The sequence below is a fragment of the Moschus berezovskii genome, chromosome 24, assembly GCF_049115385.1.
Source record: "Moschus berezovskii isolate FMDL1 chromosome 24, NW_MosBer_1.0, whole genome shotgun sequence".
In the NCBI taxonomy this organism is placed as follows: domain Eukaryota; kingdom Metazoa; phylum Chordata; class Mammalia; order Artiodactyla; family Moschidae; genus Moschus; species Moschus berezovskii.
Genome location: NC_142483.1, coordinates 10,399,859 through 10,522,113, shown reverse-complemented (window position 1 = coordinate 10,522,113; position 122,255 = coordinate 10,399,859). Strand labels below are relative to the sequence as shown.

Below are 122,255 nucleotides of genomic sequence, written 5' to 3'. Positions count from 1 at the left end.
ACTTTCAAGAAGTCAGTTGCCACAGGTCAATTTTCCTTACAGCCTTGAAGGGGGAAAAAAAAAAACCCCAACAACCACAGGACAAGATGCTTGGCATCCCTAATTATTATAGGAATGAAAATCAAAACAAGGAGACATCAAATCCCACTAGTCAGAATGGCCATCCTCACAAGTTTATAAACAATAAATGTGGGACTGTGCCTGGAGGAAAGGGAATCCCCGCTACACGTAGGCCAGTGGGAATGTGTATTGGCAACAGCCACTCCAAATGACAGTCTCCGAATGCCTCAAAAAAACCTGTCAGGAGAGCTAAGCCTAGGACCTGATATTTCCACCCTTGGGCTTCTACCCAGAGGAACCGTAATTCAAAAGGACACATGTACCCCAACATTCACTGCAGCACCGCTTACAATAGCGAAGACACAGAGCCAGCAAAATATCCACCGACAGGTCAAAGATGAAAGAAGCTGTAGCAAATATATGCAACGGACTCTTACTTAGCCATGAAAAACCAAGTGAAATTATGCCACATGGATGTACCTTGGAGGATCACACACTCACTGACAGAGGAGACAATAGCATATGATGTCCTCCTTAGGCAAAATGCATAAAGCCATACAAAGAAACTGCAAAACCAAAGGACACTCTCAGAATTCAAACACAAATACAGGGTTACACACACGCACACAAAGGGATGAATGAGCAGGTCAGGATTAACATATACAGAGAAATAGGTATCAGTAATAGAGAATCCACAAGGACCTGATATTCAGCACAAGGAACTTTGCTCGTCCTTCTGCAGTAACTTCTATGGCAAAAGAACCCCCAAAAGAATAGATATTCTGTATGTATATGTAGTAAATGAAGCAGGCGGCTCCACCCTGACAAAACAGAACGTTGCAAATCGACTATACTCCAACATATTGTCTGTATGAAATGAAAATAAAGAAGAGCAATGTCTAGTTTCTTCCTTGCAGCCCCCATGATTTGGGCTGTTTAATCACATCCCTGGGGCCTGAGCAGACTTCGTCAATGGCTGGTGAGTTCGAGACAGCCAGGGAGGGCACCCTTAATTGAGCCCCCTCTTAAACCTGTAGTGTCTGGTTTGCTCTGGCTGGGACCAGGGTCCCCCAGTCCAGGTCAGCTCTCCTGCAGCTAAACCAACCTTAGTGCACCCAAAGGATGGTGGCCCAACTGTCTGGCCTTGAGGACCTTGGTAAAGTCACCCCGCCTCCTCCATGTCTCCTGGTGCTAGGGTCCCCAGCTCAAGCCTCCTTCTTGAAGGTGCAGCCTCCTAGGCACCTCAGCCAGGTGCTGTGTCCCAGGTTGAGATTATTCTGGAGGCAAAGAGTGGGGGGAAATTTAGGGGGAGAAACAATTAGATACAAGCCCTCGGGTGTTTGCTCAGCCACATTACACTCAAATTCACAGCCCAGGAAGCCAACGTTTCCTAAGGCTCTGGTTGCCCAAGGAACCAGAGGTAGCGTGAAAAAGTGACATTTCTGTTAACTACACTGTGACAACTGGTGCTTACTGGCACCTCCAATTTACAAGGTTTTGGGAACGCTTAATGACAGCTGCCCTCAGGAAATTCCTGGGTGGGTACTGCAGAAATAAAATGCAGAAATCAAATCCAAACACAAGTGACTTTCAAGAACCCAATTGCAACAGCTACATTTTCCTCACAACCTTTAGGGAGAAAAAACAAAACAAAACTACCACAGGACAGGATGGTCGGTATCCCAATTACAGGAAAGCCAATCAAAATGACGAGAAATCAAATCCCACCAGTGAGAATAGCCATCATCAAAAGTCAATAAACAATAAATAGGGCTTCCCTGGTGGCTCAGAGGTTAAAGCGTCTGCCTCCAATGCAGGAGACCCGGGTTCGATCCCTGGGTTGGGAAGATCCCCTGGAGAAGGAAATGGTAACCCACTCCAGTATTCTTGCTTGGAGAATCCCATGGACAGAGAAGCCTGGTAGGCTACAGTCCACGGGGTCGCAAAGAGTCGGACACGACTGAGCGACTTCAAAAAATAAATAAATAAATAAACAATAAATATGGGAGGGAGCCTGGAGGAAAGGGAACCTCCCTACACTGTGAGTGGGAATGTACCTTGGCAACAGCCACTATGAACGAGTCTCCGAATGCCTGAAAAAAACTTTCAAGAGAGCTAAGCCTAGGATCTGGGCCGATGTCACGCAAAAACCACAATTCAAAAAGACACCATGTACACCAATGTTCACTGAAGCACTATTTACAGTAGCCTAGACTCAGAATCAGGAAATTGTCCACTGACAGGTTAAAGCTTAGTATCGATGCCAGACACACACACACTCAGCCATAGGTGTAGAATGAAATACTGCCATTTGTAACAACAGATGGACCAGGGGATGATTGCACTAAGTCAGACAGAGAAAGACAAATACTGTGTGATCTTTCTTACAGGTGGAATTTAAAAACTGATAAGCATGAACTGACAAAACAGACTCACAGATTTTGAAAAGAAACTGGGTTCCAAAGGGGGAAGCTGTGCAGGGTGGAGGGAGAAATTCGGAGGTTGTGTTTAACACATACACACTTACATAAAGTGGATAATTAATGAGAACCTACTGTATATAGTTACAACTATCTTACAACTCTGTCAGAACCTACATGGGAAAAGAATCCAATAAAGGCTGGATACAGGGCTTCCCAGGTGGCATGAGTGGTAAAGAATCCGCCTACCAATGCAGGAGACACAAGGGACCCGGGTTCTATTCCTTGGTTGGGATTCTCCCTGGAGGAGCAAATGGCAACCCACTCCAGAATTCTTGCCTGGAAAATTCCTTGGACAGAGGAGCCTGGTGGGCTCACAAACAGTCAGACACAACTGAGCACATTCACACAAAGGATACACGTGTATGTATAACTGAATCATTTCGCTGGACACCTTGAACAAACACTCCATGATCAATCAAGTATATGCCAAAATAAATGTTTAACAAAAAGAAAATACCTACTCTATTTTTTTTCAGGCTTCTGGCACCTTGGCCTGTGTCACACCCCTGGAGCCTGAGCAGGCTTGGTCTCCAGGCTGGAGGGCGGTAAAGCTAAGGGGGCTAGGGAGACTGTGTCATCAGAGAACCTCCCTGGGCCCTGTAGTGCCTGCTCCCCTAAGATCACTATCTCCAGATCCAGTCAGACCCTCCTATAGCTAAACCAAGCCTAGTGTACCCAAAGGATGGTGGATTCTGTGTGCTAGATTTTTTTTTGACACTTTTAGTTATTTTTAACAATTTTCTTGGCCACACCACATGGCATGTGAGATCTTAGTTCTCCAACCATGGATGGAGCTCGGGCCCCTTGCACTGGAACTGTGAGTCTTAATCACTGAACTGCTAGGAAAGTCCCAGGGCTGGAAGAGCTTTGTAAATTCACCCGATTTTCATGTCTCCTAGTGGGGGGTTCCCACCTCCAACCTTCTGCCTTAGACTCACCCTACCAAGAGTACCCTCCACACCCTCACTGTAGCAGTTTTGCAGGGGTTTGGATTTGTCTGGGGTGGTGAAGGGTACGGTGGAAGAAATAAGAAGACACGAGCCCTTGGGTGTTTTTTCTGGCATATCCCACTCTAAGTTACAACTCAGGAATGGGACTTTTCCCCTAAGGCTCTGGTAGGCCAAGGAATCGAGAATTGGGCACGGAGAGATGCTGCCACCTTGTGGTCATTTCTTATAACAACAAATTGAAAATTTGGTGCTTCTGGGTGCTTAATATTCACAAGGCTTTATTTTGTTGTTTAGTGGCTAAGTGGTGTCCCACTCTTTGGCAACACCATGGACTGTAGCCCACAAGGCTCCTCTGTCCATGGGATCTCCTAGGCAAGAAAACTAGAGTGGGTCACCATTTCCTTCCCCACGGGATCTTCCCGACCCAGGGATTGAACCTATGTCTCCTGTATGGCAGGAGTTTTCTTTACGGCTGAGCCACGGGGAAAGTCCAAGCTATGGTCTATAACTGCATTAACAATGTCCACTTCAGGGACTTCCCTGGTGGTCCAGTGGGCCAAGATTTTGCACTCCCAATGCCAGAGGCCCAGGTTCCATCCCTAGTCAGGAACTAGATCACACATGTTGCAAGGAAAATCAAAGATCCCAAGTGTCCGCTGCTGAATACCTAAATAAATAATAATGTTCACTTTCCAGGGCTGGTCACAGGACTGGCAGCTCCATGGGGTAGCGTCCCCTATCAAGAAGCCACACTGAGAAATCTTACCAGACAGCTGAATTCTGTGATAAAACCAACAGAGCAAGCTTTAACGGGACTTAAGTCTTCTCTTGTCACTTGGGTTAATGTATTTACCTCTTGATAATCATCTAGTTCTTGATTACCTTCTGACAGAACAAGGCACAATTTGTAGGGTAACTAACACTTCCTGCTGCACCTAAATCAATGCAACAGCAAAGAGAAAAGTTAAAGAAATAGACACCCAAGCAGCAATGGCTTCACAATTTTGGCAGGGGCGCTGTTGGTTTCGCTGTCTGTCAGCAGTTAGGGAAGCCCTCTCAAAGTTATCCTGTTCCTTCCCTTTCTAGACCCTTGAGTGAAGCAGTCCCCAACCTTTCTGGCATCAGGCACCGGCTTCCTGGAAGATAATTTTCCATGGACACGGGGTGGGGGAATGGTTTCAGGTCGACTCAAGCACATTACATTTATTGTGAACTTTTTTTCTATTATTACATCAGCTCCATCTCAGACCATCAAGGCATTAGATCTTGGAGGTTGGTGACCCCTGCTCTAGTGGCTTTTTACTGTTCTTTTTGGCCCTTGTCTGTTTAACCCTTTGGTTAAGTTTGTGTCTTCCAGGTCCCAACAGTTTTCAAGTAAGGCTCATGATGGCTCAAGGATTTCAATCGATTCCAGTTGAGGGGAACCCAGGTCCCCGAAAGCAGTCAGTGAGGGACTTCTACACCTCTAGGGTAGGCTAGGATCTGCAGTTTCAGAAGAGATCTTCAGCTCCTTAACCCTTAAGAATAAGGGGTATAGAACCCCTCAGAGGGGAATCAGAGGGGCTGGGACATGGGACCCTTTGCTGCAGTACTTAACATCTGGACAAACATCTCCTGGAGCAAGAGACTACAAAGAGATTATAAGGCAGCGGTCCCCCAACCATTTGGGCAACAGGGATTGGTTTCGTGGAAGACAAATTTTTCCAGGGACTAGATGGGAGGGATGGGGGTGGTTTCAGCCAGTAATGCAACCAATGGGAAGAGGCCGAGGAAGAAGCTTTGCTCGCTGGCTTGCCCTCAGCTCACTTCATGCTGTGTAGTCTGGTTCCTAACAGGCCACAGACCAGTGTCAGTCCTAGGCCTGGGTGTTGGGGAACCCTGCTGTAAGCAACTAAAAACAACTGTACACACCTGCAGTTGGGGCAGATTATGAACAAGATACAAAAAAGACACCCCCCCACAAAAAAAAGACCCAAAAACCAACTGCCACACCACCACAAGGGGGTGGGCTGACCACCGAAGCCACCCCTGCTGCCTGAACCATGGATCTGACCCACCCTCACCCCATTTAAGGAACCAGCTCGCCCCTCCTGCCCTCCTCCCGCACCCCCCAACGCAAGCAAGTGGAAGCACCTGTTCCTTGCTGGGCACCTGTGGCTTATTTTCACTCCCTTGTTCTGCAGCATGAGTCCCAATAAAGCCTTGCCCGAATTTCTCATCTGCCCTCTTATCAACTTCTATCGATTAAAGAGTCCAAGAACCTGGGTCGGTAACACTAAGACCAGCGATTGTCTGCTGGGGCCGTTCCAGCTTTGGCTGAAAATGTGTTTATTGCATTAGTACATCGGCCTGCCCCACCCCACCCACCCAGCCTGTTCACAGCTTTCTGCTCATTGCCCAAAGAGGTGGTCCTTCTCCCAGGGTGGGCATTCCGGGCACCACTCCCACCCAACTGCTCGGGGAACTCTCCTTCTCTGCCGCCTCCCGACCAGACGGACCCTGTGCCCAGCCTAGGCGGCCCCTATCGGGGTTACATTCAAGGGTTATCCTCTTGTTAATAAATAAGCCAGCATGGCTGCCCCTTGGCCAGGGCCTGTCGCTCGGTGTCTTCCCTCCATCGGGAAACGCCGGGCCCCTAGCCGTCTCCCTCTGAGCGCCCCCTCTCCCTCCTGCCGCCTCCTCCCCAGTCCCCAGCGTGGGGACGGCCAAGTCACCAGTCCGCTGCGCTGCGCGGGCCCCGCTCAGCCCGCAGTTCTGGGGCGTGTGTCCTCCGGTTGCGGCCCTTCCTCCGTGACTCAGGGACCTGTGGGCGCGTAGCGGGCTGCGGGCGACACATTCGCAGGGAGTTCGCACCACCGCCGCCGGGCTCCACCAGCTGCAGAAAGTCCCGGTACCAGAGCTTGGGGCCCGGCGGGGCGACTGGCGCAGTATCCTCCGTCCAGGCCAGTCTTCCAGCCTGTGCTGCACTCAGCACGTGCAGCGCCAGGCGACGCAGTGGCTGCGAAAAGCCCTGCTCCACCGCTGCACACAGGTACACGCCGGAGTCCCCACGCCGCAGCCCGCGCAGCAGCAGTCCCCTCCTCGAGCGCTCCGCTCGCTCCTCCGCAGGCACCTGCTGGTCGATCAGCGGGAGGCGAGGATTTTAAAGGAACGGGCGGGGGCGGGGCTTATCTGCACGTGAGGGCGGGTCGGAGACCTCAGTGGGCGGGGCGAGGGCGGGGCTTCTCTCCGATGGGGCGGGGATGTCAGGAGCCTAGTTAGAGGAATGGGGCCTCACCTGGATGCCGAGTGCGGACCAGGGACCAAATTGGGCGATAGGGGTCTGATTGGGCTGAGACTCGCTGGGTGGGGCTGGATCGCATGTGGACGTGAGGAGCGGGCCAAGGGCCTCATTAATCAGGGCTGGTACTTTCTGGACGTTAGTGTTGGAACAGGGCCTGTTTGGGCAGGGGGTGGGGGAGGCTCACCTGAGTGTAGGCCGACTCCCCCGCGCGCTGGAAGGTCCACTCCACGTGCGCCTGCAGCGAGCGGGGCTCACACTCCAGGAAGGCGCTACCTCCCTCCACACCCAGCACCTTCTGCTCCAGCAGTGCAGGGTGGGATGAGTCTGGGGTAAAGGGAATGTCAGATTTAGGCAATGCAGGACAGGGTGGGGCAGTCTTCAAACGCTGAGGGATGAAAGCAGCTGAGACACTCACCCCCGGAGCACAGTGTGCTGGGGTCGCCATTCCTTACGTCTTGCCGTCGGAACCGCCTGGGGATTGAGGGACATTAGAGCCTCCGTGAGCACGTCTTTTAGCCAGGGATGGATAAAGGCTCCCTCCAGGTAGCGCGTCCTTGACCCTGCTCACCTCTTGGCACTGGGCTGGAAGCGAGTGCACTTGGCCCCATCCCAGGCACAGTAGGGGTCGCGTGCCAAGCAGCATTCGGCACAGGCACGGCCGTGGGCAGCGCAGCGGTGCAACGGGATCTGGGCCACCCCGCTCCGAGAAGCTACGTACAGTTGGTGCTAGGGGAATAAGGGCTCCAGGCTGATGGAGGGAGGCCCAGTGCCCACCTCCCATAGGTCAGGAGTCCCTTCCCCCATTTGACAAAAGGGAACACTGGGGTCTCAAGTCAGAGTCTACCGAGGGCAGAGCCTGTCTTTGAAATGGAAATTGGGGCTTATCATTACCAAAAGAATGGGAGTAGGGGCACCTGGGAACACTTTGGGTCCATTCCACCCCCAAGCACTTTGGTCACTTACCCTCTTGGAGGAGATCTGCATACTGGTGACAGCAGCTGAGTCCTGAGAAGGAGGAGGGGCTCTGGGATCACGGCTCCATGGGGTGGGGGTCCCCCAGGCAGTGGGGGCTAGGTCTCACCTCAAACATGTGCAATTCCTCCAGGAGCAGCCCCTCGGCATTCGGCCGGCCACCCTTGGGGACGGAGATCACCTTTAGCACTGTGCCTACATCTGCAGGGATGAGAAGGGTGGGTGACTCCTTGTGTCCCCTGACAACTAGGGCCAGGGGTCTCCTTGCCTCTGATGCCTCCACCCGCAGCACGGCTGGAGAGGTGAAGAATGTGGGTTGGAGCAATCAGACCAGCATCGGGAAGGAGATGGGGGACACAGCCACGGGAAACATATGGAGATGGGTCTGAATGCAGGGAAATTCCACTAATAGGCCAAAGAGCCTGCTCACTGGGTTTTGTGGGTGGTCATGGCAGGACCCTGACCTGTGCCGATGAAGAGGACGTCGTAGTATCCATCAGCAGCTGCGACACGGTCTGCAGTGATCTGGGTGAAGGTGTACCCGGCACCCACTTGTTGGAAGAGGGGGCGCCCACCGATGGGCAGGACCGAATTGTACATGAGGGGGTGGTTCCGGGCAAACTGGATGACATCATCAGGAAAGTCCTTGGTGGAACTGAAGGTGCCAAAAGTCTTGCTGGGGCACTGGGAGGTGGGGAGGAGGCATGACAAGGATGTGGATAAGGCCAGGTGGGCAGCCCTCCACAGGAGACCACCCAGAACTTGGAGTGTGTGTATGAGGGGGCAGGTATTGGACAGAGCCCTGCCCTGGGTATCTGAGGGAGAATTATGACCTTCCCCTGAGGAACCCTGTCTGATGAAGAGGATGTTTTCCCAACCATTAAAAAAAAACAACAAGGAAGAAACCACATTCACCAGGAAGACCCCAGGCCAAGTCCTCCAGCCTGCAGGTTTCACTGGGTTGTGGAGGCAGGCCCTGGGCTACGCACCATGCCAGGTCGGGGGTAGGGGACACGTCCCTGGTAGGACACCCACTGGTGCATGGGCCCCTCCTTGTGTGCAAAGGGTCCCAGGAAGGCCCGGCGTACATCATTCATGCTGTACACGCACACGGCAGAACCCTGGAAGATGCTGCTGCAGGTGAAGATGTCAGTGGCACGAAGGGCTCCAGTGGAGCCCAGGCCGCCCTGCCCACTGCCTCCCACACCTCACCTGGATGTGGAGAAGACAGCATAGAGCAGCGGGGTCCAGCGATCTCGCGAGGACAACAGGAACACGTCCTCTGTAGTGAAAGGACCACGTTGGGGGAGGGTGCAGAGCCAGGCTCCAGGGTCTATGCCCCTGCATTCACCGCCCCCCACCCCATCCTCCACTCCTGTCGCTTACGGAGCTGGTCAAAGTGCGTATCACCCTCGGCACCGGGCACTGAGCACACCAGCCGCGCCTTCAGGAACGTTGTCCACTTGTTGACCAGGCTGCGCTGGCCACCCACGTCGTTCTGCAGGGGTCAGTAGGAGGGGATGAGGGTGAGGCCCTGACAGGCAAAGGGGCGGTGGCAGAATCCCTGAATGTGGCCCAGGAAGGCCTCACCCTGCAGATCTGGCCAACGCGGGACACAGACAAGCGTCCCAGTGCTGGCGTGGCCTCCACCGCCGACTCACGGAAGAAGAAGTAGATCTTGTCATCATCTGGGTTCTCACTCTCCGGGATCCAAAAGACCTTGATAAACTTGGGCTCTGGCCGCAGCAGGAGGCAAGGGGTCACTGAGGTCCTGCCTGGCCCTGCCTCCCCTTCTCTTTAAGCCAGCAGAAGCCCTCAGGGCAGCCGCTGACCATCCCATCTCCAGAAGCAAGTACGATGGGCTCCCCAGGACAGAATCAAAAAGATGCGGGCCTGCGAGTCAAGAAGCAGCCACGAGAGGGCAGCAGAGACCGTGGCTACCTGGGCTCACAGGCAGGTGACCTTGGCCAGTGGTGGACCTCTCAGCCCTCCCCTGGCAGTTCTCCATGCCAGTGCACCAAGGAAGGAGCGATCGTGGGTATCTGGGTTTTGCCTTCACTTATGAATCTTCCTCTCTAGCGGGAAGTAGATGCCCTGACTCCTGCTTCAAATACTCCACTGGGTCCCCTCACTTAGAATAAGGTACTCTGGCCCTACCCTTTCCTCACAGGGCAGGCCCCTTATCATTGCTCCCTTCATGAGTCTGTTCCTTGGCTTGTTCCTGTCCCCAGGGCCTTTGCACTCATCATTCCCTCTGCCTGGAATGCTCTTCCCGAAATCCTGCTGTGTTCTGGGAATTAGCTCATTCCTCTTTTCAGCAGAGTGGCTTCCTGTCCCCAACTCTCCTGCTACCACCACCACCACTGCTAGCTCGTCTCCTCTTCACTTCTCTGTTCTTTCACTGTATCTCCTGGCCATTGGAACTGATCTTATTGTGTATTCTATTCTGAGGTCTGAACTCAAAGAGGGCATGGGTCACACCAATCTCATCTCGCCCTCTGACCCAGTGCCAAGTGCAGGGCTTGACCCAGGATAGGCATCTAGAAAGCAGGTGCCTTATTCAGCACCTGCTCTGTTGGAGATGAGGGCCCCCTCCCAACAGTCCCCACCCCCAGCCTTTCACCGTTGAGCCAGCGGGAGTCGTGTGGCTCTGTCCGGAGACTTGGACGTTGGCCCAGGCTACGGAAGATGGTGAAGTCCCGGCCCATGAGGTCTGCAGCTACCCCTGAGTACAGCTCTTCCCCTGTAGATACAGCAAGTCTGCTGAGGGAAGCCAAAGGTTCCTATGGCAGGTTGGGGGAGCTCTGGGGGCTCTTGGGGAATCAGTGAGGCTATGGGGGATCCCTGGGGCTCTAGGGAGGGTCTTGGGACTTTACAAGATGCTAGAGTCTCTGAGGGGGGGGTGCGGGTTCCAGGACCTCTCCTGGGGTCCCAGCCTTTGGACTCACCCACCAGCACGGAGGCAGCCCGATGCCTGGGGTCATAAGGACTCTTGCCCTTGCCATCCTCCAGCGTTCGAGGGTCCAGCCGGAGCATGGGCTCCTGGGAGGCAGCGGGGAGTTACTAGCGCAGGCCCTTCCTCCTCCCTTCCCCTCCCTCCCTCCCTCCCTGACCAGCTCTGGCCTTACCTCCAGCCGCTGGCCCACCTCCACAAAGGCACAGACTGGGTGGAAGGCCCCTGTGCCACAGGCCAGCAAGTGGGTGTGGTTGTAGGCATGGAGCACCTTCACGAAGTTCATGCACTCGGTCTAGCGCGCAGGCAGGCAGGGTCAGGAACAAGGCGGCCTCCCTCAGGGAGGTGGCCTGAAGGGGCCCCGCTTGCCAGCGGTGCCCCCGTCCCTTCTGCTTCGGTGCATCAGCCCAGGCAAGTACTAACGTGGGCGACACGGACCCGGGTGCCCTTGGTGACCAGCCCGGCCCTCCCACCTCCCCCCAGAGTGGGTTCATGGGGAAGCAGAGGCCTGCATTGTCCCCCGTGACTCAGAGGCCCCCAAGAAGAATCACATGAGCCCCCCACCCTGACTCACTACCTCCGGACTTCAGCCACCTCGACCCTCCTGCCCCCAAACCCAGCCAGAACAGGCGGCCCTCTGTCTCAGCGGCCCTCTGTCTCAGCACTGCCCGTCGCTAGAGTGAGGGGCTGGCCCGCCCACTGCCACCCGGGCAGCCAACACTCACGCCGATGTCCTTCCCGGCCCAATTGCACTCCTCTCGCCATTCCACACGGGCCGGCCAGGCCAGCTACGGGGAGGGCAAGCACAGGGCACGGCCACTAAGCTGAGGGTGTCCACTCAGGGGACCCAGCCTCCCCAGGGCTCTTTCCCGGGGGAGCGGTGCTGAGGCTGGGTGGTGGCGGGGTTTCTGGCACCTTCTTGGCCCGCTTGCTAATGTTATCCAGGCTGAGGGAGGCCACGTGGTTCTCGGCGCCCACAAACAGGCGCCCGCGCTCCTCGTCCAGCAGCAGCGCTTCATAGCAGCAGGCCCTCTCCAGCCTGAAGGTCCGGAGACCGTGCCGGGCCTGGAGCTCTGCGGGGTGGGGACACCACTGAGGATTCGCCAGTCATGCTAGAAGCTTCCTCCAGGCCAAGGTTGTACATGTGACCTGGCCCACACACAGGTGGATTTACACGCGTGTGAGTTTACAACCCGGAAGGACAGGCCCACCCAGGCGCTGGCCGAGCTGCCACGGTGAGCAGTGCAGCCCCTCCCCAACCCCCATGGGGGAAGCAGGTGGAGCTTTCAGGGCATGCTCAGACAAGCAGTGTCTCCAGGCAGGCGCACAGGGAGGCAAGGGTCCTGGGATATGGTGCAAGCTGGGATAGAAGGAACCCCAACCCTAAAGTCAGGCTGAGGGTTCTCTGCCACCAGCCAGCGTTCAGTATGATGGCGCTGCCTAGTCACCACCCTGTGTAGAACGGGTGTGGGAAAGCGGCTCTGATGCTCCCACCACCACCACCTCAACCTTCCTGGGAGCAGGGGATGGATCGGAGGCAGGATCTGTTGCCATGGGGACAGCAGGGGTCTTCCTGGGAAAGCATGAGGAGAATGTGGGCAAAGAGCTTGGGGACTGCGGCCAGGAGAGGGTTAACTGGAGGCGGCCTGAGCGTGCCCCCCAGTCCGGGGCTGGGTGGCGCACACACAAGGGTGACAGCAAACACAATGCCCCCTCCCCACCCTGGGCCCTTCCCCGTGCCCACCCTGAGCTGGGCCCTCCCACATGCCAGGTGCGCCTACCTTGGAAGGAGAGGCGGAGGCGTGGGGTGCTGGGGGCAGCACTCCCCAGCCCTGCCATCCAGAGCAGGGCCAGGACAGGGATCATGGCGGCAGCCTCGGCCCGCCCCATCCCCTCGGCTCAGGGAGCTCAGGGTTCAGCGGGCGCGTGTGGAGGAGCCTTGAGCTGCCCTGGACTCTGCCCCAGGATCTGGAAGAGAAGGAGTTGCAGCAAGGGGTGAGGGCGGGAGGCTGGGGGGGGGGGGAGTCCCCAGGGATCAGATTACAGCCCCTAGGGAAAGAGGCTGGGGGGTCGCATTCCACTTCGGAGCCCTCCTCTCCCTCGCAGGGTGCCCTGTCTGGCCACAATCACAGACACACCCACGCTGGGCACACCCTCGGGGTCAACCCCACACTGGCAGGCACCCGCCCCACCACGTCACTCGCCAGGAACCCGCCCTCCTGTATACACACCCACAGGCATTAATTCACCAAGTCAGTGAGCCTACTTATGCCAGCCGGGGACTGGGGCTAGGGGCATTGGGGCACACAGGCAAGGTCCCCCTGCAGGAGGAGGCAGAGGACCAAGGATTCGGGTTGCTTGCAGTCCCTACAGAGGTGCCAGGTGCAGTAAGCAAAACGAGCTGGTCATGGGTGTGAGTGTAACAAGAAGGGGTCATGCCTCTGGAGGAGGCTCTGCACCCACGGGTCCTCAGCAAGACAGAGGCACCTTTGGAGCAGGAGCTGATGGTGTGGGTGCCTGTGAGCATGAATGTGCTTCTGTGGGTCCTTTGTGTAGCTGTATTGGGCATCTGTGTATTGTGTCTGTCTGCATGCGTATCTGCGAATACCTATGTGAGACCATCTGGCATAATGTGCTGTATTGTACACATCGGTGTGACATGCATGTGTGTGCACATGCATGGCATTGTACGCGTGTGTACGTGGGGTGTACATATCGGGATGTACGCGTGTGTATGCAGGATGTACATATCAGGGTTACACATGTGTACGCAGGATGTACATATTGGGGTGTATGCGTATGTATGCAGGATGTACATATTGGGGTTACACGTGTGTACGTGGGGTGTGCATATCGGGGTGTACGCATGTGTACGCAGGATGTACATATCGGGGTGTACACTTCATAAGCATGTATATGTGTGTCGCACGTGTGTGTATGGATGTGTGCGCAAGTGTACACATCTCTCTGGACATGCAGCTGAGCAACTATAACTGAAGCATCCATCATTGCTTCAACTCTGAGATACCCCCGGAAGCCCACTTCTCAGAGGGAGAAGCTAGCTGGGAGACCCGGGGCCGGGCAGGGTAGACGCCTCAGTTTCTGATTCGGGAGCTGCGCCCACTTGGACCTGGCAGCCCCAGCTTTGCACTGGACCTCTCTCTCCCCACCCCAGAGGGTGGGAGGGACCGATCACACCCAGAAATGCTGTAATCTCAGACTTCAGACCCAAGAGGAATCAAGTGGGGAGAGCCAAGGGCCTGGGGCAGCCTCTCACCCCCCAGCTCGGGGGAGCTGTCCTTCCCTCTCCAGCCTCTGGCATCTCCCTCAGCCTCTCCATCCCATCTTTGCCTTCAAGGATTTCCCCGTCTTTGAGCCCCACCACTTCTGTGAGCCAGAGTCCTTCTTCCCTGGACCCCTCACATGGGGCCAGGCTCTGGCTGCAGTGCCCACCCTCCTTCCCAGAAGCTGGCTGGGCAGGTGCCGGGCACAGTAGTCCTAGCAGGGGGCAAGGTCCTGGGGCACGATCAAGCGAGGGGCGCAGCTGCTGGGGCACGTTAGTTGCAAACCGTGCTCCTCAAACCACCCCCCTAGCTCTTCTGCCGCTTCCAGACCCCTCCCACCCCAGGACTCCCACCTCCCTCCTCCTTCCACTGACACTTGCCACTGCCTCTTCTAGGCCCGGGAGGTCTGCAGCATCCCAGGATGCCAGGCTGCTTCCCCACACTCCACCGAGAGCTCCGGCAGCGGCGGCTCCTCACCCCGCTGCCTCTTCTCACCCTGGAGAAGGTCGGAGAAGCAGAGGGGCCCCAGGGCACCCTCTGACGGCTCCTTTAAGGAGCAGCCCCCGCCTCCACCAAGCCAGTTGCGCCCGCCCCACCGTCAAGTTTATGGGGCGGGTCGGGTGACTGGGCAGGCAGCCGGGACCGGCTGGAGTTGGTGGCCTGGCCAGAGTGGAGCGGGCACGAGGGAGGGGTGGGCAGGGCCGACCCCTCCCCTGTGGGGCTTCACAGCTGGAGGATGCCCCACACAGAGGTCCTGGAAGTTGAGCATGCCGTCCGGGCAAATAAGGAAGAAGCAATAGAGACCTCGTAGCCCCAGGCAGCGCTGTGCAGCCGGCAGAGGGAATGGGGCAGATAGGGCACACCCAGGGATTCGAGTCTTTCACTTGTCTGTCCCTACACAGCCTGGGAGCTGGAGGCGGGGAATGAGGGGGCTCAGCTGCCACCTGGGTCCCCAGGAGTCTGCTGAGAAGGGCTGGTCAGGGAAGGGGTCCTCAAGTGGAGATCTGATGGGCCCCCAAGACCCAGCCCCCATCCTTCCACAGGGCTTGGGCAACTTAGTACTTCTGTTACCTGGCTGGCAGCAGCTCTGATGACAGCCAGTGTTGGGAGAAGAGGGCTGGAGGGGCAGACTGACAGCAGGAGACAAGCCTGACTTCGGCACTGGTCAGAGACCGGTCCTAACCAGTGGTCCCACTTCTGTGTCGGGAGGTGAGGGGCATTCTGTGTTGTGTCCATGGACTGTCTTTCTCCCAAGGGTGTAGGTGGCGGGCAAGGTCTGCCTCACCAGAGTGAGATACCCCAGGGGGCTTCAAGGATAGGCCAGGGCTCTCAACACCTCAGCCGGCAAGTGTCTGTGGCCTCGGCCTAAAGGTGACTCTGGGGACACATTCTGTTGATGCTGCCGGGGCACTTCCTTGGAGGAGGTGAATGTCAACCATGGCCAAGGGGGTCCTCAGGTCCACCTGGGTAAACAGCCAGGGCTTGAAGGTAGGAATCTTCCACCCCTCAGTTCCCTCAAAATGCATCCTCTTACATTTTCCCCAAGGCTGACTGGCAGCTCCTCGGGGGTCTGCAAGGGAGGCCATGGTTCTCTGGTGCATCTCCTGAGAGTTCCTGGAGTAGAGGTGTCTGCGCCCAGCCAGGCTGGGGACGGACCTGCCTCTCTTAACTGAGCCTCAGGCCTGGTGTCTCTGGCCTGGTCTCGCTGGCCGGTTGGCAGTGAAGGGTGGGCGTCTGTGGGACGACCAGGGGCCTTCAAGAGGGGGAGTGGGGGTACGCAGCCCTGCCTGAGCCCCAGGACTTCCAGCATGTGGCCTCTCTCCCTCCTCCCAGGCTCTTTTGCTTTGGGTCTGGGCAGCCTCCTCTGGCCCCATGCAAGCAAACAAAATTCTTTGGCTGTTTACAATTTTCCACCCAAGCAGCCAAGATCAGCAAGTGCCTTTGAGGTCCCCACCCAACCCCACGGTGCCCCATACCTGACCCCATTGCTTTTAGTTCTTCAGGCCCAGGGTCCCAGGCTCTATTTCATGCCCCTCCCCCAATAACCCAGTGTCCATATTGGATAATGAGACCAGGATCCCCTCCCCCACAACCATCTTTCCAACATCCTGGGACTCAACCCCCAGCCAAAAGGACCAGGCTGTCCCCTAGTCCACGTGAGTCCTTGGTATTGCCTTCCAGTTTCCAGATGTCCCTGGAGCAGGGAGATCCCCAGGGGTGAGAGCTCAGGTTGTCCCCAATCCCCACAAGGCCTCTTTTCTGCTCCTCAGTCCTGGGTCCCAGGGTATGCAGACCCTGGGGAAGGACTTCATGGAGCCAGCCCTCTAGGGTTAGTGGGTCACACTGGGTTCTGGAAGTCCCGAAGGATTCTGGATTCATGCAGCCTAGGCCTGGGTCTCGACAGAACTGAACCAACCAGGGGAGGCAGCGTGGGTGCCTGGTGCTGCCTGTCAGCAGTATAGCCTGCTAGGACCTTGGTTTTTCCTTCTGGAAATAACTGGATCGTCATGCCAAATGTCAGCACCTGCCTCCACAGTCCTCACTCTCAGCTGGGTGTGCCCCTTGCACCCTGCCTGGACTCGGTGGTGGTGTGCCTGGGCTGGGGTGGGACATCCATTTATGGAAGACTGCAGCCAACCCTCTCGGTGCCCAGCCTGGGCTGGGTTGAGCCTTGGCTCCGCACTCACACCTGCTTTAGCCATCAGGGCTGGTGGCTCCAACGGCTGGCTCGACCTTTCCCTCTTCCGGCCACGTGGGGACTAGGACGTGCTACCCGGAGGAGGACGTTAGGCAAGGGGGGGATAAGCGGTGGAAAGCGGGCCCTGGAGAGCCCAACCGAGGCCTGACTTCCCTGACACTCTGCTAGCCACGCCAGGGGATCTCCCGGGACGGTCTGTCTGGCATTGCCCTCACCCACCCCCCCAGCCTGGTGTCCAGGCTCCCAGAGGAAGCCCCGTTGGCCCACCTTTTCGGGAAGAGGAGCTCCTCCCCTCCTTGCCTTCTGAGGGCCATGTCGGAGCCGAGGTGGAGGGGCTGAGGGAGGGGCCCCCGGGAAGCCTGGGCCTCTGGCTGGGGCCCTACCCCCACCCGCTCCGCCCCTGCCCTCCGCCTCCTGCACATTCCTCCCCGGCTGAGGTCAGCCCCTCCGGGACGGGGGAGCCCCCCCCCACCAGCCACATCACAGCTCCTCACTCACTCCTGTTTTCTTCGTTGCCCAGCAGGGGTGGGGGGGGAGAGAGACGAGGGGCCTTGGGGGCGGGGCCTCCCTCTCCCCTCCTCCTCCATAACCCGGGGGAGGAGGTGCCAGGAATGCGGCAGGGTGGACTCCGGTGGCACCCAGTCCTCATTAACATACATTAACATACATGCTACCTTCCCTTCCTCGCCTTGGGAGCAGGGCAGGGCAGGGTGGGGGAGTGGGAGAGCCTCCGGGGAGTGCCAGATGGGGGCTCAGGCTGCTCCGGGAGGGTGGACTGGAGCCTGTCCCAGGAATCCACCCCTATAGTAGCCGGGGAGTGACTGGGTTGACTTCTGATTCTGCTGCTCACCAGCTGTGTGTCCCTAGGGGGAGACTGAACCTCTCAGTCCCCTCTCCGCGCTTGTCCCGCGATAGTAAAGGGTGGGCCAGGCAGGTCTGGCACTCGGTAGGGTACACAGGTGCGCGCTCTGGCTGCCATCTCAGCGCTGGGCATCCTGTGGCATGCAAGCCCGTGGGCCCCGAGGGAGACTCACCGTCGCCTCTTCCAGCCCAGTTTCACGGGGCCGTTTCTCTGGCTTGACTCCTCTCCTGTCTCTTTCTGTCCCCTTTCTTCCCTAACCCACACCCCCAGCCCCCAGGACAGCACTCTGACCCTCCACCTGAACCTCCTTCCCTCCCCAGCTGCCTAGGATTCCTTAGTCTTCCTCCACGAGTCTCCAAACCACCCCCAGCAGTGCCGAGAAGCCCACACCCTCCGCCCTCCAGAGAGCCCCAAGTCAGAGAGGCCTCTGTCTCCTTTAAGACAGAACAAGGCCCCACCTCCTTCCCCGCAGCCTGAAGCCTGACCCCGTCACCTGGGGGTGGTCCCCACGGTCTTTCTGCCAGATCTCCTCCCAGTGCCTCCCCTCTGCAGTTACCCTGCTTCCCCAGCTCCTCCAGCCTGGGGACATCCCAGGCTCTTAACCAGGCATTCACATACCCCTCCCTGGCTAATCCTGCCAGTACTTCAGCACTTCTAGGAGGTGGCAGCTGCTTCTTTGCCAGGACTTAGCTTAGGCTGTGCCCTCTGCCCTCCCCTTTGCCACCTGCTGGACTTTTCCTCATCGCTCACTACCCACCTTTCTCCGTGAAGCCCCGGATGCTTGTAACACCAGGTCCAGGCCACTCTGCAGGGCTCTAGGATCCCCAGCTGTCACTATCACTTGGGAAGCCACCAGGCACAGGGAAGCAAGAGATAGAGGAAGTGCCTGCAGGAAGCCCTGCCACCTTCCTGGGCCTGCTGAGCCTGGGTGAGGATGGGGTGGTTGATGGAGAAGAGAGAAGAGAGACTTCAGGTCCCTTCAGGCATCAGCCACTCAGGCCTTCCTTGACTCCCTCCACCCAGTGAGGTCAGAAAACAGGATAAATACCGAGGAATGTACAACTGATTTTTCTCTTAAATAAGATCACCTGTGAGGCTGCGTCTCCTGCAAGCGGGGGAATCAAAGCAGGGAAAAGAGATCCATAGCCTTGACCTCTGACCCCCTAACTAGTGCCCGCTGTGTGGTTAACAGAGTCGCTGACCGGCTGGCAGCCAGGGACATACTTGCTGTCACACAGCTGCACGCAGACCTCAGCTGACTTGAGGCTCTCCTTGGGGGCGTGCAGGCTTCCCTTGTGGCTCAGCTGGTAAAGAATCCGCCTGCAATGCAGGAGACCTAGGTTCAATCCCTGGGTTGGGAAGATCCCCTGGAGTAGGGAATGGCTATCTACTCCAATATTCTGGCCTGGAGAGTTCCATGGACTGTATAGTCCATGGGGTCACAGAGACACAAGACTGAGCAACTTTCACTTTTTCACTTTGGAGGCATGCTGGGAGCTGGCTTCCCCTCTCCGTGTTCAAGGGGGGTTGGGGGAATGCACAGCCCCATGGTAAGGATGAGGCCCCCTGGGATCTCTTTTAGGGCAACAGACCCAAGGATTGAGGTCAGTTGTATGGGAGTGGGCCAGGACCCAAAAGTCAGTCAAGAGAAGTTGCTGTCCTGTCCCTGACTCCCCTGGGCAACTAGGATCTGGCTGGCCATGCCACAGGCCAGGGAGCTGGAGTCAGGACTTGTATTCTCCAGCCTTAATAGCTGGCTTGGCACTCTGGGGTGGGGGTTGGGGGGATGATTCTGAGGGTAGTAGGAGGATTTTCTGGAGGAAATCAGGAGCAGCTATGGGGCTGCCCTGAACACGGCCAGGGGGTTATTCTAGGTCTTGGAAGCTCCTGTAGCCTCAGAGGCTCCAGTTCTAATGGGGCCTCCTCCCCTTTCTGCTCCTGGCATCTGGGCCTCCACCCACCTGCTGGGGGTGAGGGCTCCAGTCCAGGGGAGTTGGGAAGTGACTGCAGGCCTGGACTGGCTTCTCCCCACAGGATCTCCCTACATCTTTCAGACCTCTCTGACTCTCAGAGCTTGTCTCTCTCTCTTCCCAGCTGTTTCCCCACCCACCCCGCCAAAAAATGGGTTAAAAATAGTCTGCTACCACATCAGTAGTCTGAGCAACTATTTGGAGTGGGACAGGCCCTCTGGGTGGCGGACGAGCCTCGTGGCGGTCCCCACTGACCTGAGACAGACTGCCTCATACTGGGATCTGGGGCTTGGTCTGGGAGCAGGAGCCTGGGTCCTCTGCCTGTCTAAAGGTCCTGAGCCTCACAGATGTAGCTGCCTATGGGCGGGGCCAGAAGATGGGCCTTCTAAGGCTGGGAGAACTCCGGAAGACACACTGCCAAGGAGCACTGAATCTCTGGTTCTCCTTGCCCAGGGATGCAGGGTGGTTGGGTCCAGCCCCGGACAGCTCTGGGCAATGGGGGTAATCCCTCGGAGACAACTTTACGGAGTCCCTCCTGTTGGGGTATAGGACACCTGGGATGTATCATCTCCTGCCTACCGCCCCCCATGGCTTGGAATTTCCCAACCACTAAAGACAAGGATGAATTGAGAGGCCGCCCCCGGCAGTGCTGGGACAATGAAGCCTTATGCTCTCAAAATCTGAGCAGGGGTAGGAGGGCCAAGGGCAGGTGGGGGCCTAGCTGCCTGCACCCAGGGAAGCACTGCTTGCCAGGACCCCACCCAGACCCACTGCCAAGCCCGGTACAAGGGGATCCTGGCTAGAATCCTGCATGGCCCACTCAGGGAGGGAGACATTGGGTTCATCAGGCATACAATGCCAGCTCCTGAATAGTTCCTCTGTGCAGGGTTCCCCCTCAGGACGGAAGGAAGGAACTATCTCTGGCTCCTGCTTCCTGTTGGGCTGACATCAGGGCACCGGAGCTCGCACTGCGCCCCACCCGCACATCTGGGGTTCAGCGAGGTCCAGGGCTGACTGCTGAAGGCAAGGGATCCAGGCTTGGGCGTGGGATTCTGTTCTCCTAGTCAGTTGATGCTCCCTAGCCCTAAGACAAGCGTAGCAGGAAAGGCCCGAGGGACCGGGGAGGGGTTGGGGGGCTGCTGAACTTCCGAGGGGGGCGGCCACAGCCTCTCATCGCCTGCCAGAACTCGGGGGCCCGGAGACCGAGAGGGGACTGGCAGGTGTGCGGAGGCGGGGTCCCAGGTCCCCGGCCCTATCCTCCCACCCGCCCCGCCCTCCCCGCCTCGGAGGCGCCGACCCCAGCCCGGGCCGCTTTGTCCCGCCGCCGCCCTACAAAGCTGCCTTTGTGGCCCGCGGCCTCCGCAGGACCCGATGACGTCAGCCTCCGTGACCAGCCCGGCGGGGCCAAGCGCGGACTGCCGCGCCCTCTGGCGGCCGAAAGTGGAAGAGTTCGTCTACGAGCCCCGCCCGGCAGAGGCGGGCCTTTCACCGACCCCTCCCCACGGGCTCAGCCGGCTCCTGGCTCCCCGGTGGTCCAGGGCAGAAAAGTCCAGGCACCTTGCCTGGCTCAAGGGCTCATCCACAGCCACCCAGGCACTGTCATCTGCCGTCCCCTCCTCCAGCATCGCACGAGCACTTCCCATAACTTCATGAAAGCCTCTGAGACTCAACTGAACACCTCCTGCTCCCAGTGTGTAAGAATCCCTTAGGAGATGAGCTCCTTAAGAAATCGGCTCCTGTTCCAGAAGGCTGCCCCAGACCCAAGACTGCAGAGGCACTGGGGGTCAAGGGGGAGACCCAGAGGCCCCAACACGTTAAGATGACTAGCCCAAGTGGGAAAACTGAAGCGATGAGTACTGGGCCTCAGTATGACCTGGCAGTTGAGTACCCAGGGCCTTGCCACCAGTGAGGACCCAGGGCCAGACCACTATCACTTGAGCACACCTAAGCCTGGGTCTCTGCTCCCAGGAGAGAAGAATGCTAAGCAGGTCTTGGAATCTTTTTTTTTTTCTTTCTACGTTTTATTATTTCAAACCAGGTGAACAATTCCATAAAACATGTGAAAAAAGCAAGGAAGTGTTCAACGCTGAAGGACCCGGGCCTGGGGCGAGGGTGTGAGGGGCATGGCCCCTCAGCAGGCAGCGGCGGTTCCTAGGTTAGCGCTAAGGAGCTACATTTAGGTTAATGGAGCCAGGGCCCAGGGCCACTGGGGTGGGGCCCTCAGTGACGTTGGCAGTTGTCTGGAACAGCCCTTGGAACCCAATTCTGTGGAGGGCAGGGTCGGGGTGCCACCCGCACAGGGGGCAACCAGCAGAGGGATGGGTGTAAACACGTAGACACACTCAAGGCACGGAATCACCGGAAAGGGATTGGGTGGGTGCTGGTCAGGATCTGACAGTTTTAAATAGTTTTTTCTAAAAAGTTTTCTAGGTTTGCAGTTTTCTCTTTTTTTTTCCCCTTTGACTTTCTTTTTTTTTTTAATAAAAAAAAAAAAGCTACGAGAATGAGCAGGTGGACTGTGGTCTTCAGGAATGGTGGCGTCTCACGCTTCTTGTGCTTTTTCCTTTGGGGCCTCCGAGTGGCTTGGGTGGGGGTGTGTGCGGGTGGTGGGGGTGGGCAGGAGGCTCCCTGTAAACATTTGGACTCGGGTTGGGTCAGGGGCTGGTGTTGGGCAAAGCCAGGGGTCCCAGGCTGGAGAAGTGGGTGCCCCTCCAAACACAGGCCGTGGGAGACTCAGCATGGGCTCCCCTCCCCCATCACAGAACAAAACAATGGTTAAAACCAGAACGGAGGCCAGGAGGGGTTACAGGCATTCCCTGCACCTGGGACAAGGGCAGGCTTCAAACAGGGAGGCCTGTGGCAGCCCCTCCCCAAGTCTCTGGAGCTGAGGGCGGGACGGCGGGGAGCCAAGAACAGGGAGGAAAGAAGGGGAAAAGCGGCCAGGGGGACGGTGGGGAGCGTGGTCCTCTCGCCCCCGTCTTCCACAGGGGCTGGGGTAGCAGAGTCGGCGGTGGCCCTGGAGGTGGGGGACAGTCAGGGCATGGGTCGGGAGGGAGGTAGCCAGCGTGGGTCTCTCTGCCTGCCTCCCCAGACGACGACCCTTCTCCAGTCTTCCCACCCACCTGTTACCAGGGACATGGTGGCCAGTGTGTGTTGCTGGGTTACACACACACTGTAACCCCTGTTCACGAATGAATGGGAGGGGAGACTGGAGCTCTGGCAGAACCCTCCCCACCCACCGCTCCCAGGGCTGGCAAGGCCAGCCTCAGCCCCAGACCCTCAGATGGGTCCGAGGGAAAGATGGCAGGGGTGAGCACAGAGCTCGTCGTGCTGAGTGGAGGGCGGCTGGGCCCCTTCTGTCATCTCGATCCTTCAGGCCAGGCTGGTGGCCTTGTGGGTGGGAAAGTGAGTTCTCGCCAAGGAAAATGGGGACAGCCTTCCAGTTCTGTCCCAGGACACAGCCCGGTGCTTCTACTTTCTGGACCGTGGGGCAGAACAGAGCCCGGGCCCACCTGTGCCACGGCCTCAGTGCCCTACCCTCTGTCACCCTCCTGACTCAACACCCTGTGCCCCCCACCATGCCCCGCACTCTGGTCTCTACCAGGTGTCCAAGTTCACCACCCCAGCTGGACACTCTCTGGCCCCAACCCTGCCCCTTTGCGGGGCTCAGCGGCCCCACTCCTGTCCTCCCTGCCCGGCCCCCTCTGGCTCACCATCCTGCCAGGCCCCGCCGCCCCTCAGAAGAGGCCGCAGTCCTTCAGGTTGTTCTTGATGATGACGTCGGTGACAGCGTCAAATACGAACTGCACGTTCTTCGTGTCAGTGGCGCATGTGAAGTGCGTGTAGATCTCCTTGGTGTCCTTGCGCTTGTTGAGGTCCTCGAACTTGCTCTGGATGTAGCTGGCTGCCTCGTCATACTTGTTGGCCCCTGGGAAGGTAGGCAAAATGGTGAGGGCTCGTGCTACGAGTCCGGCAGGCTGGCCCGTCCCCCAAGTCCAGAGAGGGTTCTGTGCGTGCGATCCAACAAGCATGGATGGGTGACAACCGTGAGAGTGCCCAGGCACACCTGAGTATGCAGAGAGGGGCACCGGATTGTGTGAGGGCCGATGCGCAGTGACATGTATGGGGTACATGCCCGAGTGTGTTAAAAAGGGCCCTGGGGTGTACAGACACAAGTGTGTAAGTAAGTCTGTGAAGCACCGGCTCTGTGTTGAGTGTCCCGCAGTTTACCCTTCTGTCCAGCGGGGGGCGCCCGTGGGCCACCTGGTCACCACCAGCTCCTCCCCAGAGGCCCAGACCCCACACCTGTATACTCAGGGAAGCAGATGGTCAGGGGGCTGTGTATGATCTTCTCCTCGAACAGGTCCTTCTTGTTGAGGAAGAGGATGATGGACGTGTCCGTGAACCACTTGTTGTTGCAGATACTGTCAAACAGCTTCATGCTCTCGTGCATGCGGTTCTGGGGGCAGGACAGTGCTTTCAGCACCAGCCACCCCCCACCCCTCACGCTGCCCTCCCTTCCCCGTGGCCTCTGGGCCTCTCACCATCTCCTCGTCCTCGGCTAGCACCAGGTCATAGGCGCTCAAAGCTACACAGAAGATGATGGCTGTGACGCCCTCAAAGCAGTGGATCCACTTCTTCCGCTCAGACCGCTGACCACCCACGTCAAACATCCTGTGGACACAGCGCCTTGGCTACCGAAAAGGGAGTTCTGGGAGAAGCTCCCTGCCCCATTTTGCAGGTTGACCGACTGAGGACAGAGGCCTGCTCAGGGTACGGCAGCTGCCTCCATGGTATCACCCACACTGGCCCACTTTCCCCCCAGTTCTGGCCCAGCGGAGTGAGTGAGGCTGGTCAGCATGGCAGGTGGCTGTCACATGGGGCAGGGTCAACAGAGGCTGTGAGCTGCTGTCCACCACACAGCCTTAAGAAACTCAGAGTGGGGCTGGGGAATCCCAGATGAACCCTCTTTCCCAGCACAGCCCTCAGCAGGCCCCAGTCTGAGGATCTCTACCTTTCACCCCCAAGGCTGGCTGCTCCGAACCCTGTTCCCCGGCCTACAAGCCCGCTCACTTGAAGTGTAGGTCTTTGAAGGTGAAGTGCGTCTCCACAATGCCCGTGGTCTTCACTCGAGTCCGCAGCACGTCCTGCTGCGTAGGGATGTAGTCGCTCTGGGCGATGCGCTCCAGGTCGTTCAGGTAGCTGCGAAGGAGTATGGGGGTGGGGGGGGGCGTCAGTGGGGCCCAACTGGCCCCTTGATCTTCCGTCCCTTTATTTCTCAGGCATAGCTCCTGACTCTTCTTTATTTATTTTTAATTGAAGGATAACAGCTTTATAGTACCGTGTTGGTTTCTACCAAACGTCAACATGAATCAGCCATAGGTTTACCCATGTCCCCTCCCACTTGAACGTCCCTCCCACCTCCCTCCTCATCCCACCCCTCCAGGTTGTTAGGAGCCGGCGTCTTACAGCAGATTCCCATTGGCTCTCTATTTTACATAGGCCCCTGACTCTTTAAGCCTTGCTTGCACTGCATTCACCACTCAGCTGAGGGGCAGCTCTGAGGCCAGCCAGCCAAGCCCCAGCACCCAGGTCGGAGGCAGGCCTGCCCCACACAGGATCCAAGTTGGTGGAGTTGCAGGAGAGGGTGGTGGGAGGGGGCAAATTAGTCCTTCGGTGAGGGATGCAGGATGCTAATCGGCGCAATTACGGCACCCGCCGCAGAGCAGCCTGGCATGTCCCCTGATGCGGGGCTGGACAGGTTGAGGCCTGCCTGGCTCAGTGGGCTCTCTGCCCAGTGCCCAGTAAAATTTGGGCTCCTCAGGGGAAGGGCATAACCACTTGTTTGGCAGGGGTCCCAGGGGCTCCCCACTACCAGCTCTCTTAACTAGTATTAATGCCGCCCTGGCCTAGCCCTGAGACTAGCTCAGGTGCCTGCCTCAATATCCTTGCTGTGCCCTCGGGGTTCAGGTCCAGGCCTCCCAATCACTGCCCAGAACCGATGTCTTGTTCTCGGGGCAGGGCTGCTGGGGCCAGCTCTTGGCTCCCCCACCGGCAGCTAAGTCAGAGGAAAATGACTTCAGAGAGGCAGAGACCGAAAAGAAAAACAGGAAGGGCTATGGGGAACTGTGACGCATGTGCTGTGACCTGCAAACTCTACCCCGCCCCCTACGGAGAGCCTCCAGTCTCATGGTGAATTCCACTCCAGTTCTTCCATTGTCTGCAACAAGGGGGCTCACCCCAGGGACCCAGTGTCCCACGGCAGCCTTGAAGGACTGCTGTGAGGAGGGGCTGGAGGATCCCTGGACCCCAGAGTGTTCCAATCCGCTCCCCACACCTGGGTGATCTCGTTGCAGCATAAACCTGCCTGGCAGGGCTCATGTTTACTGCTGAATCCCCACACCCAGAACAGCGCTGGGCATGCAGTGAGCGCTGAATATCTGGAGAACGAAGGACAGGGATGATACAGGAATGAGAAGGGGCAGGAGGGTGGTCGTAACCAGGCCCTCCTTGAGTATCCCAGACCCTGAGATGACAGGGGTTGATAGGAGCCACCCCTCCCTGCTGGCAGGACCCCAAAGTTCTGCTGGCACTGTGAACCTATGACTTCTGGGAATAAACACCCCCAGACCCCCCACCCCACCGTGTGTGGCTGTGACTCCGCAGCTCCTATGGGGGGCGTGCTCTCACAAGTGCATTCAGGCCACTGCAGGGAGGGAGGGAGGGAGGCTGTCCACGTGACTGGGGCAGGGCTCAGGAATCACTGCCAGGCGAGACCGGCCTCCCACCCAGCTTCGGGGAGGTCCAACAGCCCCTCTCTGGGTGGGCTCAGGATGGGAAGTGCAGTGAGTGGGAAAGCTGCTCAGACAGAGGGACTGGCTTAGGCAGAGGTAGGAGATGGGAGGTGAGAGTCCAGGGCCCACAGTCTATCTGGGGGGCCCCACCCAAAGCCCACGGATGTCTCCCTACATCCTTCTTCCAGGCCAAGCCCCAAGCCACCAAGACCCCGGCTGACAGCAGAGGCTCATCATGTCTTTCTGAGGGTGCTCAGACCCTCTGGCTCAGGCGATAGTCCAGGTGTCCCCTATTCTACCGCCGGCCCGGCCCCGTGCAGTAATTACTCACTAGGCGGCAGAGTCGTTGAGCTGGTACTCCCGCGAGCGGCCAAAGCAGGCCTGCACCCCATGGTCAGCCCAGAGCCTCCGGATGACGCCGGACAGATCCTCAGGCAGCACGCCCTGCTCCTCGGCCGTGCACGACAGCGCGAACAGCTGCCTGGCGTCGTCCTGGGCACAGCAGTGAGCGGTCAGCGTGTTGCAGAAGCACACGCCCACCCCACCGGTCAGAGGCAGGGAGAAGGCCTCCGGAATGGGGCCCAGACTGGGGTGTTCTTAGCTCCCCCAGCACAAGGCTTGCCCTGGAGTGTTATGGGAGGCAGGCAGGGGTTGGGGAGTCCACGTACCGCGCGGGAGGGGTCGGCAAAGTCAATCTGCAGATTGCCCATGGCTTTGACAATGGCCATGATGGACTGGATGGTGTTGCTGTAGACGACTGCCCTGTACTGTCGGCATTCCTCCTCCGAGTAGCCATCCTCGTGGATGATCCTGGCAGCCAGGGGGCTGGGGTTAGGGTGTACCGGACACGGGGACCCCCACATGGGCGTCTGGAGCTACAGGGGCCTGCAGTAGCTACTTCAGACAGGAGAAGACTGCCTCTGAACCACTGGGGAGCAGAGGATGAACGTGGCCTCTGGCAAAGTGCTGGGCCCGGCTAAGACTGGCTGGGCCTACACCTGGGGGCAGTACGGACCCCGAGGAAGAAGAGGGGAAACCGAGGTTTGCAGGCTGTCTCCCGCACACAGCACTTACTTCATCTGCTTGACAATGGTGCTCTTCCCTGACTCCCCAGCACCTGGAACAAAGGACACAGTGAGTCAGGGAGCAGGCCCAGTGGGGACACAGAGGCCAGCAACTAGTAGCCCGGCCATATGGCCCGGGAGGCAGGACCCATCTTTCCCATCAGTTGTAGATGGAAGCAGTCGGGCCTCGTGGGCAGCAGAGCTACCAGGGGTGCAGTTGGCAGGGCCATGGGGGTGAAGGCAACCTAGGCAACCTGGACCCCACGGTGGACTCACTGCAGGCCCTGGCTTCCCACAAAATCTCTAGCTCAACGTGGAGGGGGCTGTCCAGGGGTTTTGGCTGGAGACCTGAGGCTCAGCAGGCACCCTGTCATTCTCATACACGCAGGCTCGCCACTCCGTGGCCAGTGCTCCCCAACATGGCACCGGGTCATAGCTGGCACAGGAGCCCTGCTTACTCTTCTCCCTACACCGTGAGCTGCAGCTGCTGTGGGGCCTGGATCCGGGCATGGCGTCATACCCCTGCCTTTCAGACATGGCCAAGGCCCAGCACCCTGCTTGCTGGGCCGAGGTCTACTCACAGCAGACACCAGGACCTGGGGGACAGGCAGTGTCACATACACACACTCATAATGCTTCTTCCCCAGCTTGGCAGAACTCTATTCTGTATTTCTCTTCAACCAGGGCTAAGGAATTCGCTGCCACTCTGGTGACTGTCAGAGCAGCCCCACAAAACAGGTACTATTTCTCCCATTTTACAGATGCGGACACTGAGGCTCAGAAAAGTCTTGGCCCAAGATCATGTAGGCAGGATTCAGAAGAGCAAGGAGGTATGCAGGATGATGATGCCTGACCTGTCCAGCCCTACTCAAAATGTGGCTCAGATCTTGCAGGACAATGTCTTGGTTTTTTTTTTTTTTAAAACAAAACAGCTTCCCGGGCTCCATCCCAGACACAGAGCCAGATCTCAAGGGGTGCAGCCCAGAAACCTGCATTCCCCAGGGAGTCTGTGCAGGGACGTGTGAGACCGGGAAGGCCACTCCTCTCCTGGCTAGGGGTGGGGACAGGGCCTTACTGCTTCCCTTTTGCCACTTCCTTTCCTAAGCTCCAGGGAGAGCACACCTCAGCTGGGCCCAGCTTTCTCCCAGCCTTTACCCAGACTGCACCCTCTGCTCTGCCCCAGCACTGTCAGGCACTACCTCTTGCCAACTCCAGTTCTTTGTCTAAGGAGTTCTCTGCCAGGCATACCTGCCCAATGTCCCACCAACACGTGTCCCAACCCTCCTGATCACTGTGGTGGGTCTGTCCCTCTGACCAGCTCAGCAGGGTGGGTGGTAGGGTCTGTGGCGGAAGTCACCCTTGGGAACTCTTGGCCCCCACAGATCCCTCAGGGATGGTTAAGAAGCTCAGAGGATGAAGGGGTAACACACAAACTGCCATGAGCAGCGCAAATGTCAGCAATAGTGACCTCAGCGCAGCTGTGAATCATGCCCCCTACGTGGCAGTCGCTATTCGAAGACCATTCCATTCCCTAGGTGGTCTCACAGCAAGCCCCGCACATAAGTCAGCTCTACCCTCACCTCCACCTCATAAATGAGGAAACTGAAGGATTTCCCTGGCGGTCCAATGGTTTAAAACTCCACGCTTCCAATGCAGGGGGCATGGGTTTGATCCCTGGTCGGGGAACTAAGGTTCCATATGCTGTGGGGCATGGCCAAAACATTTTTTTTAAAAAAGGTGGTGGTGGGAGGGAAACTGAGAGACACCTCTGTCAAATGGTTACAGCCCCTCTGCACGTGGCCCACCTTGCCTCCTAACACTGTCTTATGTGCCCAGAGAGCCTCAGGTCCAAGTCTCCGCACTGCCCTCCCAACAGCATTAGGCCCTGCTTGCCAACTCCGGGTCTTTGCCCATCTGCATCCATCCTACCTCCCATCCCAGAGCCACACCGACCAGGAGAAACTCATGTGTGGCTTGCGGCCACAAGCCAGGGGCCTCTGTGAGGAGGCTTCACAAATGCTGCCTGGAATCACTGGGCTTCTCTGACCGTCCCAGGCCTGCTTCCCAGGATCGGGGAGTGCTGCGAGGGGGAGCAGCACAAATAGACAGGCTCTGGGCAGGCTGGGGTGTGAGCCTCTCTACTGGTCCAACCCCTGGGCACTGCAGGCCCCAGGCCTAGTGTATTTCCCCTGGGCATGGGCTGTGGTCAGGGGCAGCATTCCTCTCCACAGGGCTGGCAGGGAGCAGCCAGGACAGGACCCCTCACTTAACAACCCCGACCTGTGGAGTGGGCCCAAGGGGACAGGGCCTGGGAAGGCCCAGTGGTGACGCCGATTCACGGAGGCTCCTCCCCCAAGGCCCAGAACAACCACGGGGCAGGGAGGACAGCGATGGACTAGCTGACCACGAATGAGGGCCAGGTGACACCTGGTTGTCCTTCCCAACTAGTCACTTGCTCCCAGAGAGCAGGAGGGAGGGTGGACAGCCTGGGGCAAAGGAAGACCCAGGAGCCATGAGTCCCAGCCAGGACTGGGGGCCCAGTGCAGGAGCGGAAGCCGAAGGCGTGAAGTGATGGGTCACATCGATCGCGCTGTCCTCAGTCAGGTGACCCGAGACTCAGCGTAGGCAGTTCTCCAGGGCACAGGGGACCTCAGGTGGGGGTGATTTGGGGACCACTGTGCACCCGAGGCACCCGTCTCCTTGTCTAGTCTTATGATTACTCTCTTGGTAAAAGGTGTGGACCACTCCGTGACCCTGCCCAGACATAAGAACGCCAACACAAACTTGCTTTGCATCTGATTTTCCTAGCAGCGGTGGACCGGGCAGACATTGAGGGCCCTTTCCCTGTCCCCTTTGAGCTTCAGTCTCGCTTCTTCTCCCTTCGAAGAATAGGACATACTCTTTGCCTCCAGCAAGGGACTGGTGGACAGTCACAGAGCCCCTATCCCTGGACTCAGAGCAGTCCCTGTCTTTCCTACAGCTGTGACTCAAAGAGGGAAGGAGTTAAGTGGCAGGACAAGGGTGTGGTGCTGACAGCCAAGCAGAAAGCAGGGGAGACCACCAGGACAGAATCACAGGCATGGCCCAGGAGGAGCTACAAGAGATCATGGGGGTTGGGGGCACAGCTGGGTGGGGCCATGGGCTCTATCCAGTTGGACACTCTGGTTATCAGGCAGCCCACAAGCGAGGTGTCCTAGGAGTTCATTTTCCATTGCTGCCTGATGACGCTTCCCTATTAGATAGGCTGGCACTTGGCCTGGAGTTTGCTTGTACCTTGCTGATCCTAGGCACCCAGTTCTCCCCACCCAGCCCTGCACCTTCCCTTCAGAGAAGGGGGTGTCACTAGCTCGATCCAGATTGCTGCAGAGGTGCTGGGGTGGGGGGTGGAGGACTCAGCCAGCAGAAGGCAGCAGGAGTCTCATACCCACGGCAGGCCCACCAGGTACTCCTTTCTCCTGCTGAGTGGGACCAGAGAGACCTACAGAGGATCCTTGTGGGGCCCTCAGTGTTCCCACTGGGCCATACCTCTTCACACCACCAAGGAAGAAGCCTCTGCAGCCCCTGACCCGGGGCGCAGCTGCAGGGCCCCCAGCGGGCAGGCGGTAATTGCCGAGATGTGCAGGGCGACAGCGGCTGCTCTGCACTGGAACATCTGCTTCCACTCTGGGAGCCCTGGGCCCCAACGGAGGAGGGAACAGATGGGGGGGGAGGAGGGGAAGAACGGCTCCACCTGCCTGAACAAGGCCAGCAGGGCTTCTGCCGGCGAGGCCCCAGGTCCAATGGCGTGATGCTGATCCCAAGCCCCTGCATCGCGTTTCTGCTGTGGTCTATGTTGAAGCCTCTACCTCCCAGATGCGGCTTTGTCCTGCTGGGAGGCCCTGACTTGCATCTTTCCTCTCTGGCCCCACTTTCCCTTCTGCAGGAGCCGCAAAGCCTTGGGCCAGCCAGCCCATGTCACCTTTTCAGATCCTCTCCCAGAGGGAGGTCCAGACCCACCACAACCCTGGTGCCCACCTCGATCCTCCCTGAGATCTCCAAGAACGGCTGCCCGATCCTGCCCTGGCTCTGGCACCTCATCTGTGCAACAGGATACCACCATTATCTCATCCTTGGAGACGGGTGAGTGACCGGCACACGGCAAGCATTGAGATCAAAGTTATTATCGCTGTTTTCTTTTACCCTTCGGAAGAGGACAGAGTTCCCCAAACCTCTCATTTCCTGCAGCCCACAGTGACCACGCTGCATAGGTCACTGCAACCACAGCCTGCAGAGGAGCCTGCCTGCCGCGGCCATCTCATTTTGAAGGCGAGTTTCTGAGGCTTTCAGACAAAAGCACAGCCCAGGGCAGTGACCAGGGGCTTGAGAGGCTGACTCAGCAGTGGTGGTGGTTCCCTGCCGGGACTTGTGTAACCTGGGACCGGAGTCAGGGCCACGCACTCCTTTGCTGGCTTTCTGCTCTCAGTTCGTCACTTCCCTTCCAAACAACCTGGCACTCCTACCCCGGGGCAGGGCACTCCTTCCCGCCCAGCAGGTCTCACTGCAGACACTGCTCCCTGGCTCTCTCCGCACCCTGCAGGCCGGGGAGCAGGGCGCCCTGGAGACGCTCTCGAGCTGGTGGGCTCCCCAGGAACATGTGGGGCCGGGGAGAGCTGCCAGCTGACGTGGCAGGCCTGAAGGCAGAGCTTCTCAGAAGCAGCCGTGGCTCGGACCACAGGGTAGACGTGGGGAGCAGCCCAGCTCAAACCCACAGCTGGGGCCCGCCCCCCCCAGCAGAGCTCCCCGCCCCCTCGCTGGCCTACCCTGGTGGGCCGCTGGGGTACGGTTGGGATGCACCCTGGGAAGCCCACCCCAAAGGCGGCCCTGGCACCACCTCCCTCTCTCATCTCAGGAAGGTGCCACGTCTCCAGCCCCAGCCCAGGCCGCCGTCTCTGGGCCCCCTGCTCCCGCCCCTCCCCGCCCCGCCCCGCCCCGCAGCCGCGGGGGTCCCCGGCCCGCCACCGCCAGGGGGAGCCCGCGGCCAGGGACCCAGCGGAGGTGGGGGCTGGGCGGCGCGGAGGCACGTTTGTTTCTGGAAAGGGGCGGCGGCGAGGGGCGGCTGGGGGAGGCGCCTCAGCCATGGCCCCCTCCCGAGCTTGGGAAGCCTCGGCCTGCAGAGACGCGGCACACGCGGGAACAATGGGGCCGGCGGGGAGGGGGAGGGCCCCTCCAGACAAAGGCCCTCCGGGCCCGCCCCTGGCGTCTCTTCCTTCCTCCAGGTGCGGCGCTCCCCTCCCTGCAAGGAGGTTCGGCGGGGGTCTGGCGTGGGGGTGGGGGGAGGCTCTTGGACGGACCCCGTGTGGCACCCCCACCCACAGGTGTGGCCTCGCCTTCCTCCAGGTGCCCCAGCAAAGCCGGAACCTCCCTCCCTCCAGTCTCTGCAGCTTGGGAAGCCTCCAGCGGCTTCCTGACGCCCATCAGGGAAGCACTAAGGACCAGGGCCTGGCCAAGTCTTTGCTCTTCGGTGCAAAGGAAACAGGCCTCGGATTCTCCCAGGCACGGAGAGGGCTTTCCAGGGCAGGGCTGCGTCTCCTGCAGTGGGGCCCTGCCCACCGTAGAAAGGGAAACTGAGGCACTGGGTAAGGAAGGCCACGCTGGCGGAGAGGAGGCCGAGACCTGTTCCTCATTGGCCACTGAGGCTGCATCCGGGTCTCACCCTCCACTGCCGGGCACTGCTAGAAAGGGCCCAGGTCGGACAAGGAGCCAGGCCATCTGGCACAGCCCTCTTCCTGATGCTTCTTCACTGGAGGAAACTGCCTTGCTCTTTTCAGAGTCTGAATCACTGTGTAGACCCGGGTGAGATGCCCGTGTCTGGGCCTCTGTGTCCCCATCTCTGAAATATACTCACGGGAGTGTACCAGGTGCAACAGATGCCCTGAAAAGCCTCCCTTGGGTCTTCACACCCACCACAAACTCCACTCCAGGGTCCAGCCCAAGCAGGCAGTTTGTCTGTGTGCCCACAAGCCACGAACCAGGCTTGAGAAGCGTGACATCATAGGACCCAACACTGGGCACAGAGAGGGGCAGCCAGCCTCAGGTCCCACAGTGAGGAAGGTGGGGGAGAGGGCACTCTGGGACCTGGAGTCTGGACTGGCCATGAGAGTGCCATGTTCGTTCAGCTTTGTGTCTGGCCTTGATGCTTCTGCGGCTTCTGTTCTTGCTCTCTCCTAGGTCCTTTAGAATCCTCAGTTCCCTAGGGCCTGGCCTGACAAGCCAGAGCAGAACCCTGGGAACTCTGCGGGGAAGGGCAAGGCAACTGAACTTTGGATTTCGGAGGCCAAGAAGGATGAGGGCCAGCTGTGGTCTTCCCACGCTGTGGCCAGTCCACACCACGGACACATGAGTCACCATACAGGAGCCCACCGCAGCCTTCGCTCTCGGTGGGGACCCTCAGCAGGACCACCCTTCCCTTCTCCTCATCTGGACAAGTCCCAGTCTCCAGACCAGGCTCAGGGCCCCCCACACCGCACCCTGGCAGCCTCCAAGCTTTCCTCAGGCTGGGACTTAGTTCCCTCAAGTCCAGGGGTTGTGGGAGGCACTGACATGTTAGGGGAAAAGCAAAACACTAAGCTGCCTGACAGTGACCTGAGTATTCCTGTGAGGGGACACGGGCTAGGAGGGGAAGTGGGAAGCGAAAATGGGGGCACCTGTATTAGGATGAGGTCACCCCGTGGCCACACAGCAAATTTCTGGCTTTAAGCAGGAAAAAGATTCACGCACAGTCTTGGGTCCCACTCTCTAGAATAGATGGTCCCCTAAGAGTCCCCTAAAAGAAGAATTGAGGCCCTCAAGCATATGCAGGACACGGGTACACCCAAAGCATCTGCCTGTCACCCCGACTGAGCAATTTTTGCCATCTGGGCACAGACTCCTGTGCGGTGACAACAGTTGGGGACAGGCGTTCAGAGTCACCACCTGGGTTGTCCTTTACTGTCTCCACTTACTAAGTCACATGGTGTTCCTGACCCTCAGTTACTGCATCAGTGAAATGGGTATGTCAGTCCCAGCTCCACAGGGTTAAACACGAAGAGACCGGCACTATGCAATGGTCACAGCTCAATCCAAGGCAGCTACTTTTATCACCGGAGGGGAAACTGAGGCCCAGTGAAGGCACCCACTACCCAGGCCCAGTGGGTAGTGGGGTGGGGGAAATCCTTAGGCTGGCTCAAGGGCCCTTCTGTCTACCTCCAGGCAGGGGAAACCCAGAGTGAGCTAATACAGGGCTGCTGCTCCATTTCCGGGCATTCATCTGGGCCTGCAGCCGGCCTTCCGGCTTTGGAGGGCAATGGCTGCTCGGGAACATGGGAGCAGCCCTCTGCTTTCCTGCTGCCCCCCCACCCCACCCTGCCGGCATCCCTCTCCCAGCCACCACTTCCTGTGGTCAAAAGAGGGGCCTGGAATCCTTCTCAGAGGCGCCAACTTCTCTGAGATCCTGGGCCCAGTGGCCACTGGGGCAGGACAAGGCACAGAACTGTCTGGATTGCCTCCAATCCGGGGACCACCAGTAGGGGCAGCCCGTGGGGCCCCCGCACAGGTGGGGCTCACCTACTAAAGCCCCCCATGTTGACCTGCCTCACACTCCCCACCCCAGTGCAGTGTGAGCGGCTCTCTGGTCTCTTCCTCTTTTGGGCTCCTCCTCCTCCAGCTTCTTCCTCCTTTCCCTCTGGTGTGGACATCACTTCCCGAGAGGCCCAGCCCTGCTGTGCAGACTTCACCACCCCTCCTCCAACCCTGGGACACGGTACCTGCTGCCATCAATACAACCCCCCCAAACCGGAGATTCTGAGGCTGTAGCAGCCTTGGCACCCCGGAATCCTCTGAGCCACAAGGACACCCTTCTCAGCACAAGCCTGGTATGGTCCCACCTCTAGGTTTTGGCTCAAACAGGCCTGGCATTTACTGCCAAGCCTTGGAAGTGTACGCAGGAGGCCAACACTGAAGGGCCAGCCCAGGTTAGAGAGTGGGTGGCTATTCCAGGGAGACTATTCCCCCAGCCACCAAGATGATCAGAGCCCCAAGGTGCAGCCTAAGGGTGAGGGTGGAGTGTTTGGGGTTTAGTAAGAACAAGAGCTCAGGGCAGAGAGGCTGGGTGGGGCTGGGCAGAGGAGCCCCACCCTGCACCTGTGGCTGATGGAGAAGCTGTCTGAAAGTATCAGGTACTAGGGCCATCAATCAGAGGGGCCCAGTCCTTTGCCCTCCCAGGGCCTTCTTAGGCAGGGCACATCAGCAGTGGCCTGCCGGAACCCGTTAACCCCTTTCCCCCACTGACCTTTTAGGTTAGGACTCCTGCCCCAGAGATAGTGGGAAAATGAGATTAGAAGCTGGCCTGGGTTCTGCCTTGGAGACAGCACTCAGGCTCTGGGTTGGACTGTCTCATCCTCTGCTGGGGACGTGGGAGGCCAAGTCCTTGGCCCCTCAGATGCTAAGAGCTTAAATGGACAAAGCTTCCTCCATCCTGTTCTTGCCTAAAGAATGGGTGGCTTTCAGAGATGGAGACTGAGATAGCCAGAGATCAAGGACAGGGTGTACAGGACCTGTGTGCCCCGCCTGGGGCCCAAGCTGCCGCAAGTGCCAGCCCCTGCACTGCTGGAGCTGGGACCTTGCTGGGATCCCATCAGGTCCCACCCCCAGTACTACCTTCGGTCACTTGCTGGGTTCCTGTTAGCAGGCTTAGGATATCTATGATGCTAGGCAATGACCCTGCAGCTCAGGCCAGCCCAGGACCAACTCAAAGAGGCCCTTGACTGTGCCAGTCCCCATCTGGCAGCACAGGCTCCAACTCAAGCACAGTGGGTGGCTCAACGCTGCCTCAGGGCCTGGCATGGAAGCCTGAGCTCCCCAGCTGGCCTCACTTCCACCTCCAGCCACAGGGACAGGCATTCCCTCTGCCCCTACCACCTGCTCTGCTCTCAGTCTTGGGATGCTTCAACCTCCACCCCTCCTGGGATGTCTTCAGCTGAGCTCCAGGGTCACTTCCTTTGCAAAACCGCCCTGACTGACCCAGCTCAGGGGTAGTCCCTGAAGGACCCAGCTTCACTCCTATCCTAGAGGTACAACTGCTTTCGCTGGCTGCACCAACACTGGGGTCACGGGCAGGAGCTGAGCCCAGGGGCACTGCGCAGGCAGAGGCGGGTCAGAAACGGTTCAGACCCCCTACTCACTCCCTAGCTTGGAGCCCCAGCAGTGCAGCTACTGACTCGCCAAGACAAAGCCTGGCCTCGCCTGGGGGAGGGGTGGGAAGAAGAGACTCAAGGCTCAAGCTGCCCCGCCCCCCATTCAAGTGCTAATGAGCTCCAGCCGGATGGCGGGATAGCAGGACGATGGGATGGAGGTGGTGGGGAGAACAGGGAAGCTGGAGGCCAGCCTGGGTACTAGCCCACTTGGTACCCCAGGGCCCTGCCACACCCCCAACCCTAAGACCTCCGGGAAGGTGGCTCAGCCCCCAGAGGTTGGGCGTAAGGTCCCCAGGGCAGTGTGTCACTCCAGATGCCACCAAAAATCTACAAGTCTCAACCTCTCACTCGCAGCGGCCTAAGGGCAGGGGTCAGGGTTCCCAGGGTAACCTCCATACTAAGGCGAGGCAACCTCCGAGCTGGGGAGATTCCTCCCCATCAAACTCTCAGCTCTGCAGGAGTCAGCAGGGGGGGGGCCCTCTCCTGTTCTCACACCCACAGGTCTTGGTGTACCACCCCCACAACACATGTGGCTGCAGGCAGGCACCCCATCCCAGGTTGTGGATGGAGAGCGGAGCATCCACCAGGATTTCACCTGTCGCTGGGTTTCTCAGCCCATGTACTAGGTGGAGCAGGGATCTGAACCTAGGTTTGTGTGACCCCCTCAGGAGGGTGAGCCCTCCACCCCCCAGACCAGGCCTTCCTACTTCAGAACCCTTGCTGAGTTGGTCCCTCTGCCCCCAGTGCCTGACCCTGGCAAATACTGCTAATTTTTCAAGCCCAACTCAGAGGACCCCTTCCCAGGAAGGACTACTCCCCCCACCCCCAAAATTCTCCGGCATCACTTAGACTCTACTCATTACCCAGCCAGCCAGGATCCCAGGCTAGCCCTTCCCACTAGCTCCTGCTATACCAAGCCCCAAGCAGCAGCTTGAGAATTACTTATCCCTGTTCAGGGATGTGTGCAAATAGTTTCTTTCTTTCCACACACACTTAATAGGCACCGACAGTGTGCCAGGCCCCTTGTGAGAGACAGACAGGACTAACGACACAAAACTCCCTTCCTTTCATTTGATAAATCTCACTGAGCCCCTCAACGTCCAGTCTCTGCACTGGCCAGGCCAAGAATTCCCACAGCACTGTTCTGGTCTGAGCCCCATGGCTGTGGGGCAGCTCCAGCCCTAAGAGCTAGACAGACTCTACTGCAGCAGCAGAGAGGGCAGGCCTGCAACAGTCCCCAAACAGCCAGAGCTAAAAGGAAGAATGCAAAGCCGGTTTTCCCATATGAACAGCTAGAGTCCCTGCTCTGTGATCTGCAGGGAGTGGATAAGGGCTGTCTCCGGAGCCTGGCTCAGACGGCAACGGATCTGCCAGGAGACCTGAGTTGGATCCCTGGGTGGGGAAGATCCCCTGGAGAAGGGAATGGCATTCTTGTTTGGAGAATTCCATGGACAGAGGCAACTGGTGGCCCACAGCCCATGGACTCGCAGAGTCAGACACGACTGAGTGAGTGAGCGTGCACTGAGGTGCCAGCAGAGCGTGACGAGACCACAAGGGAACGGCCTGAAGACTTTTCCCCTCAGTCTCCCCTTGAGTCCTGGCCACTGGCCTCACACAGTCCTTGCCCCCTGCCCATGATGCGGCGGGCGATGGCTCAGTGACCGCTACCTTACTCCTCCATCTACTCACATCCAAGACCAAGTCCACACCAGCAGCGCTTCTTTCACTCAACAAACAGACAACAGTTCCCAGGCTCCATGCTCAGCATAGAAGGCTCAGGAATGAACAGGACAGTCCTGCTCCAGTCGAGGGGGAGGGCAGCTGTGACACAGACAAATACCGCGCTCTAATGGGGGGTTAGAGGAGGCACTTTACCAGCCTTCGAGAAGGGGGTCAGGAAGGATCCTGGGAGGTGATCCTGGGCAGCCTTGAAGAACAATCAAGTAGGAGTGAAATGGGGGGAAAGTACATCAAGTGAAGGGAACAGATGCAAAGTACCAGGGGCAAGAGGGAACTGTTGTATTTATACCATGAAGCCTTCCTGAAGCCATCTCTCCTTTCTCTATAGACTGCCCACACAAGCTCAAACAAATCAGAGTCACCCCCTAAACACACACTCTGGCTTACTTTACCCAAAGTGCCCACGCCGAGGCCCCAGATTCTACCAGGGGATAGCTGGTCAATCAAGCTGAACTGGGTGGGGTGGTGGTATCTCTGAAGTAGAGCCGGTATCAGCAGCTCTGCTCCCCCAACCCAGCTGCCAGGGAACACCCTCTCCCTGGTGTGTACCACATCTGCCTTTGCCCCGGCGACAGACAGTGACTATGCCTGCCGGCTGGCAGGGCTCCCCAGGACGGGAAGGAGCCAGTATGCGGGTGGGGCAGCAGGCGTGGTTGGGCTGGGAGGGAAGGCTGGCAACTGCCCAGCCCGAGTCCCGTTGCCTGGACAGAGTCTTTCCGCTACGTGGGACAAGCGCCCAGCTCTCTGAAGCTGCCTTAGCTGGGCTCCCATCACCTCCCCCGTAACTGGACAGGCAAAGGATGGCCAGCCGGGACCCTTCTCCAGGCAGTCTGGAGAGACTGCGTCCTCAATTTCAGGCAAAGTTTGGTCTCCCAGCCCCTTACAATGAGTGCGTCCTCTGCAGGGTTTGAGCCCCCACTCTCCATCCTGGGCATGGTACTCCTCTGGCCCAAACCCAGGAAGCCCATTTCACAGTGGAAGCAAAGGCCAGAAGGACAGGATGCTCAGACGGACTCCCCAGACTACAAAGTGCCGAGCATTTCTAGGGGACCCTGTACCCCTGGTTGCTGCCAGCTCAGTATGAGAGCGGTCGCCAGACCCAGAACCTGAGCCGGGATCCGAGACTGGTGGGGTGGGGTCAGCACACAGAACTAGGCCAGGGGCCCTGTGTGCCCAGCCCCATGGCCCAGTCCCACATCTCTTCGGGCACCACCATAACTGCGATTGGCCTGGGAAGGGGCTGGCTAGTGACCTTCTGGCTGGGCACTGGAAGGCAGCAGCACCCGAAGCACCTTTCCCAGGCCCAGCGGGCAGCATCGATGGGCATTCCGCTGCGTCGACACCCACTCACAGCCGCTGCCGCACTCGCAGCAGAGACAGGAAGAGGCAAGCGCCCAACGCAAAACAGCCCAGGAGGCTGGGCCGCCGCCCCTTCCCGCCCCTTCTCTTCCTCCCCGCAGCGGCAGCGGATGCCATTTTGAAACCTCCGGGGCTGTGCCCCTGAGGCCAGGCCCCCAGGGACAGTCAACAGATGGGCCCAGGATGGAAGACACGCCGTCCCCTCGGCCACACGCTCAGCATGAAAAGCCCCACTTTTCGCAGCCTGGGGACCCCAGGGCAGCTCTGGGGCTGAGGGGCCACACCCCCCCACATACATGGTCCAGCCCCCAACACTGCCGCGAGGGGCTCCTTCCCCACTAGGTTTGAACTCCGCCCCACCCCCAATCAGGCTGCCACTGGGTGCACCTCACCTGCTCCCAGTGAGAGGCTGGACTGGGGCAACTACCAGGCCCCCAGCCTCTGCACTAGTCCACTTCAGATGCCCACCCCCTAGCAGGCCCCCCACCACTCCCACTCGACTAGCTGGTCCACCACTCCCCCCTCACAGGGCCTCAAGGACCAAAAGGCCCACCCACTCTCAGAAGCTACATCCTAGGCCTTTGGGCCCAGAAAGGGTGAGGGAAGCCCAGTACCCATCAGCGGCTCTCCTTGGCCCGCCCGCCCGCCGGGGGCAGCAATATGTCGGCTGTCTCACCACTTCCACTTCCCCCCACCCCTCAAGCAGCCACCATCTTTCCTGGCCTTGGAGCCGACTCAACCCGAACTCCTCCACACTCCCTCCTAACCCCAGGTCCCCCCCTCACTGGCCCAGACAGGGCTTAGAAACTGGGCAACGGACAGCCAGCAGAACTCCCTGGGCAGCTTGAGGCCTGGTCCCCTCCCCCAACATGACAAGTGAAGCCCTTGGGGGTCTGGGGCCAGTCCTTTCAGTCCGGCCCACCTCGTGTAGGAGGTGGGTGGGGAAATCTGGAGAAAGCCTGAGTGCGGGAGAGAAATTAAGAGCAGGGGAGCAGAGGGTCTGAGGAGAGATGCATGCAACGAGGGAGCTGGCAGGCCCGATGCAGGGAGCAGGGGTCTCTAAGGGTTTGGGGGCTCTGGCTGGAAGGTGATCTCCTAAACAGTCATTCCACTTGAGAGGTGCAAACCAAAATCCCACCTGAGAAGTCCCTTGGGATCAGGTGCACAGAATGGGAAGGAGGGAGGGAGTGGGGGTCTGGGAGGGGCCCTGGAGATACTCGGGCCCAATAGGAATAGGGGGAGAAGTGAGGGAACAGGTGGTGCCTGAAGATGGGGGCTGAGTGGGGTGGTAGGGGGTTGGGTAAAGTCTAGGGAAGTATGGAAAGACAGGCAGGGGCTCTGAGGGTCTGTCAGGTTGGACAGTAAGAGTGGATGGTCAAGCAGAGTTCTGGGCAATGGGTGTTGGGGCACTGGTGGCTGTAGCTGGGGGTGTGGGCTCTGGGATGAGTTGAAGATGGGACCTATGGGCTGTTACAGATCAGAGGTCTCGGCCAACCCAGAGTTTTGATGCATTTTTTTGTTACGTCCTTGCCGGGCGGGTCTGGGGGGTTCAGGTCCAGGTGTGGGGATCCAGGCAGAGTCTGGGAGTTCGAAGCCCTAGTCCGCAGGTCAAAGTTGGGGATTTGGGCGGGGAATCGGGGGGTCCCAGCGCAGGGCGCGGCCTCACCCAAGAGCAGCAACTTCACCTCCCGCGCCGCCTTCTCGCCGTCTTCCCGCAGGTTCTTGTCGATCATCTTGGAGCGCTCGGCCGCCGCCTTGTCCTCGGCGCTCACGGTGCAGCCCATCCCGCCGTCCGCCGGCCCGGCCGCTGCCCGGCCCCCACAAGGCCCCGGCCCGGCTCGGCCCCGCCCGACCCCACTCCGCTCACGCCGCCGGCCCTCAACGGGTAGCTCCCGAGTCGGCAGTTCCGAGCGTCTGCGGGCGGTGCCTTCCAGGCCGCCGCGCACCGACGGCAGGGCGGGCCGGGGGTGGGGCCGGAGCGAGTCAGGCCTGGGACTGGGCCGGGGCAGGGCCGGAGGCGGGGCCATAGGAGACCTGGGGCCGCTGATTGGCTCGAGGGCGGAACGAAGGCGAAGTTAGGCTCAGCCCAAGCTCGGCCCGGGCTGGAGGCGGAGCCACGCGAGGGAGAGCTGCAGGGGTTGAGCCTAGCCCAGAAGGACTGGGCGGAGGGCGGGCTGCAGGCGGGGCCGGGCTCCGATTGGGTGCGCAGCGCCTGGAGCCCAGTTGCTCGACGGCGGGGGCGGGCAGATCTCGTAGCCTGAGGACCGGGATCCGGTGCACCTCAGGGTCTGAGCAGGAACCAGTCCTCTGAGTTGGGCAGAGAAGGCGTGTCTTAAAGTTAATGAACCCAATAAACTTGTCTCGGGATCCACAGAGCCCTGGAGGCTCTCTGAACTGCTTCTTTCTTCGTCTTAGAGCGGTTTTGACCCCTTCCCTCTCTCTCTCATTTGACATTAAAAAAGAAAAAATTCTATTGCCACCTCAATGCCTTTGCCCAGGATGTATCCCTCAGTTGGGAGTACCTTCTCTAATCATCCAAGCGTTATCTTTCTCTGATCTTCTAGGAGGCAGCCATTCAGCAGGGAGCCATTCTGGGCTCCAACCTGGGATCAAGCAACCATAACCAAGGAAGAGAAAGAGAAAAAGGTGCCACCAGACTTCTGGAAACATAAGTGGCCAAAATCTTATGGCCTGTCATCACTGGACAGTGGCTGCAACCCCATGGCTGGACAAAGGTGTGGGGGGGTAGGCAGCAGCATTTCTAGCAGGACATTTCGGTCGTTCTGATTCTCTTCTCCATAAAAAGCCCACAGCCCCGACCTCTATTGGACAGTTAAAAAGTCTGCCAAGGGTTACCCAGGAAGGTGTCCTGTGTGCCTTGAGCTGGGGAGGGCCCAGTCCAAAGACAAGGAAAGTCCACGAAGCCAGGAAGCGAGCTGGCCAGCAATGCTTGGCCACCCACAGTCCCCTGTTAAGCACAGACTCCCTCCTTACCACCTTGACACACATCTTGTTTCCGCTCCCAGTTCTCAAGCTGTCTGCTCTCCTTGGAATGTCTGTGTGTCCCTATTTGAATGGCTCCCCTCTTGAGGAGGCATTGGCCTGTAAATCCTCAAATGGTTCCCCCAGGACTCTCTCATGCCTGAGATCAAAGCTCAGGCAGGCCCTGCTGCAAGCACACAGCGAACCTGTTGAAAACACACAATACCCGCCCAGGGACACAGACATTCTGAGATATTCTCTATACATACATACACAGGCTCAACCTCCAAAATGCTCCAGATCCACAGAACACATTGTAAACACGGATGCACACAGTCGAGAACACAACCTGTCCACAAAGGCTACCAACCCAGCTCCAAGGCGGGCCTCTAACCCCGACAGCCCCGCCCCTCACTTGAGAGCTGATCCTCCCTCCTCAGGCCTCCCCAGCCTGCTCCTAGCAACAGCCAACAGCTCTTGCAGTTGCCAGGCAACAGGAGAACCTGTCAGCCCCTCAGGAGGCCAGGCTCACCAGAGGTGGGCAGACACAGACCCCAATCAATGGAGGCCAGGCAGGACAGGGCCACTGGGAAGCATGGCCCCCTAGCCCCAAGCCAGTTCCCGTGGTATTTGCACCAGTTAGTCCCTCCGTTCAAGTGCTCTTCCTAGAGTCCAGCGACCCCTGCATCCAGTGCTCCTGGCTGCTCCCTCCCTGTCTCCATGGGGGCCCCAGGGCTACTGGAAAGACACCTCCGTTTGCTCCTCCCTCACATACCACTCCTGGGGCTCAACACCCCACAGGACCATCTCCAGCCTAGCTTCTCCCTGAATCACCAGCCCCATGTTCAACACTGCTCTGAAGCCCAGTCATTTTGAGTACCCCCAATTGAACTGAACTGAACTGAATAATCCCTATTCCTGGGCTTTCCACCTTGTGGCCTTGTGACCAGCCAGAGCCACGATCCTTCCTCTGCATCTCTACGTCCTGTCAGTTTCTTCCCTTCCTTACCTCCTTAACTCCCACTCAAATATGGCCCCATTGTCCTTTATTCTAGGCCTCCAGCCTTCTCCCTGGCCCTCCAGTTTCCTCTATAATACATCCTCTACATGGCAGTCAAGGGAATCCTGCTCAAAGAAGCCACATCACAAACAAAGAAGTCTTGCACACAAACCTTCCATGGCTCCCCAGTACCCTGAGGATAAAGCCCACACACATTGCTCTGGACCATGCAGGCACACAAGTGCAACAGTGGTGGCTGACAGCAAGGACTCTCCGAGGAGCAGTCTGCAAACTGGCTGGCTGCGTATTACTTTGGACAAGTACCAGAAACTCCTTGGGTCTCAAGTCTTTTTATCAGGAAAGTGGACCTAACAGTCATGGCTACCCACTGTACTGGCAGAGATCAGGCCTAAGGGAGGAAACGTAGGTGAATGTTCAGAATGTGCGTGGTACATGGAACACCCTCAGTCCGGGTGACTTGCTGTAACAGCAATTTCTGCCAGGCCCTGTAGGGACTGTCTCCCACCAAGGCCCACATCATCCCCCTCCATCTGTGACACCCAAGCACTCCAGCCATCTGACTTGCCTTGCTCTCCCCACTCTCTTGCATGTCATCCTTTATCCCTTCCTCCATTTCCCTCCTCCCTATCTTTCATCCCCTGGCTGTAAACTGGGCATCTCTGACTCCTATTGTCCTGGGACTTCCCCTCCCCAAACAGATCCTACCATGCCTGGTGGTCTCTCCCCCAACTCAGATCTCTGATTCCAGACCCCTTACAGCTTAATCCTTGAGGCTGGTAGGTAAATCTTGGTTAAATGAAATGAATGAATCACATAAACTTTAATTCACCCTTTCCAGGGGTTCCCCCACCCTGGAGCGGCGAGAAGTGTTAACAATTAATCCTGCTGTTGCTATAAAAAAATATGCCATAGCTGTTTGGGGAGAGAGAGGAGAAATTCAAGGTACCTGGGAAGGTTGGGAAGTCTTCTTGGTGGAGGTGGTATGGGCAGTGTTAGAGGGAGATCACTGAAGGAAGAGGGAACAGGGACTGGGAAGGGGGGTTCGGGAAGGGGGGTTCGGGAAGAGGTAGGGAGAAAATCGAGGGTCACAGCTAGAGAAACATCTGGCTTTGCAGCTGAGGTCACCGAGACCCAGAAGGGGTCGGGACCCATCCATGGGCATCCAGTGAGGGACATACAGGCATGCTGCTTCCTTCACACTTGGGAACCCAGGACTTCTTTTATTCTTTCATGAGACACTCTTCTGGGGGCAGAAGATGGTTGCCCAGCCAGGGCCTCCTAGGCACCAGAGGAGCCATGACTTGTCTCTCTGCACTGCATGTTGCTCCAGCATCCCCTGAACTAGACTGTAAGGGACAGTGAAATGACATTCAGCAGAGATGAGGATAGCGCCCCAGTTGGAATGAAGGGCCAGCTCCTGGCTCCGCTGGAGAACTACGACAGCCTTGGGGCTCACCACAGGCCACAGAGCAGCTCTTCTGTCCTGAGTTCCTGTCATGCACCAGGCTGAACACGGTGCGGAATGGAGACCCCCTTAGTGGGCCATGACACATCAGCCCACGGGCTCCAGGAAGGGGAAGCTGCCAACACTTCCCCAAAGGCAGTTTCGGGGTAGGCATGTCTGCCCCAGCCCAGAGTCCAGGAACAGGCAGAACCCCTCAGGGATGCCGAGTCCGGGATTCTGGCCACCCCACCTCCATGGCTCACAGTTGGCAGGGAGTCGCCAGCAAGACTCTGCACCGTTAAATCGTTAAATCGTACGTAGCTTTACAGATAAAGAGTCTCAGCGACTTCTGCCTGTAGATCTCAGTGGCCAGGGCTGGTTCCCTCCCTGCAACCCTTAGCCAGGCTCCACCTCCTGGTACACCCCCGGCACTTCCTCTTTCCTGCTTCTGAGCCCAGCAGCACTCTGAGATTGGAGTCAGCCACCTTGTCCTCTCCGCCCCTTTCTTCCAAACCTCCATTCCCAGGCTTCTCTTCCCTCCCCTCAGAGAAACAATCCCAAGCCTGGCAGGCCTTGGGGTCCAGGGTCCCCCTCCTTCAACTGGCTTTGGCGCCTGGAGAACTCAGGCCCCCAGCACTCCATGCCAAAAAGTTGCTTGATAGGCTAGGGGATTCCACCTGATCCAGGGGCAGGAGGCTCTCAGAGGAGGAGTCATTCATTCACGGACTGTGTGCTGAGAACCTGAGGGCGAGGGAGGCAGCTGGAAGCCTGCCCTTCAGAAGCACATGCCAAACACGTCAACAGGGAAATGAACTCCAGGGTTTCGGAGGAACTTAACGGGGTGACACGAGAGCCACCGGGAGGTGTATGTATGAGGAACAGTGATTTGTTTCCAAGGAGGGGAACTCTGAATGAGGAGAAGGGACCAAGCATGTGACAAGCTAAGAGAAGAGGGCTATAGACAGGCAGAAGCGACAGCAAAGACATTGGGGCAGGGCGGGAAGGGCCTGGGTGTTCCTAGAACCGAAAGGCCAGCCTGGCCAGAGCAAGAGGGTCTGTGGTGTGAGAGAGGACAGCTACGCGGCATCAGTGAGGTGAAGAGCAAGCAGGGAGTTCCCAAGTGCCTAAGAGATGCTGAGGTAGGACTGCGTATGAGCCTGCAGCAGATCCCAGCATCTCCAAGCCAGTGACTCATGTCTGCCCCTGAAAATCCGACTTATCTTGGCACTCACAGGGTGCTGCTGATTCGACTGGGGTAGAACTGTCCAGGGGATCCAGCGAGCCCTCAAGGCCCTGGGTCCAGGACTGAGTTGAGACCCCTTCCATGTCCTTGAAGAGTTCCTATCCAACTTGCCCCTGTGTTTGCCACTTTCGCAGCCTCTAAAGGCCACCTCCCCTGGGAAACCTAGGATCCTTAAGAGGGCCTGGGAAATGACAATCAGCCTTATCCCCAGGAGCCACGCCTCTGCTCACCTTGTTGCCTTGCCTTCCCTGTCAGTGCTGTCCAAAGGCTGGGGCTGGAAGCTTCTCCTGCGACTCGTTAGGGCCTTCATTAGCACCACTTCCTGGAATTTAATTTAATGAAGGATCAAAAACAGCCCTAATGAAGGTGATGCAACAGCAAGCAGCCCATGAGGTGCCTCCAAGGCCAAGCCACCAAGGCTCAGGAGCTTCTTGTAGATGGTGACCAGCAGTAGAGGGGGAAGAGGAACAGGACCTGTTCTGGGAGAGATGCTGGTCACTGGGCCCTGAGAGCAAGGGACATTGCTCTGCAGAACTGCAGGGAGCAAATGCTGCCCCTGAAGCCAACTAGACAAAGTTAGAGGAATGAGCCTGGTTGGGGATGGCTACGGCTGTTGAAGAAAAACTTCTGAGATGTTCTGGGCCAGCACAGGCCCAGCTGTGGGCTAGTGCCAGCAGAGAGTAAGAACAGGTCAGGTTATCAGGGCCACAGGGCAGGAAGATGTTCAAATTTCATTCCAAATGTGATGGAAACAGTTGGAGGTTTTTAGGGAATTCCCTGGTTGTCCAGTGGTTAGGATGTAGTACTTTCACTGCTGGGGTCCAGGTTCAATTCCTGGTCAGGGAATTAAGATCTCACGAGCAATGCAAGCCTAAAACACAAACAAAAATCAAAAACAATTGGAGGATTTTTGAGAATGGGTGACATGATCTGCTATTTTAAAGTCCCCCATGGGGGGCTTCCCTGGTGGCTCAGTGGTAAAGAATCTGCCTGCCAATGCAGGGGACACAGGTTTGATCCTCGGTCTGGGAAGATCCCACATTCCACAGGACAACTAAGCCCATGAGCCACGACTACTGAGCCTGTGCTCTACAACAAGAGAAGCCACCTCATTGAGAAGCTGGCAAACTGCAACTAGAGAAAGCCCATGCAGCAAGGAAGACCCAGCACAGACAAAAACAAAATTATTTTTAAAAATAAAGTTCTTTCTGGCTGCTGTGGACAAGAGAGAAGGCAGGAAAGAAGGCCTGGGGTGGCCACCATGTGGTGCAGGGGATGCGGGTGACGGAGTGAAACCTATGGGGACAGGGTTGTCCCACATCCTCCAGGAGAGGGTAGCTGGGGACGTGTGGGGGGCAGGGCCATATAACTGGGCTGAGTTCTTTTCCTCCAGCAGGTTTGGGCTGACTAGTCCCCTTTTAGTCCTCTCCACAGGCTTGGCCTCTTCTCCAAACGGACATTGCTCCAACATTTAAAGAAAATCTGCTGAAAGGGTTCCCCAGCCGCCTCTAGCTGCTTCCCCAGCTCTGAGCACCTTTTTACTCCATTGCTGGAAAGCCTTCCTTGCCCTGCCTTCAGGTCTTGGGCAGTGCCAAGCCCCCCAGGAGCTCCAGGATTGTATTTCACAAGGAAAAAGGCTGGAGGCTGAGGTGTGGGGGCCAAAAGCTACCAAGGGTGCAGCCTTGCAGACCAGAGCCTCCCTCCGCTTTGGCCTCCTGACACTCTGTTCCCCACCCCGACCCCGCCACACGGCCTGCCCTCGGCCCACCACGGCTTCCTCGCACACTTCCCTCTCCCTCTTATTGACAACCTTCCCCAAGTTTCGGAGCCCAAACCCCCCTGAGTCCCTGCCCACCCCTACCTCCCACCCCCCGACCCCTTCCCCGCCTCCTTCCCCGCCTCCGGTGCGAGATGAAGCCGGAAGCGGCCCCGGAGCGCCCCGCCCCGCCCCTTCCGGGGCTTCTCGAGGCGGGAGTGCGGGGTTTGGGCGGCGCCAGAGACCGAGCACGGCTTCGCGGGACAGCGGCGCCCTCTAGCGGGTCTCTAGCGCAACGCGGGAGCCGAGGCCGGCCTAGGGCCCCCACCTCCCAGCGGTCCTCTCGTCTGACTGCCGCTCGCGCCAGCATCAGTCCTGCATTCCAGTTTCGTTCTGCCTCCAGCCCTGAGCCCCTGCCTCCGTCGATCTGCCCACTCGGTGGCCAGCAAGGCTCTCCCTCCATAGGGCAGCAGCCGTTCGGCGTCCTCTTGCTCAGAGCCATCCGTGGCGCCGCAAGGCCCTCACCTAGCTCTGACCCCAGCCCTCCCCGCCTGCCTCCGGCCTTAGCCGCCCAGCCACAGAATGTGCCACGACACGTGTGCCTTGCTTCTTCTGGTCCCGGCTTCTTCATCCCCTGCGTTCTAGAATGCTCTCTAACCTCCATCCCCCCAATTCAGAGCAAAGATTAGACGCTGATTTTGGTTGATTATCCTGGTGGGCATGTCCCTGCTTCCCGCGGCTGGGGTGGCTCAGTGCCCATACCATAAACTAAGCCGGGGAACGCGTGCGGGTGTGGTTTGGGGCTCCAGGTGCCTTGATGAGCTTGACCCCAGGAGAGATGTGGGCAGGATGAGACGAACTGGGTGATGCTTGGTGGGGCTCTCAGAACGCACGGTTAAGGGTGAGTCTGGGACTCCAGCCCCTTCCTCTGCGCCAGGAACCCCTCCAAGGTCAGGCAACTCATGGGGGAAGGGACCAAGGCCTGGTTCCCTAAGGACCTGGCCAAGCGTGAGAGTGGCAGCTACTCACTTGCCCAAGATGCCCAGTGTCGAATGAATGAAGCCCCCACCCCTCCCTTGGCCAGCCCGAAGCCTTCTTGCTTGCGCCCTTCCCATGCGCCAGTCAGGATTTTTTCTTGGACAGCCTTGGAACCTCAGGGTTCCCTGCACAGCTGCAGCTGAGCATCCCCACCACCAGGTTCTGTAATGTATGGGCTGAGTCACTGCACAGCCCAGACTCTGGCCGTTGACCGCCAGGGGGCAGCAGAGGCCGCCTTGTATGGACATGCTGGGTCGGGAGTGGATGCGTGTGCGGGGTTAAACTTAATCCAGTCCCAGGTCCGGCTGCGCGTGGCAGAGCAGGTTTGCAGCCTAGTATGGTTCTGAAAGCAGTTCTGTTCTTTCCGATATTTCCCAGGGCTACATTTTCTTTCTAAGTAGCATGCAGTCTATTATTACTGTTTCACGATTAAAAAAAAAAAAAAAGGCAACCCCCCTCCGGTATTCTTGCCTGGAGAAACCCATGGACAGGGGAGCCTGGCGGGTCTGCAGTCCATGGGGTTGCAAAGAGTCAGATGCGACTGAGCAGCAGCAACGATGTTTGAAAATTAGTCGGTTGCTGGATGACTTAAAAGGAAGTCAAGGCTGAGACCTGAGTGAGTCTTCTGGGTCCCTCCATATGCTCCCTGTGGGGGCTCTCCAGGTGGCCCAGTGGTAAAGAATCCACCTGCCAATGCAGGAGATGCAAGAGACAGGGGTTTCATACATAGGTTGGGAGTAGAATCCCCTGGAGTAGGAAATGGCAAACCTGCTCCAGTATTTTTGCCTGGAATATTCCATAGACAGAGGAGCCTGATGGGCTACAAGAGCCTGGTGGTCGCAAAAGTCAGACACAACTGAGCGACTAAGCACATGGATTTGTTCCTCGAGGTCTCCGGCTCCTTCTTGGACCCAGGATGCTGCTTGTTAACAGTGCTTGGCTTGGCCACGCTACATGCCCCCTGATGCCACTGTCCGATCTCCCTGTGCTGTCTTTGAGGGCTCTGGCCCAGAAGTCCTTCCGTTGCCTCCAACCCACCACCCTGCCAGCTTCTTCCCATCTCATATCCTCAATAACTGCTGCTTCTTCCCAGTCTTCCTTAAACGTCTCTGTCAGCCCTGCTCCTCTAAGTTCACACAAATTGTCTCCGATTGTTATTTCCAGGTCCTACCTCTCGTTCCTCTACCTTTTCCAGACAGGCTTGCCTTTCCCTCCACAAAAAAATCCTTGGTCAAGGTCTTTAGTGACCTACACGTTGCTGGACCCGCTGGTCTGTGCTCCACCCTCACCTCCTTGAGCAGCTGATGCTTGCCTGTCTCCCAGGAGCCCGCGCGCACCTGGGTTTCCTCCCATCTCCTGGCTGCTCCCACCAGCTTCTTTGCAGGTTTCACCTCATCTCTCCTACCTCCCAACAGAAATGGTCCAAAGTCTCAGTCCCTACCGCTCCCCTCCTCCTTCCAAACCCAAACTGTCCCCATCACATCCGGAACCCTGGCTTCAAGTACCAATCCACTCTCTTTGCCTCCCAGATCCAAGGCTCCAGTACTGGTCACTCTACTGAACCTGAGTCACACACCTTAGCATAAAAATGGCATTTCCACTTTGATGTCCAGTCAGTGTTTTAAACTTTTCATGGGCAAAACTGATCTCCTTCCCAAGACTCCTGTTCTTCTAGCCTCCCTCAGCACATACAGTAGAAGCTTGGAGTCACCCTGGACTTGCCTCTGCCCTTCCCCTCATACACACGTACCAAGCCATCAGGGAACCCTGCCACCCCTACCTTCAGGACATGGCCAGTGTCTCACCCTAACCGAGCCCCTACCTGGGCTGAGATGCCGGATAGTCGGGAGCATCTGTAATAGCCCTGTGTCACTGTCGCCCTTTTGGCTCCCTGTCCCTCACCCCAGAGTCTAGTCTCAATGAAGCAGCCAGAATAATCCATTTAAAACTCAGAGCCGCTACTGAGTCAGATCCTGCCCCCTTCTCTGTTCAGGCCCTGGCCTTGGTTCTCACCTTTTCCAGAGAAAAACCCGAAGGTGGCTGACAAGGTCCCACAACATCCCCTCCGTAGCCACCACTCGTCTCTTCTGCCCGCCTTCACCTCACTCAGCGTTAGTCTCCATGGCTTCCTGGCTGCCCCTCTCCCATGCCAGGCATTCTGCCCCAGGGCTTTGCACTGGCTGATCCTCCTAGCTGGAATGTTCCCTGCAGACATCTGCATGGCTTCCTCCCTCTCCAAGCTCTGATCAAATGTCCCTTTCTCAGTGAGGCCCACCTAATCCATCTCCTAGCTTTTCTTTATTTTTTGGCCGCACTGCATAATATGCATGATCGTAGTTCTCCAACCAGGGATTGAACCTGTGTCCCCTGCGTTGGGAGTGTGGAAGCTTAACCACTGGATTGCCAGGGAAGTTCCCCAACCCTTGTTCTTCATTGCCCTTACCACGCCATCTTTACTCCCTTTTCTACTGATTATCTTTTAACAAATGATATCACGTAACTGATTATGTTTCATGTTTCTGGTCTGAATCTAATCCCCCACCTAGAATATAAGTTCAAGGAAGGCAGGGGTCTTCACTTTGCTCATTGATGTATGTACAGGTGCTGGAAGAGTGCCTGGCACATAGGAAATTGTAATAAATACGTGTCGAATGAATGAACAGTGGATTCTTTTTCAGTTGTCAGGCGAATCTGTGCATGTGCACGCAGGCAAGAAGTGTGCAGGCAGAGGCAGCTGCTGGTCAGGGAGACCAAGGCCCATGCTTTGGCCCTTTCTCCTGCTCTGTATCGTCTTGTTTTTCTGTTGCAGGCAGTCATAAGGAAAGCGGTGGAAAGAAACATAGATGACCTTTGTGCTGCTGTAATTTTTTTGGCCGTGCTTCACGGCTTGTGGGATCTTAGTTCCCTGACCAAGGACCACGAATTTAACCCGGGTCCTCGGCAGTGAGAGCATGGAGTCCTAACCACTGGGCCGCCAGGAAATTCCTGCAAATTTGTTAACATTTAAGATTTAAAAAAATTTTTTTCAGAGCAATTCTAAAAAGCAAGAAAGAAGAAAAATGTCCTGAGAAATTCTTCCAAACACATAAAAGTGCTTAGTGATGACCAAGGGCCAGCAGACCCATCCTCACAGAGGCTGAATGGCTTAGAACTTGACAGCCAGGGCTAAAGTTTGCAAACCATCTTGTGGGCACCCGACTTTTAGACATAGTGTAGTGGCCACATTGCCTGCCCCCTTCCCCCTGGAGCCACTGCCCACCCATCAGTCTGGAGGAGACCTTGCTGGGCAGGCAGAGATGGCCTCCAATGGGCCAGAGTCCTTGGTCCACCCCATATGTGTATATGTGGGTGGGGGTGGGTGGGAGGGCTGGGTGGAGCTACTGATCTGAGAGGCCTGAAGCCAGACCTGGGGGTCTTAAGGGATTCCAGGCGGTCCTGTGGCTGCTCTGGGCTGCAACCTTCTTTGGATGGAAGGAGTATGAGACAAGACTCCCAGGGTCTGTCAGCAGGATGGACCCTGGCCTTTATTGCCTCCTACTCCCCAGGAGTCCAGGGTCTTGGGCAGTGCCATGGCCCCAGCAGACAAGGAAGAAGCCAGACATTCCCATGCAGAGGGTAACCCTGCTCACCGGGGGCACTCTGGGCTGCGGCCACCTCTAGGCCAGTGTCCAGCTCTTTCCTGGGGCCCTGGGTGAGTCCCCAGGCTGGAGTCAGGCACCCGGGACTGATGAGAACCAGACTCAGGAAGCCCCCCTCTGATCAGCTGGCACTGCCATGGGCCTAGCAGCCACCGACTTGAGGAAGTTCCTTCTTCAGGGGTTTCTCAGGCTGGCAGCTGCCTTGCCAGTTCAAACTGGATTTTTCCTGCTGCCCCTTTCCCCGGCCGCCTAGTCGGGTACAGGGTCTTTCCTAATGAGGGTTTGATGCCAAGGCCTGGGCAGCTCCATCCTGCTGGGTCCCAGCTGATTCAGGCCTGCCCCGGGCAATGGGCAGCTTCCCAGCCGGCCCCCTGTTCCAGGCTGGGGCACCTGGGGCCACTCTGCATCCCTGGAACTCTTGTCCTGCCTTGGACTCCCCCTCTCAGAATTCAGGCCCCACATACAGGCACTTGCTAACCCACCTTTATTCGCAGCAGGTTTCACTAGTAATAAAAGATCCAGACAGGGCCCAGGATCCCAGGACTTTTGTCCCCAGACGCAAGCCATTGACAGAGGGTTGACATGGCAGCCAGGGAGGGTAGGGGGCCCTTCTGCGGGGCTTCTGCAGGGCTCAGCTGCCCCCAGCTCAGACCCTCCCTGGAGCTGCTGAGGATGCGCCTCACGTTGCCTCCTTCCGGAGGCCTCTCTCTGTCCCATTTCCTGGGGCCTCATTAATTCCTCCCCACCTCACCCCGTGAGAAAGCAGGTCTGTGCTAAGCCTGGCCCAGGCCCAGGCCCAGCGCTGGGTCTCAGCATGCCGCTGCTTGGTTTGGGAGGCAGGGGACGGGGTTGGGTAGGGGACTCACCCTGTCCCACACTCATCCCAGGGAAACAGGCAGGGTGGGATTCCATCAGCATTGGTGTCCCAGCTCCCACCCCACCTTCCAGGAACCCAGGCACCCTGAAGGTCAAGAATATAAAGCACATCTGGTCTTATGTATAATATTTATAAAAGGGGGCTGCCAGCTTCTCCACCTCTGCCCCAGACTGGCCCCTAGGGTCTTTGGCTCCCAGGGGCAGAGACACTCTGGGCCCCAGCCTCTTTCTTCTCCCAGCAGTGGAATGTGAACTGTGGCCTGGGCTTGGGGTTGGGGGGAGTCCCAGCCTCCCCAGGACTGGTGAAGGGCCAGGGAAGAGGTCCCTTGGGGGTGCCCACGCCCACCTCAATTGAAAACCAAGTTCTGGCCTCAGGGATAGGGTGAGGCTGGTGGGGGGTTGCGGGGGCCAGGGGGGTGTCTGCTCCTGGTAGTGGGGATGGGCAAAGAGAACTAGATTATCCAAGGGCCTGAGCCCCAGTGCCTGAAAGGGGCCTCAGGGACAGAAGGAGGAAAGGCAAGCGGGCTGAGGGAGATGAGGCCCCAGGCTTGCAGACCATGGCCCGGCAGCAAGGCGGGGGGTGACCCCAGGCTGATTCAGCTCTGTGTGCCCTCTCCAGGCTGTGGGACCTGAGGGGGCAGCCGCTGGGCCTCAGTCTATGCACCTGTGCAAAGAGGATAAGGGGCTTGGGTGGGATCTGAGGCAACAGGAAGGGAGCAGGGGTACAGCCCCACCCTGCTCCCAGCTCAGGAAGCCCCTGCAGCCCAGGAGCTCAGTGGGGTAGTGGCCCAAAGGCCTTGGTCCTGGCTCTAACAAAGTGGGCAGGGCCCGATGCCAGTGCTCAGCACGCCCTTCTCCTCCCCCCACCGACTGGCCGCTAGATGGGAGCAGGGACTGAGGAGTCTGGGCAGGAGGACGAGCACGAGGAGACAGAAGGAGATGCAGGGGTCATCCTAGTGGCTTCCTCCGTGCCGACTGGTGCCTGAGACCCAGTCCATGATGATGAAGCTCAGGCTCATGGTCATCAGCAAGATGCCAAGTGCAGCAAAACAAAGGGCCTGTGGGATCAGAAGTCAGGGTCAGGCCTGAGGTCAGAGCAGACTCCCTCAGCCTCACACCCGCCCACCGACCTCCAGGCCCTTCGCACCAGGATTTTGGGGGTAGACCTTGCAGGTTCCTTCTCGGGGGGTATGATGCGAAAGTAGAAAATGGCTGGGAAGATGAAGATGAGGCACGGGGCAGACGTGGCACCTGCAAAGACATGGCCACTGTTGGCTCCTCACAGAGGATGAGATGGTTGGATGGCATCACTGACTCAGCGGACAGGAGCTTGAACAAACTCTGGGAGACAGTGAAGGACAGGGGAGCCTGGTGTGCTGCAGTCCATGGGTTCGCAAAGGGTCGAACACAACTGAGCAACCGAAGATCATGACTGTTGGTTCACTTCCACCTACTGGCTAAAGTTCAGGGGTGGACACTTTAATGAGATCAAACATTCCTTGATGAGGGAGTCTCATCTTGAAACTCCACTTGAGAACTCTGCCTGATTCTGGAAAGTCTGTCAGCCTCTCCCCTTATTCTCCATCTACCAGGATAGAAGGCTAGGGCTTTTGGTATCTGAAGAATCTGTCAGTGAAAGATAGCAAAAAGACAGGCCAAGAGATAGAGACAAAGCTTTGAGGATATTGGGCTGCTGGATACAGCTATTCCTGAAGGCATTTCAATCAGCTGAGCCCATGCATTACTTTATGCTTAATTCATTTTGAGTCAGATTTCAGACATACAGAACCAAGAGTCTTGTCTATGATATAAATGCTATGCAGTCCCCAGGTCAGTGTGTTGGTCCTTGCAGAGTTGAAGAGTCAGTCTCCTGAGTTGAGTCACCCCAAAGATGTCAGAATTGTTTGAGCTTCCCACTCAGAGCTCCAACTGGGACAGTTGGACAGAAGCCCAAATCTATAGTTCCATGATCCTGGGGCTGAATCAAGGCTCTCCGCTTAATAGCTATATGGCTCTCCCTTAATCACTGTACACTTCCTAATATGTGGAGTGGGGAAAAGGCCTGATGAGATCCTTTGTGGAGGCCCCTTGACCCCTGGGCTCCACCCCATCCCCCAACACCACCAGCAAGGGTAACTGACCTGGTGGTTCTGAGCCCTCACAATGGATTAAAAGACCCTTCAGAACAAATCTCAGATGGGAGGCCAAGCTGAGGACATGGCACGCAGACATCTCCTAAATGTAGGGTATGAGCTCAGGAATCTGCCAGGGTTTGCAGAGAGGAAGTTTCCTGGGGCAGCACCCTGCCTCCATTCACAGGTGGGCCAGGCCGCTTACCGATGACCCCGAAGATGCCCAGGATGTTGGGGGCAAAGATGACCAGCAGGTTGATACACGTGAGCAGGCCAACGGCAATGAGCACATGCCGCAGCCAGCTGAACTCGCGGTCAGGAAACAGCATCTGCTGGAGGGCGCGGCGCACCTGGGAAGAGGGACGGGGAGAGTCATCGATCTGTCAGTCGCCTCAGTCCACCCCGCCCCCCACACCCCGCCGTGGGCCTGGCCACGTGCATGTTGGCTCACCGGAAACAGAACGATGGGCACTGTGAGTGTGACGGCTGTCAGCACAGCCACGCGCACGCACAGGATCAGCACGTCAAACGGGTCCACCTTGCTGTAAGTGTGCAGCAGCTCTGACTCTACCCCGTCTGTGGCAGGCAGGGAGGGTGGTCAGCAGGAGGTCCGGGGAGGGGGCGGCTCTGAGCCTGGGTTGACCCTGACACTGTGGGGAGTGGCAACCGGCTCACCTCCACAGCTGCAGGGCACAGACAGGCACCACGATCTAATGAGCGCCTACAGTGCACAGGGTGCCATGGCCACAGGCCAGCCCCTTGCCCCCCAGCCTGGCCTCTGCCCCTGCCCCCAACGGTCCAGCCATACCGTAGAAGGTGAGGTAGCCGAAGAGGGCAGCCAGGAAGTACATGACATACATGACGGCAATGGAGAGGTTGGAGATCCGCTGCATCTTCCTCTTGGAGGGACTACGGGGCAGCAGGGGAGGGGATTGCTGCCAAGCTGGGCAACGCTGGGAAACCCCCGGGTGTCCTGGGGTCTCTCTCTGGCAACACACCCTCACCATCTGGTAGCTCAGAGAGCCTCCTTCTCGCCCCCGGTCGCCCCTCTGGCAGCCATAGAGACCTTGGATAAAATGACTTGGCTCCTGACATTCCTCCCCGCTGAGGACCACCTCCATTCACTCCAGGGAGAAGGAGGACCTCCCCGTCTCCCATACATGGATACCTACTCCTTGAGCTCCGTGTAGATGGGCAGCACCTCAGGGTGGCAGACAAAGGCAAAAGCCATGATGGGGATGGTATATGCTGTCTGAGGAAACACGGATTCTGTGTCAGGACGGGCCGCCCCCGCAGTGGTCCCACACTCTCCCCAGGCCCGCTGCCCCTCCCCTGGCCTGCTGCAACCTGAGTGTTGAGCGTGAAGTAACTCGGGGTGCAGAGCGCCCCGGCCTCCGTCGTGGCCTGCAGCCCTGCCTCGTCTTTGTTGATCTCCATGAGGCTGACGTTGCCTGTCATGTTGGCCACGTTGAGGGGCAGCGGGCAGGGCACGTGGAACTTTTTGTAGATGACCTAGGTGGGTGGTGGGGGGGAGTGGGGAGAGGATGAGGGCATCAGGGCCAAGAAGGGGTCCTCGGAAGTGACTGTGAAGCCACGTGCAGATCAGGAGCTGCCCTCCTGACCCAGGCTGCCCAGAAAGATCTACCCCCTCCCTGAACCCGCGTGGAGGGTGACTCACTGCAATTAGGAAGAACATCATGCAGCTGAGGGAGAAGCCGCTGGAGTAGCCCAGGTAGCCTGCGAAGTTGGGGAGGGGGCGTGTGAGTTGGAGGGGTCCTCCCACGCCTGCCCTGGGCCCCAGGCCCTGGCGCCGCCACACTCACCGAGCTGCCGCATCAGGGCTAGGGGCAGAATGATGACAACAGAGACCAGAATCACCAGGTAGTTCCCATTCAGGTACCAGTCCCTGCAGGGGCGGAAGCGGGGAGCCAAGGTTCCGGCCACTCAGCCTCGGGTGGCGCGGCTGCCTCGCCCTCAGTTGGGGTCACCCATGGTACCACTGAGTGATGCCATGCAGCGACCTCTGAAGAATACTCGTCCCCACCTCCGAGTCTCCCTTTCCCCATCTGCAAAATGGGCCCACTCCCAGCATTCCCCGGGGCAGGGTGAGGACTAACACACGCAGCTCCTGCTTGGTAACCATCACGGTTAGAGTCACTGTGGCTGTTTTTCCCAGGACGCACAGATCTAGGGTCCACCCTGCCCAGGAAGTAGCCCTAAGGGGGTGGGATGCAAAAACCTGGGTCTGGGGAGGTGGTGAGGGATTGTCCATGGGGCTCTCAGGGACTTGCCAACCACCGGAGTTCCTTGTGGTGCCCCCAGGACCTTCATCATACGTCATCCTGCCCACGTCCTCAATAGATAGTGGGCACAGGGATGAGGAAAGAGACCCTCCTTCCAGGGCAAGTCCAAAGGCCAACTCCGCAGGAGAGGGCCCTAGGGCCTGGGCACCGAATCCTGGCTGTTCGTTTCCACCCTCCGTGAGCTGCTCACAGCCACACGGCCCCTCTGCCTGCTGGGGCTGTGTTTCCAAGGGCAGGGCCTGGCTTTCTTCTCTGCTCTTACCCACAAAACATGGCTAAGTCATCAGTACTGGCTAAACTGATGACAGGCAACTGGGACACTGTGGGCTTAATTTCTTGGTTGGGGCGAGGTGGGGGGAAGCTAACACCCAAGCCATGGTCAGGAATAGCAGGAGCTTAGAGCTAAGCCCGAGGTTCTCAGGTCCTCCGTGTTCATGGGCTGGGTCCAGGGCTAGGCGGGGCCAGCTTGCTCAGCCTCACCCCACCTCCCAGCCCCACACGGCTCTCCTGGGAAGGTTCCCCGAGGTGAATGTGAGCTTTTCCAGCCGCTCTCTGCTCCCCACTCCACCCTGGCTTGTCTCTCCCACTAGTCCAGCCTGAGCTCCGCTAGTGCTGGGTAGGGAGGGGTAGCCCAGAGCCTCCCACCCTCACCCAGCCCCGCCCCACCCTGGGGCTCACGAGGTCCGATCCTCCAGGTTCAGGAAGGTCTGTATGACAAGGGGCAGCTCAGACTTGATGATGTACAGGTAGCTGGACATGGCTGCGGGGAGAAGGGCAGGTCAGCCAAGCCTGCCAGCCTTCAGCCTGCCCACTGCCCACTGCTGGCCTGTCCATCAGCCTCACCTCCGATGTTCTGCAGCGTGATGGCCACGGCGGCCGCCAGCTTTCCTGGGGTCCCAAAGGCACGGTAGCCCAGCTGCTCATAGGCACGGATGCCTGTGGGGGCAGGGAACCAGGACAGTCAGAAGAGCTCCCCCCAGCCCACTCCTCCCCTCTACAGGCCAAAGTTGGGGCTCACCCACGATTCCTGAGGCCTTGAGCAGCAGATGAATGGAATAGCTGGACAGCAAGGCGACGGCTGTCAACAGGAACCTGGGGAAGGTGGATGAAAAGAGGCTACTGGGGTTCCCCTGACAAGCAGGGGACGATGAGCTCTGGGGAAGGGCTGGGTGTGTGGGGTCTGCAACCCAGGTGTCTGGACCCCCAACATATGTGGATGCAAACTTGACAGTCCCCAGGGGTGGCAAACACCACTCAGGTTGACCCAGGGTGGTCAGGACTCAGAAGAGACCCTCTGAGCACCACCTCCCATTGAAATCTCGGAACAAACATGTTTTCCATTTAGGCTGCAGGGCAGAGCTCCCAGGTAAGGACACGTGTACCCACATACGGCCTGGCCACTGGATTCATCCATCACGTGTTAAATGTAGTAGGACAGACTCAGGCCTGTTCGGCTGGCCCCGTGTCGTCATCTCAGCAGCTTGACCAGGAAATGAGGTATATTTGTCTGGCCAGGGCTGTTTTTTTTTTTTTTTTTCCTAGCTGTGGTTTGGGGCAAGTGTAACTGCCCACCCACTGCAGCCTTGGTCTTGGGATAGGAAACTGGCAGGTCCTGGGAGGTCAGGGTTGGTGGCCTGTTTGGGGCTCCTGTCTTTAGAAGGTTTGCTGAGGACACTCACAGGAAAAGGATGATGCCCGTGTTGGCCATGGCATAGGCGAGCCCCAGGATGCCACTGCCCATGATGGCATTGCTGAGGTTGAACACCGACATCCCGAACGATGTCTTCCCCTCGAACTGCGGGCACCAGAGTGAGACGGGAGGGTGGGGTGAGTCAGTGAAGTGCAGAAGGCAAGCCAGTGTTCGCTCCCGCACTGTCCCTCGGCCTCCTGGTGTGCCTCATTACCGCTCCCATGCCCCTGAGCCCCTGACTGCAGCCCCTGCTCACGTCGGTGAAGTGTGGCTCCTTGCTGGGGCTTTTCGGTAGGAAGCCTTCGCCCTCAACACAGCTCCGTCCAGGCCCCTCGACCCTGCAGGCACAGGCCAGGGCACGCAGCTCAGCTCTAGCCTCTTGCCCGGCCCCCCCACCCTGCCCTGCCATATGCCATGATGGGGTCCTGCGCTCACCTCTGGCCGCCAGCTGTCGGGGTGGCGACTGGGAGAAGCCCCTCCAAGTGCTTGCCGTTGGGCACCAACTCCACCATCTCCGTCTGCAGAGGTGCCTCCATGGCTCTGGGACCACCACCACAGGAACACTGGCTCGCGCGCTGACGCGGTCAGACGTCTGCAAAGCAGACAGCCCTTCTGGTTATCCGCGCTCCTTGGGCTCACGGCCCAGACTCCCACGGGAAGTCTGCTCTCTAGCGCACCTCCCAGTTCACTGAGGACAGACCCACTCGCGTCTGCCTGCTGCGTCCCTGGAAGCTGCCATTGAGAGGCAGAGCTCACATCCCTGAACCCTCCAGGCCACCCTGAGGGGACACCTCAGCCAGTACCTAGCGCTTCCCCCTCCCCTCCGCTGCCACATAGATGTAGCGGCCCAGGCAAGTCTTTTGGGGGCCTTGCTTTTACCATCTGTGAAGTAAGGGTCAGTTGCATGACCTGACTTGCCACAACCCGAGGGTGCTGAGTCCCAGGCCTCCAGACCCCTCTCTGGGGGTGGGCCCTGGACTGACTCCCCCTCCCTGACATTAATACCGGGAGACGGTTTCCTGTGCCCTGTGTGCCAGGGGCCTCCTAGCCAACCTAGAATGGCACTGCCCGACGGCTGGAGGCCTCGGGACAGGGCGAGGGCTATGGGCCCTGTTCCCAGCTGCCCGGCGGGCTTTGCTGGCAGCCAGAACAAAAGGCCTTCTGTGGGCTGAGAGCTGGCGCTGGGAACGGCAGGCGCAGAGACTACCCCCCCTGGAGTCAGGAGGCCTGCGGCGGTGCTGGGTAGCTGGGCACCTGGGCCCTGCCCGCTCGGCTGCAAAGTGCCCTCGTGGCCTTCCAGGAAATCGGAGCCCCCAGAGCCCAGTTTTCTGGGCCACACAGACCTCACCCTCCACACAGCCCTGGCCTCAGGGCCATGTTCTCTTTCAAGCCTCTCCTCCCCTGCTGGGGAAGCCCCCACCCTTAGGTGCCCACCCTTTGAGCAGACTCCCCACCTCCTGGAGCCCCAGGTCAGGAACTCAGGGCCTTGGCCAGCTGTAGATGGGCTTGGACCACTGGGTCAGTCTTCCCTTCTCTGTATTCTGCTGGAACTCAAAGGGATCCCCTTCTCCCCCTGCCCAACTCTGCCCATTGCCCAGACAACTTGCTGGCCCCTCTCCCATCACTGGGGCTGGGAGCCACCTACCCCATGTCTAGAAGGTACCTGGGCATAGTGCCCCAAGCATCTCTAAGGACATCCTGAAGGCCAGACAGAAGGCCAGGGCAGAGACCAGGCAGGCTGCAGCACTGCCAGGCAGGTCAGCCAGAGCCGAGTCTTGACTAGTCCCTCTGCTTGGGAAGCCGGCATCCCGCCCCAAATCCCCAGATCCTGATGGTGTCAAGTGCACTCTTAAAGCTAGAGCACCACGGGTCTCAGACTCAGCATTCAGGGCTAGGGTGGGGAGGGGAGGCTAAGCTCAGGACTCAAGCCTCAGGCCGAAGGCCCTGGTGTCCTCAGGGCAGCAACCACATGGAATTGACCAAAGGACCTCTTTGTGATTGCCTCACGCAGCCCCAAGGCAGAGTTCCGATCCTAGGTACCTCAGTCCTGAAGACCCCATACGTGGCACCCTTGGACCACTTACCCTGCCTCTCCTTCCTCTAATGCTGGCACCTATACCTTTCTCTCCTCCAGCCTGTCCACATAGGACCATGACAATTTGAGCATCTCTTCTCATGGCCTCTTCCCCTGGACCAGAGTCCCCCGGGTCGGCCTGTCTTCATGCCCCTGCCCTGAGCCTCACTGAGAGTACCCCTCCAAAGATACCCACACCTGATCTCCAGAGTCACTCCAGAGTACCCCCTGGCTCTCAGCTGGGGTTACCTTTGCCAGGCCTCCTGCCCTGGGCAGGCTGGGACAGGCCCTCAGGATGTGCTGAGTCGGCAGACTGGACAAAGCACTCTTCTCTGCCTTAATATTCTTCCCTAGCAGCCAAGCACTGCCTCCAGGGAGACCACAGCGCCTGGCATGGTCATGGCCAAGGTGCCTGAGGCCCTCGATTCAGGTTCCCCATCCCCTCGGCACAACCTGAGGCCTAGACCTTCAGGTCCTGCCTAGTACTCATGATCAGTCAGTGCTGAGTCATAGGCTGGCCTGAGATCCCAGAGAGGACACAGAATACCCTTCCTCAAGTGGCTTCCAGTCTGGAAGGGACAAACTCCCCACCCCCCATCCCCTACCCGATGGCTCCTGCTGTAATGGAGCCACATAGTGCTGGGACTCGAAAAAGGAGAGAGAGGGGCATCAAGGAAGGCTTCCTGGAGAAGGAGATGAGGGAGCCAGTTCTGAAATTCCAGCAGGAGCCCCCAAAGTGTGGAAACAGGAAAGAGCAGCTCAAGTAGCGTACACAGCACGGATGGGCAACGGCCCTGAGGCAGGCTGTAAGGATAGTATGAAGGTTCTGTGGCCTAGACAAGCCGACAGGGCCTTGAAGTTGAGGTTGAGGAGACTGGACTTCAGTGAAGGCAGGACTAAGGGCTGGAGGTGAGGGCAGGGTAGAGATTAGCACTGGCCTGACATGTGGACCCCCAACCATTCCCTGAGGCTGGCAGCCCATTTTTTACTGTTCTCATCTCTCAGGCCTGCCACGTCCCCAGGCCTCTTTGCATCAGACATCTGGGTAGACTCAGAGGTTAGCCCTGCCTGCCAGGAGATTCTGACCCACTGCAGGGAAAGCCCAGAGACGACACTCTAGGTCTGAGGCCTGACCTGGCCCTGCCTCACGGTGGGATCATGGACAAACTATTCCCCACTCAGGACCTCAGTGTCCTCCTGTCCTCTGGGGGTTCTGGGAGGCTTGACCAAAGGTGGGGACAGAGTGAGGCGCCTCCCAGAGGACTTTGCCCCTAGAGCAGACCACAGGCCCCCAGAGAGGGGTCAGGCTCTTGGGTGGGGAGATCACGGCAACCTTGAGCGGATCATCAGAATAGCAGCCGTCATGGGTGTAGCATGAGTTCAAGCAGTAAATCGATGGTCCAGGCCACTGCCCTGGGGCCTGTTTGCTCTGTTGGGAGATAAGGGCCAAGGTGGAGGGGGGAGCGGGGGGCCAGAAGCCACCGGGATCGCACAGCAGGTAACGTCCGCCCACGCAGACATCACAGGGTGAGAATTCGTCAGGCACACCTCCTCGGCAGGCGTTGAGTTTGGCTAATTAAAGATTTCAAGATCCAGGAATCCAGGCCACCGTGGGGCCACTGTTTGCGTCAGCCGCTATGGGAAGCACGCCCTCATCCAGGTCCTGGGAGTCACCAGGGCTCTGAGCCCGGTTGTCCTCCCCCATGCTCAGGACACGAGTGGGTCTGCGGCTTAGCTACAGGGAGAATCCACACTGTCCTTCCCTCGGTCCTGTGGCCACGTGCGCTGGTGAAGGCACTGAACCCACGGAGCTGGCTGCCATGGCCCCCCGGTTCCTTGTGCCTGGACAGCCCCCACCTCAGCTCAGATCTCAGGGCAGAGGCAGAAGGCCTGGCTTAAGGCTCCACTGTGCTCATCCCTCGGGGCTCAGGGGTGATGGCTGCCCCCAATTCTAGCTCATGGGTCCTTACAACTTCCCTCATTGGCTGAGAGAAGATGCCCCTCCCAGCCTAGCATCCACCTGCTTCTCCAGGCTTCAGAAGGAAAACAACCTCCTCGGACCAGACATTAGTCAACAGGGAAACTGGGTTTGCTGGACAGGTGTGGACTGTGTGCTCGCAAGGCACAGCCACAGCGATTGGTGCGAAGCCGACTGCTGAGGTCAGGGGTCTAGGGACAGGGCATGTGGGAGGATGTTTAGAACAGGAGAGGATGCTTAAAAAAAAAAGTACTTTGCCCCTCCTCGGGACCCACAACTCCAGGTTTTGACCTCAGCGGATCCGGTCTTCCATCCACTACTCCCTCATTGTCAACAACACTGAGTAAGTGACCAGTGTGTAGCTAACCCCCGGCTGGTACCGAGGGGGTGGCAGACAGGAGAGGCCACACCCAGTGGAAGGCAAGTGGTGCAGAACAGCCATGTGCTGGCCACACCAACCCTCACCCCCTAGCTCCCTGGCCCCGTGCTTCTGTGTTCTGGGTATCCGGAACCATCTAGGAGGATCTGAGGGCCCCTGCTGGGGCCGGAAGGTGGACTTTCCGGTGACAGGGTATACTTTCTAAACACCTAACAGATGCTTAGCGTTGGGCCTGTCCCCAGACACCTAGGCCTCCCCTCTTGCCTAACCCTGAACCCTCCTTGCTCAGGTTGCCTCCCAACCCAGTGGAAGCTGTGGTCAGAATCTCTTGGCTCAAGACTTGACCACGGCCAGCAGCAGCCCCCCTCCCCTCACTGCCAGCCTGCTGAGAAGGACGTGCAGCCCGAGGCTCAGCTGAGGCAAAGGACAGGACATCACGTGCCTGTGGCCCCCCCAGAGGCAGGGGAGACCCCGAGCCAGCCAGTCCATCCTCCTCCCTGCTGACCCGGAATCCCCTGGAGGCGGCCAAATATTTGGACAGCCGGATTTCTGGCCCCAAAGAAAGCTGGACCCGGGGCCTAGGGCAGCTCAGGACTCATTGGAGACCCCGATGGGGGGGGGGGCGGCGAAAGACAAAATCAGCCTGGAGGAGAGGCACAATCCAATGTCAGGAAGAAGCAGGGAGAGTTGGAGGAAGGGAAAAGAGAGGGAGAAAACATACACACACATGATATCTGTGCTCATGCAAACAGATCCAGACCAAGAGACAGACAGAGGCGCGGGGAGATAAGAAACAGAGGATCCAGAGAGACACAGGGGCGTCCCTGGTGGCTCAGATGGCAGAGAATCTGCCTGCAATGCAGGAGACCCGAGTTCGATCCCTGGGTGGGGAAGATCCCCTGGAGAAGGGAATGGCTACCCACCCCAGTATTCTTGCCTGGAGAATTCCATAGACAGAGGAGCCTGGTGGGCTACTGTCTATGGGGTCACAAAACAGTCAGACACGACTGAGCGACTAACACACACACACACACACACAGAGGGATCAAAAAGAAAAAAATACACAGAGGGCTAGATGTGTAGACATTCAGACAGGAAGACAGATAGACAACCAGACAAGTGAGAGACGGATTGACAGAGGTGGCCAATCTGTTAGCGATAGCTCTATGTAGAAACAGAGCCAGAGTGACCAGACCGAGTGCCCCAGAAGGAGCAAGAAGTGGACGGTGCCAGAGGCCCAGATGAGGGGCAGCAGGCCCAGCGGGCCGCCACAGCATCTCTGGATTCTTATGAGGGCAGCTTATGCCCTCCTTAGCCAGGTGGAGACATTCAGAGGATGGGGCCACAGGCCAGGACGAGCTAGAAAACTCAGAGCCCCCAAGTCCAGCACCCACAGCTGCTGCCAGTTGGAATGACCCCACCCTCAGCGGCCACGCACGTGTGTAGACGTGCCGGCTGAGAGGCTGTGAACAGGACGTGGCCCGCAGAGCGGAAATTCAAATCCAAGCCACCCCAGGCCGCAGGCCGGAAAGCCCCTCCTGCCCAGCAGCTGGTCCTTCCCTTTGGCCCCCAGTAACCCCGCCTGCTCCTCTAAAGAGCCCCCGCCCTGCATCAGTCTTCTTATCCAGAGTCAAAGTCCAGCCCTCCACCCACCTGACAGTGTGCAGGGGGCACACAGTAGGTACTCAGTAAATATGAAATGAACGAAATGGGTCCAAAGTCTTTGGCAAGCCTCCAGCCCATCTCACCTGCTCCAGGTGGCATCTGGTTCCCCAGCCATGTCTGCCTGAGAACATCCCCCTGAAGCGCCCCTCTCCTACTAGGGTACAGGGCAAATCCACCCCAGCTTTCTGTGTGCACAGATGCTGCAACTGTACCTCTCTCGCAGCCAACCATTCCCCAAAAACGGTTCCCGCCTCAAACTGAGTGCCTGCGCCCTACCCAGCCCAGACTTTCAGGGTGCACTCAGTTCAGCTCAAAAAACCTTCCCTGCCCCCACCCAAGCACCATAAACCACCTGGTCTGTTCCATTGCACTTCAATTTCTCCATTTCTCCAGGGCTCCGAGGCTACTTGGGTTTCCCTGGTGGCTCAGTGGTAAAGAATCTGCCTGCCAACGCAGGAGATGCGGGTTCAATCCCAGGGTCAGGAAGATCCCCTGGAGAAGGGTATAGCAACCCACTCCGGTATTCTTGCCTGGGAAATCCCATGGACGGAGGAGCCTGTCAGGTTACAGTCCATGGGGTTGCAAAAGAGTCAGATATGACTTAGCAACTAAACAACAACAACCAAGGCTACTTGCTAGGGAGCAGGCGCTAGGACAGGAGCAACCAACTCTCAAGATCTTGCCACTTGGAGCCTCATGGGGGGTGTTTGTGACATGGTCCCAAAGAACCAGTACTGAACCAAAGGTGGACTGAGAAGCCAGTGAGGATAGGGGCTCTATGAGCCCAGGCAGAATAAAGTTCTGAGACATATAGCTCAACCTCAAGGAGCCAGAGAGCCTCGTTCCTGATTACAGGTATTCCAGGCCTCTTGGAGATGTGCCAGGTCTGGCCTCATCCACCCCTGATTTCTCCCACCTTTGGCTCTTCCTACAGGAAGCCTTCCATGATTGTGCAGAACCTCCCCTCTCAAAATAGACCTGTCCTTGGATCCCACCAGCTTTCTAAGCTCCAGACTGAGAACCTCTGAGCGATTTGCTTCCTTTCCAGAAGGAAGTGAGCCCCCATGCCAGACTGTGCATTAAAGACGAAGGGCTGCTTTCAGGGCCAGCAGAGAGGCCCAAGGCAGTCGTGGAAGGAAGGACAGGACTGGCAGGCTGAAGGAAGGATGGGCCTGGGTCGACGTGTCCCCCACGGTGCGAGGACCTTACACGTAGCCCCCCTCAGACCTGTCCCAGAGCATATACCTGGACTCAAGGCTCGGGTGACTGCGGTGGGGGTCGGGGGGCGGGTGGAGAGGGTGACTTCCCATAAGCCCCGCCCCTGGCCTCTCCGCGGGTGTAAACAAACGCACGCACTTGCTGCGGCCAATCGAAGGGGCCAGTCGGGCGGGGGCGGGCTCCTGCGAACCTAGTCCGAGTCCTTCCCCTCCGCCCTGCGGCCGCTGCCAGCTCTCACACCTCGGTCCCAGTGCGCGTGGCGGGGAGGAGCGCAGACCAAGCCCCGCCTTCAGTCCGGGGAGCCACACTCGCCCCGTGCCCGCCGTGCCCGCTGGCCTGGCTGCAAATGGCATGGGCTCTGGGACCAACGTGTGTCCCGTAGCCCCTCAGGAAGCCTGGCCGGATCTGCCCTCAAACCCCTGCCTAAGGCAGCAGGATAAATATACCCTGAAGCCCGGCTTGCCAGCCGGGCCGATTTGCTTGTCAGGGAGCCCGACGGGGCAGCGCTCCAGGGCCTTCTCCCGGGCCCTCTTAGGCCCCCCTCCGGGACCCTCCCGAGCCCGTCCGCGTGGGCCCTGCCTCGGCAAGCCCACGGCCCGCCACCGCAGCCCCTAACAAGGCGTCCCGTGAGCCTGGCTCCGGGTACCGCCGACCCCGCCGGCCCTACGAGAGGCCCCGGGACGACGAGGTGCCCCTCCCGGACACCAGCTCAAGCTGGGAGCTGGCGGGTCCCCAGGGCCGGCAGCTCTCCGGGCTTTGGTTTCCCGGAGGGTGGGGCGCCTGCCCGGAGCCAGGGAGGGTGAGGGGACCTGCCCGGAGTCCAGATCCCGACGCGAAAGTGGACAGAAGGGCCCCGCCCGCGGCGGGGGTCGGCGCCCCAGCTGTACCTGGCCTCGCGGGAGGGGACGCGCGGTGCTCCGCTCGAGTCGGTGCTGTCCGCTCTGCCCACGACGGAGCTCGGCGGCGCGGGATGAAGGGCGCCCAGCCCCGCCCCCGGCCCGCCCCCGGCCCTCCAATCCTGGGCCGCCCGCGGGAGGAGGGGCCGGTCGGGGGAGAGGCGGGGGCCCTCGGCAGGCCTGGAGCAAAGGGGAAGCCCTTAGGTAGGACAGCAGCTGCTCCGGAAGGGGCTCAGGGGAGTCTCGTTGGGAGAATGCTTTCGTCCAGGACAGATTCTCTCTCAAGTCTCCGAGTGCCCCCTTAACCCCTGAAATACTCTGCCCTCACTTCCCTCCAGCCAGAAGGGGCTTTTCAGCCAAGAGGCATGGCAACAGAGCCATGCTTAACCTCAGCGAAGGGTGCTTTGAATGGGGACTTTCGGACATCACTTAGGCACAAGATGTCTTTTCTGCCGGCCTCACCCTTCCCAAGCAGAGGCGGGATAGGGTAAGGACAGGGACTCTGTATCAGTTCTGTCCTCACTGCAGATAATCGAAAGAGACTGAGGGTAGAGTGAGGACGGGGGTGGAGCAAGGCTAGGCTCCTGTTGATCCTTGCCTGTATCTCCCTGGCCATGCCCGCATCCCCATTTCCTTATTTCTAAAGAGTAGGAGACAGCTGTGTCTGCCCATGGGAAGTGGGGTCTGGGACTTGGTGCCTTGGCGGAAAGGGTTTCAGGGTGGTCCTGGTTTTCCTGGCTGAGGGCTCCTAATCCCATCCTTGCCTGCTTCTTACCCAAGGCCTTAGTGCTCAGAGGTGTGTGGTGGGTGTTAAGGCCCACCCCCAGCCCCCCAGGCATAACCAGCAGTAAGCTGGGTAAGGCCCTAACCTGGGGAGTGAGCTGGAGGGGGTACTGTTTGCCGAACAGCTGTCCCTCGCTTCTCAGCCACTGGCTCTGATCAGATTAATCCATGGCCTCTGCTGTTCCTAACCAAGCTGGATGTCTATGTGTCAAGTCCGTCCCCCTCCCTAGTACTGGGGAGAATGCCCTCAGAAGACGGGCCTCACCCCTTCCCTGCCCTGGGTTGGGAGTTAGGACTCCAGGATTCTCTTCCTACTGACTCACAGCACCACCACAGCCAAGCCCTAGCGTACCTCAGTTTCCCTCTGTGTCACAAGGAAATAGCTGTCTTTTCCCCTGGCCTGAAGGGAGTGGGTTAAGGTGAAGCTGTGAATCAAGGACAGGGGACTTCAGCTTTGGCTGGGAAGGCCAGGAGGCTGGGTAGACTAAAGAGAAAGGCATTGGGTTGGTGGCAATCCTTGAAAACCTCAAACCATCTAAACTGCCTCACTGCTGAGGGCTGAAAAACAGGAAGGGACTGGCTGTCCCTCTTAATCTGGGGCTGATGTAATCCCCAGATCACAGCTTACTTTGGTCCTGAGAGACTCTGAAACCCACCCCCTGAGAGGCTTTAGGACTGCCCGTGGGACAGTCAAATAGGAGAGGTGCTGACCAGGGTCTCAGTTCTGCCCCCCCAACCTCCACACATCCTGGGTGCTCACAGAAGCCATCTGCCAAGGACTGGGTGCTCCTATTGGCAGTTCTTGAGGAGCCAGGTCTGGCTTCAAGGCCACCGGCATGTGGGTGCTGGGGTCCTTAATCCAGTCTGGAGGGAGCAGGGACCGGCTGGCCTGGGCTGCTGTGAGAGGCCCCAGGGCGGCGTGGTGTGGGGTCCCTGGGCCCGGCCAGTTGTGGCCCGGCTGGGGGAGGAGCTGCCTGTTTGTTGATGCTAGGCCTGGGCCCCAGCCAGGGCAAACACAGCTCAGAGGCCTTTCCTGCCACCTGCCGAATCTCCCAGCCCAGCCTGAGGTGGCCGGACAGCTGGCAGTCTTTACGGGGCTCCGAGAGGTACCAGGCACCTTCTCCCGGAGGCTGGAGGGAATGTCCGTTCATGCAGCTGCAGTGCCGGGGGCAGCCACCTGGGGTGGAAGATGGTGGGGATCTTTATCTCAACCTGTGACTCAGCCTCCGACCTCCAAGCCCCTGTCTCCAGAAACTGACACACAGCCCCAAGAAACTGCCACACAGCCCCAAGAAACTGCCAGATACACGAGGCAGAACGTAGGGTCCCAGGATCACTCAGACCCTTCTTCCGGGGTCCCGGCAGCCCTTTGTTCTGCTCTTCCCTCTTTAGCCATGTCTTCTCAGACTCCAGCTAGGCAGCCTCCTCTCAGCTTGCCAGCATGTCCCCTGGCACATTGGCTACACTGCATCCCAAGACTCTCTTTTACCATGAGGCCCCATCTTAATCTCCAACCGAGTCCTCTTCAGAGCCTAGCATCTGTATCCACTGATTCCTCTGACACACTGCAGGCACCTGCCTCACACCCAGCCAGCCTCCCTGACACCCTCCTGACCTGTTCCTCTTCCCAGCTGGCCTCTTCACTTCCACCACTGCCCAGCTGGTCACACTCTTTCCTGGTGTTCCAAGAACATGCCAGCCTTCACTTCCCTGTACCGCTGCAGTCCTGGTTCCCCATCCTGTCCCACGTCCTTGGCAAACTCTCACTTGTCCCTCAGTAGCCAAATGAGGGATCACCTATGAGCCCCCAGGAAGAGCCAGCTCTTTCTTCCTGCACCGACTGCAGCAGCTCTTGCCACCCCGCCACACGGCCGCAGCCCCAGTGTCTCCAAGCACTCTGTGTGGGTCCTTGAGGCAGGAAAACTCCTGCCAGGTTAGAGCGTGCAGATCAGGAAAAGCCTGATGGAGAAGCAATCTGTGGGCTTGGCTCTGCCAAGGGGAAGAAAGACCTGCCAGGGTGGGGAAGAGAGGGCACGGTGGAGAGAAGGAACAGCTTAGCCACAGGGAACCGTGAATGAGTATGAGATTAGCACTGATAGGCGGAGGGCTGTGTGCAGGGCGAGACCCTTGGTCTGGACTCACATTGGGCGCTTTCAAGGCCTTAGAGGAGAGGGTGGTTTTCACCTCCACACCCCAGGGTTGAGGACGCACACTTACAGCTCCTGACTACACTCTGCCCAGCTTGGTGTCCGGGAGGCTCCCCTTTGGGCCCAAGCAGGGGTTTAGGGCTGTGGAAGTCTAGAGCAGACCCATAGGCAAACCCTCCTGTCTGGTTCTCCCCTGGCCTGCATCCACAGAGCTCGTGACCTTCTGGCTAGAGCCTGTCCCCACAGCCCCGGAGGGCCCCCCTCTCTCCCCCGAGACCTGGCCCCCAGCTTCTTTGGCCACTGAAGCGGCTTAATGAGCCCAGATCACGTGGGCCCCCCATGCCTTTGGGGAGGGCCCAAGCCCCCAGTGGCCACCCGACCAGGCCCTGACGTCAGCAGCATTAACAGTTCACCAGGCCTGTTTAATCTCTGTTCCATGGCTGGGCCAGGTTTGTCCTGCCAGAGCCAGAGTCGAAGGCCGTGAAGGCCCCCAGGGGCACCTTGACGTTGAGGTTAGTGGGGATGGCGGTGGCTGGAGGTGCCCACAATAAACGCCCCCTGCCTATAAGACAAGGGTGTGGCCACATGTTGACTCTGGACCAGCTCTCTGATCCTCTGCCCTGGACTGTGAATCAGGCACTGGGCAGCCATTGATCCTGCTCGCTAGGGTATAATTTACACTGGTGTGGTAAGTGGGGCTGAGGAGTCTTCCGTCCAGGAGACTTGTCCCTCTCCTTCCACTTGCTGGCCATGAACAGGGCAGCTGGAAGCCAGGCAGAGTCCTCAGTCCATGGGATCCAAGAATATCAGTTCAGAATCCTAGCCCCTAGGGTCAGAACCTGGAGTGTGGGGTCCAGCGCCTCCATGGTATTTGGCCTCCTCTCTGTCTCTTGCCAAGGAAGCCTGGGTAGCTCATCACTTTCCTTCTGAGACAAGGTGGCTAGGCAGACTTCCCCACGAGCCCAGCTCTCCCGACAGCTTCCTCTGTTTCAAACCTGCCTCCTCCAGCCTTTCAAAGCTTTCTGTTTTCCACCTCGCCCCTCCCTATGAAATCCCGCCATCACCCTCCCCTTCCCACCTCCTCCAGTAAACTGTTTGGGTAGAGGGTCCTTAGCAGGGATGAGCAGCCCAGCTCAGCCAGGCCCCAAACCACCCAGTGGGATCCTGAAACGCTGGCCCGAGCCCCATCCTCCCCCTCAGGCCTCTGAGCAGCACCAGAATGGCTGCCCATATGTGTCCTGGGCTCCCTAACCTATCCAGTGTCCCCCATCTCAACCCCATGCTCAGGCCGGGGCACGTTCACTCTCCCCTTCTAGCCCCACACAGGCTCACTGTGCCACTTCCACCTGGACACTGAGGACGCTGCCCGTGTGCTGTCTTCTGCCCAGTCCCAAGGATCTGTCTGACTCCTGGATCTCTCCCCCAAGTGGCCACAGGTTCAGAAAACTTGGTGGGGGCATCACATGCACTTGATCACCGTGCAAATTCAGACCCTTGTCACTGAGTCCCACTCCTTGCAGATGTTGGTCCTATGGAGTAATGACATAAATCTCTTCCTCATGGAGCCTCCCAGCCCCACTCCTCTCATCCCCCCACGCCCAGCCTCCAGGAAAAATGTGTGTCCCTATATACATGCTTTTGTGAAAATTTTTATAATTATTTTTTCCAGAAACCGATGTGGAAAATAGCATTGATGATTTGACTCCCATTAAAGCCAAGAATGTGAAAGTGTGAAAGTGACAGTTGCTCAGTTGTGTCCAACTCTTTGCGATCCCATGGACTGTAGCCCGCCAGGCTTCTCTGTCCATGGGATTCTGCAAGCAAGAATACTGGTGGGTTGCCATGTCCTTCTCCAGGGGATCATGGCAACCCAGGGATCAAACCTGGGTCTCCTCTATATAACACTATAAATACTGTTTTAGGTATAAATAAAATACTTAAGCTTAAAGTAGGACTTCCCAGGTGGTGCTAGTGGTAAAGAAACCACCTGCCAAAGCAGGAGACATAGATGCAGGTTTGATCCCTGGATTGAGACATAAGAGATGCAGGTTCGATCTCTGGGTCAGGAAGATCCCCTGCAGGAGGACATGGCAACCCACTCCAGTATTCTTGCCTGGAGAATCCCATGGACAGAGGAGCCTGGTGGGCTACAGCCCATAGGGTCGCAAAGAGTCAGATATGACTGAAGCAACTTAGCACCCACGCACAAACTTAAAGTAATGTTGTGAATTTTAATATGCCTACTTTCAACTTATTTGCTTCGGGGTCTAATATGGTTCCACCAGGCTCTCTTGGATCTTGTCTTGATGAAAAATTTTGATATTCTGTTCATTATGGATTTTTGCAGGTAATTTTGATTTTTGAAAGTACTGCATTAATATTTATCTTGATTACTGAGTTTTTTTGGCACCACCTTAAGTTTTACATCTGAGGTGAGTGCCTCATTTGCCTCACCCTAATCTCAGCCCTGTGATTATATCCTAGCTTCAAGGGCTTCCTGGACCCATCGTCTTCTGGAGGAAGCACAGGCCCTTGGGCTGGTGGGTGGCACCTGTCCAGCCTTCCCTGCTGCTCTTCTTCCATATTCCCTTCCCTTCCCTGCTCCTGATCCATGCAACTCCTGTGACCCAAAAGCCCACATTCTTGGGCCATTTATACACTGCTGTCCATGCCAGAATGAGCTTCCACCTCACAACCCCTTCTTGATCCAAGATTGTCCTTGTGAACATTTCCCATGGCCCCTTTACCCCCTCAATCCCTCTCAGGACACCCAAATTGATCCCATGCCCCCAAGAGTGCCCCCTGCCACATCAGGTCAGCCGCTTCTTTCTGGAAAGAACCATTTCCCCACTCACATCCAGTCCAGCACTGGGCATTGAATAAATGTGCATGATTCATGATAATTAACTCTCCCCTTCCCCCCAAGAAAGGACAACCAGGGCCTGATGCAAAGGTTTATTGCTGAATTTGTGTATCTAGCTGAAGGGAGTGCAAATTATGCCCTGGCCATGTTAGATGGATGTTCCTTGCCCTTGACTATAGCATGGGCTATGGCCCATGGGCATCAGCAAGGACTAGGTACTTGATGAGGAAGTGGGGAGCAGGGGTAAGGGGACATGGGCTTTTGTCCCTGATGGTTCAGGCATGACTTTTGTTTTTTCCTACCAGGGCCCTGAATGGGAAAGGTGAGAGAAGCTGCTGGCAGGGACAAGGGGGTCACATGGGTTTGCTTTTGACCCTACCTGAGGCAGACCCCTCTGGGCACAATCTGGGCCTCCTTCCGGTCTCAAATCCTCTGCCTGGGGCTGATCGATGGGAGCTGGACTCTGCTCCCAGCCACCCCTCAGGACAGTTTGACCATTGGCCACAACTGGTGTCAACAGTACCCTCCCTTGACAGAGTGGCTGACCTGGAGTGCTGTGGGCTGGAGGGGAGTAGGACATGACTCTGGTATCCAAGGACAGTATGGGCAGAGCCTATGGGGGGAGGGTTTAGGGTATGGGAAGGTTCCAGCTTGAGTCTCTTCCTGGTACCAGGAGCCCCCAGGCTTGCCCTGACTAAGCCATCTCCGTACAAGCTGCACAGGCCAGAGCTGGCTTGGACTTTGGACTCCTGAATCTGTTGGGCGGGGCAGTCACTGGCCACTGGGCAGATGGGCATCAGACCCTGTCACATGGAGGTGGTAAGGCTAGAATGGGCTGATGGTAAGCAGCAGGTCTGCTCAGAGGAGGGCTCCATGCCTGCCCCCTGCCCTTCATAAAGCTCTGGGAGAGAGGGCTGTTTGCTGAACCCAGACTCACCAGGTGAGTCATGGGCCTCCTGGGGCAGAAGAGAGCCAGGAGACTGGTCAGTGGGGGTACTGCTGAGTCACCGTGAACTGTAGCTGCCCCAAGTCCTGCTTTCTCCTAGCTGGGGCTGGCTGTGGTAGGTCTGGGAGGCCAGTGCAGCCAGGCCGTGAAGGGCAGTGCTGGGGTGGCCGGGGGCATTGGACTCTCGGAGACCTGGGAATCCTGGGAGCCACGAGGGAGGGTTATAGGGCCTCAAGGCTAGCAGGGTTTAGGGCTTTGAGTGTGTGGCTGGTGGGGCCACAGGTTAGGGCCCAGGAGTCCTGGGGGACTGATAGGGTCATATGCGTTGGGGCTACAAGGTGGCAAGGGCCGCAGGGTCTCAAGGATGCATGAGCTCAGGCACCTGTGAAGAGAAGGAACAGAGTCAGCATCCCTAAGCACCAGGCTGAGAGACAGATGGAGATGGGCGTGGAAGCAATGCCCTAGCTGAGTGACTGGGGCGGAGTCAAAAGAGAACTAGTGGGTGGGGCTTGTGGGCAAGGGGCGGGGCCTATGGACGTAGGGGTGGAGCCTGAAGAGCCAGAGTGGAACCCGGAAGCGGAAGGGTCAGAAAGTCCGGGGACCAGACGCCAGACAGTGGAGTGGATCTGGAAAGCTGGGGAGGGGCCTGCAGATGGGATGGGGAGCTGGGGATGGGGCCCCCGGGGGGTCCTGAGATCAAGAGGCAAGAGAGAGGAGCATCCCGGCCCTCGGGGGAGCCACCTCAGAAGAGCCCGCAGTCTTTGAGGTTCTCCTTGATGATGATGTCGGTGACTGCGTCGAAGACAAACTTGACGTTCTGCGTGTCGGTGGCGCACGTCATGTGGGAATAGATCTCCTTCACGTCGCGTCGCATGTTGAGCTCGAGGAATTGCACCTTGATATAGTTGCCGGCGTCCTCATACGTGTTGGGCCCTGGCGGGGCGGTGGGGGGGATGCTCTCAGTCCCTGCCACGAAGCCTCCCCGCGGCTGCGGGAGGAGCTCAGGCCAAGAGAGTGGCTTTGGAGCGCCGCCCGGTGGCAGGCCGAGGGTCTCACCGTTGTAGTCCGGAAAGCAGATGCTAAGGTGCGCCTTTTTGATCTTCTCCGAGAAGACATCCTTCTTGTTGAGGAAGAGCACGATGGACGTGGTGGCGAAGTAGCGGTGGTTGCAGATACTGTTGAACAGGTGCAGGCTCTCGTGCATGCGGTTCTGAGGAGGGCAGAGGCTGTCGGGCACCGGGGGACAGGGGTCGCCACCCCCCTCCACCTGGCTGCGACTGATTGGCCGACCCCAGCCTGCTCTCTGGGCTCGGGTCCCCACTCAGACAGCTCCAAGACTGTCTCCTCCTTCTCCCCCCATTCACCCACCCTCCCTTCATCTCCTGATGAGGAGGCTGCCTCGTCTCCTCCTTCAGAGGGCTCTGGGACGAACATCCTCCCTCAGATGCTTCCGGCGCCCACCCGCAGCGCCGTCTCCTCTTTCTCCTCTCCTCCTCCCGGCTCAATCGCTCAGGCCCGGCTGGACACTCACCACTTCGTCGTCCTCCACCAGCACCATGTCGTAGGCGCTCAGCGCCGCGATGAAGATGATGCAGGTCACCCCCTCGAAGCAGTGGATCCACTTCTTGCGCTCTGAGCGCTGGCCACCCACATCGAACATCCTGCGGGGCCATGAGGACCGGAAACCCGTGCATCAAGTCCCCCGGAGACGCCCACAGGCATCCCCTGGCTTCCTAATGCTGGCTGGGAGGCACCCAGATGGGCCTGGCATCCGGAGGGGCCGGACTTCTCTGCTGGTGGGGTGTTGGAGAAGTGGCAGGTTCTCTAGAAGGGCTGGGACCTCTGCGACCAACAGGCCTCGGGCAGTGAACTTGGGGGAAGGCATCCCCACTCCAGAGCAGGGGTCAGGGTGCAGTGTCCTACCGAAAGTTGAGGTCCTTGAAGGAGAACTGGGTCTCAATGATACCCGTGGTCTTGACACGGGAGCGCAGCACATCCTGTTCTGTGGGCACGTAGCCCGGGGTTACCAGGCGCTCCAGGTCTGAGAGATAGCTGTGGGAGATATGGGGTGTGGGTAGGGTTGGGTGGAGGGGTGTGCCAGGACCCCGCCTGCCCTCCACCCCTGTGCCTGCCCTGTGCTCTCACTAGCCAGCAGAGTCGTTGAGCTGGTACTCCGAGGCTCGCTCGAAACAGGCCTGGATACCGGAGTCCTTCCACAGCCGCTGGATGATGTCTGACATCTCCTTGGGCATTGTACCCTCCTCGATGGTGTCTGCCATGTGCATCAGCTTCCGGGCGTCGTCCTGAGGGCAGGGGAGTGGTTGGTGGTAACCAAGGGCTGGAGCCCAGCCTCGAATCCCCAGAGGCCCTGTTCAGCTAGTCTCTTGGCACACCTGGCGCGCAGAGTCTCCGTACTGGATGTTGAGCGTGGTCATGGCGCGCACGATGGCCAGGATGGACTGTAGCGTGTTGCCATAGATGATGGCAATGAACTCGAGACACTCTTCCAGTGAGTACCCATCCTGGTGGATAATCCTGCAGCCACGGGAGCTGGGTCAGTGCCTCTTGGGTGGGTCAAGGATCAGACCTCCAGTGCGTGCCCAAACCCCAGGGCCTCGGGTAGGGCAGGGGCACCACCCACCCCCAGGGCCTCAGGTCGGGTAGGGGCACTCACTTCATCTGCTTGACAATGGTACTCTTCCCGGATTCACCGGCACCTGAAATGGAAACCCGGCCTCAGAGATGAGCAGACGCACCATCCCCTCTATCTCACCTGTTTCCCTACCACACTCCCAAAATAAGGTCCTAATGCCCTGGCAGCAAAACCTAAATGTCAGGAGTGACCGAAAGGGGCTGACAGGCGAACGGACAACCTCAACTCTGTCCTGGAGCCTCCAACACCTTGGTATGCTGTCTTTTATCTTTCGGAGGCCAACAATAAAGAAGCCTGGAGTGCCACCTTGTGGACAATTCTGGTACTACATGCATGGGATTATTTGAGCCAGGTCAACCCCTGCTTTCCCACCGAGGGTGGAAGGGAGTGTCCCCAAGAGGCTCAGAGGGAATTAGCACGTTTTGCTGGGGGAGAAGACAGAGCTGACAGTCCTTCTGAGCCTGCTCTCATGTGGGTGTCGGGCACAGTTAATGGGATTTCTGGCTTAGCCTGTCCTCCCTGGGGTACTCTGGTTTGGTCTCTCTGTGCACATCCACCTGTCTGGCTGAACCCTTGACAGGCTGGGTGAAGCCTGCAGTGCCTTCTCAAAGCAGTCCCTTCCCTCGGCGGTGGTAGCAGGAGGAAGTACTAGATCAATCCTATCTCCCCTCACCACCCATGGGACCAAGGACACGGCTTTATCTGTTCCCCATTGGGCCTCAGTAGCCCTTTCCACCTTTTAGCTGTCCTACAGGTCTGCCAGCAATAAAGCTCTGGAAACTGAGGGCCACTGTGTGTGGACCTGGGAGGTCCTGGAAGCTGCATACTCTCAGGAGGACTGCGACCTTCTCCTTCCCAAGGGAGCAGCCTTGTGGTGCTCCCAGCGAGGCCCCTGGTTTCTGAGTCCTGCCCAGCAGCCCCGTCAAGCTAAAGGCTGGGGTTTGAGGGAGCATAGCCAGGGCAGAAGTGGGCCTTGAACACGCGTCTCTAAAAAAAGTGTGACTGGCACACACATCTCAGGAGAGGAGGTGGCCTGAGGTTTGAGCCCTCTAGAGAGGGTTTCTGTGGGATACCTAGCCTTAGGGAGCCAAAAGCATCACCCATCAAGCCTGGTCTTGCTTGGCTTGGGCTCTACTCTGTTGCTGGGCTGTAGGCTCATTCTGTTTCTCAAATCACACCTGCTTCACAGAAGGGCCACCTGCCTGCCCCCAGGCCTCTGACTGGCAGATGTGGCCTCAGCCCACCCCCTTACCCAGAAGCAGCAGTTTCACGGTTCGGGCATCTTTCTCAGCATCTTCTTTCAGCTTCTTTTCCAGCTCCCTTGAGTGCTTCTCCTCCGCGCTGGCCCCAGCCCCCATGGTCCCGGCAGGAGGTGAAGGAGGAGGGCCGCCGTGAGTTGGTTCTTCTGGATGGAGGGGTTCCCCAGAGCCAGGCTCAGGCTAGCCTCTGGCCTCCCCGGACACCCTTCTGACCCCAGAACTGGGAATCCAATGGCTGTCTACAGATCTGTGCAGGCCCTGGTGGGGCTGCTTAGTAGGATTTGGGGGTTGTTGGTATCTAAGAGCCAATCAGAGACAAGGACAGGTGAATCCAGCTCAGCCCCCAGCCCTCCTAATCAGGCTGGCATGGCCCCAATCCCTCAACTGCTGACTCTGCACCCCCTCTCTGCCGCTCCCCGAACCCTCTGGGAGACACCCTGGAGGTAGTCCAGCCTCTGTTCCAAAGCAAGGGGACAAGTTCTGGGGGGTTCAGGCTCAGAAAGGGGGAGAGCGGGCCTCAGTTCTGGGGGTGGGCCTGGAAGCAGGGAGGAGAAGGAGAAGCCTGCAAGGAGCACTTGCCCACTGCCTAGTACTGGGCTCAGCACTGCTCCTTGCCGAGCTTACACCAGCCTGGTGGATGCACCACACCACTGCAGAGATGAGGAAGTGGAGGCTCAGAGGATCACACTGCAGAAGGTGGTTGAGAAGGGCCAGTGACTCCAGGCCAGGGTTCCATGCTCAACAGGGAGTCAAGAAAGAAACGTGGACATTGCATTTGCCCTGTACCAAGGGCTGGATCCAACCTGCACGAGGCCTCTACCTGGCTCCACGATTCCAACAGACTTGGGTGGGTGTGCATGTATCCCGTACTGGTGTCAAGCAAGGCAATGACGTGTGTTTGTCTGTGTATACTTGCGTGTAAACATGTGCCTGTGCTTTCATGAGTACAAGTGTATGTCTGTTCTTGCCTGTTTGTGTACCATGTGTGTGTGCATGGATGCTTCTGTGCACTTCTCGTGTGCGTGTTTATATGTGTACTTTGCTTATGTGGGTTAATGTTGCATGTGTGTGAATGTATAAGTGCACGCACATGTGAAATGCATGTGTGTGGATTTGCCTGTGTACACGTACATTTATGCACGTGTCTGCCTGTATGTGTGCGCACTTCCACATGTGTGTACCCATAAACTTGAGGTCAGCAGTCTGACCTGCAGAGGTGGCCAGGCTCTTCAAGGAATGTCTTGCAGGCCTGTTATCAGATGGGAACACTGAGTCCCAGAGCAGGTCTGGTGCTCCCAGGGGAGGAGCGGACGAGCCCTACTCCTCTTCTGTCCCCTGTGGCTGCTCTGGGACCTGTTAGGGATGTCTCCAGGGCATGCCTGCCTCAGCCTAGGGGTTAGATGTCTGTGTGGGGTCCAGATAGGGCAGGGTGTGCTACTTAGTGGAAGTGGTTCAGCTGAGCATGTGGTGTTGAGTTGCAGCCTCTGGAGCTTTGCCACCTCCCATGAGAAGACTCAGATCCTGGGCTCTCAGCCCCCTCCTGGCTGGACTCCTCAGAAAACTTGCTGCCTTAGTGCTCAACTCTTGCAGACGCAAGGCTGCCAGGGCCCCATATTCTGAGCACTGAAGATTGTCCCTAGTGTTGGGCAAGCTGAACAGGCACACATAAATCAATGAAGTTAGAACACTCCCTCACACCACACACAAAAATAAACTCAAAGTCACTTAAACACTTAAATATAAGACAGGAGACCATTAAACACCTAGAAGGGAATGTAGGCAAACAGTCTGACATAAATCGTACCAGTATTTTCTCAGGTCAGTCTCCTGAGGTGATAGAAATAAAAGCAAAAATGAACAAATGGGACCTAGTCAAACTTAAAAGCTTTTGCGCCTCAAAGGAAACCATAAACAAAATGAAAAGACAACCTAAGGAACTGGAGAAAATATTTGCAAATGATGACTGACAAGGTCTTAATTTCCAAAATATGCAAAAAGCTGATGCAACTCAACAACAAAAAACCAAAGAATCCAATCAAAACATGGGCAAAAGAACTAGACATTTCTCCAAAGAAGACATACAGATGGCCTACATGCATATGAAAAGATGCTCAACACTGTTATTACAGAAATGCAAATTAAAACTACAATGAGGTACCACTTCACACTAGTCAGAATGGCCATCATTAAGAAGTCTATAAATAATGAATGCTGGACAGAGTGTGGAGAAAAGGAACCCTCCCACACTGTTGGGGGGCATGTAAGTTGGTATAGGCCACTATGAAGAAAAGTATGGAGGTTCCTCAAAAAACTAAAAACAAAGTTGCCATATGATCCAGCAATCCCAATCCCAGGCATATATCCACGGAAAACTGTAAGTCAGCAAGATACATGCACCCATATATTCATAGCGGCACTATTCAGAATGGCCAAGAAAAAACCACCTAAGCATCCATCAACAGATGGACGGATAAAGAAGATGTGGTACAAAACACACTGGAATACTACTCAGCCACATAAATAAGTGAAAGAATGCCATTTGCAGCAGCACAGATGGAACTAGAGATTATAACACTAAATGAAGGAAGTCAGAAAGAGAAAGGCAAGCACCGTATGATACCACTTAGACGCGGAATCTAAAATATGACACAAGTGAACTTTCACAAAACAGAAACAGACTCACAGACAGAGAACAGACTGGTTGCTAAGGGGGAGTGGCGTGGGAGAGGGATGGAGTGGCAGCTTGGGATTAGCAGATGCAAACTATTATATATAGGATGCATAAACAGTAAGGTCCCGCTGTATCGCACAGGGAACTAAATTCAATACTTTTTGATAAACCATAACAGAAAAGAATATTTTAAAAGAATGTATAAATACATGTATAACTGCAGCACTTTGCTGTACAGCAGAAATTAGCACATTATAAGTCAAGTATACTTGAATTAAAAAATTAACACACACACAACACGCACTGACCCTAAACATGTAGGAAGCAGACACTGGTTCTGTGAGCTGGGAGCTGGTGGCTTCAACATCTGCCCCGCTGGGTGAGGGGAGATCCACTCAGGAGCAATAGATTAGCTGCACCACCCTCAACTTTTAGGTTTGATTTGTCTTCTGCCCCACCACCATGCTGCGTAGGCCCTGGGAGTCTTTGCACACACTGCCCAGGGGGTTGGGGTGGTACAGGGGCCCAGGTGTGTAAAACCAGCAAAAACCTGCTTTCTACATATTGGCTTTGCTTAAAGCGGGACTATTCCACTGCCTCCTTGTCCTTACCTGGCTCCCCTTGCCTGCCAGGTATGGCCCTGAACCCTGCTGGATCCCTGAGCCTCCCTAGCTATTGGCTTCCCCTGCCAACACTCGGGGCTTCCCAGGTGGCTCAGTGGTAAAGAATCTACCTGCCAATGCAGGAGATATGGGTTCAATCCCGGCTCAGGAAGATCCCCTGGAGAAGGAAATGGCAACTCACTCCAGTATTCTTGCCTGAAAAATCCCATAGTCAGAGGAGCCTGGCGAGCTACAGCCCATAGGGGCGCAAAGACAGTCAGACATGACTGAACATGCATGCACACCAAGGCTTGACTCTTTAACTTAGGCCCAGGGCCCCCAGCCCCATTTCCTCCTCTCCAGCAGATCCCCACTCATCCTGGTCTTCCCTGCCTCTGGACGTTTGCTTGTGCTGGGCCCTCTGCTAAGAGCTGGCTGGAAGGCGATAGGAAGAATGGGAATTTTGTTGATTCTCGGGCCGGGGCAGCTGTACTGTGAAGGCTGTGGCTTTGTCTTGCCAATTCTGAGTCCTGCGCTCCTGGCAAGACACAAAGCCAGGTGAGAACGCTGCTGAGGAAACGATCAAATGGCGGAATGAATGAATGAAAGCTGAACTTGCAAAGGCGACTGCGGGGGAACTGGCGGCCAAGCCGCATTAGTGGAGGGCAGAACCTGAGTGTGGGCTGAACTCCCACCCTCCCTCCTGTGCCAAGGAGAACACCAAAGTCCAGTCCCAGAGCCAGTGTTTATTAGCAAGATGGAACCCAAGGGCAGGCGCAGCCGGGCAGCAGAGGGTGCCAGGAGCCCCCACCCTCCTACCCAACTGCCCTCCAGAGCTATTTACACCCATCATCTGAAGTGGTGGGCAGAAGGGAGCCCTGGGGAACCCCTGCAGGCCCCAGGCCTCTGCCATGGCCCTCTCCCCCCTCAGTGCTACCTGAGCCTGGCCCCTCTACTGTTCTCCCAGCCCCCAAGTCACAGTGGCACAGAAAAAGCGAAGAAGAGGTAGAGAGGCCAGGCAGGGTGGGAAGGAGGGGCCAGAGGGGCTGCCCCACCCAGGCAGAGCTCCTCTTCTCCTATCCCCAATAAATAGAGAATAAATACCCAGGAAAGGGCTGGCCTTGACTGAGTGCCCCTCTCCCAGGCCGGCGCTGGCATCCTGTGCCACCCACTTCTTCCCTTCTCTGAGTGCATCTGAGCCCCCACCCCCCACCCCCAGTCTCCAAAGCAGGCCTCGCCTCCACGTGCACGCCAACAGCACAGGCTGACGGAACACACCGGCAAAGGTGTGTGTACAGTCTGTGCCCTGTCCAGGTAGAGCTTGCTCTCTCCCTGTGTCTTGTCGATCCCGCCGGCGGCTGTCAAGCAGGTAGACTCCCAGGTGAGCCTGGGGACTCTGTGGTCCTGGCCTGACCCGGCCAACCGGCTGGGCCTGGTTAGGTGGGCTCTGTTTTCTGCTGTCTCTGACCAGCCTGGGTCTAAGTTCTGGACGATGCTGCCATTGAGGCAGGTTATTTACAACCCACCAATAAATACTGTCTTTGCAGGGGCAGGGTGTATATAGAATATAGATATTTTATATATATATATATATATATCTTTTATATTAAAAGGAAGAAGGGCTAGAGGCTGGCCCATTGCAGGGCTCACACAGCAGGCCTCATGTGTCCGGCGGGTGGTGGCGGCGGTTCCGGGGTTTTTTCTGGTCCTGGGGTTTAAGAGGCCTGGGTGCCCCTGGGGCCTCCCTGGGACTGGGGGGCACGTGGCGCCAGTAGCCCTGGCAGTACTGGTGGATGAGGCCCACTTCTGGCTGGGCCAGCAGCTGGGCCAGCTCTTGGTAACGGGGCATGGGGGGGCCGGTGCCCGGGGGCGGTGGAATGCTCGCAGCTGGCGGTGGAATGCTCGCAGCTGGCGGTGGGAAGAGGGCCGCATGGATGGCATCCTGGCCCAGGACGTGCAGCTGCACCCGTGTGATGATGTGCTTGAAGTTGTTCTCCGTGGCTGTACAGGAGTAGAGGCCGCTATCGCCAGGCTGCAGGGCGCGGAGCAGCAAGCCCTGTTCTGTGCGCAGGAAGCGGTCGTCCGCGTGGATCTGCGGGGACAGGGGGTGGAACTCAGGGACTGCAGGACCACCCTGCTGTCCCCGCCAGATCAGACCACCTTTGTGGCCACCCCATGGAGGGACACCCATCTGGAATTTCCATGGAGCAAGAAAAACCCACAGGAAGTGTCCATATGACATCTGAATAAGACACACTGCCATTTCCGGAGGGATGACCATAAGGGAGTCTGTACAATGTGAGCATTCTGGAGCACACATACAATTTCTGTTTAATGAGAATAAACAGATGTTGGGGCACCCTCCTAGAATTTCTGTTTAAGAAGGGATTGCCTAGAAGCTATTTCCATAATAGGAGGGCTGCCCGATAGAATTTCCAGATGCTGGAACTCATCCACGTGACAGTTCCATACAGTGAGGTACACTGCCAATCAAGTACACATATGGAACTCTCACATAAAAAGGCATGCCTACAAATAGTTTCCATGTAATATGGAAACCCCACAGAGTTTCCACACAACTGGATTCACCCAAATGATTTCCACACACGGAAGGGTGCTGGGAAGGACTTGCTTAGAATGAGGGCTGCCCCCCTCTTGGTTCCTATACTACGCTTCACCCACGTGGAATTTCCACTGTATGAGGGATGCCCCTATCCACGGCAAGGACCGTGGGGCACAGGAAGTCACCTCGCGGCGCCGGTCACTGGGATCTCGCTGGAACAGCCACTTCACGGTAGCCTGGGGCGAGCGGGGCTGGCACTCAACGAAGGCTGTGCTCCCTGCCACACCGTACTGCACAGACTCCACGGCGTTCTTATTGGCTGCAGAGCAAGAGGGTGCCATGTGAGAGCAGCACCCTCTCTGGGCAGACTGCGGGCTGGCAGGGGGCATACACAGCCACACATACCCACACACACACAGACAGGGCTGTGCCCTCAGGCATCCACTCCTGGAGGGGATGGCCAGGGACATCCCTTCTCCAAAACCCCTCACCTCCACGGACCATGGGAGGATCCGTGCAGTGGGGGCCCCGTGAGCAGCTCTGCAGGCCGCATGGTGGTGATAAGACACAGCACACTCACCATTGGAATTGAACCCACGGCACTGCCTGATGGGGTTCCCGTGCCGGACATCCTGCCGGCGGCTCCGCCTGGATGAAGATAACTCCTAAAGAAGTATTCTCAAGAAAGCTTATCTCCCCGACTCCCCACCACCAGGTCTCTAGAACCCCAAAACTCCAGGCTAGAATGCCTCACCCACAGAGACCCCCAGGGCAATATCACATCCATCTCTAGACCCCCAGGACAGAGGCTTTTGGTCAGAATTCCCAAGGTCTCAGGGTCCGCACCTCTTAGAGGACGCTGTGTAGCGGGAACAGGCTTGGCCATCCCAGGCACAGTAGGGGTCCCGGGCGAGGCAGCAGTCGGCACAGGCGGCCCCGTATGCCTGGCAGCGGTGCAGGCTCAGTTGTGTGACGCCCACGACTGAGGCCACGTACAGTTGTTGCTGTGGGTGGGGGTAGGGGCTTGTCAGTTCCCTCCTGCCAGCCAGCCTTCCTTAGGAGCCAGTTGAGCTGGGCTCCTCCCCTTCCTGTTCGGTGCCTCAGTATCCCCCATCTCTCTTTACCATGGGTTTGATCCCAAGGGGAGGCGGGTTCCATGCCCACTCCCAGCCCACCTCGCCTAAACTCACCCTCTTGGAAGAGATGGTCAAGGTCTTAACAGGCGCTGGGTCCTAGAAGAAAACAGGCATTATCATGTGACCCTGGGGACCCCCTTTCCCGTCCTGACCTGGAGGTCCGAGGTCAGGAGGTGGCACGGAGGACGGCTGTGGTGGGCAGGGCAGGCCTGGGGGGTGCCACACCCACCTTGAAGACCTCCACCTCCTCTAGCATGAGCTCCTCCATCTCCTGGTCGTCCTTAGGCAGCACGATGACCTTCTGCACTGTCCCGCGGTCTGGAACGGGCCGGGCAGGGCCTCAGCGGGGCTGAGGGTGCTGGGAAAGGGGCACCAGCCTCAGCCCCTTCCCCCACCAGGGCCCAGACCCCCCAGGGGCAGTGGAGTGGGCGTGCTCTGTGCCAAGGTGGAAGAGTAGCCCCCAGAGGAAGGGAGGAGGTCCAAGGGGGCTGGCCCTGCATAGGGAGGGAGCCATAGCTAGAGTCTGCCCCTCTGACGCCAGACCCTCGTTTGGGAAGCTGAGAACAGGATGCAGGGGTGTTCCCCTGGGTTGAGAACTACTGGGACAGCGGTGAATGCGGTCTGCACGTGCACACAAGAGCGTGTGTGTACTTGGACCTGGGTGTCCTAGAAGTGCCTGCCTCCGTCTTCCCTCTTCCTGCCCAAACTTGGGTCCCCAGGCACCCTGGGTCCCCGTTCTCCCAGCCACCAGGGATGAGGATGGGAATGGGGTTTCCCCACCCCCATTCTCAGTTATCCTGGTGATAGAAGGCTCCGTAGGATGAAGGTGGCAGGGGTGACAAGGACAACCTTACAGCAACCCCCTAGGAGGTTAGGGCCCAGCCCTGTGGGTCAGCACCCTCCACCCAGCGGGCCCAGCATGGGAGGGGCAGCAGTGGGTACCTGTGCCCAGGAAAAGCACCTCATAGCGCCCGTCGGCTGCGTCCACCTGGTCCACGGCCACAGTGGTGAGACGGTAGGAAGCGCCCGTGCGGACCACCAGGGGCCGCCGCTGCAGAGGGTAGATGGCCTGGTACATGAGCGGGTGGCTGCGCATGAAGCTGATGACTTCATCAGGGTAGTCCTTGGTGGACTTCATGGACGGCGTGAAGGTTCCGCCAGGGCACTGCAGGCAGGTGATGAGCATCAGGCCCAGCCCGCCCAGGGCCCACCAGGCCTATTTGTTCCAGAAGAGGTCTCCCGTCTGTGCCCACCTGCTGTCTCCACCGACTCCGCTTCTGAGCCGCCCCCCCATCTGGGCTTCTGCCCTCCACCCAACCTCTCTGCAGGTCCTGCTCCAGCTGAGGTCTCACCCAGCCAGATGCCATGGCCATCTCCCCAGCTCACGTGCTGTGACCTTGTGGCAGCCATCTGGCAGAGCTGACCGTGCCTTTCCAGGTCCTCATCCCCACCCACTTGTCTGCTTCCTCCAACTGCTCTTCCAGACCCCCCCTCCCCGCTCCACCCCCTCTCAGCGGGAGCTCCTGCCCCAGCCTAGCCATGTGATCGGATCATGATGTGTTCCTGCTTCCACTCCTGCAGTGGCCCCATCACACCAAGATCAAGTGGGTCACCTCCCTGCAGGGGCTCCTGCCCACCCCCCACCTCCAGCCTGCCTTGAAGACTTCCCCCACCATTTCGAGCTCTCAAACACCTCCCTCCCTGCCCCCAGAGGGTGCACCCTGCCACACCCAGCCACCATCTCTTTCAGGATCCTAGCTGGCTTCTTTCACAGCCTGACACTGTTTGTAAATGGTGGAGTTTTCTTTTTAACTTCAACTTTATAGCGGGTGAATGGGGAGTTTATACGTGTGTGTGGTCCACCCTTCCCCCTCCTCCTGCCACTTGGCTGAGTGTCACAATGGTGGGGCCCACATCTGCAGAGGGCCTGACCCAGCACAGTTCTCGTAGAAAGAGAGGAAAGGGAAAGGCGGGCGGAGTGGGGTCCTCACCGTGCCGGGCCGTGGGTAGGGCATCTTCCCTGAGAAGGGCATCCACTGGTAGTTGGGGCCCTCCTTGTGGGCAAAGGGCCCATTGAAGACCATGCGGATGTCAGCCATGGAGTAGACACACACAGCAGAGCCTCGGAACACAGAGCTGTGGGCAGGGCAGGCTGCTGCTGCGGGTGGGGCAGACCCTTGGCCCAGGGCCCCTCCCCGGCCTGCCTTCGCTGACAGCTCCCCACCAGGATGGGGTCCTCCACAAGTCACAGCCCCTCAAGCTGCCACCCCCTGCTGCTGCTGGCCCTGGCCCCAGCCTCACCCTGAGGAGGTGAAGACAGCGTAGATGACTGGATTCCTCGCATCCTGGGTCTGCTGGACAAACACATCCTCTGGGGACAGAAAGAGAGGCGTCTGGGAGCGCACCCCGGCCAGGAGCCCCCGAGCCCCGCCCAATCCAGGGAGGGGGCACGCCAAGCTTTCCTCACCACCCATCTGGCCGCCCTCCCCTGCAGTGGCCACTGGCCCCCACCCGGGTGCTCACGGAGCTCGTCGAAGTGGGTCTCGATGCCATCCTCGCCTGGCACAGAGCAGACCAGCCTTGCCTTCAGGAATGTGCTCCACTTATTGACCAGGCAGCAGTGGCCACCGTCATCATTCTGGGTGGGGGGGCAGGCGCTGAGTCAGATCAGCTCACTCACCCCCAAGACCCCGCCAAAGCCGGGCTGACAAGAGCCAGGACTGGGCCTGGGCAGGGGGCGGCAAAGGGGCTTCGTACCAGGCAGATTCGCCCAATGCGGGCGTACACAGCAGGGCTCTGTGGCGCCTCTATGGACCGCTCGCGGAAGAAGAAGTAGAGCTTGTCGTCGTTGCGCTCGGCGCTGTCAGGGATGAGCTCAGCGTGGATGAAAGAAGGGTCTGCAGGCGGGCAGGGGTCAGCAGGCTGGGCCCTCCTCAGACAAGGCTTCTTGCCCAGGTCAGGTGTAGGAAGACCCCCAACCCTTCCCTTAACCCGGGATAAGAAACCACCCTTGCCCTAGCCAGTGTTGCCTTAGGGTCTCCGTGCTGCACCCCAGACGTGCTGCCCACTGGAGCTGTCGCGGGCTGTTCTCACCATTGAGCCACCGAGAGTTGTACTGATCCGTGCGCATAGCTGTCTGCTTGCCAAGGGTGCGGAAGATGGCTGCGTCCGTGCCCATGAAGTCGATGTACACACCTGCGTAGAGCTCCTCATCTGCAGGTGGGCCAGTGAGTCAGGGGACAATGCACAGCTCAGGTGACCCCTGGGGCAGGGGCCCGTCTCCCCCGCTCAAGTTCTCCCGGGTAGTCGTACCACCAGTGGGGCGCTGGTTGTGGGAGGACTGGGATTGGTCGCAGTTGACTCTGATAAGCAGCCAGAGCCAATATCTGTGGTATAAATGCTCCCACCATGGCTGATTTCAAGCTATTACCCTGAGTCACTGAGCAGAGTGGGGAAGAACTCCTCAAACCAGTGGATAGTATTTCTCACGGATATTCACAGAAGATGGAAATAATCTCAAGAATATAGATAATAATAAAACGGATCTCAAGAATATAGATAATAATAAAACGGAGTAAAATAATTAGGAAGTAATGAGTTTGGAGTATCTTTTCCTTTGTCTTTACAGTAGTTTAACTGTAAGCTTATATAATTGACTTTTTAATAACATCTGTGTGTAATAGCTGGCCCACAAAATACCTGAACATGTAACAGAAAATCTGACAAGTGCGCTGGCTCCAGCACACCACTCCAAGGTGCGCCTCTAAGGTTCTCCCAGCAGGTTTGGTCTTCCCCCTTCAGACTCCCTGGTCTGGATCCTGCCATCCAGCTAGGAGACCTTCTTACCAAGATGGGGGAAGTTAAAGCCCACCCACTGCCTTTCCCAGGCTTGGAGGTGGCACACTGCCCAGCAGCTGCTGAGAGGCAGACTCCCTGGGCAGCCGGAAAACAGGCCGAGTGCAGGGACCTGGGTCAGCATGGGGCTTGCCCGACCTGGGGGTAGAGGGCGCAGCTGCTCCTAAGGTCCCAGGCAGGACTCCTTCTCAGAGAACATTCTCCCAACTTCCCCAGACACCTGGCCAGACCAGAAACCAACTCTCCCAGTCAGTCTCCGGGCCAACACCCTCCTCTGGCGCTGCCTCGTGGGCCTCTCCTGGTCTCCCAGATGATCTAAGGCACACTCTGGGACCAGCCCTCATACAGGCCTTGGTGCAGACTTCACTTGTCTTTACCCAGGAAGGCTGCAGTCTGGAGGTCTCTGACCTTCGCATGGACCCCAATGTGGATTTCAGGGTAGAATCTGGTCCCCTGAGCCTATCTCCACCCCCCCATCCATGGGGCTGGATGGAGGCTCTTGCCACCTCGTCTCTGCCCCTCAGCTACTGGGGTCTGGTCTGTACCTTCCCCTTGCCAAGAGAGGCTGCACTGCGGGGGGTGGGTTTCAGACACGGCGATTTCACGGTCTCTTCCCTGGGATGAGTGTCGGTGCCATGCTCCCTGCTCCAAAGGCAGAGGTCACACCTTTAGGCCACAGAACCGGGGTGGGGTGAGGGCACTCACTGATGAGGGCTGAGGCTGTGTCCAGCTTGGGGTCGTAGGGACACTTGCCCTTCCCTGACTCGAGCTTCTCAGGCTCCAGGTAGAAGATGTAATCCTGTAGGGCAGAGAGGGGTGCAGCATCGTCCAGGCTGTCCCACAGCCAGAGAAGGTGAGGGTCACCAGGCTCCCAGGGTGACAGTAAGCCCCCAGGGGAACCCTGAAACCACCCTGCTTCCCTCCCCAGATCTCACTGGGTTTTAACTCCATCTGGCCAGGTCTCCCAGGGCACGGCCGTGCTGTGGGTTCCCAAGATGCTTCATAGTCCAGGTCTCAGATAAGACCTGGGCATCACAGGTCTCAGAGGACTCTGCTTTGGGGGACCATGAGAGGGGCATGGGGTGGGCTTATAGGGGCTTCAGCCCCTCCATGCCAACTGGTTCATGGAGACTCTGCCCAGGGCTCCCCAATGGGCCACAGAGGCACACCTCTCTGAGCTGTGGCTGCCAGTCTCAGGCCACAGAGGGTCTGCTGACCTGACCAGGGCAGGGGGACTGGCCAAGGGCCTGGGGTCCTGCCCTTTGCCGTCAGGTCCCACCAAGCCTGAGGACTCTGAGGTTATTGAGCTGCTGGGTTTTGTGCCCTGCCTGTGGTCCTTGGGACAGACTAATAGAGCAGAGCCTTTTCCCTTCCCCTCAGCAGAGCCCCCAGCCCCACACATCTCTTTGGGGAGCTGGGAGTTGAGGGGTCTAGCCCGGACCACGTGGAATTCACAAAACCCCCCAGACCTCCCAGCCCATCCCTCCCTGCAGATGCTAGGAGGCAGGCTGGTAGAGGCATTGGGACCAGGATGAGCTCCTGAGGTTAAGGGAGGGAGAAGAGACAGGTAAGAGGCAGGAAGAAGGTGCAGCAGCGGCAGGGATGGTGATGGGAGGTGCACACAGGCCTGCTTCCAGTTTCACTCTACACACACGACTTCCTGCACACACACGGGGCTGCACACAAAGCTCGGCACACGCACGGAACCCACTGCTCACACCCTGGGCGCACACACTCAGAGTCTGAGCGGTCCCACCTTTCCGCACTCCCTGCCACAGACACACCAGCTCAAGTGACCACTTGCTCTGTCACTCACCGGCAGCCCCTGCCCCCCTGCCCGCCCCTGCCCAGCCCCGGCCCCCCCCCCAGCCCCGGCCCCCAGTACCCCGGCCCCCCGTACCCCGGCCCCCCAGTGCCCCCCAGCCCAGCCTTGTCCCAGGTCAAGTCTAGTAGAAACACGTTCTGCCCCTCCCACCCCGGGCATGGGGGTGTGCAGGACACCTGCATTAACGCATGACCCAGGGGAGGCCTGGGGCACAGAGCCCTGAGAGCTACATCAGGCTGAACACACATGCCACGTTCCCGCACTGGGTACTGAGTAAGGTGTGGGCTGGAGAGTGCCCTACGCGTGCCCACGCGTATGTTGGTGTGTGCTCACACATGTCTACACACGTGTTCTGAGGGCTCCTGTCTTCCCCAACTGGTGACTTCATTTGATTTCTTGTCACACTGAGGCTGACACGAGTCCAGCTGGGAATGCCTTCAGAGCCTGAGGGCACTGCAGGGAAAGGGGTGGGAGGGGGCACACAGGTAGACGGAAGACCCTGGGGAGGCTGGCCTGGGGTGCGGGTTCCTGGCTGGAAGGCCAGGCCCGGGGTGAGTTCGGTTCTGAGGCAGTGCTGCCTGGCAAGGGCCTGGGGGGATGAGGCCCACCTGGCGTGGGGCTGTGGGCGTCGGGTAGAGGGCACCATCGGTGGCTCTGCTGCCTCGGCCTCTGACCACCTGCGTCTGGGTCCAGGGCGTGGCCTGAGAAGACGAGGAACACGGGTTAGAGCCAGGGGTGGCAGGGGCTGGGGGAGCGGGCTTGGGCTGCCAGTCTCTCACACCATGCACGCCAGGGACACACACAGGCGCACCAGGGCCCCCCAGGCTCACACATGCACCGCCGTGAGGACACGTCCACACAGCTGGGGCGCACCTGCACACACCCGTGCCCCTTCGGTCCAGTAGCTCTCACACACACTCTATAAGTTCACGCCAGCTCACACGCACGCCCACATGGAAATGGAGGGGGGTAGAAGCGGGCAGGCGGGCGGGCAGAGCTGAGGAAGGGGCAGCTCTCCCCCAGGCTGTGCAGCAGAAGCTGACCCAGGCATCCAGCCTCCTAACGCTGAGGCCCCCGCCAGGCCCTCTGGCTTGGCTGCAGGGGGCACCGTCCACAGGCAAAGCCAAGAGAACTGCTGCCAGGTACGGAGTGAGTGCTTACTACACGCCAGGTACAGTGCTAAGCGCTCTGAGAGCATCAGCTCACTGCCTCCTCCTCACACCGACCTGTGAGAAAGGCAGCCATGAGCCCCGTTTTCAGGTGAGGAAACGGAGGCGCTGAGAGGTGGAAGAAGTCACTCACCCACAGTCACAGGGCCAGCAGGTGGCAGGGCTGGGCTCAGGCCCGTGCCCCGTCAGAGCCCTGGAAGGCAGCTCCCAGTGGGGGTGGCGCCGGGCACGGGGCGGGGCGGGGCTTACCTGGGCGCGGCGGCCACGGTTCACATAGGAGCACACAGGGTTGTAGGCTCCGGTGCCACACACGTACAGGTGTGTTCGGTTCCAGGGCTGGATGAGCCTGACGAAGTTCCCGCACTCACCCTGGGGCCGGAGGGAAAGCCAAGGAGGTGCCCAGATGCCTGTCTGGTCCCATGCCTTCCTGGGGTCCCCGTGCCTCCTGCCCTCCCCACCCCAGCCCACCCGTGGACCCCGCCACACTCACGTTGCCATCCTTGCCTGAGAGCACGCACTCTTCAATGCGCTGTGGGGAGGCTGCCCAGTGGATCTGCCAGAGACGGGGATCAGAGGGCCTGCCGGCCGGGGGCCCCCGCCCTAGGAGCCCACGTCCCCCCCCGCCCCCCGCCCCCATCTGGCCTCGCTCTTACAATGAGGGGCTCGCGGTTGATGTCATGCAGGTCGAGGGACAGCACGTAGTCCTTGCTGCCCACGTACATGCGGTCCTGGTCCTCGTCCTTGAACAGGATTCGGTAGTCGGTTGTGTTGAGAAGGAAGTTGAAGAAGTGGGCCGTGCCTGTGGCCTTAAGCTCTGTGGGCAGAGGGCAGGGCAGCGGTGAGGGCGCCTGGAGACCAGCCAGCCATCCCCTCTTCGGCAGAGGCAGTAGCCCCACCCCATGGTCATCTTAAACCCTCTGCTTCCCCTGCAGAGCCTACTTGGTAACCTCTTGAGTCCCTGACATTCTCGGAGGAGAAAGTGGGACGACGGGTGGGCAAGCCAGGGAAGGGGCCACACCCAAAGCTGGGGCCCTGATTCATCGGCAGCCCAGCCAGTCTCCAGGTCCCAGTGAAAGCGCAGTGGGCGCGGGCCAGGGCGCGTGATGGCATCAAAGACTCTCTGCTCAGGTGGGGGTTAATGCTCCCACGCTCAGGGTGGGGCCAGCTTCCCAAAGGGGCCTAAAAGGGTTAATGAGCGGGGGGGTGGGGGTGGGGGCAGGTGCATCAAGGGAAGCTCGAAGACGCTGGCACAGAGCCAGGGCACACTGTCCTCAGCCCAGCTGCCAACAAGGCAGGGGCAAAGCGGGTATACACAAGGTCCCCACCTTGTCGGAAGCAGGTTAGCCAGGACACGGGAAAGCCTTGCTGGAAGCAAACTGCCCAACAGACCTTGGGCTTCCCCCAGACCCCATGGGGTTGCTGATGGTGGAACCCTCAGGCCACTTGCTGGAACCAGCCAGGAAGTCCTTCCCAGGAAAGAGGCCCGCCCTCTAGGGCTGCAGCAGCCCTGGGGGCTGGGAGCAGCATCCATCTGAGTCCTAGGTTTCCCTTCCGTGTGGCCCTCTGACCCACAGGCTACTGGGGGAAAGCCCTCCTTTCTGAGGATGAAAGATAGGAGGGAACGTGGCTAGTGATAGGCAGAGGACTCCAGGAAACTTGGAGACCTTCCTCCTCTGGGAGAGGGAGTTCCAAGGGGTCCCGTGCAGGCCCCTCCTCCATCCACCCCCAGCAGTTTTCAGCTCCACCAGAGGAGCAATTGTAACCAGGGTGATGGATATTCACCAGCACTGGAGAGAGCACTGGGAGGCTTGAGACGGCGGCACATGGAACAAACAATATGTACGCATGCACCCAGCCCAGGTATACACACGTGTACACATGGGTCCTACACCACGTGAGGCACCCACCAAGGGAGATCAAACGTGCAACTCCCTGCCCCACAGCTGGTGACCCATTTCACAGGTGGGGCAATCGAGGGAGAGACCTGCAGAGGGCGGAATAGCTGGGATCTGAGGTCCTCAAGGTGGAACCAGCAGGGGGCTCCCTGCCATTAGTCCAGGCCGCCTTCTCTGACTGGCCTGGCTGACCCTGACCCCCCCCCCGGCCCCCGCTGTGCGCCGGGGAGCTGGGAAGGGCCTGGAGAGGCTGAGGAGAGCAGCTCTGAATGGGAGCTTCGGGATGTGCTGAGATGGGCGTGTGAAGTGGGCGGGGAGCCAGGGGACTCCCACAGCAGACCTGGAGGCCACGTCTGAGGCCATGCCCTGCCTAGCCCTGACTGTGGCAACAAGAGAATACAGGTGATGACCTTGGCCCACCGCTGGGACGCAGGGACGCCAAGGGATCAAAGGGCCGATCCCTGCCTGGCTTCAGCCTTGTCGTCGGTGCCTCTGAAGTCCTGGGCAGGGCCGCCTGGGCACCTGTCCTGCACCTGTTGTTGGGCCACTCGGAGTCTCCCGCCTGGCCACCCAGCCATCGTGACAACAGGAAAGTAAACAATCCCCCACCCCCAGGGCCAGGAAGTGGACAGAGAGGAAGTGGGGCTGCCAGCGGAGCCCCCCCAGGCTGGGACAGTCCGCCAGGGGTTATTTATACCCTGGCTGGGGGCACGGCCTTGACGGTGCCCTTACCCGTCCTGCTAGGCTAGGGGGCATTTGGGGGGCAATAGGGGGAAGGGAGGCGAGGCTCAAGTGGGCACCTTCAGACACAGGGATCTAGGGTGGGGGGGAACTTCAAATATCTAGCCCCAGGGATGCAACCAGCTATAATCCTTACATCTCTGCCCAGCCCCGTGGGCCCCTATAATCCAAACCCTCCCACTCGACAGTGCCAGGACCCCCCAATTTTCCAAATCCCCCTCTCAAGTTCAAAGTGCCATGAGGACAGAGGAGAGGGCCATTCAGCAGATGAGGAAACAGACCTACAGGAGGAGCAGGAGGCCACCGAGCCTTGACCTGACAGCCTCCCTCACAACCCTCCGGGTCCCTGCCCTGTGGGGAGTGGTGGGAATGGAGGGGGCCTCTCACTTAGTCATCCCGTATCTATCACGAGCAAAGCCCTGGGCTCACAGCATCCAGTTTACAGATGACAGGCACAGAGCAGGAAAGTGACACATCGGAGTACGCAGAGCGTGGGATTCCCGCCCAGGTCCATGGCCTTTTGGACTGAAGGAGGGGCCAGCCCTGGCAGAGCCCATCCTGGTGGTGCTGGTGAGGACTGCCCGTCGGGAGGGCCAGGGCCGGAAGGTGACTCGTCCTCCACTGACAGGGCACATGACTCAGGACCCTCAGGACCCCTCCCAGTGGCCACGGGATATGGCGTCAATGGCTCTGTTGTCACAGGATATGATGTTTTGGTCACTGTGGAAACAGGTGGGTATGGGGAACCCCCATAAGGCTGTGTAGGGTAGGGAAGGGGTAGGCCAGCGGCTAGGAATCTTTGGCCCTGCCATGGGCTCCTGGCATGGGCTTCAGGAGCCCAGTTGGGGTCACCGAGTGCTCATTTCCTGCATGCCAGATTGTAGTAAGGAATTACAAGGGTCCCTGTGACAGCCCTGCAGCCCCAGCTCCAGACAGGAAGACTGAGGCCCAGGGGAGAGTGGTGCTCCCCTTAGGTCACCAGGCAAGGAGTGAAACTGGTGTCCTGTCCCCATCTCTCCTCTACCACAGGGTCTTCACTCCTCCGAGAAGCCCGGTTGAAGGCAGGTGGTGGCTGAGTAGCCCTGGGCGTCCTGCTCTGACACCTGCAGTAACAGCAGGCCTGGAGCCTAGGGCTGTCAGCCCCAGTGAGGGGCCGGGACTTGGGCCCAGGGCACCCGGGGGCCTGAGCAGGCATGGGTGTACAAGGGGGAGCTGACATGGACCCAGGCTGCTCACGTCCTCAGGCCAGTCCCCACCTCTGCTCCACTTGTTCCAGGCCCAGCTCTGATAACGGGAGTATCACCCCCCCACCCCCCCACAACCCCAGGACAATACAGACGGAGGGGCCAGGGCACAACCAGCCCAACCCAAGGCTCTGCAGGTGCCAGGGATTCAAGTCTGGATGAGCTCTGATTTTGGGGAGGGAGTGTGGTGTGCCTGGGTGATGCTCCAGGGAAGAGCTCCCCACCCCCAGGCCCTCTTGCAGGCTGGGCACAGGTTGGGTGGAGCAACATCCGGGAAGGCTTTTCCCGTCATTGGGAAGGAAGAGCCTTTTCTGGCATCAGCCACCTCATTTCCGCAGCCGTTCCCAGCCTTGACAGTCTCCCATGGCCATTAGACACTTGGGGTCCTGGCCCAGCACGGCCTGGCAAAGGACCAGGGGCAGGAGCTTTCTCAGCGCACAGGAGCCTAATCCCGGGGGGGTCTCTGTTTCTTCCTCTCTGGGAAGCACTTGAGGCCTCACTTGAAAGGAGGAGGTGGGCGAGGACAGTGCTGGGGGGCGTGTCTGCAGCCCTCACCCGCAGACCCCGAGTGGGCGGCCCCGACCTCTGCTGCCCGTCTCTAGGACACCAGGTCTGTGGCCAGTGAGGCAGGGGCTGCTGCTAGAGGGGGGTCTTGGAGCAGAGATGGGTACCCCGCCCCCTTGGTTACAGCCCTACAAAGCAGCAGGCCTTGACTGACAGTGTCACCTCTGGGGCTGTGCATGGGTACTGCGAGCTGATGGACGGGTCCCAGCAGCCCAGCCCTGACCTCTGACTTCATGTGGGCTGGGGCAGCCCTATTTCCTAAGATGAAGAGAAATGAGGGGGAGGGGGAGGGGCAGGGGTGCGCCAGGGTCTCGGTTAGGACTCTATCCTACGGCCCTTCTGAGGAGGGAAACCAAGGTGGACAAGGAGATGGGAGCAGGAGCAGGAGGGGCAGGGTCCCTCCTGGACACCCTCGTGGGTGCTGGGGAGGGGTGGCCCCCAGCCCCTTCATCACTCCCCCCAAGCAGTGAGGGGCCCCAGAGGAAGGCCCAGGGGCTGGGCTGGCCCCCTGGCTCCCAGCCTAATCCTCTTTTAATGAGCGGCCAGCCGGAAGGCCTCAGTCCCTGGCCACAGCCTTGCAACCCCGGAGCTCCAGCCAGGCTGAGCGGGGGGCAGGGCAGCCCTAAAGCCATTGCAGGCACCCTTCTCCCTGCTCAGCACCCCACCTCCCACACACCTCAATGCCGGGGGCCCAGCATCTGCAGGGACACACAGGGGTGACCTGTGCCTTGTGCTAATCCTCTCCTAGGCACATACCATTCATTCAGGTCCAGGTCCCACATGGGGCTGAGCAGGGGAGGCCGCCACCTTTGATTCAGGGGCTGACTCCCCCAGTCCCTTCCACCACCCCTCAGGATGTTCTAGATGGGAACCCCTAGCAGCCAGACCCAGGGGTTTGCCTGGGGCTTAAGCCGTCTGCTCTCTGGGGGATGGAGGGTAGGCTCTAGGTTCCTCTGGCCCCAAGCCCATCAAACTCTGTCCTCTCCAATCCCATCTCTGCATCAGGCTGTCCAGAGCGGAGACCCACAGGCCTCCCTAGGAGCCATCCATACTCGTCCCTCTTCCCCTAGGCAGGTGAGCCAGGTTGGTGCCAACAAAACCAATTACAGCAGCTCTCACCCAATTAGCAACTAATTATGGCCTCGTAGTCCATTCAACATAATTAACATGTAAATGACTCTGCGTGTTTATATCCAATAACGGCTCTGATTGAATTTAATTTAAAAGTCTGAACTGGGGACCCTATTACCATATTTCACCACTTGGAGCTGCCACTTCCTGGGAATGTCAGCTTCTCCAGGGGAAAGGGACCCAAGGCCAGAGTGGACGGCGGAGGGGCAGGCACCGAGACAGTGGCCGAGCCCTGGAGAGGGTGGAGATGGTTGTAGTCCCTGGCTCCCTGGCATCCCTATCCCAGGGATATGGGGAGGTGGTAAGATCAGACCTTGATGGGACCCTCAGGATAGGAAATCCTCTGGAACAAGGGGCCCCTTCTCAAGAGCTACTGTAAACATTGCAGCTGTTCAGTAAACACCAAGCCGGAGCAGCCCAGCTGGGCTAAACTCTGCTGCGGGCTCCCCTCCCATTTTGGGGGCAAAGGGTTGGAGGCTGGGGCCCGGCAGGCCCAGGCATGCTGTTCCCACGCCCGTTCCGCCCCAGCGGCCACCTGCCCCGCCCAGGAGAAGACAGGCTAGGGGCACAGCTCATCCCAACCCAGAAAAAACCAGGTGGGAAGCGGCAGCAAGGTCACTCTCCAGCACACACAGGAGGAGAACAGAGGTTGGTCCTACATCTCTCCCCACGAAGGATGTCCAATGACTTTTAACCATTGTGTCCTAGCTGGTAGGGGGCCCTCCATCTAGGTGCCTCCATTGAACCCTGCCCAGCCCCAGGGCCACATGGTGCCTGATTGTTCTAGGTCTGGGCTGGTGGCTCCAGTGGCCAGGACATCCTGCCTGGACTGGAACGGTATGCCTAGGAGGACACCTTTGGCATCTGTGGGCCAGGCAAAGTTCAGAGCTCTTAGCCCAGCCTGGAAAAGACACAGTGTGGTCAAGGAGGCAGGCTTGAAGGAGCAGGGTAGCCCCCAAGCCTGCAGTGGGAGGAGAGGGCCTGAGCCAGGCAAGCAGCTCACACTGGAGTGTGCCCCAAGAAGTGGGAAGGGGGTGGGAAGACAGGGCAGGTCCTGAGGGGAGGGTGGCACCCATCCCTTTCTCAGGTGGGGAGAGAGGATCAGAGCCTCCAGTTCCGCAAGCCTGGGGGCCCACCCCTCCTCCCACATTCCAGACCTGGCCTGGAAGCCCCTCACTCCTTACTCCACTCCTCCTCCCCTCTGTGACTGCAAAAGACAACAAACTCTCCATGGCTCATTTACTCTGATAAATCAACCAGCCGGACAGGCCAGGATGGGACCAACAGGCCGGTGGGTGTGATGACCCTCCCCCTGCCCTGGGCCCTGCCCCCATCTCTGCCCTCCTCAGACTCCTGGAGTCCGTCCCTGCAGCCCCATTCACATCACCCGCCCAGAGATTCCCAGGGTGTCCCAGACTGTTTTAGCTCCCTCCCCAGTATTCAGGTGGGGAAACTGAGGCATCATCACACAGGCAGCTGTGTGCTCAGGGTCAGCCCTGGGGCATATGGTGAGGCTGTGTCAGGAGTCCAGAAGGACTCAGCTGGTCACCAGTACAGAAAGGCAGCGAGTACTCTACACAGGCCTGGTGCTGGGACTTGGAGAGTGCTGAGCAAAATGACAGCATGGGCAGCCTTGGGTAGAGGAGCCCGGAGTGCCACCCATTCCATCCTGGATGGCACAGGAGCCCACGAGGCCCCCACACTCTAGCAGCTGCTCTGCAGTTATAGTGTAAGACCGACAGGAGCCACCCACGCGGGCTGACCAGCAGGTCCGCACAGTGGACTCTGCTCCTGGAAGGAAATGAGGGCATCAGCACGGAGCCCTAAATGGGAAGAAACAAGGTTCTTGGCCGGGTGCTTAGACCTAAGAGGAAAGAGCATGTCCGGGTAGGAAGCCAAGCAGGGGTCACGGTGGTGACGGACGAGATGGAGGCAAGAGGGGACCTGGGGGCAGGAAGGAAGGAAGAAGACTGGGGGGAGGGGGGTGGAGCCAAGGCCTTTTGCCCCAAAGGCCTCCTGGTCCCTGGAGGGGGCTGTTACTTTGGGACTGTCCCTGCCCTGCAAAGATGCGGCAGACAGGCAATACTTGCCAGCAGCCCCATTGGGAACACCACAAGTCAGTCTAGCTGGGCCTCCTCCCAGCCACGGGCCGGCCTCCTGGAACCTAGGCCAGCAGCCACTGCCCAGACCCCATTCTTTGCCGGGTCAGGATCAGTGATCAGGGTCTGGAGCCCAGGAGGCCTCCACCCTCTCCCTGGGGCTGCTCGGCAAGCTGGGGGGGCGGGGGCCTGCAGGCCTGCCAAGCTCAGGCACCCACGTGAGCTGGGCTTTGGATTCAGATCGGAGCCTTCTGGCATCCAGGCCTCTGGCAAAGGCCCTCTTGCTATTTCTAAGAAAAATGCAGCAGGAATCTTCTCTGCTTCTCCAAGGGCTCTCTTGAGGCGGGGCTCAGATTCCCAGGACAGCGCCAGGTCAGGCCAAGCAAACATGCTCTCGGCCCAGTTGTGAAGATAACCAAGTGAGCAGTCCAGGTCTGGTAACCCCAAGCACAAGCTGTAGGAGCCAGAACGGAGCTTGGGGTGGGGGTGGGGATGGGGGTGTCACTGCAGCTGATCATGGGCATCAATCAGACTGTGGTGCCCATCTCTGGAGAGATCCCCCCCAGGGCATCCCCTCCCCAAATGCACTTTTTCCCAGTATGTATGTGGTACCTCTGCCGTGAAAGAAAGAGCTTAAAAACCAAACCCAAAAGGGAGAAAATGCAAACTCTATATCCTACCACTGAGAACGAGCCCCATCCAGCATCTTGCCCTTTCCCCAAGTGCTGAACCACACACACCGCCTCTGCTTCTGTTCTTCCAGAAATCTCCCGGCCCCTGTTGGAGATACAGCTTCCTCCAAAATGCCTGTCCAGATGCTCACGGCAGAAGTCCTCCTCCTCCTGACCCCACTCCACCCACAGGGCTCAGGGCATCTTTTGCAGCCTTTTCCAGACACCATCTGTTTCACCACAGGGTAGAAATCTACAGGGAGAGGTGAGGCGGTACACACTCCGTGGGCATCCCCAGGACTAGCCCTCACCTGTCTGCCAACCTCAGAGTAGCTCCTAGTTTCTGAGACTTCCTTTCACCAGAGTCACAACGGTGTACACAAAGTTAATATTCAAAACACAATGAGGTTAGCATCATTTTTTATCCCCATTTTACAGATGAGGCAGCAGGACACGGAGGGACTTTACTACGTAAGGTCTACCCATGGCCAGGATGCAAGTTGGGCAGTTTGAGACTTCCGGATGCTGCTTCCATGGGACCAGTGCCATCCTCACCTTACATGGAGAAACCAGGGGTGGGAAAGCTTAGGCTACCTGTCTGAGATCACACAGCTGAGAAGGTAGGATGGGGTCTGTCTGCCTTCCAGGCCAGCCCTCTCAACCAGCACAGCATCACCTCTGCATTCTACCAAATGTAAGTGCCCCGCTCTGCCTGACCTGGGGGAGGAGCTGGAGGTCTCCCAGTTGTCAGGAGTCAAGCACCCACAGCTGTGGAGACACCCCTCTGGACCTCCCACCACCTCTGGAGGGGTCACGGGGTTGGAGGTGCGCATACACAGGTGCAGACAGCCAGGAGCCCACTTTGAGGCTGCTACCTCCCAAGCCACAGGCTGAAAGATGCCTTCATGGGCCAGGATGAGATTTTTATCTTGGTGGTTTCTCTTTAAATTCTTTACGATTACGAAGCAGCAGGGGCTGCCAAGGAACATGATTTACTCCTTGAGCATGCACCAGCTCCTCACTCCGTGCCAAGAGAAGCTGGAGCCAGGGAGGGAGGGGCAGGCATAGTGCCAGGCACCCAGAGACAAGGCCTGTGTTGCGGAGGCCCAGCCAGCGGCGGTCCCATCTGAAGCTTGGCGGGACCTGGAAGGACCACAGCTGAGGCCCTCGGCCCTGGCCTGGCTGACCCCAGCGGGGCCTCGGGCAGGTTCTCGGCAAGCACAAGGACCTGCCCTGCTCTCTCTGACGGCAATCCGCGGCCAGCTGAGCGGCAGCCAACCGGCCCCCCAGGACCTCCCAACTCCCCAGGCGGCCACTTTGAAGGTCCATCTCAGGAGAGGGGGTAGCTCCCGTTTCCGGGAAAACTGAGGCACCAGATGCAGGGATCTGGGCTCAAGTTCGTGCTTTGGGTCTTCCTTCCTCCCTTGTCTGGCTCATCCTGGAACACTTAGCCCTCCCCAGTTTGTGACTGCCAAATTTCACTGTAATTGTCAAAGCCACCTACCCAGCTTTCTGGTGCCACCCCTGGCCTCCAAGCTTCTTCTCACCCTTCTCTTTCAATCTCAAGCTCTAAGCCCGCTTGGCTGGCCAGGGAGCCCCGAGGGGGCAAGGGAGGGTCCTTAAGCTCCCCAGGCCTGCTCCCACCCCTGCACAGTCAGGACAGCTAAGATGAGGCTTGCTAGAGGCACTGCCACTTCAGTCCGTATTCACCCCATACTCACTCTCCCTTGGGTGAAGTAAACGGACTGTGACCCTTCCTAACCTCCAATCTCCTCATTTCCTAATAAGGAGGCCTGGCGACTCTCATTCGGCCACACACAAATGATGTAAGTGGTGGCCCCGTTCTGGGCCATTTACCCCAAAGACTCAGAGGCTGGGCCGACGTGGGCTGGGGGGCGGTGACCAGCATCCACCTGTTCACCCACCACCTACAGAATGTCCTTCCCACCGGGCAAGCCGGATACGCCCAGTCTGAGAAGGCTGAACCCCAGCGCTGCTCTGGACATCGGAGTTCTTTCCTCTCCTGGACTCTGTTTTTCCTTCTCTAAAGGGGGACAGCTTCCCAGGGGACTCTGATCAGTGGAGGGGCTGGGGTGACGGACAACTGGATTCATAGGAAAGGAGCAAACCCAGATGCTGTTTCTCCAGTGGGAGAGTGCACAAGAAGCCTGCCCACTGTGAACCCAGCTGGACAGGCTACGGGTGGCACTGCAGGGTCCTCGAGGCTTAGCCTGAGCTCATGGGAGAGGGCAGGGCCTGCCTCCCTAACCCCCCCTCCAGCCTCAGTCTTGGGACAGGCTCGGACATCAGGCGGAGCCACGTTCCATCTGAATCTGGCTCCTGAGTGACCCAGGAAACCCAGGCAGCCCTCCTCCCCAGGCCATGGTGGGACTACCACTTGCTTATCATCACAGGTACCTACTGTTATTTCTATTCTTTTCATCTTTCCTGGCAAGGTGACCTTCCAATCCATCTCCCGACTCCTGCCTCAGTTTCTCAGTAGCCCAGCCACCACAGGTCATCACAAGACCCCTTTTCCTCTCCAAACACCTCTTGACCTCAAGTCCTGGCTAAAGCCAGCCCAGGCAGGAGCTGTGTCTTGTGGGGGTGGCTTCCTGGGAAAAAGTAAACATTCCCTAGGCTGAACAAAGGAGCTAGCAGGGCCTTCACACCTCCCTCTGCAGTGGGAGGTGGTACCCCAGGGCTTGAACAGTCTCAGGGTGGAGGAAGGAGGGTATTCTTTCCTCCCAGACTTGGCCAGTGACTCTGGGGTTAAGAGGACTCCAGGCCCAGGCAAGGATGGATGGAAGAAAGAAGGTCCTGCTGGCCAGGTCACTGGTTCTAAGCATCTATGAGCACTCAAAGAATGCCTCTCCTGCTCTTGAAAACCTTCCCCACTTGACCCTCATTTCTGCATGACCTTGGCTGTACTGCTGGTGGGACAGGACAGGAGATGGGCCATAGGAGTCCTCCTGCTCCGACTGGGCCCCTTCTCCTTACACCCTCTCCAGGCTTTTGGCCTGGCTGGGGCGCCCAGGCTGATGGGCAGGCAGCAAGCCCCAGCCTGGCCCAGTTCCTGCCTTTGTTCCTTTATCTGCCCTGGGCAGCATGCCCCCCTTCACACCAGCACCTCTGGCTTAATAGAGGGTCTGGGCTGACTGGGCTGGAACTAGCACCTCCCAACTGCCCAAGGAGGGGAGGGGATGTGCCGAGGCCAAATTCCCAAGGCCTGGTAGGCCAGCTGCTTTCATCCATCCACAGATCGGGAAGCTGAGGCATGGAGCCGCCGTGACCATCAGGGCTCCTAGCAGCAGCCTCCTCGGTGCCCCTTGGGTATATGCAGCAGGAGGCTGTCCCCCCAGACTTAGACACAGCCAGGCCAGGACCCCCAGGTTCCGTAGAGGTCGGTCTCCATTCTCACTCCACAAATGCTCAGTGAGGGCCTACCCGCCACCGAGGGCCGCGCCATAGGTATGTTGTGGCTGAGACCCTCCAACATGACGGGGGAGAAGGTTGCCTGGGGCCTGGTGCACAGTAAGTTCTGGGCTCCCAGGAGGCATGGGCCAACTGGGTGTCCACTGTCTTTTCAGCCGCTTTGTTTGGGAGCGCCCCACCTTGTTCACTGCACAGTCCCAAGTACTCAGCACAGGGCCTGGCACATGGCAGGGACTCAAGTACCTACTAAACTAAGTGACACCCACGCATAAAAGTAGGACAGGAGATCAAGTGGGAGACGGAAAGGTCATTCAGGACAGAGAAACCTGCGTGTGCGAAGGCACGGAGGCCCAGGGATGGGGTGGCCCCTGGCAGCCTCCAGCCCCGCCCCAGGCTGCCACAACAGTCAGCGCCACAGGCCGGCTGCCAGCGAGCTGGGCTTTTAGTCAGTGCGGGTGTCGGCTTCAGAGCTAATTGAGAGGGAATCGACCTGACCGATGTGAGCGTCAGGCGTCGGCAAGACCAGGATACCAGGACACCAGGGCTCTATTTCTGGCCTCGCCTCTGCCTCCTGCCTGACCTTGGCCCTGCCCTCATCTGTGCCTCAGTTTCTCTCTCTGGAAAACAAGAACAGAATCTTTTGTCCCTTTGCCCCTGCAGGTCCGAGAAGGTTTAAAAGGAGCGTCCAGAGACCCTCCCTCTGTCTCCTTCCTCCCACTTCCTCTCATGGGTCTCCAAGATGATGACAAATACCCAGAGTGGATGTCTGGGCTCCAGGATTCCAAGGGTCTGGAAACCAAGTCATCCTTCAGCCCCTGTTGGAGGGGGGTGCGCTAGTCTCCCTGCCAGCACCCTGGGTTGGGAAGGGAATAAGAGGGGGATGGGACCCCTTCACTATTTATTAATATGCTCTGAGAACTTCCACCAGGGAATGGTAGCAGTATCAGCGGAATAAATATCTCACTTTCCCAGGCCTAGGAGAGGGGTTGTTTTTACAACCCAAAGTGATCGACTCTTTTGCCCATTTCTCAGGCCCTGCGCAGGACTCCTCCCAGGAGCACTCTCAGAAATTCACACCCCACTTCCCCCCTCAAGTTGCAGGAGTTATATGGGGGCCAGGAGAGGGGTTCTTCTAGGGGACATGGGAACGTGGTGAGGAGGGGCTGGGCCTCATCAAGCCTGAGGAAGGAAACGCTGGCTCAGCCTCTCACCCTATTAAGTATACCTGGAAATCTGGTCAGCCAGGGCTGATGTGGCCCCACCCAGGACAGGCAGCTGAATAAAGTCACTCTGGGTCAGAGGAGGGCCAAGGCTGAAAACTATGCCAGGTCCCCCAGGCATAGTCGCTGTCTCTTTCCTCAGGCCAAGGGTAGACTCTTTAGATCACATCTTTGAGTTAGTGGATAGTGAGTGAGCCACTGGTATGTCTGAGGATGTGGCCATATGTATTCATCGGCCTAGCTGGTTAGCTGCAAAAGTGATGGAGCTGAACCAGCGTCTCACTCTGCACACCCCAACTCATCATTAAAACCTTCCACTGGGTATGTGCGTGCTAAGTTGCTTCAGTCGTGTCCGATTCTTTGAGACCCTATGGACTGTAGCCCACCATGCTCCTTGGTCCACGGGATTCTCCAGGCAAGAATACTGGAGTGGGTTGCCATGCCCTCCTCCAGGGGATCTTCCCAACCCAGGGATCAAACTCGCATCTCCTGCGGTTCCTGCATTGCAAGCAGATTCTTTATGGCTGAGCCACCAGGGAAGCCCAAAAACCTTCCGGTGATTTCAGGCAAAGTGCTCACTGGGGATCGCGGGCCTGTCACATCAGCACGTGTTCTCCCTGAACTCACCAGGGGCCCTAGACTCCTCAAGTCACAGCACAAGAGCCCCCTCCCCAATTCTTAGAAGCCCCTCCCACCTGGAGACCCCCAGGATGGTTCCTCAAGCACCCACACCCCAGAGGAGCTCTAGCTTTTGGAGGCCTCAATGTCTGTCTGACTGTCTGATCAATCAGGCAGGGCAGGACCAGAGGAAAGGAAAGGCTTCTGCAAGCACAAGTCTGAAAGATGTGACACCTCTGTCTCCCCCAGTTATCACATGTACAGACACCCTGTAGATTTGAGCCCAGAGATCATACATTCTGTAGAAGCAGCCCAGACTCAGGACCCTTCTCTAAATGTCTAAGTAGTACAGTCTCTAGCTTTTCCCAGCAAGTCACCACCTCCCCCAACCCCTACAAACCACCCAGTGTGACCCATGTGGCTGTACAATTTGTTCTTCCTTGCTCTGACCTCTCCTCTCTCTCCTGTGCAACAGGAGAGAATGCTCTGGACAGAGGGGGATGCCGGTGAACTGCAAGGGAGCCTCTTACCTTTATATGAGAGCCGGATCCGGGGTGTGGCTGGGAGGTAGTCCTGGGTGGGGGCGGCTGGCCAGGCCCCAGTGAGCAGGGAAGCCCAGAGGAGGAGACCAGCGACAGGCATTGTGGAAGGGGCCTAGGGCCCAGGAGTCAGGCAGCCGTCTATACACCTGGGAGGAGGAACAAGATTGAAATATGTGAGGCAGAGCAAGGTATCCTGTCCGACCAACATTTTCTTGGGTAATTCTGACGAAGGTACCTCAGTTTCCCTATCTGAACAACTAGGGTGATAGGTACCTCTGTGCTCACACCCTCAGCCTGGGGCCATGAATACCATAACGTGAAAATTTCATATACTTTCCTGTCACTAACAATGGGTCTGAAGACCAAGAAACTGGGTGCAGCCTAGGGTCAACAGGGCTAACAGGAGCCAGTGGACACTCAAACCCTTCCCCAACCACAGCTTCCAGACTTCCGTTCACCGGGCTCAGCTCAAGGAGTTGATCTTACATCCTTCTCCAGTTTCCATGCATCCACCCCCCGACCAAATGGGCTGTTCCTTCCTCTCCCACTTCAGGGAATGGGGGAAGAGATGGGTCCAGTCCTGCAGGCTCCAGCCAAATCTCTCCTCTCAGTAAAGGGAAACCTGAACCTGATGATTAGAGTTGGGAGCAGGAGAGAGCAGAGGATGAGTGAGAAACACATAGATGGCCTAGAGAGAGAGACAGCAGCCAGAACAGGAAAGACAAAGAACAGCAGGGTCTACTTCTACTGAAAGCACAGCAGGAGGGATCCGGGTCAGACATACAGAAGGACTTCCTGCCAGCGAAATTTCCAGCTCTGCCTACAGAGACCAAAGAAGGGGAGCTAGGGTGGCCAGCAGGCCAGGGGCAGGGTCTGAGCCAGCCTCAGTGTCCCTGGCAGAGCTCTGATACATACCCCCAGCAGGCCCAAGTTTCCACACAATGTTTTTCAAATATTGTCTCCCCAGGCAGGCTGGCTGTTGGGTAAACGCAGCCCAGCACCAGTTGTCAGAACATATTGCTCCCTCCCAGCGAAAATCAGCGCCAACTTCCCAACACTCCCCCCCACCCAGATGCACTGTGGGTGGGGGCAACACCGACAATGTGAGCCCCACCCCCCAGAACTGCCAGGTCTACTTCCTTCTCCCACGGGAGACCCTAGGCCCATTTCTAGGACTCTGGGGTGGGGAGGGGAGGGTGAGGGGTATTGTGATCTGTTAATCCCCTGCCCTGGCTGGCATCCACCGAGGCAAGGCTCCACATCAGGACTGTCCAGTCCCACTTGACAGACCCCGATGTCCTCCCAGGACCCACCTCCCCTGAGCCCTTGCCTCTCCTGCCAAGCAAACCCCTCGGACAGGAAGCACAGCTTCAAGTGGCCTGACCCATTCCCCATGTGGCGCTCTCTGTGGGCACACCCTCTCCAGTGTGCCTGTGGTACCTCTCAGGTTCCACCAAAACCTCCCATCACAGATGCTAGGGAGGCTGGTTGAGGGAGGGGAGAATCAGAACCAGCTGTGCCCCCTGTCTGCTGGGGCACAAAGCTGGAGCTGACCGAATGGCAGGCCCTGACTGGGGTGGGGTAGGGGGGAGAAAGAGCTGTGCAGCTCCTGGCACCCTCAGGTACACCTGGGAGGCCCCTCTAACAGTTGTGGATATACATGCACCCAAACTTACATGCCTGCACTAGTCCTTACAAGCATATATATGTATGTTTGTTCAAGAACTCGACCTGCTAGTGGGGTGGGGCTCCAGGAAGTGGGGAGACGCTGTTCTAGCTCTCTAGCTCTCTCGGGGAGGGCTAGATGCACGCTGAGTCCCTTGGAGAGCTTTGATCCTAGGTATCAGGGGGCTGGGGTGACTCGCCTCCCCTCCTCCCTGTGACCTCATTTCTCCTACATCCATTTTCACGGTGACAAGGTCAGGGTCACCAAGGACAGTGTTGGAGTCCCCCCAAGGAGTCCAGGAACCTGGAGGGCTCTGCTCCACTGGGCCCCTACAGGGACCTCCCACAATGCTTTGGCCTTTTAAAGGGGTGAACAGGGGATGTTCAAATCTGTTGGGGCATCAGACCCAAGTCTAGGCCCCCTCTTTGGCAGCTTGGGGGATGGAGGAGAGGAGGAGAAGGAAGGAGGAGGAGGAGGAAGAGGACAGAGATAGGGATGGGGCAGGCATTTCCATAGTTGCTTCTTCTCTGCCAGCCCCTGGATGCATTCCACTCAGCCCCGGCCCCAGAGCAGCCCCTGGAGCAGTCGGGTCCAGCCCAGGTGGGTGGACAGAGAAGGAGCAGCCACCGCCACCTGGGAGCCCACCAGGAGGAGAGCAGAGAAGGAAGGAAAGAAGCCTGGCGGGAGGGAGCAAGGGAGGGAGGCAGGCGGGAGGGAGGAGGAGAGAGGGAGGAGAGAGGGAGGGACGGAGGAGAGACGTTCGAACAAAGAACCGAGGAGCTGGGGCTGGCAAGGGGTGCAGGGAAGGGGCGGCCAGACGAAGAGGTCCGGAGGCACCTGGGGGCGGAGCAGGGGGCTAGGAGGTCAAATTGTCCAGCCTAATCCAGACTTCTTGGGATTGGAGGTGGGGGGCACGGGTAGGGGGGTGGACAGCCTGCCTCAGGGAAGGAAGGTTGGCTCCTGCGAGCTGAGAACTGGATGGAAAGGCTGCGGGGGGGACGTGATGGAAAAATTATTAACAGCACCCCACCCCCCATCTAGCTCCTCCGACACCCCCCTCCAGCAGGCCAGAGCTCCTTCCTGACTCCTTGGCTTCCCCCTCCCCCAACAGCCTATGGACCAGGAAGCAGAGACACCCCAGCACAGCTAGCGTTGCAAACCCCTCTTTCGTGGTCAGAGTTTCCCAGTCAAGGTCACCTGGGCTTGGCTCCATCTTCCCCCTCAAGGTGTGCCTAGAGCAGCTGGGGGCTGAGGCTGGGTTCCCTCCTCTCCCCAACCCCCGCACTTCCGGGCCTGGCTCCTTCAGAACTGAGGGGCAGCAGCGGTGGGGGGGGAAGCATGCCCAGTGTCCTCACCTTCCAGGACACCTTACCCCAAGGGTCCGTGCACACTCCCTGTTCAGCCTGGGAAAAGGCTCCATCTCCATCCAACCCCCGGGACTGGCATGAGCCTACCAACCTCTGGGTGCAGTTTCTCTATCTCTGCAATTAGAACAGGGGCTTCTGGGAGACAATCTGGATGAACTGAGGAGACAAGAACCCTCAATCTCCAGAGCCAACACATTAGCGCTTTAGGTTCACACTCCACCTCCCCCAGGTGTTCATGGGCTGGTGTTAGTAACACAGTTATCTCAAGAATCAGAAGTTATTTATCCAGGCAGGCCTGCAGTCCTAGCTCCAGCTGAGCCCTCCTGGGCCACCTTGACACTCTCTGGTCCCACCTGCTCTAGGCAAGTCCACCAAGCTCCTACTGTCCCCTGCCCACTCCACCACTTGGGCCCCAGCCTGACCAGACTGGGGGGAGCTTGACTGCAGGCTCTCCCAGCTCACTTACTACCCACATATAGCAGGGCCCCTAATCCAAGCAAAACGCCCTGCTGGAAGGCAGACACGGACTAGCAGCTGGGGGTCAGGGGGCTGGCACAGGGCTGGGAGAAAAGCCTTGGGGCTGGCTGTCCTGCCCCGACTGATCTTGGAGACCCTCCACGAGGGGGCTGTCAGGGCAGCGCTTCCGTCCAGCGGAGGATCCCCAGATTCCGACACTGAGACAGGGCATGGGTACCTCCTAGGGAAGAGAGCTGCCTGAGGCAGGAGAACTCAGCCAGGGGCAGGGGCATCGGGGCTCCAGCTCCAGCAACGAGGAGGCGTATGGGAGCACCCACCCACCCAGAACCTCTCGGAGAAAAAGTTGCTTTGCACACCGGTGACCCCGCAGGCCACATCCTTCACACATCTCCACGTCGCTTCGATCTTGAGCGTCCAGGCAGCCCGGACAGGTACAGCGCCCACTCTAGTCTTGTCGTCCTCGCGTCCGCGGGAAGCCCCTGCCTCTCCGCGCCCCGCGCCCCAGACACTTCCGCAGAGTTGCAGTGCCGCGGGTCCCAGAGGGATCGCGGGGTGGCCCGGCCGCCTGCCCGCTCCCTCCCGGTTCCCGCCGCACTCACCTCTTCCACGGCGGCGGGGCCTGGGCTCCCGAGTGGCGGCGGCGGCGGCAGAAGAGCGGCTCCCGGTTGGGCCGGTCCGCGCTAGCGGCCCCCCGGGGCCATGTCCCTGCCCGCGCCCTCTCGCCGCTGTGCCTGAGCCGGGGTCGGCGCCGCGGACCCGGCTTAACGGGGTCTGCTGGCTTCGGGCGCGTCAGCAGTCGAGGCCCCGGACCCCATCCCGGGCCATGGGAAGGCTCAGGGGCGCTCGGGGCCGCCACCCCCCGGGTGGGCTGCGGGCGCCCCCTGGCCGGCGCGCCGAGGGCGCATTCCCCGGCGCGGGGCGCGGGCGACAGCGCGCGCTCGGCTTCGGGGCGCTGCGCTCGGTTTGGCCCACAGGCACTGTGCTCGCCTGGTGTCTGGAGTGGGGCCGGGCGGCCGCGCTGGGCTGCGCTCGGGGCTCACCGGGCCGCGGCCGTTCGCTCGCTGGCTCGCTCGCTCTGGTCTCGCGGCCGCCGGCGGGACAGGGCGCTCGGAGCCGCGCGGGGAGCGCCGGCAATTGGCCGCCCGTGGGCGACATTTGCATAGCGCGGCCCCGCCCCGCCCGCCCCGCCCGGCCCCACCCCCAGGGCGGGACCCGCCCGGCCGCCGTCCCGCCCCCGCTCCACCTGTCCGCGGGGTGGGCTCGGTGCTCCCAGGCGGTGGGGCAGCCCGCGCCCGGTAAGGCTAACCTGCACCCCGCGCCCCGGCCCTGGCTTCGCGGGCGGCGCCCCCGCCCCGCCCCGGCTTTGTCTCTCCGTGGATACACCGCGCACACCGCGCCTGGTGTTTACCCGGGCACTCAACTCCCTGGCGGGAAGGGCAGGCGCGCCAGACAGCAAGAGGCTGCGCTCACCTGCGCACCCCCTGCCGTGTCCGTCCTTCCCACTCGCTGCCCGCCACGCCTGGCCTCGCGTGAGCCCCGCAGCTCAGGACCCAGGACTGCCCGGGCCGCTCAGCAGGTGGCAGTGCAGCCCCTGGGACGGCTGACACAGCTGGACCTGTCCTCCGCCTCCAGCCCAGGCCAGGTCAGCCTTACAGCTCCATCCAACAGTTCTAGGGCTCCCTGCGATCTCCCCAGCAGCCAGCCCTATTTCAAGCCAGTAGCCCCACGGACCCACCCCTTATATTTCCACATCCCAGAGAAGCCAGATAGGGGTTCCTGAAAGCGACATTAGCTTTCAAGTGGATTCCTGACGACTGCAGATCTGAGATCTCTGCAACTGAGCTACGGGCCCACCTTGATCCCAGGAAGGCACCTTCCACTCAACCTAACGCAATGGCCAAGGCCATGGCCTCACCAGCCAGGACCACAGTCTCAGCCCTGCCCCATGCACTTTGCCAAGGTCCCAATGGGCACGGGCCTCTTTGTCCTCTCCCTTCTCCCTCTTCTCCTGTTCCCTCCCCTTTCTTCTCTTCTCTCTTTTCTGGTCTTTCTTTTCCCCTCCTTTCCCCCCTCCTTGTGTGTGTTTAGTCCTGTCTCACTCTTTGTCACCCTGTAGACTAGCCCATAGCCCACCAGGTTCCTCTGTCCATGAGATTCTCCAGGCAAGAATACTGGAGTAGGTTGCCTTTCCCTTCTCCAGGGGATCTTCCTGACCCAGGGATAGAACCCAGGTCTCCCGCATTGCAGGCAGAGTCTTCACTCTGAGCCACCAGGGAAGCCGTTTTCCCCTCCTTCCTCTCCCGCTATTTTTCCTTGTCTGCTTCCTCCTCACTCTCTTCTCCTTTCTCTCTTCCTCCTCTTCCTTCTCCTTCTGGCTAAACCCCACCCAAGACGTCTCTCCCTCTGACCTATTGGCTGGTTGACTGCAAATGTAGGTTGTTAGGGATGTTAGGGATCTTGCTGAGGGCCTCCTGACGCGGACATAGACTTGGACTGCTGGCTCGCATGCTCCAAGCGGAGGCTGGCCACTGGATGTGAGCAAACACCAGCCTGCAGATACAGTGGCTGCAGTGACAGCGCCTGTGCATCTCTCGCCGTCATGCCTCATTTAAAAACACTGTGTCAATCATTCCTCCTCATTTCCCCCTTCTCCGTACGAGGGTCACCCTTGAGGTCACTGCCGCCGCACCACCATTACCAGTGCAGCCTTCGCCACCATCACTGCTGAGGGTTTCCAAAGCCATCACTTCCACCACCATCCCGGAGCTCCCTGACCACCTCTGTCACCACTAGCAGCACGATCATCACGCTGGTCACTAAAGCAGCACTGTGGGGACTTGGCAAAAACAACTCCAGGGTGCTGGGTTGGGAAGGGAAGAGACTCAGCTGATTTATCTGTGGAGCACCTCTCAGACACACACACAGGCCTCTCAGCACACGGAGGCCTTTGGTGGCAGTGGGGTGGGAGGAAGGGGACAGCGGAAGAGAAGAGAGTTAGAGCTGGGCTTGGCTACACATAGTGGAATGGTGCCAGTTCTCTTGTAATCACTGTGAGAAGGTTGAATAATCAACAGAAATCAAAACAGTTATAGTTGTAGTAGTGAATCCACACTGCACCCTTGTCCTGTTGTGTGTGGTGCCGGGATGAGCACTTTGTATCACTATTATTGTTATTTTATATACAATATGTATTATTGGGAGGAACACTGTAGACTGCAGTGATTCTGTCTCCAATTTCAGGGGTCAAAGACCCCTTGAAACCAGCCTGATGCCTGACCAGGGGGTCCTGCATGCCGTTCACAATCCCACTGAGAAGCAAGTCCTGCTGTCCCCATTGTATAGCTGAGGAAGAGGAGACTGGGAGAAGTGGAGTGAGGCCTGTAACCACCAGCTGTGGGGTGGGAAAGGCAGCATTTTCTGGAGCTATGGGAAGGCTCCAGGAGGGAAGGGCCAGGCCACAAGGCCCACACAGAGCCAAGGGCCTGCAGACCAGTGCTGGCAGGGCTGGCAATGAGTGCTAGAGCCACACTTGGCACTTAGGGAGTTCAATAAATCTTTATTGAATGAATAAGGGGGCAAATCCCTGTAACACCAGATCCAAGAGGGAACATGAACCAAGAGGCCAGGAGCCAACTCCCTGCCTGCTACCCAGCTCCTCTGGACTGGCCGCCCCCACCCAACTCTCACCGCCACCCCGCAAGTCCTGTCTTTCTGTCTCAGTGCCCCTCAGCTGTGCCAGCTCCACCTGAGAGCCACCCAGGATGCCCCGTGGGGCCACCTGAACAGAGGCCAGGCCAGGCTGACCCCTGCCTGGCCTCTGTCCCTCCTTCCTCTGTGGACACTCAGACCCCAGGCATGCTCAGTCCCTATGGCCCACACTAGTGCCGGTCTGGACATGCAAGGTGGTAGGAAGTTCAGAGATGGTTAAGCCAGGTCTGGTTCCCCACCTTGACCGAGCCTCTGGGGTTCCCATCCTGGAGCAGTGTCCTCTCCCTTCCTACATGAGGACAGGCCCTTGGGGTGACATCCTGGCTGTTCAGCCTTGGGCTCAGCTTCCCAGAGCTCCTGAGGTCCCACAGAGCCTGTTAGTGAGGGCTACAATTGGGAAAGAATTGGTCCCCTTTGTCCCAGTCGCCACCCATGGGGATAGTGCTGTAACAGGCAGGAGAGCTTTGAAGGTCTCCCCTAGACACCCCCAGTCTTCAGCCTGGCCCAGACTTTGTTTCTGGCAGTGCTCATTCCTGTTTAGTTTCCTTCTTGCTCTTCCAGGCTGTGCTGTTGGGGGCTGAAGTGCAGCCTTGGGCCTCCTGCTGCCTGTCTAACCTCTGTCTACACTATTGGCCTCTATCTGGCCTCTACTGTGGGTAAACTTGAGAAAACCTGCCCTCTTGGTCTCTGCATCTGGAAGGCTGGACAAGGCAGGCCTGGGCCTCAGGGACTGGCTATGCCCCCTCCACGAAGGTGGCCCACTAAACCAGCACTCTCTCCTCTGGCTCGATCTCCGGGGAACCTGTTTCCCGGGCCTAGCCGGCTGAGCAAGCCTTGGCCCGCCCAGCCCTAGCGTTGCTGGCTCAGGTTTCCCCACTTTCTGGTTTTCTCATCTCCTCTGCCCCAGGCGCTGCCTGCTTTCTGGCCCAGCCCCCACCCACCCGGAACTGGATCCCAGAGAGGGGGAGTGATGGAAAGGGGGCCCCCAGGAGGGGGTGCAAGGCCGTGCTTGCTGCACCGGGAGGGGGGCGGGCAGTGAGGAGTCACCCACCCCTGGCTCAGCCTTCTCCTGCCCAGCCTGCCCCAGGGGCTGGCTCCGAGCCGATCAAAAGCTGGAACGACCCACCTCCCTGGCTGCTCCCCAAAGCTGCCTCTAGGCCTTTTCTGCTGTCGTCCCCTCTGCTAGGAATGCTCTTCAGTACCAGTGTAAGCCCTGTGTTTCCTCTAGCCCAGAGCCTATGGCCACCTCCATCACCCTCCACACACTGTCCCTTTCTGCACAAGGGGCCAGGCTCCCTTCTTGAGGCAGCTTCATCCTCCCCTTCCACTCTGGAGCCCTGCAGGCCTCCCAGGCCTCTTTGAAGAGTTCTGCCCTTGCTCTCATCTCTGGGTCTTCGCACATGCTGATCCCCTGTGCTGGAATGCTTTTCCCGTTTCCTCCTAGATCCTGTAGGCCTCTGGGAAGACACGACCTCCCAGGAAGCCAGTCCTAATGTTTGGGTCAGAAGCTTCTTTAGTCCCTAGGGATCCTGCCAGTCCATCCAGAGACCGGGACACCCAGCTCTCTCTGTGTTCTGGCTGGGCCCCACAGAGACTCATCAGCCATGCTTCTCGTGTGCATTCAGAGTGAACAAAAGAGGGGGTCATGGGATCTGAGTTGCCCATACTCATCTCATCCCATGTTTGCATTACTCTGTGTGTGTTTGTATATTGAGGGAGGTGGGGGTTGGGTGGGCCTAAGCTTGGCTGGCTGCCAAGTGACCCATGACCATCAGCCAGCCTGAGCATATCCTGTTTAGATAGAGCCCAGACAGCCATCCCTTACCCACTCGGGCCTGCCCAGCCCTTGCTGGGGAGCCCAGGTCCTGGGCCTAGAGCTCAATCCTGATCTGCTCCAGAAAAGTATCTTTACTAAGAACTGAGATGGGAATTCTGCATCTCCCCTGCCCCCATGGCGCAGGCCTTTTTTCTGGGTGCCTGGGCCCAGGGTCATTTATGGTTGGGCAGCCCCAACCACTGGGTAGGGGTGGGGGGTGCGGAGTATGGCTGAAAAGACCTTGGATCTGGAGCCACTCCTTGGTTTTGCTCAGCTCAGTTGAGACAGTCCCATCCTTCCAACTGCTCAGGCCAAAAAGTCTATGAATCAGCCTAGACTCTCACATCTCCATCGAGACCTTTCAACTTCACCTTTAAAATATACACAATGTCAGGTGACCACTTCCTCCCTTCTCCCTGGCCGCCAGCTCCACAGCCACCACCTCCACGGCCAATCTCATCTCTCATCTGACAAGGGACAGGAGCCTGCTTACTAGGCTCCCTGCTTCTGCTCTTGCCTCCTGCTAACCAGCTAGGATTCAGAGAAACCCTGTTAAAATGGAAGCCAAGGCATGTCTCGCTCTTGACTGAAGCTCTCAATGGCTCCTACTTCCTTGAGAGTCAAAGCCAAGTCCTTGCAGCGGCTTCTCCCCAGCCCCACTTGTCTCTGACTCACGTCCTCCTGCTCTTGGCGGCAGCCTCCTCTCTCTCTTCCTCTCATACCAGGCACGCTTCAGTGACTGCTCCCTTCACCAACCAAGGTCCGTCTGGTCAGAGCTACGGCTTTTCGCATGGTCAGGTATGGATGTGAGAGCTGGACTATAAAGAAAGCTGAGCGCCGAAGAATAGATGCTCTTGAACTGTGGTGCTGGAGAAGGCTCTTGAGAGTCCCTTGGACTGCAAGGAGATCCAACCAGTCCATCCTAAAGGAGATCAGTCCTGGGGGTTCATTGGAAGGACTGATGCTGAAGCTGAAACTCCAATACTTTGGCCACCTGATACAAAGAACCAACTTATTGGAAAAGACCCTGATTCTGGGAAAGATTGAAGACAAGAGGAGAAGGGGACAACAGAGGATGAGATGGTTGGATGGCATCACCGATGCGATGGACATGAGTTTGAGTAAACTCCGGGAGGTGGTGATGGACGGGGGAAGACTGGTGTGCTGCAGTCCATGGGGTTGCAAAGAGTAGGATACAACTGAGCGACTGAACTCACTTAACCTGGATGATCTTCCTGCAGGCATCCCCCTGCTTCTCCCTTACCTCCTTCAGATTTTTGCTCAGATAGTCCCTGTCACGAGTAGTATCTGTCACCACCACCACCCCAATGCGCTTGACTTTCCCTTTGCTTCCTCTCTTTTTCTCCTCCTTTACTTCTTTTTTTTTGCTTATTGTTTATTGTCCATCTCTCTACCCCTGGTAGACCATCAGCATCAAGAGGGCAGAAATTGTTCTATTTGCTTTTCCCCCAGCACCCAGAACGGAGACTGGTATACAGTTTCCTCAATGAATGAGAGAAGGGCTCTGCCCAGGACCCCTCTGCACTCTGATCAGGGGCTGGGAGTGGCTTCCTACCCTGAGCTTTGGGCCTCTGCTCTCACTCTCTGGGGCTGAGGACAGGGCAGGGATGGGTACCCATGTGCTGTTTCCCCCTCTACGGAAGAGCGGGCCTGAGGAAAGAGTGTCTCCAGCTACGGCCCAGAGACTCAAGGTCAACTTTGCCTTGACTTTAGAGGCAGGGAAAATCTAGTTGTGAGCCACCCGCTGCCCGCCCCCACCCAGGGGCAGGCATAGTACTTCAGGCAGAGGTGTGTCTCAGAGCTAGGGGAGACCAGGGCAGGCCCCCAACCAAGCTAAGTGCGCCGGGCTCTGATCCTGTGGGGTTTCTGGCTGCCTCCCAGGCCCACATCTGCTGCACACACCCCTTCCATGTGTCTGTGTGGCCACAGTCCTGGGGGAGGGGGGCCCAGGGAGGGTCCTGCAGCCAGGCCTGCAAGCTGAGATCTGGACTTACTTAGTTCCAAATGACTGGGGAATGTCCCTTCCGTGACAGCCGCGGCACGGCCTCCCCTGGTCCCTTGTTGCCAGCAGGGAAATGGGGCCCAGATAAGGCAACCCCCCAAAGCAGGAGGGGCTGGTGGGCAGACCCTGGGCACCCTGCCATCCTGGTCCTCCTCCCTTAGCCTGGATTCAGGCCTTCCCTGAGGAAGGGCTACAATACGAGGCCGTTGTCCTTAGCCTCAGACCAGAGATCTAAGGCCAGAGCATCCCATCTGGGTTTCCATCCCCCAGGAGTCAGGAAATGGAGGATCTTGGCCAGTGCCATCGCCTATTCTGGGCTGTAAGGCATCTGGGGCACAGCAGCATTGGGACTGGCCAAGGAGGAAGGCTCCATGCAGAGAATCTCCCCATTACAGCTCATGGCCTCGTGCCTTAGAGGAGTGTCGGGTAGCAGGGCGGATGCCAGGCAGTGGGGAGCTGGGACTGCCCCGGCCAACCTGGTGCCTGCTAAGCACTCCATCCAGAAGGATGAACCTCCCTGCTCGGCATGTGGTTGGCAGGGCAGCGAAGTCAAGCCTACGCTCCCTACCCTGGGACAGGGTGCCATCCTGTCCTGTGAGGGTTTAATTTCTGAACATAACTGGCCTTACCTGGCCTCTGAACCAACATCCAGGAATCAGGGGCTCCACTTGTGCTATCTGTGGAGTCTTAGGAAGGATGAGGGTCTCTGGCTCACATTGGTTAGAACATCACTGTGCACCCATTTCACAGAAGGGAATACTGAGTCCTTGAGGAGCAGGAGCCTGGGCAACCTTGTCTGGGGATTCCAAACTAGGGTCCCCTTGCATGTTGAGGTGTAGCCTCTGATTGAGGAAAGACTAGGACTGGCCTGAGGGTAATGAGGGCAGGAGAGTCTGATTGAAGATTTTAGAGGATTCCTCTGGCTTCTGGGGGGGCCAGAAAGGGAGCTATGAGCATCAAGAGAGAGGACAGGGACCTGGCTAGATTACTAGGAGCGCTGCTAGGTATGCTCAACTCAGCCAGGGTCCCCTCACTTTTCCCTTTTGTGTATGAGATCTGACCCAGACTTTTGGAATGGGGAAAGTGGCTTCCTTCCTAGCCTCGGACACCCTCCACATGTAGCCTGGCTGACCGGGCTCCCTGCCCCGCTCCCCTGAGACAGTGGTTTAAGCTTTAATCTGAGGACAAGTTTCAGCAAAGCTCATGTTTGCCGCCAGAAGGAGCAGGGACCAACCTAGATGGAGGGATAAGGTGGGAGGGGGATTTGGAGGGAGGGAAGGGGCAGGGCCCGCCTAGGGAGAGATCAGAAATCCACACTCCACCCTCTGGCCTGCCTGCCTCCAGCAGCTCCAGACTAACGTGCAGGGGCCCTATTCCTGCCATTTCGAGCGGTGCATTCAGGTGTCCACAGCCTGTCTGAACACCTACTATGTGCTGCCTCTACTCAGCTCACAGGGAAGGGTCTCTGGGCCCAAGTTGTACTCTTCAGGTAGCAGTCCTGGTCAGGTCCCGACTCCCCAGGATGCTGGTCAGGGGTACAGAGGGGCATTTCGTCCTCAGAAGGAGGTTCTGCTCTTCCTTCCCCCTTCCCAGTTGCTGGTCTCTTCACAATCCCTGGAGGAAAACCGGGGCCCCCAGCCTGCCGGACCCCTTGTCCTCTCCTGAAGTACCCGCAATTCCTGTCCTCGAGCCCAAGTTGCCCCAACTTCTCTTTACCCCTGCAGCCCTTCCACACCACCCCCCAGCCATGAGGCAGCCTTCTCCCCAGTGCACCCAGCCCCTGCCCGCGGGAGAGGAGGCATACGGAGAGCTGGGTGGCTGGAACAAAGAAGAAATTCCAGCACACATTCTGCAGGTAGAGCCAGCTACGTGGTAGGGCTGGTCTATAGTTTCCGGATTCAAATACTATCTCCCCCTAAAGGCCCCCCAACTGCCCAGCTAGTCACTGTCCCCTGAACTCTTAGGAGACAACCTCTCTACCTTGTGTCTTGGTCAAATATCACATGTTCATTCTGCAGGTATCACATGTGCCCTGCCCAAAATTCCATGAAATTCCCAAAACCAAAACTTGAATTTTCCACTCATCTTCAACTATTCATATAGCACTTACATTATATTTGGGCTTCCCTGGTGGCTCAGACGGTACAGAATCTGTCTACAATGCACGAGACAGAGGTTCAGTCCCTGGGTCGGCAAGGTTCCCTGGAGAAGGAAATGGCCATCCATTCCAGTATTCTTGCCTGGAGAATCCCATGGACAGAGGAGCCTGGCGGTCTCCAGTCCACGGGGTCACAAAGAGTCAGACACAACTGAGCAACTAACACTACAACTACTGCCCTGTGCCAACTGCCAGGCCACGGAGGCTAAGGTCTCCACACATCTCATATTCACTCCGACCCTGAACTTCAGAGGGTCTGGTGGAGCCTCCTCTGAGCTGAGGGTGCAGTTCTGGGAGGATGGACACAATGGGTCAGACTGGGCTTCCCTGGTGGTACAGTGGATAAGAATCTGCCTGCCAATGCAGGAGACTCGAGTTCGATTCCTGATCCTGGAAGATCTCACGTGCCAAGGAGCAGCTAAACCTGTGAGCCACGACGCCTGAGCCTGTGCTCTGTAACAAGAGAAGCCACCATAATGAGAAGTCCGCACACGGTAACTAGCATAGCCCCAGCTTGCCACAACTAGAGAAAAGCGCACGCAGCAACAAAGACCCAGCACAGCCAAAAAGTGGGTCAGACTGCCACTGAGCCCCTGCCCATTGGGTGAGTAAGCTCCCAAAGCCCAGCTTCCCGTGTTGATTCTCCACCCCAGTGTGGGCTGAAGTTTTAACAAAATTGTCCCCAAGGAGTGGTGGTGGTAGTTTAGTCACTAAATCACTCTTGCGACCCCATGAACTGTACCTGCCAGGCTCCTCTGTCCATGGGATTTTCCAGGCAAGAATACTGGAGTGGGTTGTCATTTCCTACTCCAGGAGATCGTCCTGACCCAGGGATCGAACCTGGATCTCCTGCATTGCAAGCAGAATCTTTACCTACTGAACAACAAAATTGTCCCCAAGGAGTGGTAGGCTAGACTTATAGGCCTGGGGTTGAGGAAAAGGGCCCACTTTAGGAGACCCTAATGGCACAGAGCTTGGGGGATCAAGTCCCTGCAGGGCCCAGGCCTGCCCTGGACCCTAAACCTTGGAGAGGCCCCCTGAGGGCTGGGAGATGGGTCTCAGAGAGGAAATGGTCTGGCATCTAGAGAAACACGAGTCTCACAGAAGTGTGGAGACCGGTGTGGAGCCTGGGTGGTGGCTGAGGCCGTGCAGCTCTGGCCTTGCTCTCTAAGCAGCCACCGGGGCTTCCGTGGACATGGGAACACAGGCAGACGCAGCCAGGGACACTGAGCTCTTTGATCTCACCGTGCCTCTCCACCTACCCAACCATCACGGCCAGCAAGGCTGGGGCTGCAGTACGAGTGCACGCAAGTGTGGGCAGGTCTCCACGGGGCCCCATCAAGGACCCTCTGACTCCAAGCCTAGCTGCCTGAGGGTCTTACCCACCCATGGCCCATGTACATTTATTTGCTTATTCTCTGGAGACCAGTTTCCTCATCTGGAAAATGAGAGCTAGTCTCTCATCTCAGGGTGCTGGGAGGATGAAATGAGCCACTACGAGCGGATTGCGGGGAGCAGCATCTGGTATGTAGGGCATTCTCTGCCCATGTCACCTTTGCTATGACTCACTGCTTCTCTCCAGCAGATGCCAGAGAGACCCAGGGGCATGAGGGCTTACCTATACTCCTCTACCATGGGCTGGAGCCCCAGGAGAGAATGGGGACCTTTCTCAGCCAGCAGAAGGGACTCCATATCTAGCCACTGCCTCAGCGCCTCAGATATCCAGGACCTACAGGGCGGCACACAGGATTGCCCCACTGGAGCCTCTCCCAGCAAAGGCAACCACACCGTCCTCCAGGGAGAGGCCTGCATGCCGGCTGTCAAGGGAATGCGGTGATAGCACAGGAGGGACTCCCAGGCCACACACCTGCTTTCCTCTAGGCCAGCCCCACTCTGGCCCTGACCGCAGTGTCCAGCCCACAGTTTCTGCAAAACATCTATGACTCAGGAGTTCTCGGGGTCAGCAAGGTGACGAGGCCCCAGATCAGCTCTGAGGTTGGCCAGGGGATATCCAAGCGGGTGTGTATATGTGGAGGGCTAGGAGAATGACCAGAGAAGGCAATGGCAAGCCACTCCAGTACTATTGCCTAGAAAATCCCATGGATGGAAGAGCCTGGTAGGCTGCAGTCCGTGGGGTTGCTAAGGGTCGGACACGACTGAGCGACTTCACTTTCACTTTTCACTTTCACACATTGGAGAAGGAAATGGCAACCCACTCCAGTGTTCTTGCCTGGAGAATCCCAGGGACAGGGGAGCCTGGTGGGCTTCCGTCTATGGGGTCACACAGAGTCGGACACAACTGAAGTGACTTAGCAGCAGCAGCAGGAGAATGACTCATGAATGGCCGCACAGAGGAAGTGACAGTGTCACTGGGCCTTAAAGAACCAATCTGAG

General features: G+C 58.2%; 5 protein-coding genes and 1 non-coding gene across 15 annotated transcripts; 1 reads left to right on the top strand and 5 right to left on the bottom strand.

Annotated features, from left to right (window-relative positions):
• Positions 1-5,839: 5,839 nt before the first annotated feature.
• Positions 5,840-17,870, bottom strand: SEMA3B (semaphorin 3B). Of its 8 annotated transcripts, none has more exons than XM_055413875.2 (18): positions 17,718-17,870; positions 12,483-12,669; positions 11,617-11,774; positions 11,427-11,489; positions 10,877-10,996; positions 10,697-10,790; positions 10,372-10,491; positions 9,339-9,484; positions 9,135-9,246; positions 8,961-9,030; positions 8,738-8,882; positions 8,213-8,432; positions 7,858-7,949; positions 7,740-7,781; positions 7,345-7,502; positions 7,192-7,247; positions 6,961-7,100; positions 5,840-6,608 (listed from the first exon to the last, which is right to left on the bottom strand). In XM_055413875.2, exons 2-18 carry the CDS (start codon positions 12,589-12,591, stop codon positions 6,204-6,206), a joined length of 2,250 nt encoding a protein of 749 aa, XP_055269850.1. In that variant the 5' UTR covers positions 12,592-12,669; positions 17,718-17,870; the 3' UTR covers positions 5,840-6,203. The 8 variants fall into 8 exon arrangements, with proteins under 8 accessions (XP_055269850.1, XP_055269851.1, XP_055269848.1 ...); XM_055413876.2 differs by lacking the exon at positions 17,718-17,870 and adding an exon at positions 17,534-17,551; XM_055413873.2 differs by lacking the exon at positions 17,718-17,870 and adding an exon at positions 16,951-17,072.
• A 3,642-nt stretch (positions 17,871-21,512) lies between these two features.
• Positions 21,513-41,595, bottom strand: GNAI2 (G protein subunit alpha i2). Its single transcript, XM_055413871.2, has 9 exons — positions 41,348-41,595; positions 27,384-27,426; positions 26,978-27,119; positions 26,641-26,801; positions 24,589-24,717; positions 24,060-24,189; positions 23,821-23,974; positions 23,229-23,443; positions 21,513-22,531 (listed from the first exon to the last, which is right to left on the bottom strand). Exons 1-8 carry the CDS (start codon positions 41,463-41,465, stop codon positions 23,253-23,255), a joined length of 1,068 nt encoding a protein of 355 aa, XP_055269846.2. The 5' UTR covers positions 41,466-41,595; the 3' UTR covers positions 21,513-22,531; positions 23,229-23,252.
• Positions 41,596-47,145: 5,550 nt separating this feature from the next.
• On the top strand, positions 47,146-47,217 carry TRNAE-UUC (transfer RNA glutamic acid (anticodon UUC)). The gene has a single exon. It is a non-coding gene; the product is annotated as a tRNA-Glu (tRNA).
• Positions 47,218-53,302: 6,085 nt separating this feature from the next.
• Positions 53,303-68,110, bottom strand: SLC38A3 (solute carrier family 38 member 3). 2 transcript variants are annotated; one of them, XM_055413870.2, is made up of 16 exons: positions 68,006-68,110; positions 60,240-60,396; positions 60,061-60,142; positions 59,794-59,909; positions 59,133-59,206; positions 58,958-59,050; positions 58,793-58,874; positions 57,635-57,717; positions 57,490-57,548; positions 57,159-57,323; positions 56,984-57,063; positions 56,620-56,720; positions 56,263-56,387; positions 56,017-56,161; positions 54,827-54,930; positions 53,303-54,737 (listed from the first exon to the last, which is right to left on the bottom strand). In XM_055413870.2, the coding sequence occupies exons 2-16, from the start codon at positions 60,338-60,340 to the stop codon at positions 54,633-54,635; spliced, it is 1,515 nt and encodes a 504-aa protein (XP_055269845.2). In that variant the 5' UTR covers positions 60,341-60,396; positions 68,006-68,110; the 3' UTR covers positions 53,303-54,632. The 2 variants fall into 2 exon arrangements, with proteins under 2 accessions (XP_055269845.2, XP_088687784.1); XM_088831658.1 differs by lacking the exons at positions 56,620-56,720; positions 68,006-68,110 and having other exon boundaries at positions 57,159-57,262; positions 60,240-60,359.
• A 5,824-nt stretch (positions 68,111-73,934) lies between these two features.
• On the bottom strand, positions 73,935-82,526 carry GNAT1 (G protein subunit alpha transducin 1). The gene is made up of 8 exons (XM_055413867.2): positions 81,647-82,526; positions 78,659-78,770; positions 77,428-77,470; positions 77,147-77,288; positions 76,899-77,056; positions 76,677-76,805; positions 76,285-76,414; positions 73,935-75,963 (listed from the first exon to the last, which is right to left on the bottom strand). The coding sequence occupies exons 1-8, from the start codon at positions 81,701-81,703 to the stop codon at positions 75,496-75,498; spliced, it is 1,239 nt and encodes a 412-aa protein (XP_055269842.2). The 5' UTR covers positions 81,704-82,526; the 3' UTR covers positions 73,935-75,495.
• Positions 82,527-82,664: 138 nt separating this feature from the next.
• On the bottom strand, positions 82,665-111,273 carry SEMA3F (semaphorin 3F). 2 transcript variants are annotated; one of them, XM_055413865.2, is made up of 19 exons: positions 110,756-111,273; positions 106,635-106,792; positions 93,140-93,300; positions 92,977-93,039; positions 92,736-92,855; positions 91,926-92,018; positions 90,198-90,291; positions 88,731-88,850; positions 88,395-88,534; positions 88,161-88,275; positions 87,939-88,008; positions 87,629-87,773; positions 86,580-86,802; positions 85,867-85,955; positions 85,692-85,733; positions 85,348-85,505; positions 85,082-85,149; positions 84,687-84,820; positions 82,665-84,030 (listed from the first exon to the last, which is right to left on the bottom strand). In XM_055413865.2, exons 2-19 carry the CDS (start codon positions 106,744-106,746, stop codon positions 83,599-83,601), a joined length of 2,379 nt encoding a protein of 792 aa, XP_055269840.1. In that variant the 5' UTR covers positions 106,747-106,792; positions 110,756-111,273; the 3' UTR covers positions 82,665-83,598. The 2 variants fall into 2 exon arrangements, with proteins under 2 accessions (XP_055269840.1, XP_055269841.1); XM_055413866.2 differs by lacking the exon at positions 91,926-92,018 and having other exon boundaries at positions 110,756-111,272.
• Positions 111,274-122,255: the final 10,982 nt, after the last annotated feature.

Coding starts and splice junctions, on each gene's coding strand:
- SEMA3B (XM_055413875.2), bottom strand. CDS start 12,591: ATGGGGCGGGCCGAGGCTGCCGCCATGATCCCTGTCCTGGCCCTGCTC. Junction 10,791..10,876: donor AGGTGGGCCAGCGGCTGGAG/GTAAGGCCAGAG, acceptor GCTGCCTCCCAG/GAGCCCATGCTCCGGCTGGA. Junction 7,950..8,212: donor CGTCCTCTTCATCGGCACAG/GTCAGGGTCCTG, acceptor TCATCCCTGCAG/ATGTAGGCACAGTGCTAAAG.
- GNAI2 (XM_055413871.2), bottom strand. CDS start 41,465: ATGGGCTGCACCGTGAGCGCCGAGGACAAGGCGGCGGCCGAGCGCTCC. Junction 24,190..24,588: donor TTCAAAGACCTACACTTCAA/GTGAGCGGGCTT, acceptor CTGTGTCCACAG/GATGTTTGACGTGGGTGGTC. Junction 23,975..24,059: donor TAGCCGAGGACGAGGAGATG/GTGAGAGGCCCA, acceptor TCCTGCCCCCAG/AACCGCATGCACGAGAGCAT.
- SLC38A3 (XM_055413870.2), bottom strand. CDS start 60,340: ATGGAGGCACCTCTGCAGACGGAGATGGTGGAGTTGGTGCCCAACGGC. Junction 56,721..56,983: donor ATCTACACGGAGCTCAAGGA/GTAGGTATCCAT, acceptor GCTGCCCCGTAG/TCCCTCCAAGAGGAAGATGC. Junction 56,388..56,619: donor CGGCTACCTCACCTTCTACG/GTATGGCTGGAC, acceptor TGCCTGCCACAG/ACGGGGTAGAGTCAGAGCTG.
- GNAT1 (XM_055413867.2), bottom strand. CDS start 81,703: ATGTTGAAGCCACCAGCTCCCAGCTCACAGAACCAGTGTCTGCTTCCT. Junction 77,471..78,658: donor CGTGAAACTGCTGCTTCTGG/GTAAGGGGGTGG, acceptor TTTCCATTTCAG/GTGCCGGTGAATCCGGGAAG. Junction 76,806..76,898: donor CTCAACGACTCTGCTGGCTA/GTGAGAGCACAG, acceptor TATCTCCCACAG/CTATCTCTCAGACCTGGAGC.
- SEMA3F (XM_055413865.2), bottom strand. CDS start 106,746: ATGCCTGTCGCTGGTCTCCTCCTCTGGGCTTCCCTGCTCACTGGGGCC. Junction 88,851..90,197: donor CACAGCCTCAGCCCTCATCA/GTGAGTGCCCTC, acceptor GCCCACCTGCAG/ATGAGGAGCTCTACGCAGGT. Junction 87,774..87,938: donor GCTGTCTTCACCTCCTCAGG/GTGAGGCTGGGG, acceptor CCCTGCCCACAG/CTCTGTGTTCCGAGGCTCTG.